Genomic DNA, 144179 nt, shown 5'->3' with positions numbered 1-144179 from the left:
AAGTAGGAGTATTTGTTAATCTGAATTCGAGGGATTCATGTCTTGATTGAACTATCACTATTTCGCCCTTTTCACGTATTTTTGTTAACTGCTCATTTGGATTCAATTATTTGAAAAAATACAGAGCAGTAGGTGTTTTAGGAATTTTTGTTTGGGATGCCAGTGTTTCCTCGGGGAGTATCTTAGCATTTGATTATAGCACGTTTACACAGACTACTTACACTTTCTGTAACTTTAAGTGGCATTGCACGGATTTTCAATGGATTGGGTGTAAATGGAAATAACGGACAACTTGAGTTTGTCTTTCAATTTTTGATGAATGTGTTGATGTATTTTTGAAGCAGTTCAGTGTTGGAGTTTAACTGTGACATTAACATCACTGCCCTCCTTGTTATTAGTCAATAGTTGGATTGCAGTCCCAATTTGTAAAGATAGTTTACAAAAACATGTACCAATTCCTTTTACACATGATTTTTGACTGATGGTTGAGGCATGCTCGCAGAGAAAAATGGTCACAGAGGTTGGGCCTGCTTCTACGGATATTCAGACGACTGTAACAGCTCCTCCACCCACTGCATCGACAAGCGGCCCAAAGACGTCTATGTTTGCAAAAAGATCAGGATTTGTTATTCCAAAAAACAAGCTATCAGGTTCATTGGTTCCTGTGTTTAGAGGATCTAAAAAGAGAGATGCTGATATGATCAATGAGGATGCTACTAAGAAGGTGCAGAGGAAAACCAAATGGGGGCCTGATCTAACCATGGATACCACTGTCAGGAAAGGGAGAGCCTTGGCATATCAGGTATGTAGAATCTCCTTCCATGTTAGATAACTTTTCAGTACTTCACTACTTCTCGTCAAAGATTTGTGCACAACTTAATTTATGCATCTTCTCGTTATATTTCTTGAGTCCTGATTCTGATTTTTCCGGAGTTCTTAGTAAGTGGGATTAATGTGAATAGCTTAGGCGCTTAGGTTGGAGGGACTATTGAAATGCCCCAAAATATGGGGAGTTAATTGATCTTTTCAATTTAAGAAGTTCCTTTCCACACTGGGTGCAAAAATGTCAGTGTCTTTTTTGTGAGTGGCTTGCATCAACTTCACAGCCAGGTGTCTCTAAGTGATAATATTGCTCTGCCTTTGCGGCGGTACAAATTTTGGACAGACTCGGATTGATCAAATATCTCAATTACTGACTTTTGGGGTGCTGGAACTTGAGCATAGTGAAGATTCATTTGCTACATCAGAATCTCACCATTGGAAAACATCAGATCATCAGCTTAGCCGTGAGGTAGTTGATTTCCAAAGCTGCCTTGCTTTACTCTTATTCCTTAGCTTTCATGATACTTACACGGTCAGAAATGTATGACAGGAATTGGAACAGCTGGAATTTGAAAAGCGTGAAATCATAGGTATGAAGAAGAAATGGACATGAATAGGTGCTGTTACTCCATTGTAGTCTCTTTTTAACTTCCATTTCTATATTTTACATATTATGTTTCCAGGTGAAATACTAAAATTAAATCCAGCATTCAAGCCTCCTACCGATTACAAACCTCTGCTGAAAGAGGCAAAAGTTACAATTCCCGTGAGTGTAAAATCTATACACGTAGTTTACTTCTTTTTGTTATTTATGGTTTTTTTTTGGTACATTTGAAGGCTAACACTACCTCTGAAGTGCTATCTTTCCTCTAATTGGTTATTGAGGGAAAAACATCTAGTTATATGTGTTTATGTAACTTTAATCGGAAAAAAAATTAACTCATAATTTTTAGCATCTTAAAACAATTAATAAAGCAAGGGCTTAGCAAAAGAATCCTATTTGGAGCAGAGGTCGGAAGATGGGTGGTTTGCTGATCTTTAATAATTTTCCTTTGCAATCATATTTTTGCAATTTCTCTGTGATTATGAATAAGAAATGAAGTTATATAACTTCTTAATAATGCCCCATATAAATCTGTCTGCAGATAAAAGAACATCCTAGTTACAATTTCATTGGTTTAGTATTTGGTCCATTAAGTGATACTCAAAAGCGACTGGAGAAGGTATGTACTCTTCGTTCCTCTTTATGTTATGCTATGGGATATATACACATGTTAACTAGTGTCACAAGATCCAGCCTATGTAACAAACTGTTTTCTTGCTGTGGAACGATAAACCAGGAAACAGGAACCAAAATTCAAGTTTATGGCACAAAGGCGGATACAGGGGGACCGGTAATAGACTAGAGACAGAGACTTTGTCTACCATGCTTTCAGTATATATTCTCCCCTAAGCACAAATTTTACACTTTCTCATATTTTTAACTGTACTGCTGTAGGTTGAAATTACTTCTGATGAAAAAGAAATAGACAATGCTTATGAAGATATGTATGTAAACATAGCAGCAGACACACATGAGAAAGTTGATTCTGCGGTGGCTTTAATTGAACTGTTAATCACCTCAGTTTCGGTATGTCTTGACTATTGAATCTGAAGACAGCATATTTGACAGTTTCTGACATTATGCTGATGCTATTATTGTCTTGTATCTAGATGAATCCGGTGTCTTCTTCAACAACATCAACTGTAGCTCTTGCTGATAATACGAACACTAATCAAACTCAGAGCATGCCGACTTCTACTGTGACACCTGTGCTGACGAACCAAGGAACGCCTCAGCTATTTCCTGGTTCTTTACCACTTCCTCAAGGCCAGTTTCCACAATATCCTCAAACCTGGTTTCCTGTAGGTCCAACTCAAGCTCCAACTTATCGGCACTCTGGATTTGTCAACCCTTCAAATGCTTCTGCAGCATTTCTCAATAACACTGGCCAGGTATCTTCCTCGCCCTTAAATCACTCAAACGTGCCCACATTGTTTGGTCCACGACCAGTCATACCTGCAAGTTTTAGTCCGGTCCCACAAAATCCTTCAGCCCCTACATCTGGAACTCAGTCCTCGTACATGCAACAGCCACCCTCACATGCCCAAACTGGTGGACCTCCGCCACCATACATGCACCAGGCACCCCCATCAACCGGGTGGCCCGGACCTCCCCACAACCTTCCATTAACATCCAGGCCACCTTTCTCTGGTAGTGAATCCTCCAGATGGTTACCTTCACAAGTGAGCACTTCAGCATCTCAAGGCCCAGCCAACATTATGCAAGGACCACCAGTGAATCACCCCAATGATATGATTTCGCCTCTGTCTACTGGAGCCCAATCATCCAGGCCAGTAGCTAACCAACAATCACTAGGCTTCTCTCCCATGCTGCCATCAGCAGGACCTGAATCCACACCTTCGTCAATGGGATCTCTACAGCCTGCTATGCCCCAAATGACAATGCGTCCACCACCCTCAAATGCTGTACCAGGATCTGCACCTATGCCTTTCCCGACGCAACCTTCAGGATCACTTCCACAGCCTGGAATGCTCAATTCTTATCCGGGTAATGCTGCAAATATTGATTCCATAAGACCTGTTCCGGGGACAATTCCAAGACCTCAGCAACCGAGTTCTGGTGATTTTACTTTTCAGCCTCACCGTCCGCCCAGTGCAGTTTCTCAGGGTTGGCAAACCAATCAATCTGTTCCACAGAATATAAGACATCCAGTTCAAGCAGGCCAGACATCATTACCACCTCACTCTCCACATATGAGGCCTATGTTGAACAACATGAATCTCTCTCCCATGCATGGTTTTCCAAGGCCTCTGGCTAGTCATCAGATGAATCAACCTAGGCCACATACTCCTACCAACTTTGCTGGAAACTCTACAGTTCCCATTCCACCTAGACATCAGATGATGCCAGGTCATAATGCCGGAGTCCCAAATATGCCACCGAGGAACTTTGCTCCACATCCTATCAATAACACTCTCGGTCCTTTTCCACCTAGGCTGGAAAACCATCTTGCTCGCCCACCAAGGTTCCCGACTCCACATCAGCATTTTGGAAACCCTCCAAGAAGGCCGTTTCCTAGCCATCAAGTATATGATCCCTTTGTTCCGACTGCTGCTCCTTTCAACTCTCAAATGGGTAGTAATGCAGCAAGGATACCCAGTGAGAGTGATCCAGAGTATGAGGACCTCATGGCTTCTGTAGGAGTTAAATGAGCTATATATAGAGAGAAATTAGTGAATTGTTATATTTTGAGATTTGTTTGTCTACAAATCTTGTGAGATTCTTTTGTACCGTCATGGATTTAGAGAAAAAAAAACTAGGTTTTTGTAATTGCAGGTTCTGTATTGTTCACCATTTAACACAAGCTGCATAGAAAAAGAAAAGAGTATACAACAATTATGCTCGTGCTCGTTTATTCTAATTGGAAAGTTCTTGTACTAAGCAGATAAGCTCTCTGATTATTACTTTAGTGCTTTGAAATCTTGACAGGGCATTCTGACTTCTAAAAAGGGCAAACATAGAGTGAAAAATCAGCTGGGGGGTTATGTTCGAGAAATGGAGAAACTTAGATATACATTCTTTCCTCAAATGTGCTTTTTAAAATGCAGTAGAAACATTGAGGAATAGAAATTCACCTCTGCGATACAACGTAGCTCCCCTAACACACAACATCTCTCAAAAACTGTTGATAAATAAAAATTGAAAGCCCAAACTAGGTTTGTATCCTATCATTTATCTTAATATAAGTACCATTTATTTTCTCCAACTTTAAATATTTGGTGGCTTTTTGTTAATGTAAAACTGTTACATGGACTATTACTATTACATATGGTCAAGTCCAAGAGCTCAAGATAATAGAAAACTTTTACAGCGACACGTAGGCATGCACGCACAGAGTTAGAGGATTTACAGGCCGAATATTTGGCTATGCCCTAACCAAGACTACGACTAGAGATTCTGAATTACTTTAAATCTTCACAAACCGAACGTCGTTCTGGCCGAATGCCGTTCCACAACCAGGACACTTCCGGTGCCGGATTTCTAGATTCCTCTGGATGCATTGGTTGCAGAATAGATGGAAGCATTTCACAATCACAACCTGCCATGATCAACTAAACATCTTTAGGCATTGCTCAAATAAGAATGCAGGTTTATGATAAATAACATTTTCATCTGTAATGATTTCTCAAACAGAAAAGGAAAATTAAGATATCTCCCGTATTTGATTTTATATGTTTGTAGAGAAGATTGGCAAAAGAAGAGCACAAAAACGATACCTCCTTAGGACGATCAAAACACACTCCACACTTGAGTATTGCCTTGCAGTCTTTTATCTCATCTTGAAGTTTCTGTATTGCAGCCTCACCGGTTTCAGCAGTCAGCTTCTCTACTGTTCTATTCAATTCTATCATTTCTTCATCGAGCTTCTTTCTCTCGCTTCTGCAACATTAAGATTTATAAGATATTACTGTTTCCTATGCATATCATGTTAATAATGTAAATATGATGAAAAACCCTTTCAGCAGAAGAAATAGTGTATATGGGTAATTACCTTTCATTGTCTAGTTCTGTTTGAATATCATCTATTTTTCGCTGGATCTGCTCATGTTCCTTCTCGGAAATCGAAATAGTGGATTTCAGCATCTTCAGTTCTTTCTCTGCGTCTACTAATTCCCACTTTGCAGATTCAAGGTTCATTGCTAAGTGTCTGTCATCCTGAATGGAACTCAGAATTTCTTGGTGGAGAAGTTTCATCTGCAATGTTTGTCTGGTATGAATGAGAGTGATAGGAGATTAAACAAGTTCTGAGATTAAAAGATGTAACCAGCTAACCTGTTCCTCACTTTGAGCTATTCTAGACTTCAAGGCTTCAAGAGATCCATTAAGCTGTTCAAGTTGCTTTTCTAACCCTTGTTTCTCAGAGAGCAATGCATTTTGTGATTGCCTTGCTTTAACACTCTCAGACACCAGCTGCAAAACAAACCACTAAGGATAAAGAAACTTGATTCCACCATGTAGCAACAATAAGTTGCAGGCTATGAAATCTTCAAATAAAGAGACAGATTATGGTAATAGGAAAATGACCTTTATGTTATATTCATCCCTTCCAGTCAGTTGCGTCAACAAATGCTGGTTCTGAGCATTCATATCTTCGTAAGCTTGACCAATAGTCTGTAGGCCGATTGTAATAATCAACAGAAGCCCCAACAGGATACCAGGAAGGTGTAATGATAACATATTTATCATATATTCTATGTTACTAAGTCAGCAAATAGCGTCACCTCAATTTCGGATATAAAGGACGCAGTCTCTCCTTCCTTGATCTTGATGGCTTCCTTGAGTTCCAAGACATCTCTGTATGTCAACAAACAAGATACTCCTCAACAATCATATTGACTCAGAACTTGCATAGCCTGGAATTAATCTAAATGAAACATAGTTAATAGCACAAACAGGAAGATCTAGATCTTGTTCTGTCCATCCTATTATGGTTGTGAAGAATTGGTGCTTTACATTGAGTGTCCAATTGTATCCCAGTTGGCCATTAAAATGACACAAATTACTTTCTTAGCTTTAATCCTGCACTGATTAGGTTATTATCACCTTGTCAGCATTAGGATTGTCATCCGTTATTAGTTTATCTTTGAACATAGGGGAATAAATAAACAGGCTGTAATCCAGCAGATACAAACTTTCTATTTTAAATCCTTCCAGTCTCAAGGCTCTGACTCGCTTTGTGTTCATTTTCTTGGAGACTCAGCCTATATGCACTTGAAGTGTGCCCTTGTGACAAATTATTTTCATGGTTGTGGCAACATTAATACAAAAAAATAGAGAAAGCAAGATATCATTTAAATTAAATAAGCACATAAGTAAGAAAAGGAAGAACCTCTCAGAAGTATCTAATTCTGTCCTTAATTCAGCCATTTCAGCTTCAGCAACAGAAAGTCTGTGTTGGCATGCTGCCTCAGCTTCATAAGCTGCTTTAACTCTCAATTCCAAGCCATGTTCTTCTAGGGCATTCCTCAGACTTTCAGCTTGCAAAAGAGCTCTATGTTCCGATTCTTGAATCTCTGACAAGTTTCTTCCAAAAGGTTTCAAACAGAGTTTCTCGTGAGATTGAATCCAAAGACAGTAAGATATTATGCCTCAGATTTAAACAGGACATCTAAACATGGGCGTGAACATTTATGTGTTAAGCTGCTGACACATGCTCAGAATAAGCTTTTGACCTTAAATGACGTTTCGATTTCATTACTCAATTTCCCAGGGAGGATACATATGCTTACCTGTTATCATAAATTTGTTGACCCAACATATCCAATAAAATTTCCAGCTCTTGTTTATCCTTCTCCATTTTCTCAGCCTGCATATTCACTTCAGAAGTTAAGAACTGTATGCTTTTAGATTGGCAACATATGAAAAAGATAAGATAATGGAAATCAAGCTTACTATATCCTTTAAAGACTTGATGTCATCCATTTGCCGAGTACACTCAGCAACCAAATTCTTCAATTCAGCGGTCTGAAAGCACCAAAATAAAAAAGTGCTCAACAGAAAACTGTGGAAAAAATTTACTGGAAAAGACAACAATTAACTTGTGGGAATAGAAACACAGAAGTACGAACGGTTTAAAATATTAAGAAAACATCAGAAAGTTAATCAACATATCAAGGCGAGCAAGCGAACAAAGGTGTTTCAAGTGTTGTTGCAATTTGCAACCGCTGAGCACACAAACCAAACAGAAACAACAAAATTGAGTTTTATTTGTGAAAAGAAAATCCACATCTGAGGCAGAAAAGAAGATCAAGATCATAAAAAGTCACCTTTACATCCAGTAAGGCACTGAGTGATTGAGCTTTCTCACGCAAGGAAAGGGCCTCATCTGCTGTTATTTTCCACTTGTTTAACTGGCTTTCCATCATCCCCATTTCTTTTGTCAAAGCAGAAGCCATTACCTGGAACTCTTCTTTGATGTCTTTTCTTCCTGAATATGACATGAACTGTATCCGATTAGAGATTAGACACAAAGACATCAGTAATATTTTTAACAGTAGGACCCAACCTGAATTTTGCAGAGTTTCTTCCATTTTGATCTCCATGTCATTCTTCTGAGTAACAATTGATTGCAGTTGATTCTGTAGTTCTTCAACCTTTGACTCAGAACCACCAATAGCACTCCTAGCCGAATCCATAGACTCACCCTTATAGACCAAGTCTTTCTCCCTCCTCATGATGAAAGGCCTTTCAACCTACGATATTAACATTTAGTAAATGACACAGAGATAGACCATGTTATCAATTATATAGGAAATATCTTACTTGCAAAGATTCTGTCAAAATTTTATATCGCTCTGCCTCCGCATTCCAGTGCTGAAACTGATCGTTCAACAAGGCATATGGCCTAGAAGTGTGAATATACTTGTCTTCCTTTAGTTCATTCTAGAAAAATTAAGTTGACAAGTTAGATTGCTTACAAAAGAGTTTATCTGTGAATAGGTCGGATAACTCTTTATAGAACCTGAAGATGTTGCAGCTGCTTTGACAAAATAAGGTTGTCATCACGTGCATCTTCAAGCTCAGAAAGGCGATCCTGTGCCAGAACCTACATCATTTTCATTTATAACATCCATCAGAAAAGAATGTTATAGGGTCAGTGCAGGTGAAGAAGTGTCTGAACTGGCCAAGTGATGAAAACCTTTATCTCCTCAATTGAATCTTTAAGTTCTCTTAAACGCTTTGACCGATCAGCAGGCCTTTCAGGAGAGACAGTTCCATTCACTAAATTAGGAACTATAACAGGAACAGGAATTGGGACGTGCATCCCAGAAATCCCATCTTTTTGCATTTTCAGGCTAATTAGTTTTCTTCTACTTTCTTCAAGTTCGCCCATGCTTTCTTCCAGCTCTCCTTCAAACAGAATATCAATATGATGCTTAGAACAGAGTCGTAAAACTATTCCAGTTGACCATAACAGACTTAAATATAAATGCGTAGCATATATATCTATAAATAACAGCTTCTACCCAATGCTATGAAAGTTGGGCCACAAAATGCTGTAAATAACAGCTTCTACCCAATGCTATGAAAGCCAATAATAAGGTGTACCAGCAATGCGTTTGATCTCCAATTGATCAAGAGAATGGCTGTCAATGCAAGCTTGAATCTCATCAGCATATTGTTTGTGTTTAGAGTGAAGTGCATCAACCATCTGATGGAGGTTCCTGGACTCCTCTAACATTAAATTATCAAGCTTACGCAATTGGGCGACAGCATCTGGAAAGGCCAATATTATTGAGATATGCTACACATATTATCTGTGCGCTTTGTGAGTATATATAAGCATAAATCTGAAAAAGGAAAAGATTCATAACCTTCTGAAGAGGGATTCCCCAACAAAATTTGAGCTATGTCCTTGAGTTTGACGCTTTGACAATCAATGGCATCTTGAAGTAATTTCATCAACTCCCTTGTAGAAGTCTGACGCAATGCAAGAGATTTTTTGACATAACCAATAGAACCATCCTTGTGGCTGCCATCGATAGCATCTGTTTGTATTAACCTACAAAGAAATATGTCCTCCGCAGCACATGATGGAATAGAGCCTGCCATGACCCATGATATCATTATATTCAATATGTTCGAAGTATCTTTGCAAGGTCCAGACTCAGCAGGGGACAAAAATTACCTCGAGAAGATTCTAGATGATCCAAACTTTGTAAAGCATTTAAGTCAGCTCCCGCTTGTCCTCCAAGTAAAATAATATCGTCAACCAACTACACGAAGTCATCCAGTTCACTGGTAAAGGAAGCTTTTACGTGCCATACAATTAACACAAACTAGTACTAATAAAGAGGCATGCTAGCACCTGGTTCCAAAGCTGGTTCACTTTTATCAAAATGTCATCATATGAAGCCTGCTTCACTTTGTATTCTTTTATATTGGATTCAAGATCATGCAACTCTTGCTTCTGTGTTTCTAACTGATGTACAAGTTTCTGGTTCTGGTATTGAAGAACTGCAGCATCAACCTGTCGGTGAATAAATTTGATAACGTTCCCGGTTATAAAACAGACAGTCATCTTACATATTTTATCAGAGGCTATTGCATATCCAATCTTGATTAATGAACATAATATGCACACGCACACAAAGTACATAACATAACAGAACAATCATTGTAGAGCCATCAGAAGAATAAAGAGCTAGTACAAATCAGTACGTAGATATCTTTCCTCATAAACACAATCACAATCTGAATACAAGCACCAGATTAAATTCCTCATTTTATAGCACAACAGGATTACCACAATCATACCGACTTCCAATCCCAATGAATTCAAATTTAACAGAAAACAAACTTCAAAAACTATCATTCCAACATCAAATCAAATGTCAGTTAAAACCAAACCATAGAACCCTACTATATATAAACCAAACAATAGAAACCCCAACACTAAATACCTAACCACAATTAAAACCGCTACATCAATTACGAGACATTGTAATAGAGAAATTTACAGGTTTATCCTCATCTGGAGGAGGAGGAGGAGGAGAAGCAGAGTGGAGAGCAATGGAGACGTCGTGATTGTTGAGACGAGGACGCTTTTGGTACGGCTCTTCTTCTGGTTCCATTTAAACAAGCGCCGTCCAAGTCGTGCTGAACGCAATTGATGTATAGGAGTATCTGATTTCCCCAATCATTAGATTGAATAATTATAATTTGTCCCTCAGCTCCTTCTCCCACTGTTTTGTAGTGATTTGTTCGTAGGTGCAATCCGTATCAACAGTAACCCTAATAACTTTGTAAGCTAGAGACGGCTTAACCAAAATTTGCTCTGTTCATTGCTAATTGACTGCGGCGGAACTCCATACAAACTGAATCGATCATCGGAATCCTGATCATGTATTATTTGGGCTTTTAGAAACAAGTTAGTTATTTATTAAGGCCCAACAAGGGTAGTGCGACAAATGTTGTCATATCTTTATTTCTCACACACATTAAAAAATACTAACTTATAAATCAAAGTTTGTAATTTTCACAATTATTTTAACCATCTACTTTTCAGCAAATTATTTAATGATATGAAAACCCGTTTTAAATAGTATGATAGGATTGTTAATTTTCTTAGATTGATAGCTAGGTTTGTAATTTTCTCAATTATTTGTAATGAATGAAGCAAGAAAATTGGTGCGAATGGAATAATAAATAATTTAACATATTTTTTAATTAATTAAACTTATCCGAGCATCTCCAATGGTAATAGGCCAATTATAGGCTAGCCACAAACTCCTCATGCCACATCATCAGCACTAAAAACTCCTTCTGCCACATCATTAGGACAAGCAATAGGCTAGCCACAATAAACAAAATTACAAAAAACAAATAATTAACAATCACACAAAATACGGAATTAAATTTACGACACAGATACGGGAAAATTCAATAATAATAGTAAAATTAAAAAAAGTACATTAATTAAAAAAATTACATTAATTAAAAAAAATCTAACGACGTGCAGTCCTCCGCGCCCACAACTCTTCAATTAAATCCTTTTGAAGTCGAATATGAGCATCCACTTGGCGCATGTTGGCGTGTGCCTTGAGGCGACCGACTTCGTCGTGAGGTACCCCCTTCATACGTTGGGGGCGGCCACGCCGTGGCTTGGGCCGACTTCATTAGCATCGTCATTGGCCCAACTAGTTAGTTGTACACCTTCATCTTCGACAATCATGTTGTGCAGGATAATACAGGCGTACATTATATCAGTAATGCAGTCGACATGCCACAAACGCGTTGGACCCCTAATTGCCGCCCATCGAGACTGGAGCACACCAAATGCGCGCTCCACGTCCTTGCGCGCCGACTCCTGTCATTCCGCAAAGTAGGTCTTCCTCTCATCAGATGCGCATCTGATCGTCTTCACAAAGACGGGCCACCTAGGGTATATCTCATCCGCCAAGTAGTAGCCCATATCATGCAAGGCCATTTGTATCAACCGGTTTATCTCGCGGGACGTATATGCCTCCAACTCTTCGTTCATTTGTCGTTCGTACTCCTCAGCATCACCACCACTACCACCCGCGTTACTCATTTCACGTTGTTGCTCTGGTACAGAAATTAAGATGGAGAGAAAACTCGTTAAAACAAGTGGTGCGAATAAAAATGACGTGCAAATCGCGTATATATAGTGTTTCGAAAAAAAATTGAGCTGGTCGATCGCTTGCCGATCGGGAGCCTGCAATGGCGGCCAGCCGACCGGCGAGCGGATCGGCCAGTGCCCGAAAATCGGCGTCGGGTCACCGATTTTTTCGCCGAAATGGCGCTCGCCGGTTCCAATGGTTCGGCGAGCGGACCGGCTAGTGCCGGGAATCGGCTAGCCTGTCCGCTCGCCGCCATTGGAGATGCTCTCAAGGAAGCCTAAAGTTACATATGATTTATGTCTCAAGAACACGGACTGACACGTCAGAACTCAAATCGAAACCACATACTTGGGTTGAATATTTTTTAGGTATTATAGTTATAATGACTATAGTATAGGTGGCTCAATAAAAAGGAGATAAACTGAGAGGCTAAGTTCATGTCATTATCTCACCTGAAATATGTGACAAAATATGAAATTGACCTCTACGAGAAAATATAATACTAGGAATATTATTTTCAGGTATCTCACCTGAAAAACATATTTCACCTGATCATCTCACCTGAAATATGTTTTTATATTTTTATACAAGATATTATTTTGATGAAGGGAATTGGTGAAACAAAATTTATAGCATCATCCTCACTTCGATAAATGGGCTAATAGTGAATAGCATTGTTTGTGTTTATGTATGTATACCTATATCGACGCTTTTGCTTATGTAACAACACAATTGGACGCAATATTTATAGTAATTGTGATGGATACCTACAAATTTATTTCACACCAACTTAATTGGCCAAACATTGAATAAAGGTATGCATAGTTGGGTTCTATAAATTAGGGAGTGGAGTTGCAGCATTTATACACACAACATCACCTCAGTAGGCTCCTTCTTTCCACCAATCACCTAAGCAGCAGCCGCATTCTATCCAACAATTGTTCATGGAATTGCTCGCAATTTTATCAAGTGAGATAGTTGTTTTTCATTTTTACAGTCATGCATCAAATATTTCAGCGTGTTATACTCATGAGCTGGTGAGGGGCCGTCGAAGTATGGTGAGGGGCCATCGGAGTATTTGATGCATGACTGTAAAAATGCAAAACAACTATCTCACTTGATAAAATCGCAAACAATTCCATGAGCCATTGTTGGATAAAATGCGGCTACTGCTTAGGTGATTGTTGGAAAGAAGGAGCCTACTGAGGTGATGTTGTGTGTATAAACGCTGCAACTCCACTCCCCAATTTATAGAACCCGACTATGCATGCCTTTATCAATGCTTGATCAATTAAGTTGGTGTAGAATAAATTTTGTAGGTATCTGAAGGTAGGTTTGTTTTTTTGTTATATAATGTGGGTGTTCGTGTTGTGAAAATGCGATGTGTTATGCTAGGTCAAGATACCAGGTCCTATGAATCCACTAGATCACTTGGTCTAGGAACTCAATGGAACACGGAATACTCTGTCGTTGTACACACAAAAACTCCCTTTCAAAGATCCCTCAACCCGAATATTATAGATTAGTATAGAGAAGCAGGGGTCGATCCCACGAAGATGGACACGTAAGAAAGCGTTTAGAGACTCTTGACAAAGGCGGCTGCTGCCACGCAAACTGGGTTGAGGTATAACTACTACTAGACCTAGGCAAGAAATGTAAACACTAGACCTAGGAAACTGTAAACATGCTGAGATCAAACATCATATAGACTACGGGATATTAAATTCCCTTCCTAAACCGTGTAAACAGCTACCTAATAGAACCAGACATGAAGCATAAAACAGTTGGGACCATAATTCTAGAATTAGCAAGTACGGCAGAAAGGCCGCAAATAACAAACTGAAACTCTAACTAACAACGACGTGCATTTTTTTTAACTGAATCACAAACGAAGTTGAAGAAAACAGAGCACGTACCTAGAATCGAACAGAATATAAAAGTTGGGTCGTCGGAAACTTGCAACAAACCGAAAATAACAATGATCTACATATACTAGACGGAATGAAATGAAAACACGAAGGCTAGGCATAAATTTAAACCAACTCTACTCGGATTCACGTCGGATGCTTAATCCACTCCGGATCCAAGCGATCCGAACCAAACAACAACCTCAATCAACTCCATAACTTCCGATCTAACAGATCTAAACCGATCAACTCCGAATTTAAACGATTCCACTCAACTCAGCTACAACACCAAATTCAAACCTCCGATTCAACCAACAACAAACTCCGATCAACCCGATCCAGCCACTACTCTGCACAGATTCAGTGAACAATTGCGAAACCCATCCAACACAAGTGATCTAACTCAAACTCCAGATAATAACAGAAATGAAATCAGAAATCAACATCAACATCAACGACATGACAGAAAATTAAACTTGCATTAAACACAGAAATATTCAGTAAAAACAAAGGGCCGAGCTCCGAACAATGAAGCTCGGTGAAATCCACAAAATACGAGAAAATAAAATGGAATTTGTTTCTTCGCCCTCGACAGGAAGGTGTTACAACCCAACTGAAATGCGAGAAAGCGAAAAGTGAAAGCAAACCCCCAGAATTTCCCTCTAAAGAACCCAAGTGTGTAAAAGAAAAAGTGAGCTTCCAGCCACAGACTGTTAATGAGGCCTCCACCGAGAAGGTCCCTCCAGAATGCATGCTTCCTTCTTTATATAGGTGCGGACTTAATCTTCTAGAACCTTCGTAGAAATCTCCATTCTACCCTTCGGCTCCGAGTTTTCCTCCGTCTTGCAATTTTCCTCCATAATGCTCACTTCTTCGCCAGTTTCCTCGGACATGTGATTGTCCTCTTCTTTTACTGGGCCTGGCGAAATTCTTCTACACACCTGGCTTAAAACGTGTGTTAGACCCAGTAAATCCTCGAATTTATCCACTAGACCTATGCATGAAATTAGCCTTATCAAACTGCTCACACTTAAACCATGCTTGTCCTCAAGCATAAAAGACAAGAAAAAGAAATAAGACAAATTTCAATGCACGGTTCCCAATAACGACTCCACAAACAAAACATAAACATAGCACCGACTCCTAGACTTAGACAACTACAGACTCACAAAAGAAAACAACACATAAAGAAAAACAAAACACAACAGATAAGCATGAACTAGTTTCAACTTTTAGGCGACCGTCCCCACAAGCTTAAGTTCTATCCGATTGTCTACGGTCTTCAAATCCTCCCCCTTCTCTCTTTTACCTAAACGGTCTGTCAGTTCGTCAAGATAGCCTATTGATTCCCCAGCAGTTAGGTTCGCTCGATCACTCATTCCTCACCAGGGATGTTAGGATCGAAACGCTCCAAAGTTAAAGTTACACCACTGATGCGTCGGGTTATGAGAGTTTCTCCTTCCTACTACTCCTTCTCCTTATTGATTTTCTGGGTCAGGTTGCGATTGCTTCCTGCCCTTATTTTTTTATATATTATTTTTTTTATTTTTTCTTTTTCTATATATATCCCTTTTTCCCCTGGACTTCGTCCAGCTTATGCCTCCTTTTCCTACTCTATTTTTCCCCCTGGACTTCGTCCAGCTTATACCACCAGTTCCTGAACTTCGTCCAGCTTATACCTCCATAACCCATTTTTTCTCCTTTATACTCTGCTCACTAAGCATCAAGTGGCAGCCCATTTTTACATGTTAGCTCAAAGTGTATAGGCTTATAACTCACATTTATATAGTGGGGCTTCACAACTAGGTCAGCTAAGGTGTCCTCTATCGTCCTTACTTCATTCAGACCGCTTTTAGTTCATTAAGAAAAAAAGCATCAAAGTTGACATGTATCCTATCTTCAATCGCCCTCACTAAGGGAATCTTGCCTTATTATCTTACTAGCTCATGCAACACACAAAAACGCTAGACCTAGAGACTTTAAGACTCCTATTTACAAAAACTAATACTGCACTTACTCCTTCCCCATCCCACTACACTCAAGCTTGTCCCCAAGCTGTCCTAGTGAAGTGGGGAAATAGGGAAGTATGAACAGCACAAAACAGACGCGCATAAAATAAAACAAACTTCTCACACTTAGACCGTACAACGAGCTAAGTGGGAGAAGGCGCAACAAACAAAACAAAGCATGCAAAAATAGAACAACCCCTTCTCACACATAGACCAAGGATTGAGCTAAGTGTGGGAAGGTGCAACACATATATACAAAATAGAGCATGCTGGTCACAGACAAACATAAACAGAAAAAGAAGAAGAAAAGAAAAACAACAGAAATTGAAAAGTTACTTGGTTTAGGGGAATCAACTCGGGGTCTGGCCCCTGCGGGAGCCAGACTTGGGCACGGCGGATGGTTGGGTCACTCTAGTTTTCTTCTTCGCCGGTGAGTCCGGCACCTCTTTCTCTGTCGCACTCGGTCTGGGGATTATTTTCTTCACAGCCAAGGGTTTAGTCGCGGACGGGGCAGTCAGAGGCTTCGTCGGCTGGGAAGGCTTCTGGAGAGATAGACTTTCTTGCTCTGGCGATTTAGAAGCACTGCCAGGGCCAGGAAGCAACTTCGGTGCCTCTGGGAACCTCTCTTTAAACCACTTCGCCATCATCAGCATCAGCGAGACGCCCTCTGCTATCCTCTTAGTGTGCTTAGACGACGTTGCCACAAGATCAGTAATACGTCCCTTGAGGGCCACGATCTCCTCTCTGACTTTCCCAACTTTCATTCTTACCTCGGTTACCTCCTTCCTCACTCCTGCGACTTCCTTCTTTATGCCTGCAACATCTTTCCGTACGTCTGCAACATCGACACTGTCCTTTTCATTACCCCGTAGGGCCACAATTTTTTCTCTAACCATTTTGATTTCTGATCTCATCCATCCCACCTCCGTTCTCATCTTTTCAACTTCAACCTTGGCTCTTGCCTCCACACTTTCTGGTTCCTGCCTCACCTGGACTTCCGACCTCATAAAAACAAACCTCCTTCCCATGCATACATAAAAGCCCCTTATTAAAAAAGTAATCGACATTAAAAATTTCCGGGGGCAAGCACATCTCCACATCACGGCAAGATTTGGCTATCTTTAGTATCACGTTGCGTTGCAGATAGGCCCCTAGGAGATGGCATGTATACATGCGTCTGGAAGGGTTGGCGACCATCTGATGGCAAGCCTGGGCTAGCCAGTAGCCCAGGTGTACACGGACTCCCTTGGCCATACACCAAGTAAAGTAGAGATCAGCCATGGTCAGAGCAGCGTTTGCAGTACCCATCAGATTATAACTTATGAAGGTCTGAGCGAATCGCATGATCCGATTCTCTATGTGCGAGGCTTTCGAACAACTCGTTTTAAACTGACCCACCTTGGGGTGGGTTATAAACTCCCAAGCGCTTTGTGGTTTGAAACCCGGGGTAAACTTAGGCAGACCCAACATCCTGTCATTCCACAAGCCCTCATCATCCTGTGTGCGCGATAACAACCCCATGTGGATCGACCACTCTCGGATGCTCATTTCTTGCTCCTCGTTGAAAAGACGGAAGGTAATAGAGTTGGCATCCAGATCAGTTGTAGACTTCAAACGAAAAGTCGAAAAAAACTCACGCGCTAATGCTGTTGGGACTTCAAAAGAGCTGTGTTTCAGCAACCAGTCAAAACCGATCGCGTTGATATACTCTCGGAATTCAACGTCGGATGCAATCTCCTTCAGCTCTGCGGGATCATATCTCTTTCCGGACTTCGCATACTTGCCCTGGGCACTCTTCTCTTTAAACGTTGCTGCACGCTTGGGATCAGTGAACTTCCTCATTGCATCCAGTAAATCCTTGGTCAACCAGACTTCTGTAGGCTCGAAGTTGAGCTCTTCTTCAAGTTCGTCTTCGGAGTTGCTAGATCCAGCAGGGCTATCAGACTCGGCAGCATATGGGACCTTTGCGGGTGGAGGAAAAGAGGTTTCAACAGATTTTCCTTTCGATCTCTTGGTCAAGGAAGGCGCGGCCTGCTTTCCCTTCCTTTTCCTTTCAGCCGCCTGGCGGCGTTCTTCCTCATCTCTCTCCCCACCACTGGGTCTAGGAGAGTTGTCCTGCTCACGGGCTGCGGTCTCTGGACCCAGCGCTTCTCATTCCGTCTACTGGACGGAGTCATCAATTTCATCAATCAAGCTCCGACGAGCTTGTCTCCGGGCTTCCCTTGCATTTACCGGAGAAATTGTCCCCTCCGGGACATTAGTCAAATCCACGACCAGATCAACCATGTCGTCGACGGGTTCCTGTACGTCTTTGGTAACGAGGGCTTCTCTTTCCTCAGACAGCAAATGGGTTGCCCCTGTGATATAAACAGGGGTTTCCACCCCAACTAAATCGTGTTCATTGTGGGTCTCAGTCCCCACAACCTTTTCAGGGGTCCTCCCCTCATCATCGTTTTCAACAGAGACTTGGGCCTCATCGCCCCAACTTTTTCTAGGGTTTCCCCCTCCATAGCTTTCTTAGAAATTAGGGGCCCATCGCCTTCAACATGTTCTAGGGATCCCCCTCTGAAACTTTCCCACAAATACCATGGGTTTCACCCTCTCCTAACTTCTCGACAACAGGGGTTTCCCCCTCAGATACACCAACACTTCCAGACACGACACGAGTTTCTCTCTCAACGACATCAATAACAGCAATAACAGGGGCTACCCCCTCAGAGACACCAACAGTAGTAATGGCAGAGGTTTCTCCCTCATAAACATGGCCTAACTTTGGTTCACCGACCCCTAGAAGCTTCAAACCCGCAGCCAGATCCGTCTCCTCCCCAGGTAAGGTTGCGGCGGTTGTTCTTGCTACATTGGTGGCTGGTTCGGTCATCGAATGTACGGCCTCCGGTTAGGGTTTCACAGTCTCTGAAACCTGTGGTAATGGTGGTGCAGTGGTCGTTGTGGCCGGTGTGGTCTTTCCCATCATAGTGGTGAACATGGCGAACGCCTTCATCGCCTCCTCTGCCCCCCCAAGTTTCTGCAATAGATCGGCCATGAACGATGCTTCGTTAGATTCGGCGGATCGAGGCGTGCTTCCTGAGTTTTGTGTGTTCTCCATGGCGGAATCTGTAGAATTCTCAAGAACTTGGAAGAAAAATTTTGTTGATTAGGGTTAGAGAGAGAATTTTGATAGAGGAAATTTGGGGATTTTTTTTGTGGAGAGAGTGAATATGATATGGAAAATAAAAGAGAAAACACGGTTATAGCCTGTAGGTATGGGAGGACGGTTTTGCAGGCGGTTGCAGGCGTGATGCGAGCGACCGTACACCTCCCCATAAAGTTACCTTTTGAAATTCAAACCGGTGCCAACTCCCTCCAAAATTTTACTCCTCAACTCCCTGCCCCATGTGAATACTCTGCAATATTACACTTAGAAAAACATTAAACTAAAAAAACGCCAGACTCCCAGGTCAAGGATATGCCAGTATGAAGAAAAATTCCTTCTGGGATTTCGAAAATATTTTTGGAAGATTTTTTTTTTGGGTTTTCTTGATTTAAGGAAAGCAATTAAATATTTACACTTTCTTTCAAGTATTCTTGAGATTTCCTAGGTCAGGGCTTGGATAAAAAAAACTTCTCAATTTACTTGACCCAGGATTTTTTCAAGAACACTTCCTTCCTAGACTGGTTAGGCTATATCAGGGAGTGCGCGTAGAGGCACTTCGTCCACTACACACAGCTCCGAGTTATTCCGAAATACCTTCACACGATGACCATTGACGAGGAAATGCACAGAATTTGAGGCGCATCCTTGGATCTCTACTGCTCCATTTGCGCGAAGGCCAACGATAGTATATGGTCCGACCCATTTGGATTTTAGCTTTCCAGGCATTAGCTTAAGCCTGGACTGGAACAGGAGAACTTTCTGCCCAACTTGTAGACCCTTGGTCTGGAGATTCTTATCATGCCAGAGCTTGGTCTTTTCCTTGTACCACATCGCGGACTCGTAAGACTCAAGCCTCAATTCTTCCAACTCCCGGAGCTGCAATTTCCTCTCTTCCTCACAAGCTCGAGGACTCATGTTAATCTCCTTGACCGCCCAGTATGCTTTGTGCTCCAGTCCCCTTGGCAAGTGGCACATCTTTCCGAACACTAACCTGTACGGAGACATCCCAATAGGCGTCTTATATGCTGTCCTGTAAGCCCATAACGCGTCGTCAAGCCTCTTACTCCAGTCTTTCCTTGACGAATTCACCATCTTCTCTAGTATTGCTTTGATCTCCCTATTTGATATTTCCGCCTGACCGTTAGATTGGGGATGATATGGTGTGGACAACCTGTGGTGGACTCCATATTTTTTCATCAATGCTTCAATCGTTCGGTTTCGGAAGTGAGTTCCTTGATCCGAAATAACAGCCCTAGGCACTCCATACCTACCAAAAATATTAGACTTAAGAAATTTGGCCACCTCATCGGCTTCACAAGAGGTAGTAGCCTTGGCCTCTATCCATTTCGAAACTTAATCCACCGCCACAAGTATGTATGCCTTCCCATATGAAGATGGAAATGGACCCATGAAGTCCATTCCCCAGACGTCGAAAATCTCACAAACGATCACAGGGACTTGCGGCATTTCATCTCTTTTGGAGATTCCCCCAGTCTGTTGACACCTTTCACAATTCTGACAGAATTCGAACGCATCCTTATGCAATGTAGGCCAGTAAAACCTGCTGTCTAACACCTTCTTTGCGGTCTTCCTCGGTCCAAAGTGACCTCCACACCCTAGAGCTTGGCAATGGTTCAGCACATCCCTTTGTTCCCACTCTGGAATATATCTCCTAATTACTTGGTCAGCTCCCATCCTCCATAGATACGGGCCGTTCCAAAAATAGTACTTGGCTTCGCTTTTCAGTTTCATCTTCTGGGCCCGAGAAATTTCTTGGGAACTGGGCACTTCTCTGGTGACCAAGTAATTTGCGAGGTCTGCGAACCACGGCTCAGCGTTTATCTGACATTTTCCTTTTTCAGCATCTCCTAGACCCGTCACTGCCATTATCTGTTCCCAACTGATAGGTCTAGGCGAACCTTCCAGATAATACAAATGTTCCTCGGGGAATGCATCTGGTATTGCTTCCTCGGTCTCCCCTTAGAAAATTTGACTCAAGTGGTCAGCCACCTTGTTCTCTGTTCCCTTCTTTTCTTTGACCTCCCAATCAAATTCTTGTAACTGTAACACCCAACGGATTAATCTGGGTTTGGACTCTTTCTTCGCCAGCAGGTACTTAATAGCTGCGTGGTCCGTGAAAACTATCACCTTCGACCCCAGCAAATACAGGCGAAACTTCTCAAATGAGTATACTACTGCCAACATTTCCTTTTCAGTGGTGTCATAGTTCTTCTGGGCTTGATTGAGCGTTTTCGAAGCATAAAAGATCACATAGCTTTTCCCATCGACTCTTTGACCTAGCACTGCCCCTACTGCATAATCACTCGCGTCGCACATTATTTCAAAGGGTAGATTCCAGTCAGGTACTCTAATAATGGGAGCAGATACTAGTCTATCCTTCAACAACTGAAAAGCCTTTTTGCATTCCTCATCGAAAACAAAATCAACATCGTTATGCAGCAAGTGAGTGAGTGGCTGAGCAATCTTTGCGAAATCCTTTATGAACCTCCTATAGAATCCAGCATGCCCTAGGAATCCTCTTACTTCTTTCTGATTCGTCGGGTATGGCAATTTTGAGATCACATCAACCTTTGCTCGATCTACCTGTATTCCTCTTTCTGATACCACATGCCCTAGGACAATTCCTCCTGGGGCCATAAAGTGGCATTTCTCGAAATTCAAAACCAAGTGCTTTTCCTGGCACCTCTTCAACACTATATCCAAACTTGCTAAACATGAGACAAATGAATTCCCGTACACAGTGAAGTCGTCCATAAAAATCTCGATGCAATCCTCTAGGAGATCCGAGAAGATACTCATCATACACCACTAAAAAGTGCCTGGCGCATTGCACAGACCAAACGACATCCTTCTGTAAGCATACGTTCCGAAGGGACACGTGAAAGTAGTCTTCTCCTGGTCTTCGGGATCCACATAGATTTGAAAGTATCCACTGTACCCGTCAAGGAAACAAAAGTATTGCTTGCCCGCCAACCTCTCCAGCATCTAGTCAATGAAAGACAGAGGGAAATGGTCTTTCTTGGTTGCTTCATTTAACTTCCTATAGTCAATGCACATCCTCCACCCAGTAACTAGTCGGGTGGGCACCAACTCATTCTTGTCGTTCTTGACCACTTGTATTCCTGACTTCTTTGGTACCATATGCACTGGACTCACCCATTCACTGTCTGGTATGGAATAAATGATTCCTAGGGAGAGTAGCTTCAATACTTCCTTCAGCACCTCCTCCCTCATGTTAGGATTTAATTTGCGTTGAGGATCTCTGCAGACTTTTGCTCCTTCTTCTAGCCGAATGTGATGCATGCACAGATCTGGACTGTTTCCTACCAAGTCAGAGAGTGTCCACCCAATAGCCTTCTTGTTTCTCCGAATTACCTTCAGCAGTTCCTCTTCTTGTCCCTTGGTCAAGCTGCTGTTAATAATCACAGGGAAAGTTTCATTCTCTTCTAGATACGCATACTTGAGACCTGTTGGAAGTGTTTTCAGTTCTCTCTTGGGGACATCTTTTTCCTGGGGTAAGGGAATTTTCTCTGTCGACTCAGTTGTTATTCCCTTCGTAGTCTTAGTAGAACTTTCCATGCTCGCCACATAAGGTGTCTTTCTAGATCTAGCTAGCTCCGGGTTCGTGCAGAATTCCAGAATTGCTTCAGCTAGCTTATCATCTGATAACTCACTCGTGTTCATAGCTTGAAACCACCGGGCTACTTCTCTATCAATAGCATGACTCGTCTCAGAATTCGCAATCTGCTCCTGCATTAATTCGGTCTCAAGATATTCTTGGACCAAGGGGTTAATAACATCTATAGCATGCAAATTTTCAACGTCAAGAGGTTTCTTCATTGCCTCATCTATGCTGAATGTATATTTCTTCCCATTGTAATCAAGTCAAATTGTGCCATCAAAAACATCAATGATAGTCTTAGCGGTACGTAGGAAAGGTCTCCCTAAAAGTACTCCGCCAGACTCTGTAGACTCATTATCGCTCATCTTTATCACATGAAAATCAGCTGGGTATAAGAAATCATGTACTCTGACTATCACATTCTCAAGCACTCCTTCGGGGCAGATACACGACCTATCCGCTAGCTGGATCACTACTTTCGTATCTACCATACTTACTCCTACCAGTTTCTTGTAAATGGAAAGACGTAAAACATTTATCGAAACCCCTAAATCATACATAGCACGCTCAGTTTTTACATCACCAATAGAGATGGGAAAAGTAAACATACCTGGATCATTGCATTTCGAAGGCATCATCCGCTTCTGAATTACCGCGGAAACATTCTCGCCTATCAGAATTTTTCCACTAGGACTCGCCTTACCAGCTATAAATTCCTTGATGAACTTGCTAAACACTAGCAATTTCAGAGCCTGTAAAAATGGTAGATTGATTTCCAACTTTCCAAAAATATCCATGAAATCTACCGGCTCTTCCTTTTTTTTTCTTGGCCTCCCCCCGGCTTGGGAAGGGTTTCAGTCGCTTCCCCGCTCCTGTGGAACTTTCAGCTGAGAACTCTCCGACTTCTTTCTTCTCCTCCTCCCTTACCTCTGGTCCTGGATCGAGGAAAAATGGTTCAGTTTCTCTAGGCAATGGTTTCTCCAAATATCCTGCCCAGAGTTCATCTCTAATCATGGATTGTTTGCAGCCAAGTTCCTTGGTCTAGAGGTTATACCCCCCGTCTCCTTGCCCTCGGTGGGATCTTTGATTTCCTTCGGTCTCATTGCTTGGCCTTTGTACCCCTTCCCAGACCTCAAGGTAATTTGGCTAACATTGGCCCTGTCAGGCAGTTTTACTGAGGCAGGAATTTTACCCTCATTACCTCGCATGTCACTCAAGGAAGTAGCAATCTGTGACAGCTGTCTTGCTAACATATCCATTGCCGCCTTTTGTTCTTGCTGAGCATCCTGAAGCTTGTGGACTACATCATTGTTCGACTGTAAGTTGTTCTGCATGTGCTGCTGAGAACTGATGAGTTGCACCATTTCATCAAGATTCCTTGGTGGCTTAGAACTCGGCTGACTGGGGTCGGGTCCTGCATTTTGGTTTGCTCCACTTCCTTGGGTCGGGCGAATATTTCCTTGACCTGGGTAGGTGGTTTGGAAATTCCTTTGGTGCGGTGGCACATAAGAGTTTCCCTGATGGTTTTGATTCCTGTTTCCCCAGTTCGAGTGATCTCCCTGGTTTCGATTGTTCCAGTTGCCCTGCCCGTCTTGGTTTCTTCCTAACCAGTTACCTTGTCTCTCGGGCTGAGGTGCAAACTGCAAATTCTGTTGTGGTGCTGGCTGGTTCTGTTCGTTGTCAGTCCATCTGAAATTGGGATGGTTCCTCCAGGGTGCATCTCTCTGTCTCCCTGGGTTCCAGCTCCCATCGGGATTCCAACTTCCCATTGCATTGACTTGGGCATGATAATCTCCTTCCCGGGTCCCGTAATATTGCTGAACTTGATTATCTCCTGGACCAGGAGATTTCTCCTTTCCTTGTGAAGCTAGTGGATTTGTCTTTTCAATAGCGTTCAAAAGAGCTTTCTCGAGCCTGTCGACCCTTGCTTCTACTTTATCATCTTCTTGCTCTCTCATAGCATTTACCGATCCTCTCCTTACTGCATTTCTGGGGTTATCATATGCCTTCTTAGCGTCGATCAACTTCCCCAGAATCTCTCTTGCTTCACTTCCTTTTTTCCTGGTAAAATTCCCCCCACTTGAGGAATTCATTAAGTCCTTAGACTCAGGGGTCACCCCTTCGTAAAACAGAGAGTAGGTCTCTGCCTCTATCATTCGGTGATTCGGGCATGCATCCAACAATCCCTTGAATCTCGACCAATACTGACTCAAAGATTCGTCGTAATCCTGCTTACACTCTAATATTTCTTTTTTCAGCGCATTCGTCCTGTTGAACGGGAAGAAATAATCTAAGAATTCCAACTGAAAGTCCCTCCATGTGCGGATAGAATCCGGGGGCAACCTCAATAACCATGTGTTGGCTTCCCCTTTCAAGGTAAACAGAATCGCACGCAGGCGATAATCCTCCTCAGTCACCTCATTCGGCCTTTTCTGTATGCCACAGAATTTACTGAATTCATTCAAGAACTCATACGGACACTCATTCCTTCGCCCAGAGAATGTGGGTAGGATGCCGAGCACGTTTGTCTTTATCTTAATGGACCTCTGTCGCGGATTCAGCACTATAGCTTGAGCTGGCTCTCCATCTAGATGAGCAATAAGCGAGCCGATCTCTGGATCTGGATCGATTATGTTCGCCATGTCCCCTGTTTCTTCCTCCTCTGTACTTGTTTCCGAAGATGATTTAGGATCTCCCTTCCTGACGAGTTCCAATCCTCTTCACTTTCCGAATCAAACGGAAATGGATCTCCCGTAGATAATCCCAATCTGGTGGTGACCGTAGATGCTGTGTTCTTGACTTGTCCAATAGACTGATCGTTCCTCCACTCAGATGAGTTACCACAGTATCCCAGCCGTGAGCCCCTGCTCATAAACTAGAAATAAAAGAAAAATTTAAGAACTATGTACGCCAAAATCGTCTAAACACAATCACAATTACGCCATCCATCCCCGGCAACGGCGCCATTTGAAGGTAGGATTGTTTTTTTGGTTGTATAATGTGGGTGTTCGTGTTGTGAAAATGTGATGTGTTATGCTAGGTCGAGATACCAGGTCCTATGAATCCACTAGATCACTTGGTCTAGGAACTCAATGGAACACGGAATACTCTGTCGTTGTACACACAAAAACTCCCCTTCAAAGATCCCTCAACCCGAATACTATAGATTAGTATAGAGAAGCAGGGGTCGATCCCACGAAGATGGACACGTAAGAAAGCGTTTAGAGACTCTTGACAAAGGCGGCTGCTGCCACGCAAACTGGGTTGAGGTATAACTACTACTAGACCTAGGCAAGAAATGTAAACACTAGACCTAGGAAACTGTAAACATGCTGAGATCAAACATTATATAGACTACGGGATATTAAATTCCCTTCCTAGACCGTGTAAACGGCTACCTAATAGAACCAGACATGAAGCATAAAACAGTGGGGACCATAATTCCAGAATTAGCAAGTACGGCAGAAAGGCTGCAAATAACAAACTGAAACTCTTACTAACAACGACGTGCATTTTTTTTAACTGAATCACAAACGAAGATGAAGAAAACAGAGCACGTACCTAGATTCGAACAGAATATAAAAGTTGGGTCGTCGGAAACTTACAACAAACCGGAAATAACAATTGTCTACCTATACTAGACAGAATGAAATGAAAACACGAAGGCTAGGCATAAATTTAAACCAACTCTGCTCGGATTCACGTCGAATGCTTAATCCACTCCGGATCCAAGCGATCCGAACCAAACAACAACCTCAATCAACTCCATAACTTCCGATCTAACAGATCTAAACCGATCAACTCCGAATTTAAACGATTCCACTCAACTCAGCTACAACACCAAATTCAAACCTCCGATTCAACCAACAACAAACTCCGATCAACCCGATCCAGCCACTACTCTGCACAGATTCAGTGAACAATTGCGAAACGCATCCAACACAAGTGAACTAACTCAAACTCCAGATAATAGCAGAAATGAAATCAAAAATCAACATCAACATCAACGACATGACAGAAAATTAAACTTGCATTAAACACAGAAATATTCAGTAAAAACAGAGGGCCGAGCTCCGAACAACGAAGCTCGGTGAAATCCACAAAATACGAGAAAATAAAATGGAACTTGTTTCTTCGCCCTCGACAGGACGGTGTTACAACCCAACTGAAATGCGAGAAAGCGAAAAGTGAAAGCAAACCCCCAGAATTTCCCTCTAAAGAACCCAAGTGTGTAAAAGAAAAAGTGAGCTTCGAGCCATAGACTATTAATGAGGCCTCCACCGAGAAGGTCCCTCCAGAATGCATGCTTCCTTCTTTATATAGGTGCGGACTTAATCTTCTAGAACCTTCGTAGAAATCTCCATTCTACCCTTCGGCTCCGAGATTTCCTCCATCTTGCAATTTTCCTCCATAATGCTCACTTCTTCGCCAGTTACCTCGGACATGTGATTGTCCTCTTCTTTTCCTGGGCCTGGCGAAATTCTTCTACACACCTGGCTTAAAACGTGTGTTAGACCCAGTAAATCCTCGAATTTATCCCCTATATTTATGCATGAAATTAGCCTTATCAGTATCCATCACAATCACCATAAATATTGCGCCCAATTGTGTTGTTACATAAGCAAAAGCGCCGATATATGTATATATACATAAACATAGACAATGCTATTCACTACCAGCCCATTTATCGAAGTGAGGATGATGCTATAAATTTTGTTTCACCAATTCCCTTCATCAAAATGATATCTTGTATAAAAATACAAAAACATATTTCAGGTGAAATAATCAGGTGAGATTATCTTCAGGTGACTTCTACGAGAACATATTATTTTCAGGTGACTTCTACGAGAAAATATATTTCAGGTGAGATTATGCTCTACGAGAAAATACAATACTAGGACTATTATTTTCTTCTTTGACCCATATTAATTTTTGTTTGAATAAGAATTAGTTCGATTGTAAGAATCAGTTTGTCTTTGTTTCATGTAAAAGCTGGTAGAATACTGTTGAATTGTTTGATGGGTAGTAATTTAGAGACATAATGTATCTATGCTATAATACCCCTATGTCATTTTGCCATAAAGTTAATTTCAATATGGACAATATAACCCTTATGTCATTTAGCCATAATTCAATTAAAACATGCTTATTATGCTCATGTATTCATGGTTTTAATCAAAGTACTTAAAGTCTTAATTAGAGTATTTATAGTTTTAGTTAGAGTATTTTTGTATATACTATTTAATTTTATGAGAAAATATTCATATGATTTTTAAAAATATATAAAATTGAAAATGATTGTTCTTACAATAAAAGTTACTAGTTTATTAATAAAATTTATAAATCTTGTGAATATAAGTTATTAATATTATTTTAATAAAAGTTATTCTTTCTATTAACAAAATTTATTATCTTAAAAAATAAATAGTACTCTTGTTATTTTCAAGAATAGTTATTGCTTTTATGAATAAAAAGTATATTATTATAATCAATATAATTTATTATTTTTAAAGAATCAATAATGGTTTTACATGTGATGACTCAAACTCTTTGATCTATTGAATAGACAGAAAGCTTGTTACTTACTCAACTGCATTTCATCATCGAATAAAGATTAGGAGTATTATTTTTGGGGATAAAACTTAATGTTTTGCAAACAAAAGTTATTTTTATTGCAAATAAAAGTTAGTACCACTAGTTTGTAAATAAAAGTTATTATTCTTATAGATAAATAGTTTTGTTCTAAAGAGCAAAAAGTTATTTATCCTAAAGAGCAAAAAGTAAGTATTAATTTTGTTAATAAAAGTTGTGAAACAAAGTTACTTTTTTTTGCTAAAAATGTTCCTTTTTTTAATAAAGTCAGAGTTTTAATAAAAAAAGTTAACTGTTCAAATTAATAAAAAAATTACAATTCTTGTGAACAAAACTTCATGCAAATAAAAATTACTATCTATTTTTTATTTAATCATTTTACACTTCAACTTTTAGTTTTTTCTTTATCTTTATTGTTTTTCTTTCGTAGTTTATGTTTTGGTTAAATGCTCTAAAACATTTTATCAATATTGTAACAATGAAATCATTGTCTTAATATGCAAAATAAATAAGAAAAAATAAAACATTTTTGCTATGAAATTTGAATTGTTTAATAAAATAATATAGTGAGTTTTTTATTGTTATAGAAAAACTAGAATTTAGTAAATAAGAGAAAACTATATTTGTTGATGGAATAATTGAATAAGAAGAAAAACAATGAAACAGAATTAGATGTTAGACATTCATTTAAGCAAATTCAACCAGCCTTAATTGAAATGAATGTAAAGGTAATTTAGGGGTAGGAAAGTATATTTACAAAATCCAAATTTAACATTAAATTAAATGTAAAATAAAATTACCATTTAAACCTCATTATTATTTTGGCCATTATGTGGCTGGCCATAAAACTAAAAAAATTAGTAAAAAATAGTACATTAAATGCTAATTCACTTGAAATTAGTTCATCTTAAAAGTATCAATATTTCTGAGACTAATATACCCTTGTGCACAAATAACAAACTAAGTCATTAAATATCTTGGAAAAATTGAATTTTGAATATTACATGTAAATCCTTTTTCGTTTCTTTTATGTTTGCTTTTTTTTTTATACTTCTATTTATTATTTTAATTGCTTAGTATGTATAGTTACTTTTTAAGTCAGTATATAAATACGTTTCTTTTATGTTTGCTTATTTTTCGATTTTTCCTTTTTTACAGTTATTTGTTTTCTAATATATATTATTATTTTAATTGTTTAATAGGCATAAATTACTTTTGAAATCAGAATATAAATATCTTCATGATATTAAAATTCTATAAATAATTAAAGTATACTACTATACTTAACATTAACATTTAAATAACTTATAAATAAAATAGATGTAAACATTAAACTGTACAATTATTTTTAGGTAGATATTTTCAATATTAAAAGTATATATAGAAAAACATAGTATTATTCTTAATTAAAATATAAAATTTATGGTGGAGATAAATAGGCCAAAAAAATAAGCAAGTGGACCTTATATAAGTACCTTTTTGCTAGTGCGCACTTTCACTCTATGTTGGACAACTTTTAAGACATTTGGAAATCAAATTCTTAAACACAAAAACCAAAACAAATATATAAATTTTTGTTTAAAAAAATATTATTAAAAATAAATAAACTATACCAAATAAGTTGTTACTATGTACGAGGTATTACATTTATAAATATTAGTAGTATAAAGTATGATACTATGGACTCCTTCAAAGCAATGAATCTTTATGGTAGTGTAAACAAAAGTAATTTAAAACTACAATATTATATCAATCGAATTTCTATTTTTTAAATTGAATCTCTAATATATTTTTCTGATTCAAATTCTGTTAAAGGGTCGGTGAAATAAGAAGGCAAAATTACAATATGACATAATGTGAAAATTAATATTTTATAGTTCAATGGTACACAAAAATATAATGATCATTTCGTATAATAATTTATATTCCTAGCATAAGTTGTGTTATGTATGAGTCTCAGTAGATATTGGAATTTGAAGTAAAAAAATTGAGAAAATGGTAATTAAGTAAATTATCTTAGCACTAACTATTACTATTAATTTATTGCATTGACTTTTATAATTATTTACAAAAATATTGTGTGGCTGGTCACATTATAGCTGCATAACATTACTCTTTTATTATTATGGCATTGTCATTATGTCTCTAAATCATTTTCTTGTTTGATTTAGGATTTAATAGACCACAAAAATTATGACAGATTTCTAGAATTAGTGTGGAACGCCTGCCAAAGTTGGTACGCATTAAGTATATATGCGATAAGGTTTATGATTCAACCTGAGATATTAAAATTTAAAAAATTAAAAAACACAATTATTTGGCAAGCACATATCATAAGATTCATAACCAATATAAAGTTATAATTTTTTTTGTAAAAACAATTATACTGTATATAGATTAACTCGATAGGATTTATTATGAGTAGTATTATGCACCAAACTAGTCTTAAACGTTAAACGTCAAATACATCATTATAAAATAACGCAGAATTCATTACAACTTTATTTAATGAGTAGTTCATTATAGCGAATTTAGATATTTAAAAACAATGACGTCATCTGACCTAATTTTAAAAATCCGGACTTCATCATAAGTTTATTAGTAGTTCATTATAATGAACTCCAACTTATATTATAATGATATTGTTAGGGTTTGTATACTAGAAATCACCTTTCGAGTGATTGAATACTGTAAAACTCTAATTATTATTTTCCAATGAATGCAACAGATTATTTTTGTCGTAATGTTGTTATGTTTTACATTTAATTAATGTTTATTGCATATTTAAATGTATACGTGAACATAACAAAGTATAAGTCTTTGTTTTAGTAAACCGGTTGTGGGTTGCGCTCAATTAAAGGTACGCGGTCAGTCCTGAACAAAGAAAAATAAGGATTTCACAACGTAGATAGGCCTAGACTACCTATCGTGAAAGGTTGCAATGTCAGTCCGATTATTTCTAAGCCTTATTGAAATATGATGACGTTGGTGTGGTATAGCACTGAATGGATCTAACAGCAAGACGAGTCTTTATGCTATCTACTGAAAGACGAGGTCTTGATAATTAATTTCTTAATCAATGTACGTTAGCATTGAGCATACGATATTGAGTATCTACTACTTTGACTTACCAAAGGTGAGGGTTTTTCGTCACCCAACGATCCAGGTATATTGGGTAGTGGTGATCATTATCTGGCGGTGCTAGGATTGATATTATGTTGAATCGTGCGCGAGGAAAGTCTCGTTTGATAACATCCACAAGAGGAGCTCGAAACAAGGTTTTATTATTCAGAACCTAGCTAGTTGGAGTTTGATTACTCTATGAATAATAAATAAGAGTTTCTTGCTAAGTCCACTCTTAGAAATTAAAATATATTAATTAATTAAGTCCATAACAGACATAAAATTATTACTATATGATTAATTAATAGATGTTTCTATCTTAAGCGCCGGAAATAAAATTAAACAAATTAAAGGAAACCCAGAATACTTGTAATTTCGGATTTGGAAAGGCAGTGCAATATTACTTCTGTAGTGACTGCTTGTAATATTCCAATATTAGATTGTATTAAATTGTGGGTTCAATATGTGACTTAATATGTGACTGGGCTCAATATGTGACTTAATATAAATAGGAGAATAAAGGAAAAAAAACACTTTTTCTCTTCAAAATTTTCGTCCACTCCTTTTGAGAGAGAAAGATCGAAAATTGCTTTCTTCCGTGAGCAGAATTCTGTCTTCGTTATTCAAGTCCTAGTGCACTAGTGAGATTTGCCCACACAAATATCAGTCTATAGTCAGGGACACCAGTCAGAAGATCCGAGGTCGAGTTTTGAAGATCTTCACGAGGAGAAGACGCAAGACATCTCCGATTCTTCAGTGAATCAACGAGGTAAACTGGCTAACTTCGTAGTATACATGTTTTAGGATTTATTTGTTCTAAAGCATGATTATGATTCAAGTTATGAGCATGATACGTGGGATAATTACGCGAATAGAATTTGTCTAAATAATATGCTAAATAGATCAAATTCACGTGATCGGTTTTATTCATGCACGCTTCCGCTGCCAACCCCTTCAATTGGTATCAGAGCCAGGTTTTGGCTCTGATTATTTGGATTTAAATTTCGCGAAATTCATGTATGCATGTGTTATTTGATTTCGAAGCATGTTCTTATTTTTTTTTAAATATTTTATGATAGTAGAACTCAAGAACAATCGAATCAAAGAGCTTGAATTTATCGATCTTACGAGACGTGTGATCCGTCGGTGCTCGCGCCGAGACGGATCGCACCACGCGCGATCGAGAGCGGGTTGTCGATTGAGTGGGAGCCAAGGGTGTATGATCACGGGGCGACGCGTAGACGAGCGTGGGCTCGTGCGTGCCGCCGACCGAGACCGCTAACCCTAGGTGGCTCTCGCCCAAAGGCTCGACGAGATGGTGGCTGGTGCGGCGTGGCGGCTTGTCCGAGAACCGCTGAGACACCGCGAGACACCGCCCCGAACCGTAGGCGGAAGGTTTTTGAGACGAGGATCCAGGCGGAGGCTAAGAGCGACGCACCCTTGTGCGCTCAGCTGGCCGAAGCAGTGGGAGCTTCAGGTCTCGGTAGGCCGAGACGGGCGATGAGCCACTGGCTGAGAGGAGCCGCGCCTCCGCGCAAGCTCCTGGCCGAGCGACCGCGTCACCCGACGTGCCGAGACAGGCCGAGAGGAGCGGCACCACTGTGCACGCTCCTGGCCGAGAGGATGCGACGCCCAACGAGGCAACCTACGCGTCACCTGGCCGAGAGCAGGCGCGCGACGTGCGTGCTGCTGGCTGAGACGGCGAATCCGTGATGATTCGGCAACGAACTCATCGAATTTTTGTCGTTCATCGTTCGTGCGAACCTCGTGCGATGAGATAACGATGAAAGATTATTTTAATGATTATTTAATTTTTTTAATTAAAAGATATCATTGAAATATTATTATTTAATGGAAATAAAATCTTTTTGAAAGATTTACCTAGATTTAAGGAATATTTTATTATTATCTATATCTATGGAAATAAATAATCTTATTTCATTCTTAGATGATATGGATGAGAATAATTTAATAGTTTCCTAATATTTATATATCTACGATCCTAATTAGGATAGATATGTATGGATACATTAAATAATAAATCTTCTCTTCCTAATCTTGAACACTGAAATAATTTGAATTTAATTTTTCATGTCTTATTAAGAATTAAATAACTTAATTATTTTAGATATATCTTATAGTAGACATGAATAAGAATTAAATACTAGAACATTATTTTCCTAATGGAAGACGTCAATTATGAATAAAAGATTTAATTATCCAGCATATTAAATTCCAACAGAATTTAATCAAGCCTTAATCTGCCTCAAGGCTAAGGATAATTAAATAAAAACCATAACCCAAAATATCTAAGCTATAATTACGAACTCAAAGTTTGTATATGGTCTCCTTCAATTGGTCTGCAATTTATGAAGCTTTTTTCTAATATTATCGCCACCTGCTCTGTGGGGACAATAATCCTAAGAAATAGCGAGTTCATAAGGCGGACTTCTCAAATATAAATATTATGAACTAGAATGTGGTTTCCAATATTATCGCCACCTGCACTGTGGGGACAATAATCCTAAGAAACTACGAGATTCAAAAGTTCACACATAATTCATGGGATAGCTTGATCTTGTTAGCAGCACATGAGCATTGTTATGGAAGTGTGTTGTAGGAATGAGACTCTGTAATGCTAAATTTGGTGGTCTTGCTTAGGCAACATTAGGCGGCCATGCCACACTTGTGGTCTCTGGACTATTCGTCGATGATTGTGACCAGTAAAATAGTAAGATTTTAATGTGTATTGACCTCCTCTGGAGGATACAAAATTTTAATCTTGCAGTTGCAAGATTTTGAAAAGTTTTATGGTTAATCTAATCAAACTTCTTACATAAGTTTATGACAAATAGTAAATACTTTGTTTTGCAGTGCAAATCAAATCGTCAATATGTCGTTTAATCATCTTTCTGCAATTCTTAAAGAAAACAAACTTGAGGGCCAAAATTACATAGAATGGAAACAAAACTTGGACATCATTCTTACAGCAGAAGAGTACACCTTCGTACTCACAACCCCGCGACCTCCAGTGCTGCCGGCCAACGCAGCGGCAGGAGTCAGAGATGCACACAGACGGTGGCATAAGCCGAATGAGATGACTAAGTGCTACATGTTGGCATCTATGTTATCAGTGCTTAAGCATCAGCATTCAACCGTGGAAACAGCCGCCGAGATCATGCAGAATCTCTTTGGTACTCAGAATCGAACAACTAAGTCTCAAGCCTTTCGGAGTATCATGACGAAGACAATGAAGGAGGGCTCGTCTGTGATGGACCATGTCCTCGAGATGATGGGCCACCTCAACCAGATTGAGGTCTTGGGAGGGACGATCGATCCCGAGTCCTAGGTGAAAATTATCCTTCAAAGTCTTCCCCCTAGCTTCCAACAGTTCAAGCTCAACTTCGAGATGAACAAAAGGAACTATACCTTGGCAGAACTGTTGATTGAACTTCAGTCGGTAGAGGACCTTATGGTCCAGGCTAAGGCAGCCATGATGACTTCGGCGCCTCGTTCCTCTGGCTTTAAGCCTAGCAAAGGAAAAAGGCAGGCACCGAACTCAGAATCGGGTAGCTAAGGGAAAGAAGAAGAGGAGGGCAAACAAGAAGTCCACGTGGAAGTGCTTCAAGTGTGGAGAAAAGGGGCATTGGAAGCCAGGCTGTCCTAAGAAGGGCAAGGCTACAGGTATGCACCAAGCTTTAGTAGTCGAGTCATGTTTGGCTTCGAAATCTACTTGCACTTGGGTTATTGACACTGGAGCTACTTATCATATTTGTTTTGATCCTGACTTAATGCAGGTGACAAGACGACTGCGTGATCATGAGATCAAAGTCCAGCTGGGCGACGCTACAAAAGTGGCGGTCGTTGCAGTGGGAGACGTTTATTTGCGTTTTAGTAGTGATAGATTTTTGATTTTGAAGAATGTTTTGTTGATACCTTCTTTTAGAAGAAATTTAATTTCAGTTTCTAAATTAGTTTTTAATGGATATTCAATTTCTTTAATGGCAATTGCGTTATTAAGAAAGATGGTTCTTATATCTGTCGTGGTATCATGGAAAACGATCTGTACACAATCTCATCTATACAATTTAATAATCGCAAATTAGAACTCAATACAACATCGAAAATTTCAAAGAAATGAAAAGAACCTTCAAGATCAATGAACGAAACATACTTATGGCACCTTAGACTTGGTCACGCCAATGAAATGAGGATCCATTCTCTTGTTAAACAAGATCTTATTAAAGGTCTAGAGGAGGAACCTTTTCATAAGTGTGAGTCATGCTTAGAAGGCAAGATGACCAAGAGGCCTTTTCAGGCTAAGGGCAATAGGGCCAAGGAAGTACTTGAGCTCGTTCATTCCGATGTATGTGGACCAATGTCTACTGAAGCAAGAGGTGGTTTTCGATACTTCATCACATTCATTGATGACTTCTCAAAAATTGGATACGTCTATTTGATGACCCACAAGTCAGAGTCCTTTAACAAATTCAAGGAATTTAAGGCTCAAGTGGAAAATCATCATGGTAAGAATATCAAATGCCTGCGATATGATCGTGGAGGCGAATACCTCAGTGCCGAGTTTTTGGACTACTTGTCGGAGTCGGGAATCCAATCCCAATTGACTGCACCGGGGACGCCCCAGCAGAACGGCGTGGCTGAAAGAAAGAACATGACCTTGTTAAACATGGTCCGATCGATGATGAGTTATGCACGACTACCTATTTCGTTTTGGGGACATGCCTTGCTTTCTGCAAGCCATACATTAGACAATTTACCGTCAAAATCCGTACCTACTACTCCTTATAAGTTGTGGACTGGGCGCAAGCCCAATCTAGCACATCTCAAGATTTGGGGTTTCCCGGCTTATGTATTGGAAAATGATCCAACTAAGCTAGGATCTAGGACGGAGATGTGTATGTTTATAGGGTACCCCAAAGGGACGAAAGGTTATGAATTCTTTAGTCTCCGAGATAAGAAAGTTATTGTGAGCACTCACGCCACATTCTTAGAGGAAGACTTTGTAATGAATCATAGACCCAGCAGAGAAGTGGCTCTAGAAGAGCTAACTTTTGTCACAAGTTCCATTAACCAGGAACAAGTACCAGGTGTACAAACTATTCCCGAAACTTCAACTTCTACTCTAAATATTGTAGTACCGCGCCGCAGTGGGAGGGTCTCGCATGAACCCGACAGATACATTGGTTTGGGGGAATCCATGGATCACTCCTCGGACAGCAATGTGTTAGATCCCTGGAACTTTGCGGAGGCGCTGGCAGATGTCGATCATTGCAAATGAGTGAAAGCAATGGATTCGGAACTACAATCTATGATAGACAAAGACGTCTACGATTTGTCCATCATACCCGAAGGATGTACTGCCATTGGGAGCAAGTGGATATATAAACGTAAATGTGGACCCGATGGACGAGTTAAAGTCTTCAAGGCAAGACTAGTGGCCAAGGGGTAAAACTCTAATTATTATTTTCCAATGAATGCAACAGATTATTTTTGTAGTAATGTTGTTATTTTTTACATTTAATGGATGTTTATTGCATATTTAAATGTATAAGTGAACATAACAAAGTCTAAGTCTTTGTTTTAGTAGACCGGTTGTGGGCTGCACTCAATTTAAGGTACGCGGTCAGTCATGAACAAAGAAAAATAAGAATTTCACAACCTAGATAGGCCTAGACTACCAATCGTGAAAGGTTGCAATGTCAGTCCGATTATTTCTTAGCCTTATTGAAATATGATGACGTTGGTGTGGTATAGCACTGAATGGATCTAACAGCAAGACGAGTCTTTATGCTATCTACTGAAAGACGAGGTCGTGATAATTAATTTCGTAATCAATGTACGTTAGCATTGAGCATACGATATTGAGTATCTACTAATTTGACTTACCAAAGGTGCGGGTTTTTTGTCACCCAACGATCCAGGTATATTGGGTAGTGGTGATCATTATCTGCGGTGCTAGGATTGCTATTATGTTGAATCGTGCGCGAGGAGAGTCTCATTTGATAACATCCACAAGAGGAGCTCGAAACAAGGTTTTATTATTCGGAACCTAGCTAGTTGGAGTTTAATTACTCTATGAATAATAAATAAGAATTTCTTGCTAAGTCCACTCTTAGAAATTAAAATATGTTAATTAATTAAGTCCATAGGAGACATTGATTAATTAATGAATGTTTCTATCTTAAGCGCGGGAAATAAAATTAAACAATTTAAAGGAAACCCGGAATACTTGTAATTTTGGATTTGGAAAGGCAGTGCAATATTACTTCTGTAGTGGCTGCGTGTAATATTCCAATATAAGCTTGTATTAAATTGTGGGTTCAATTTAATTAGTAAAAAGCTAATTGGGTGAGGCTATTTCCAAATTCTTCCTTAGATCCCTGACTGGACCCAATATGTGACTTAATATAAATAGGAGAATAAAGGGAAAAAAACACTTTTTCTGTTCAAAATTTTGCGTCCACTCTTTTTGAGAGAGAGAGATCGAAAATTGCTTTCTTCCGTGAGCAGAGTTCTGTCTTCGTTATTCAAGTCCTAGTACACTGGTGAGATTTGCCCACACAAATATCAGTCTACAGTCCGAGACACCAGTCAGAAGATCTGAGGTCGAGTTCTGAAGATCTTCACGTGGAGAAGACGCAAGCCATCTTCGATTCTTCAGTGAATCAACGAGGTAAACTGGCTAACTACGTAGTATACATGCTTTAGGATTTATTTGTTCTAAAGCATGATTATGATTCAAGTTATGAGCATGATACGTGGGATAATTACGCGAATAGAATTTGTTTAAATAATCTACTAAATAGATCAAATTCATGTGATCGGTTTTATTCATGCACGCTTCCGCTGCCAACCCCTTCAGATATTGTTCAGCGTGGTATTGATAATATATATACATGTCCACGATAACTACAATCATTATACAGACAAGTATAGATTTCAATGAAGTAGTTTTCATATCTTATGTAGCGTGTACAGGAGTTTCTTTGGCATAGTGCCAACTCTTATCTTATTGTCCAAGGGATTATGTTAGAAACTTTTTTTTATGAAATTTCATAAATTAACTAAACTTGTAGCCTTCACTTTGCTTGATGAGCATACTAATAAATAAAATAAGAAATGATCCAGCTTAATCTTCCTTAGAAAATGAGTTAGTTGATTTTATGCAAATATTAAAGTATTTGATTTGACCAAATTATCAACATCACATATACTTGTCTATTTCATTTTAAATTTCCATAAACATTTCATATGATCATAAGATATCACGAATTTTGATTCATCTTATTTATAAAAATATGTCATACTGTCTTATAAGTTATAACGGAACAATTATTATGATTACCCACCAGATCAACAAAATCCCAAATGTATCATATAGCTAGATTCAAGATTCCACTATATATTCTTAATTTTTTGTCCCTTTTATTTTCACTTTTAAATTATTTTGCGTATATATGCATTCTGATATTATTATATACCACATCAATTTTATCTCATATGCTATAATATTTATAATATTCAGTTGAGGTTATTTTTCGTTATCTAATATATAGCGTAATTTTGAATCAGACAAAAATATTATATTTATAGTTTGTCAGAACAAAAGTAATAAATCTATAATTTAGAAATAATATATATACACAAAGTACTCGAAACTAAGACAATTGGTGTAGATTAATAAATTTAAGGACGATTAATTAACAAGTGGATAGCTATATTAAATTAATAAGCTTAATTATCTATCCCTATACAAACATTTATTGTGAGGGACCAGTCCATTAATTTATGATTAATGATCACCCAGAATTATGCAAGAGCACACGTCAGATTATATAATCCAATAAGCTGAAAGGATTTCATGCTATTTTTATCAATTTTCACATATATTTCGTATTAATTGACAAATCTTTTATGACTAAATGATGTGGCAGCTATCCGGCGGCGCCACCGCCTTCCGCCGTCAATATATAATCAGAAAAAGTTAATCGCTACCTACGCTACGTGTACCTTAATCTTTTTACGCATAATTCAGTGTAATATATTAATAATAAGCATATTCTTGTTTAATTTGCAGAGTAAACGATTTTGTGTTTATGGATATTATACTCATGGGCATCATTCCCGAAATCAGTTGTGAGCAATTCATGCTCAATGCCACTATTCCCTCGTCTTGAAGTTTCTCCTTGTTTGCCATCATGTCCTTGAAGAACTTGGAGAACTTGGGGAAATTAGTGAAGAGGTCCACCAACGATACATCCACATTCACTTTTCGAATCACGTTCATCATCCACTCGAAGCTTTTCTCCTTTGGAGCTCTCTTCTTCCTCTTCGGTGGATATGGTGGAGGAGGAATGTGATCAGGGAAGTTGAACTTGCTTTTCGGGTCTAATGCCGGACTTGTCATCAGCTGTCCCTTTGATCCCATCTCTACTTTCTGCTTTCCCTTCTTTTCTGCCAAAAACTTCTCGCTTAACTCGGATTCTACACCATTTTCCTTGCTGCCGGATGCAGCCTGTTCTTGACCATGTTGGGCACCCTGCACCAACGCGGGACTTCCCTTACATGCCTCGTCCGCCCCTGCGTGCGAGGAATGCAAGCCTAACATCTCATCCGCCCCTGCGTGTGAGATGCCGGAAGTACCTTGGCCGTCCATTGATGGTGTCGAATCCAACTCACGACCACTTCTCAAGACCACTGCCTTACACTGTTCATTGCCTCTCGGATTAGGTACGGTATTGCTCGGGATGGTGTTAGGAATCCTCGTGTGTGATGCCGTGGCAAGCTGCCCTATCTGCGTCTCAAGATTCCTCATTGTCGCATCCATCTGCCCAAACTTTTCCACCGTCCTTTCCTTGAAATTTTCGTTCTCCTTTTGACTCTTAGTCATGAAAGAGAGAATCTGCCCCAACTGATCCTCGACGGTTGGCTTCTTCTCATAACCCGGCGGTTGAGTGTTGTTCCTCCATTGATTTCCCGAGTTGTTGCTAGGACCAGCCTGATTCCATCCCGTTTGTTGAGGCATCCAATTTTGCTGATTGTTGTATTGGTTGCCCTGATTGAACCCTTGCCGATTGTTGCCAATATAGTTCACATCTTCCACAGGTGGTCCTTGAAGACTTGGGCACTGATCAGTATGATGCCCGCCTTGGCACAACCCACATCTCATCACCGTCACAGCTTGGGGTTGAGGAGTCAGTTGAAGAGATTTAACTGCCTTTGTCATCGACGACATTTGAGTGCTAATGTCCGCCAGTTGAGCCTCAATTGCAGTCACTCTTTCCGCATCCTTTGTAGCACCAAATGTATCTCCTGCTCTATCAGCCCCTCGCCTTGGATTGTGCCAATTCCGTTGATTGTTGGCCAGCCTTTGAAACAAAGCCCTTACCTCATCGTGAGTTAGATCATCTAGGTTCCCATTCGAACCTGCAGTCACCAATCCCGTGCCTTCACTGTTGAGTCCCTTGTAGAATTTCAAAAGGTCATGCCCCGGAGCTAGTCCGTGACTTGGGCATTTCCTTATCAATTCCGTGAATCTCTTCCATGCTTCCGCGAAGGACTCGTCATACTTCTGTCGGAAAGAGGTGATCTCCTCTCTCAACTTCTCAATCTTCATAGGAGAATTGTATTCCAAGAGGAACAACGTCTTCAACTCTTGGAACGTTGCTATGTTGTAGCCCGGGAGTGAGTCATACCACGCTCTTGCGTTCTCCCTCAACGAGAACGGAAATAGGGCCCTCTTAATCCGATGATGCTCCACATTTGGAGGTCTATGCGAGTTTTTCAGCTCATAAAAGGCATTGAGGTGGCTCACCGGATCTTCCTCATCCCGTCCGTGGAAAAGATTTCCTCCATTCACCAAACTAATGTAGTGAGGTGGAATGTTGACGTTGTCGTTTGCATAAGCAAACTCCCCCGGATGCTCAATTCCCGATCTTAGAGTGTCGCCAAACCTCACCACGGGTGGTGGAATCTCATTGTGATCTGCCATTGATTCACCGTCTGAATCCTGATCCCTTTCTTCACCAAAGAGTCGGTTACTTCTGAATGGACTCGAATAGTCCGGGAATATCTCAAACTCTGAACCTCTGACCTTACTTCTTCTTTGATAACAGAGTAGTCCAAACGGTGGTGTACCCTGTGATCGCGTGTGCATTCACTTTTTTTTTTTTTTTTACCTGCGCAACAGAAAATACACCAAGCACAAGCACAATATATTTCCCTATTACCGAAAGCGAGACCTCTCGACAACTTCGGGGTAAGTACTATAAAGTGTGTGTGCTTAAGTGAAAACTAAACTACCTAACTAAGAGTTAAAAGATGTCACCTAGAAAATATACTCCTTCGTCTTCAAGTCCAGACGCGGTAGATGGCTATCACCTCCAAGAACACGAAATGAGTACCTACAAAAATAAGAGAAAGATCAAATAAAAATAAAACAAAACACAAACTAGAAGTTAAACAATCTATTGCCCTCCCCGGCAACGGCGCCAAAACTTGATGTGTAATTTTCGAGTTCAATTATCAAGTGTATAATAACACAAGTTTAATTAATTAACTCTAATATTACAGCAATACTGCAAGAATACAGTGTCGATTGTAATACTTCGAGTGTCGATCCACAGGGAAGGAATTGATTATTTAATTCTAAAACAAAGAAAATACATACTAAAAGCTGATTTGTTTTGAAGATTTTGATTTCCAAAAGTTGATGACAAAAAGCAACTACAAGTTAACTAAGTGAAACTTTTCAAAAAGGAGAAAGATGTCACTCCAAGTTGCTCACGAGGCTTGTATTATTCTACACCTTTAACAATGAAACACATGAAGGGATTAAAACATCAACCTAATCACGTACACTGAACATATTTGTGACGTATAATTCACAGTCAGCTGAACACTTGTTCCATGAATTAATTTTCAAAGATATTAAATTCCTGCAGAAGCGCGGGAATAAAAGATCTTCTACTATAAGCTCCTACTTAATCCACTATCAAATTATCCTCTGAACAATTCAAATTCGATAGCAATCCAACAATCAAACATTCCTAAACTATGTTAAAGAGACAATAGCATAAGAAATAACATCACTATATTATTAGCCAAAATTATAGTGAATAATATTAAGCACATTGTTGGAAACAATCACATAAGTTCACTGGTGTAAAAACATTCATACAAGCCTAGATTACAACTTGGAGCAACACAAGATTTTTAGCCAATCATTATCGGACTAGGAAGAATAAAAATTGGAAGAAAAACCCTTTTAACCATGGAGCTTGAAGAAATAGCAGCTTTGACTTGGACTCTTATTTTTCAATCAATTTCCTTCTCTCAAAAAACCACACGTCACTTTCTATTCACTATTTCTCCAAATGCCCAATTCTCCAAAAATGGCGTCTCTCCCTGTCAATTCAATTCCGCCTCTCTCTACCTTTTTTTTCTCCCTCTTTCTCCGCCAAAAACTCCTCTCTCCTCCCTCTGAAACTGCCGACAGAAACTGCATTTGCAGTTATAATTAAATCACCCGGCCGGGTGGTATTTTTGGGCATAAAATTAACCCGGCCGGGTGACATAAATTCGACCCCTCCTGGACTTCCCATGCCTCGCGAAAATCACCCGGCCGGGTGGTATTTTTGGGCATGAAATTAACCCGGCCGGGTGGCCACTTTTGAGAGCTTTCTGCACAGCTTTTCACCCTCCGAGTTTCCTTCTTTGTTTCACCATTTACTCCTCTTCCTACACCATAAAACACACTTTTGCAAGCATCAAACTATATAAATCATGTAAAGTTATGGAAATAACAATGTAAATTTGATTCACATCAAATACCCCCAAACTTATTTACTTGCTCGTCCTCGGGCAAGATCATATAAAACACAACACTTTGAAGCTCAACTCACAAAAGTTTTTTCAAAAGTTTTCAAAAGAATGAATCACGTAGAGACATGAATGACAAAGTCTAAACCCCCAACAATTTCAATCAAGATTTCCCACTCTCATGAACCATCACTTATCAACTTAGAACTTCAAGTCAAGGTGCATTTCAAAGTAAGTCCAAACATGTAATCATACAACTCAAACCGTCATCATTGACTCGTCAAGCATTACTTACCACATAGACTCGCGGATTTCAAATCAAACTTCATTAACTCTACCAAGTTATTTACAAAGCATCCACAAGCATCAACAAAAAGGTCCAAGGTCTTAATTCAAGGTTGTAATGGGGCTAGGGATGAGGTAGGATACATATGGATAGTGAGCTCAAAGGGAACACATTTGAGTGCCAAATTCTTCCCTCCTACAACTTCCTTCCAAAGATCAAACAACAAAATATTACAACCAACTCTCACTCCCCCAAACTTGAGATCAAATCTAGACAAGATTACATATTACACAAATAGAAGCTCTTACTTTATTTCACAACTTTTTTTTCTTCTTCTTTCATTTTTTTCTAAACAAGACCTCGACTCTTGCAAATTTGGAGGTCGTCTTTTTCTTTCTTTTTGTTTTTTTTTTCTCTAAGAACTTCATTCTTTTCACTTATACATTACATCAAGTCTAAAAATGTCTACACTTTTGCAATACACCACCCAACACTCAACATTCAACCACCCAGCTCAAATTAGTATTTAGCACCCAAATAGTAGCAAGGTCTTTCAATGAGGCTAAAATGAGGCTTATTTAATTGGCTAAGTGATAGGCTAAGTGTTTACACAAATAATAGGAGATTAAGCTCAAAGTGGATTCTAGGGGATCATTTGATGGACTAGGCATGTGATTATTTGGCCATTGAGTTCATCCTAGTGCCTTATCCTCCCAAATCGTTGACACAAACGAACGCAAGCACTTCACTCGATAAAGCAAATCAATCTAAAATAATTTCAACAAGACATGCGATTTTCACACTCTCCTCAACTCAAGAAATCGATTGTAATCACAACATGCTCTTTCAAGTAAATTCATGCACCCATTCCATTCATCCTAGGCTTCAAAGATCAAGTAAAATCAAATAAGATTTCCCAACCAGAAAGCCGAGGATAAAGCATGCACCCATCAATTACATGATTCGAAACACTTTTATCAAACAATACACCCAAAAAACATTCATCATGTATAGCATTATTCAACTTCAAACGACCCCCCCAAACTTGAATGCATCATTGTCCTCAATGCATGCAAAGAAGAATATAAATGAAGTAAAGGGAAAGAGGACTCCCCCAAACTTGGCATGAAGTCCATAGTGCATTCGGGTGGGTGGGTGGGTGTATTTTTCTTTGTGGGTGTGCATCCTCATAAGCTCCAACATACATCACATCTCCATGTTGCTCTTACAAAAAGAAACAAAACCTACAAAAAGAAACACTCAATTCAAAATAAATGTTAGAGGAAAGAATTGAGCAAACAAAACCTCCAACATATGAAATCAAAAAAAAAAAAAAAAAAAAAAACTTGGGTTGCCTCCCAATCAGCGCCTTTGTTTATAGTCGTTGGCTCGACCTTCTTCATCCTTGATCTACACTCTTGAGTCCACTAGTGTAGTCACTTCTTCTGTCTCCATGCCACCTTCAACTCCTACATAGGCCTTCAAACGTTGGCCATTCACCTTCCAAATGCTACCATTCTTCTGATCCCGAACATCCACAGCACCATAGGGGTATACCTTGTGCACCACATAAGGACCTCAACATCTAGACTTGAGCTTGCCCGGAAACAGTTTAAGCCGAGAGTTGTACAAAAGGACCAGTTGTCCCTCATGGAATTGACGAGGCTTAATGGCTGCATCGTGAATCTTCTTAGCCCGCTCCTTGTAGAGGTCAACGCTCTCATATGCACGGAGCCTAAACTCATCCATCTCATTCAAATCGCACATCCTCTTCTCGGCTGCAGCATCATAATCCAAATTAAGCTTTTGCAAAGCCCAAAAAGCTTTATGCTCAAGCTCTACCGGCAAATGGCAAGCCTTCCCAAATACCAATTTGTATGGTGAAGTTCCAATCGGGGTCTTGTACGCCGTTCGATATGCCCACAAAGCATCATCTAACTTTTGAGCCCAATCCTTCCGAGACGGCCGTACAACTTTCTCAAGCACCCGCTTTATCTCACGATTGGAGACTTCAACTTGACCACTCGTTTGGGGATGATAAGGGGTAGCAACCTTGTGTTGGACACCATACTTTCCTAGGAGGTTTTCAAACAATTTGTTGCAAAAATGAGTTTCTCCATCACTGATAATGGCTCGTGGTGTCCCAAAGCGGTTAAAGATGTGATTCTTGATAAATTTCAACACCACTTTGGCATCATTGGTTGCCGAGGCCACTGCCTCTACCCACTTAGATACGTAGTCGACAGCAACGAGAATGTATTGCTGCCCATTAGACTTGGGAAACGGTCCCATGAAGTCTATTCCCCAAACATCGAAAAGTTCTACCTCGTGAATATTATTCATCGGCATTTTATTCCTCCACGAGATATTGCCGGCTCTTTGGCAACTGTCACATCGTTCTACATAGGCTTTTGCATCCTTGAAGATCGATGGCCAAAAGAATCCGGACTGAAGCACTTTAAAAGCAGTTCGTCGTGCTCCAAAGTGGCCGCCATACAACGAATCATGGCATGCAGACAAAATCTGAAGGTGCTCATGCTCTCCAACGCACCTTCGAATCACTCCATCACTACAAATCCGGAAGAGAAACGGATCTTCCCAAACATATGTGCGGGTGTCACTCAAAAACTTCTTCTTTTGGTTAGATGACAACCCTTCTGGTATAATGCCCGTAACAAGGTAGTTTGCCAAATTGGCAAACCACGGCACATATGTTTCCCGAGCCTCCACTTGCAACACTTGCTCGTCGGGAAATTTCTCATTTATCCTTTTCTTTCTTTCATCTTCCGTCTCTTCCAATCCCTCTAGTCTAGAGAGATGATCAGCTACCAAGTTCTCGGTCCCCTTTTTGTCTTTAATCTCCACATCAAACTCTTGTAGTAAGAGGATCCACCTTACCAACCGAGGCTTTGCATCTTTCTTATTCATCAAATATTTGATAGCTGAATGGTCCGTGAACACTACCACTTTCGTGCCAAGTAAGTAAGCACGAAACTTCTCGAAAGCATACACAACTGTTAACATTTCCTTCTCTGTCGTGGTGTAATTCAGTTGAGCTTCATTGAGTACTTTGCTAGCATAGTAGACGGCGTGTAGGACCTTGTCTCTCCTTTGGCCTAGAACGGCCCCCACACCATAGTCTGAAGCATCACACATCAACTCAAACGGCTTTGACCAATCGGGTGTGATAATAATAGGAGCTTCGACTAGCTTTTTCATCAACAATTCAAATGCCTCAAGGCATTTCCCATCAAAGACGAACTTGGCATCCTTTTCAAGCAAGTTGCAAAGTGGCTTTGCAATCTTTGAAAAATCTTTTATAAACCGTCGGTAGAATCCCGCATGACCAAGGAAACTACGGATGCCCTTCACATTCGTTGGGGGAGGTAACTTCGAGATCACATCAATCTTCGCCTTATCCATCTCCAACCCCAACTCCGACACCTTGTGTCCCAACACTATGCCCTCCTTGACCATAAATTGACACTTTTCCCAATTTAGCACGAGATTTGACTCCTCACATCTTTGTAGGACCCGTCTCAAGTTTTCTAAGCAAAAGTCAAATGAGGATCCAAAGACGGAGAAATCATCCATGAAGATCTCCATGATATCTTCATTCATATCGGAAAAAATTACCATCATGCAACGTTGGAATGTAGCCGGTGCATTACACAAACCAAAAGGCATCCGGCGGAAGGCATAAGTTCCAATAGGACATGTGAATGTCGTCTTTTCCTGATCTTCCGGGGCAATTGCAATCTGATTGTACCCCGAATATCCATCTAGAAAACAATAATGGGAATAACCCGCGATCCTATCGAGCAACTGATCCAGAAATGGCAACGGGAAGTGATCTTTTCTTGTCGCCGTGTTCAACTTTCTATAATCCATGCACACTCTCCATGAGTTCACCAATCGAGTTGCCAAAACTTCATTCTTCTCATTGACAGTCACGGTTATTCCCCCTTTCTTTGGTACACATTGCACCGGGCTAACCCACTCACTATCGGAAATGGGATAGATCATCCCATATTTCAACAATTTCTTCACTTCTTTTTCAACCACTTCTTGCATAAGTGGGTTCAACCTCCTTTGTCTCTCTCTTACCGGCTTAGCTCCATCTTCCATCAAGATTTTATGCATGCATATTGCGGGGCTAATTCCTTTGATGTAGGCAATGGACCAACCTAGAGCTTTCTTGTGTGACTTCAGTAGCTCTATCAACTTCAATTATTCTTCATCATTCAACATCGCCGATATCACAACCGGTAAAGATTCATCCTCACCAAGGAATGCGTATTTCAGATTTGTCGGGAGTGGCTTCAATTCTAGCTTTGGTGGTACTTCAATTGAAGGCTGCACATCCGCCACGAAAGTATCCACCACACATTCATTCTCGAGACTTGGTTGATCAATTTGAGCATCCTCACTTTCATCAAAATCAAAATCAACTTTAATTGTCGAACCAAAGTCTCTTTCCAAGCTCCCCTTATCATAAACGCTTCCTTCTATACTTGCCGAGCAACGCATCTTGTCAAAGATACACTTGTCGAGGACATCAACTCTAAAGCACGCTTTTGCATCACTAGGATGCTTCATCGCTTTCTCCACATTAATGGTCACTTGCTCACCATTAATTCTAAACGTGACTGAGTTATCCTTTGCTCCTAGCAACACGTCCCCTGTGGCAAGAAACGGTCTGCCAAACAGAATTGGCACCTCTTTGTCCTCAGGCATATCCAATACTATGAAATCAACGGGGATGACGAACTTATCTACCTTGACCAAGACATCCTCTACTATTCCTGTGGGCTTCACAATGGAGTGATCAGCCAATTGTAGAGCAATGTCGATGGGCTCCATTCTGTTCTCCAGTCCAATGGCACGTGCTGTTTTCAACGCCATCAGTGAGATCCCCGATCCTTGATCCAATAGACATTTGGTGAAAATTGTGTTGCCTATCTCACAAGGAATCACACAACTTCCCGGATCCCTCTTCTTCATGGGCATCATTCCCGAAATCAGTTGTGAGCAATTCATGCTCAATGCCACTATTCCCTCGTCTTGAAGTTTCTCCTTGTTTGCCATCATGTCCTTGAAGAACTTGGAGAACTTGGGGAAATTAGTGAAGAGGTCCACCAACGATACATCCACATTCACTTTTCGAATCACGTTCATCATCCACTCGAAGCTTTTCTCCTTTGGAGCTCTCTTCTTCCTCTTCGGTGGATATGGTGGAGGAGGAATGTGATCAGGGAAGTTGAACTTGCTTTTCGGGTCTAATGCCGGACTTGTCATCAGCTGTCCCTTTGATCCCATCTCTACTTTCTGCTTTCCCTTCTTTTCTGCCAAAAACTTCTCGCTTAACTCGGATTCTACACCATTTTCCTTGCTGCCGGATGCAGCCTGTTCTTGACCATGTTGGGCACCCTGCACCAACGCGGGACTTCCCTTACATGCCTCGTCCGCCCCTGCGTGCGAGGAATGCAAGCCTAACATCTCATCCGCCCCTGCGTGTGAGATGCCGGAAGTACCTTGGCCGTCCATTGATGGTGTCGAATCCAACTCACGACCACTTCTCAAGACCACTGCCTTACACTGTTCATTGCCTCTCGGATTAGGTACGGTATTGCTCGGGATGGTGTTAGGAATCCTCGTGTGTGATGCCGTGGCAAGCTGCCCTATCTGCGTCTCAAGATTCCTCATTGTCGCATCCATCTGCCCAAACTTTTCCACCGTCCTTTCCTTGAAATTTTCGTTCTCCTTTTGACTCTTAGTCATGAAAGAGAGAATCTGCCCCAACTGATCCTCGACGGTTGGCTTCTTCTCATAACCCGACGGTTGAGTGTTGTTCCTCCATTGATTTCCCGAGTTGTTGCTAGGACCAGCCTGATTCCATCCCGTTTGTTGAGGCATCCAATTTTGCTGATTGTTGTATTGGTTGCCCTGATTGAACCCTTGCCGATTGTTGCCAATATAGTTCACATCTTCCACAGGTGGTCCTTGAAGACTTGGGCACTGATCAGTATGATGCCCGCCTTGGCACAACCCACATCTCATCACCGTCACAGCTTGGGGTTGAGGAGTCAGTTGAAGAGATTTAACTGCCTTTGTCATCGACGACATTTGAGTGCTAATGTCCGCCAGTTGAGCCTCAATTGCGGTCACTCTTTCCGCATCCTTTGTAGCACCAAATGTATCTCCTGCTCTATCAGCCCCTCGCCTTGGATTGTGCCAATTCCGTTGATTGTTGGCCAGCCTTTGAAATAAAGCCCTCACCTCATCGTGAGTTAGATCATCTAAGTTCCCATTCGAACCTACAGTCACCAATCTCGTGCCTTCACTGTTGAGTCCCTTGTAGAATTTCAAAAGGTCATGCCCCGGAGCTAGTCCGTGACTTGGGCATTTCCTTATCAATTCCGTGAATCTCTTCCATGCTTCCGCGAAGGACTCGTCATACTTCTGTCGGAAAGAGGTGATCTCCTCTCTCAACTTCTCAATCTTCATAGGAGAATTGTATTCCAAGAGGAACAACGTCTTCAACTCTTGGAACGTTGCTATGTTGTAGCCCGGGAGTGAGTCATACCACGCTCTTGCGTTCTCCCTCAACGAGAATGGAAATAGGGCCCTCTTAATCCGATGATGCTCCACATTTGGAGGTCTATGCGAGTTTGTCAGCTCATAAAAGGCATTGAGGTGGCTCACCGGATCTTCCTCATCCCGTCCGTGGAAAAGATTTCCTCCATTCACCAAACTAATGTAGTGAGGTGGAATGTTGACGTTGTCGTTTGCATAAGCAAACTCCCCCGGATGCTCAATTCCCGATCTTAGAGTGTCGCCAAACCTCACCACGGGTGGTGGAATCTCATTGTGATCTGCCATTGATTCACCGTCTGAATCCTGATCCCTTTCTTCACCAAAGAGTCGGTTACTTCTGAATGGACTCGAATAGTCCGGGAATATCTCAAACTCTGAACCTCTGACCTTACTTCTTCTTTGATAACAGAGTAGTCCAAACGGTGGTGTACCCTGTGATCGCGTGTGCATTCACTTTTTTTTTTTTTTTTTACCTGCGCAACAGAAAATACACCAAGCACAAGCACAATACATTTCCCTATTACCGAAAGCGAGACCTCTCGACAACTTCGGGGTAAGTACTATAAAGTGTGTGTGCTTAAGTGAAAACTAAACTACCTAACTAAGAGTTAAAAGATGTCACCTAGAAAATATACTCCTTCGTCTTCAAGTCCAGACGCGGTAGATGGCTATCACCTCCAAGAACACGAAATGAGTACCTACAAAAATAAGAGAAAGATCAAATAAAAATAAAACAAAACACAAACTAGAAGTTAAACAATCTATTGCCCTCCCCGGCAACGGCGCCAAAACTTGATGTGTAATTTTCGAGTTCAATTATCATGTGTATAATCACACAAGTTTAATTAATTAACTCTAATATTACAGCAATACTGCAAGAATACAGTGTCGATTGTAATACTTCGAGTGTCGATCCACAGGGAAGGAATTGATTATTTAATTCTAAAACAAAGAAAATACATACTAAAAGCTGATTTGTTTTGAAGATTTTGATTTCCAAAAGTTGATGACAAAAAGCAACTACAAGTTAACTAAGTGAAACTTTTCAAATAGGAGAAAGATGTCACTCCAAGTTGCTCACGAGGCTTGTATTATTCTACACCTTTAACAATGAAACACATGAAGGGATTAAAACATCAACCTAATCACGTACACTGAACATGTTTGTGACGTATAATTCACAGTCAGCTGAACACTTGTTCCATGAATTAATTTTCAAAGATATTAAATTCCTGCAGAAGCGCGGGAATAAAAGATCTTCTACTATAAGCTCCTACTTAATCCACTATCAAATTATCCTCTGAACAATTCTAATTCGATAGCAATCCAACAATCAAACATTCATAAACTATGTTAAAGAGACAATAGCATAAGAAATAACATCACTATATTATTAGCCAAAAATATAGTGAATAATATTAAGCACATTGTTGGAAACAATCACATAAGTTCAATGGTGTAAAAACATTCATACAAGCCTAGATTACAACTTGGAGCAACACAAGATTTTTAGCCAATCATTATCGGACTAGGAAGAATAAAAATTGGAAGAAAAACCCTTTTAACCATGGAGCTTGAAGAAATAGCAGCTTTGACTTGGACTCTTATTTTTCAATCAATTTCCTTCTCTCAAAAAAACCACACGTCACTTTCTATTCACTATTTCTCCAAATGCCCAATTCTCCAAAAATGGCGTCTCTCCCTGTCAATTCAATTCCGCCTCTCTCTACCTTTTTTTTCTCCCTCTTTCTCCGCCAAAAACTCCTCTCTTCTCCCTCTGAAACTGCCGACAGAAACTGCATTTGCAGTTATAATTAAATCACCCGGCCGGGTGGTATTTTTGGGCATAAAATTAACCCGGCCGGGTGACATAAATTCGACCCCTCCTGGACTTCCCATGCCTCGCGAAAATCACCCGGCCGGGTGGTATTTTTGGGCATGAAATTAACCCGGCCGGGTGGCCACTTTTGAGAGCTTTCTGCACAGCTTTTCACCCTCCGAGTTTCCTTCTTTGTTTCACCATTTACTCCTCTTCCTACACCATAAAACACACTTTTGCAAGCATCAAACTATATAAATCATGTAAAGTTATGGAAATAACAATGTAAATTTGATTCACATCAAATACCCCCAAACTTATTTACTTGCTCGTCCTCGGGCAAGATCATATAAAACACAACACTTTGAAGCTCAACTCACAAAAGTTTTTTCAAAAGTTTTCAAAAGAATGAATCACGTAGAGACATGAATGACAAAGTCTAAACCCCCAACAATTTCAATCAAGATTTCCCACTCTCATGAACCATCACTTATCAACTTAGAACTTCAAGTCAAGGTGCATTTCAAAGTAAGTCCAAACATGTAATCATACAACTCAAACCGTCATCATTGACTCGTCAAGCATTACTTACCACATAGACTCGCGGATTTCAAATCAAACTTCATTAACTCTACCAAGTTATTTACAAAGCATCCACAAGCATCAACAAAAAGGTCCAAGGTCTTAATTCAAGGTTGTAATGGGGCTAGGGATGAGGTATGATACATATGGATAGTGAGCTCAAAGGGAACACATTTGAGTGCCAAATTCTTCCCTCCTACAACTTCCTTCCAAAGATCAAACAACAAAATATTACAACCAACTCTCACTCCCCCAAGCTTGAGATCAAATCTAGACAAGATTACATATTACACAAATAGAAGCTCTTACTTTATTTCACAACTTTTTTTTCTTCTTCTTTCATTTTTTTCTAAACAAGACCTCGACTCTTGCAAATTTGGAGGTCGTCTTTTTCTTTCTTTTTGTTTTTTTTTTCTCTAAGAACTTCATTCTTTTCACTTATACATTACATCAAGTCTAAAAATGTCTACACTTTTGCAATACACCACCCAACACTCAACATTCAACCACCCAGCTCAAATTAGTATTTAGCACCCAAATAGTAGCAAGGTCTTTCAATGAGGCTAAAATGAGGCTTATTTAATTGGCTAAGTGATAGGCTAAGTGTTTACACAAATAATAGGAGATTAAGCTCAAAGTGGATTCTAGGGGATCATTTGATGGACTAGGCATGTGATTATTTGGCCATTGAGTTCATCCTAGTGCCTTATCCTCCCAAATCGTTGACACAAACGAACGCAAGCGCTTCACTCGATAAAGCAAATCAATCTAAAATAATTTCCACAAGACATGCGATTTTCACACTCTCCTCAACTCAAGAAATCGATTGTAATCACAACATGCTCTTTCAAGTAAATTCATGCACCCATTCCATTCATCCTAGGCTTCAAAGATCAAGTAAAATCAAATAAGATTTCCCAACCAGAAAGCCGAGGATAAAGCATGCACCCATCAATTACATGATTCGAAACACTTTTATCAAACAATACACCCAAAAAACATTCATCATGTATAGCATTATTCAACTTCAAACGACCCCCCCAAACTTGAATGCATCATTGTCCTCAATGCATGCAAAGAAGAATATAAATGAAGTAAAGGGAAAGAGGACTCCCCCAAACTTGGCATGAAGTCCATAGTGCATTCGGGTGGGTGGGTGGGTGGGTGTATTTTTCTTTGTGGGTGTGCATCCTCATAAGCTCCAACATACATCACATCTCCATGTTGCTCTTACAAAAAGAAACAAAACCTACAAAAAGAAACACTCAATTCAAAATAAATGTTAGAGGAAAGAATTGAGCAAACAAAACCTCCAACATATGAAATCAAAAAAAAAAAAAAAAAAAAAACTTGGGTTGCCTCCCAATCAGCGCCTTTGTTTATAGTCGTTGGCTCGACCTTCTTCATCCTTGATCTACACTCTTGAGTCCACTAGTGTAGTCACTTCTTCTGTCTCCATGCCACCTTCAACTCCTACATAGGCCTTCAAACGTTGGCCATTCACCTTCCAAATGCTACCATTCTTCTGATCCCGAACATCCACAGCACCATAGGGGTATACCTTGTGCACCACATAAGGACCCCACCATCTAGACTTGAGCTTGCCCGGAAACAGTTTAAGCCGAGAGTTGTACAAAAGGACCAGTTGTCCCTCATGGAATTGACGAGGCTTAATGGCTGCATCGTGAATCTTCTTAGCCCGCTCCTTGTAGAGGTCAACGCTCTCATATGCACGGAGCCTAAACTCATCCATCTCATTCAAATCGCACATCCTCTTCTCGGCTGCAGCATCATAATCCAAATTAAGCTTTTGCAAAGCCCAAAAAGCTTTATGCTCAAGCTCTACCGGCAAATGGCAAGCCTTCCCAAATACCAATTTGTATGGTGAAGTTCCAATCGGGGTCTTGTACGCCGTTCGATATGCCCACAAAGCATCATCTAACTTTTGAGCCCAATCCTTCCGAGACGGCCTTACAACTTTCTCAAGCACCCGCTTTATCTCACGATTGGAGACTTCAACTTGACCACTCGTTTGGGGATGATAAGGGGTAGCAACCTTGTGTTGGACACCATACTTTCCTAGGAGGTTTTCAAATAATTTGTTGCAAAAATGAGTTCCTCCATCACTGATAATGGCTCGTGGTGTCCCAAAGCGGTTAAAGATGTGATTCTTGATAAATTTCAACACCACTTTGGCATCATTGGTTGCCGAGGCCACTGCCTCTACCCACTTAGATACGTAGTCGACAGCAACGAGAATGTATTGCTGCCCATTAGACTTGGGAAACGGTCCCATGAAGTCTATTCCCCAAACATCGAAAAGTTCTACCTCGTGAATATTATTCATCGGCATTTTATTCCTCCACGAGATATTGCCGGCTCTTTGGCAACTGTCACATCGTTCTACATAGGCTTTTGCATCCTTGAAGATCGATGGCCAAAAGAATCCGGACTGAAGCACTTTAAAAGCAGTTCGTCGTGCTCCAAAGTGGCCGCCATACAACGAATCATGGCATGCAGACAAAATCTGAAGGTGCTCATGCTCTCCAACGCACCTTCGAATCACTCCATCACTACAAATCCGGAAGAGAAACGGATCTTCCCAAACATATGTGCGGGTGTCACTCAAAAACTTCTTCTTTTGGTTAGATGACAACCCTTCTGGTATAATGCCCGTAACAAGGTAGTTTGCCAAATTGGCAAACCACGGCACATATGTTTCCCGAGCCTCCACTTGCAACACTTGCTCGTCGGGAAATTTCTCATTTATCCTTTTCTTTCTTTCATCTTCCGTCTCTTCCAATCCCTCTAGTCTAGAGAGATGATCAGCTACCAAGTTCTCGGTCCCCTTTTTGTCTTTAATCTCCACATCAAACTCTTGTAGTAAGAGGATCCACCTTACCAACCGAGGCTTTGCATCTTTCTTATTCATCAAATATTTGATAGCTGAATGGTCCGTGAACACTACCACTTTCGTGCCAAGTAAGTAAGCACGAAACTTCTCGAAAGCATACACAACTGCTAACATTTCCTTCTCTGTCGTGGTGTAATTCAGTTGAGCTTCATTGAGTACTTTGCTAGCATAGTAGACGGCGTGTAGGACCTTGTCTCTCCTTTGGCCTAGAACGGCCCCCACACCATAGTCTGAAGCATCACACATCAACTCAAACGGCTTTGACCAATCGGGTGTGATAATAATAGGAGCTTCGACTAGCTTTTTCTTCAACAATTCAAATGCCTCAAGGCATTTCCCATCAAAGACGAACTTGGCATCCTTTTCAAGCAAGTTGCAAAGTGGCTTTGCAATCTTTGAAAAATCTTTTATAAACCGTCGGTAGAATCCCGCATGACCAAGGAAACTACGGATGCCCTTCACATTCGTTGGGGGAGGTAACTTCGAGATCACATCAATCTTCGCCTTATCCATCTCCAACCCCAACTCCGACACCTTGTGTCCCAACACTATGCCCTCCTTGACCATAAATTGACACTTTTCCCAATTTAGCACGAGATTTGACTCCTCACATCTTTGTAGGACCCGTCTCAAGTTTTCTAAGCAAAAGTCAAATGAGGATCCAAAGACGGAGAAATCATCCATGAAGATCTCCATGATATCTTCATTCATATCGGAAAAAATTACCATCATGCAACGTTGGAATGTAGCCGGTGCATTACACAAACCAAAAGGCATCCGGCGGAAGGCATAAGTTCCAATAGGACATGTGAATGTCGTCTTTTCCTGATCTTCCGGGGCAATTGCAATCTGATTGTACCCCGAATATCCATCTAGAAAACAATAATGGGAATAACCCGCGATCCTATCGAGCAACTGATCCAGAAATGGCAACGGGAAGTGATCTTTTCTTGTCGCCGTGTTCAACTTTCTATAATCCATGCACACTCTCCATGAGTTCACCAATCGAGTTGCCAAAACTTCATTCTTCTCATTGACAGTCACGGTTATTCCCCCTTTCTTTGGTACACATTGCACCGGGCTAACCCACTCACTATCGGAAATGGGATAGATCATCCCATATTTCAACAATTTCTTCACTTCTTTTTCAACCACTTCTTGCATAAGTGGGTTCAACCTCCTTTGTCTCTCTCTTACCGGCTTAGCTCCATCTTCCATCAAGATTTTATGCATGCATATTGCGGGGCTAATTCCTTTGATGTAGGCAATGGACCAACCTAGAGCTTTCTTGTGTGACTTCAGTAGCTCTATCAACTTCAATTATTCTTCATCATTCAACATCGCCGATATCACAACCGGTAAAGATTCATCCTCACCAAGGAATGCGTATTTCAGATTTGTCGGGAGTGGCTTCAATTCTAGCTTTGGTGGTACTTCAATTGAAGGCTGCACATCCGCCACGAAAGTATCCACCACACATTCATTCTCGAGACTTGGTTGATCAATTTGAGCATCCTCACTTTCATCAAAATCAAAATCAACTTTAATTGTCGAACCAAAGTCTCTTTCCAAGCTCCCCTTATCATAAACGCTTCCTTCTATACTTGCCGAGCAACGCATCTTGTCAAAGATACACTTGTCGAGGACATCAACTCTAAAGCACGCTTTTGCATCACTAGGATGCTTCATCGCTTTCTCCACATTAATGGTCACTTGCTCACCATTAATTCTAAACGTGACTGAGTTATCCTTTGCTCCTAGCAACACGTCCCCTGTGGCAAGAAACGGTCTGCCAAACAGAATTGGCACCTCTTTGTCCTCAGGCATATCCAATACTATGAAATCAACGGGGATGACGAACTTATCTACCTTGACCAAGACATCCTCTACTATTCCTGTGGGCTTCACAATGGAGTGATCAGCCAATTGTAGAGCAATGTCGATGGGCTCCATTCTGTTCTCCAGTCCAATGGCACGTGCTGTTTTCAACGCCATCAGTGAGATCCCCGATCCTTGATCCAATAGACATTTGGTGAAAATTGTGTTGCCTATCTCACAAGGAATCACACAACTTCCCGGATCCCTCTTCTTCATGGGCATCATTCCCGAAATCAGTTGTGAGCAATTCATGCTCAATGCCACTATTCCCTCGTCTTGAAGTTTCTCCTTGTTTGCCATCATGTCCTTGAAGAACTTGGAGAACTTGGGGAAATTAGTGAAGAGGTCCACCAACGATACATCCACATTCACTTTTCGAATCACGTTCATCATCCACTCGAAGCTTTTCTCCTTTGGAGCTCTCTTCTTCCTCTTTGGTGGATATGGTGGAGGAGGAATGTGATCAGGGAAGTTGAACTTGCTTTTCGGGTCTAATGCCGGACTTGTCATTAGCTGTCCCTTTGATCCCATCTCTACTTTTTGCTTTCCCTTCTTTTCTGCCAAAAAACTTCTCGCTTAACTCGGATTCTACACCATTTTCCTTGCTGCCGGATGCAGCCTGTTCTTGACCATGTTGGGCACCCTGCACCAACGCGGGACTTCCCTTACATGCCTCGTCCGCCCCTGCGTGCGAGGAATGCAAGCCTAACATCTCATCCGCCCCTGCGTGTGAGATGCCGGAAGTACCTTGGCCGTCCATTGATGGTGTCGAATCCAACTCACGACCACTTCTCAAGACCACTGCCTTACACTGTTCATTGCCTCTCGGATTAGGTACGGTATTGCTCGGGATGGTGTTAGGAATCCTCGTGTGTGATGCCGTGGCAAGCTGCCCTATCTGCGTCTCAAGATTCCTCATTGTCGCATCCATCTGCCCAAACTTTTCCACCGTCCTTTCCTTGAAATTTTCGTTCTCCTTTTGACTCTTAGTCATGAAAGAGAGAATCTGCCCCAACTGATCCTCGACGGTTGGCTTCTTCTCATAACCCGGCGGTTGAGTGTTGTTCCTCCATTGATTTCCCGAGTTGTTGCTAGGACCAGCCTGATTCCATCCAGTTTGTTGAGGCATCCAATTTTGCTGATTGTTGTATTGGTTGCCCTGATTGAACCCTTGCCGATTGTTGCCAATATAGTTCACATCTTCCACAGGTGGTCCTTGAAGACTTGGGCACTGATCAGTATGATGCCCGCCTTGGCACAACCCACATCTCATCACCGTCACAGCTTGGGGTTGAGGAGTCAGTTGAAGAGATTTAACTGCCTTTGTCATCGACGACATTTGAGTGCTAATGTCCGCCAGTTGAGCCTCAATTGCGGTCACTCTTTCCGCATCCTTTGTAGCACCAAATGTATCTCCTGCTCTATCAGCCCCTCGCCTTGGATTGTGCCAATTCCGTTGATTGTTGGCCAACCTTTGAAACAAAGCCCTCACCTCATCGTGAGTTAGATCATATAGGTTCCCATTCGAACCTGCAGTCACCAATCCCGTGCCTTCACTGTTGAGTCCCTTGTAGAATTTCAAAAGGTCATGCCCCGGAGCTACTCCGTGACTTGGGCATTTCCTTATCAATTCCGTGAATCTCTTCCATGCTTCCGCGAAGGACTCGTCATACTTCTGTCGGAAAGAGGTGATCTCCTCTCTCAACTTCTCAATCTTCATAGGAGAATTGTATTCCAAGAGGAACAACGTCTTCAACTCTTGGAACGTTGCTATGTTGTAGCCCGGGAGTGAGTCATACCACGCTCTTGCGTTCTCCCTCAACGAGAACGGAAATAGGGCCCTCTTAATCCGATGATGCTCCACATTTGGAGGTCTATGCGAGTTTGTCAGCTCATAAAAGGCATTGAGGTGGCTCACCGGATCTTCCTCATCCCGTCCGTGGAAAAGATTTCCTCCATTCACCAAACTAATGTAGTGAGTTGGAATGTTGACGTTGTCGTTTGCATAAGCAAACTCCCCCGGATGCTCAATTCCCGATCTTAGAGTGTCGCCAAACCTCACCACGGGTGGTGGAATCTCATTGTGATCTGCCATTGATTCACCGTCTGAATCCTGATCCCTTTCTTCACCAAAGAGTCGGTTACTTCTGAATGGACTCGAATAGTCCGGGAATATCTCAAACTCTGAACCTCTGACCTTACTTCTTCTTTGATAACAGAGTAGTCCAAACGGTGGTGTACCCTGTGATCGCGTGTGCATTCACTTTTTTTTTTTTTTTTTTTTACCTGCGCAACAGAAAATACACCAAGCACAAGCACAATACATTTCCCTATTACCGAAAGCGAGACCTCTCGACAACTTCGGGGTAAGTACTATAAAGTGTGTGTGCTTAAGTGAAAACTAAACTACCTAACTAAGAGTTAAAAGATGTCACCTAGAAAATATACTCCTTCGTCTTCAAGTCCAGACGCGGTAGATGGCTATCACCTCCAAGAACACGAAATGAGTACCTACAAAAATAAGAGAAAGATCAAATAAAAATAAAACAAAACACAAACTAGAAGTTAAACAATCTATTGCCCTCCCCGGCAACGGCGCCAAAACTTGATGTGTAATTTTCGAGTTCAATTATCATGTGTATAATCACACAAGTTTAATTAATTAACTCTAATATTACAGCAATACTGCAAGAATACAGTGTCGATTGTAATACTTCGAGTGTCGATCCACAGGGAAGGAATTGAATATTTAATTCTAAAACAAAGAAAATACATACTAAAAGCTGATTTGTTTTGAATATTTTGATTTCCAAAAGTTGATGACAAAAAGCAACTACAAGTTAACTAAGTGAAACTTTTCAAATAGGAGAAAGATGTCACTCCAAGTTGCTCACGAGGCTTGTATTATTCTACACCTTTAACAATGAAACACATGAAGGGATTAAAACATCAACCTAATCACGTACACTGAACATGTTTGTGACGTATAATTCACAGTCAGCTGAACACTTGTTCCATGAATTAATTTTCAAAGATATTAAATTCCTGCAGAAGCGCGTGAATAAAAGATCTTCTACTATAAGCTCCTACTTAATCCACTATCAAATTATCCTCTGAACAATTCTAATTCGATAGCAATCCAACAATCAAACATTCCTAAACTATGTTAAAGAGACAATAGCATAAGAAATAACATCACTATATTATTAGCCAAAAATATAGTGAATAATATTAAGCACATTGTTGGAAACAATCACATAAGTTCAATGGTGTAAAAACATTCATACAAGCCTAGATTACAACTTGGAGCAACACAAGATTTTTAGCCAATCATTATCGGACTAGGAAGAATAAAAATTGGAAGAAAAACCCTTTTAACCATGGAGCTTGAAGAAATAGCAGCTTTGATCAATCAATTTCCTTCTCTCAAAAAACCACACGTCACTTTCTATTCACTATTTCTCCAAATGCCCAATTCTCCAAAAATGGCGTCTCTCCCTGTCAATTCAATTCCGCCTCTCTCTACCTTTTTTTTCTCCCTCTTTCTCCGCCAAAAACTCCTCTCTTCTCCCTCTGAAACTGCCGACAGAAACTGCATTTGCAGTTATAATTAAATCACCCGGCCGGGTGGTATTTTTGGGCATAAAATTAACCCGGCCGGGTGACATAAATTCGACCCCTCCTGGACTTCCCATGCCTCGCGAAAATCACCCGGCCGGGTGGTATTTTTGGGCATGAAATTAACCCGGCCGGGTGGCCACTTTTGAGAGCTTTCTGCACAGCTTTTCACCCTCCGAGTTTCCTTCTTTGTTTCACCATTTACTCCTCTTCCTACACCATAAAACACACTTTTGCAAGCATCAAACTATATAAATCATGTAAAGTTATGGAAATAACAATGTAAATTTGATTCACATCAGCGACGCTACAAAAGTGGCGGTCGTTGCAGTGGGAGACGTTTATTTGCGTTTTAGTAGTGATAGATTTTTGATTTTGAAGAATGTTTTGTTGATACCTTCTTTTAGAAGAAATTTAATTTCAGTTTCTAAATTAGTTTTTAATGGATATTCAATTTCTTTAATGGCAATTGCGTTATTAAGAAAGATGGTTCTTATATCTGTCGTGGTATCATGGAAAACGATCTGTACACAATCACATCTATACAATTTAAGAATCGCAAATTAGAACTCAATACAACATCGAAAATTTCAAAGAAATGAAAAGAACCTTCAAGATCAATGAACGAAACATACTTATGGCACCTTAGACTTGGTCACGCCAATGAAATGAGGATCCATTCTCTTGTTAAACAAGATCTTATTAAAGGTCTAGATGAGGAACCTTTTCATAAGTGTGAGTCATGCTTAGAAGGCAAGATGACCAAGAGGCCTTTTCAGGCTAAGGGCAATAGGGCCAAGGAAGTACTTGAGCTCGTTCATTCCGATGTATGTGGACCAATGTCTACTGAAGTAAGAGGTGGTTTTCGATACTTCATCACATTCATTGATGACTTCTCGAAAATTGGATACGTCTATTTGATGACCCACAAGTCAGAGTCCTTTAACAAATTCAAGGAATTTAAGGCTCAAGTGGAAAAGCATCATGGTAAGAATATCAAATGCCTGCGATATGATCGTGGAGGCGAATACCTCAGTGCCGAGTTTTTGGACTACTTGTCGGAGTCGGGAATCCAATCCCAATTGACTGCGCCGGGGACGCCCCAGCAGAACGGCGTGGCTGAAAGAAAGAACATGACCTTGTTAAACATGGTCCGATCGATGATGAGTTATGCACGACTACCTATTTCGTTTTGGGGACATGCCTTGCTTTCTGCAAGCCATACATTAGACAATTTACCGTCAAAATCCGTACCTACTACTCCTTATGAGTTGTGGACTGGGCGCAAGCCCAATCTAGCACATCTCAAGATTTGGGGTTGCCCGGCTTATGTATTGGAAAAGGATCCAACTAAGCTAGGATCTAGGACGGAGATGTGTATGTTTATAGGGTACCCCAAAGGGACGAAAGGTTATGAATTCTTTAGTCTCCGAGATAAGAAAGTTATTGTGAGCACTCACGCCACATTCTTAGAGGAAGACTTTGTAATGAATCATAGACCCAGCAGAGAAGTGGCTCTAGAAGAGCTAACTTTTGTCACAAGTTCCATTAACCAGGAACAAGTACCAGGTGTACAAACTATTCCCGAAACTTCAACTTCTACTCTAAATATTGTAGTACCGCGCCGCAGTGGGAGGGTCTCGCATGAACCCGACAGATACATTGGTTTGGGGGAATCCATGGATCACTCCTCGGACAGCAATGTGTTAGATCCCTGGAACTTTGCGGAGGCGCTGGCAGATGTCGATCATTGCAAATGAGTGAAAGCAATGGATTCGGAACTACAATCTATGATAGACAAAGACGTCTACGATTTGTCCATCATACCCGAAGGATGTACTGCCATTGGGAGCAAGTGGATATATAAACGTAAATGTGGACCCGATGGACGAGTTAAAGTCTTCAAGGCAAGACTAGTGGCCAAGGGGTAAAACTCTAATTATTATTTTCCAATGAATGCAACAGATTATTTTTGTCGTAATGTTGTTATTTTTTGTTTATTGCATATTTAAATGTATAAGTGAACATAACAAAGTCTAAGTCTTTGTTTTAGTAGACCGGTTGTGGGCTGCACTCAATTTAAGGTACGCGGTCAGTCATGAACAAAGAAAAATAAGAATTTCACAACCTAGATAAGCCTAGACTACCTATCGTGAAAGGTTGCAATGTCAGTCCGATTATTTCTTAGCCTTATTGAAATATGATGACGTTGGTGTGGTATAGCACTGAATGGATCTAACAGCAAGACGGGTCTTTATGCTATCTACTGAAAGACGAGGTCGTGATAATTAATTTCTTAATCAATGTACGTTAGCATTGAGCATACGATATTGAGTATCTACTAATTTGACTTACCAAAGGTGCGGATTTTTTGTCACCCAACGATCCAGGTATATTGGGTAGTGGTGATCATTATCTGCGGTGCTAGGATTGCTATTATGTTGAATCGTGCGCGAGGAGAGTCTCGTTTGATAACATCCACAAGAGGAGCTCGAAACAAGGTTTTATTATTCGGAACCTAGCTAGTTGGAGTTTAATTACTCTATGAATAATAAATAAGAATTTCTTGCTAAGTCCACTCTTGGAAATTAAAATATGTTAATTAATTAAGTCCATAGGAGACATTGATTAATTAATGAATGTTTCTATCTTAAGCGCGGGAAATAAAATTAAACAATTTAAAGGAAACCCAGAATACTTGTAATTTTGGATTTGGAAAGGCAGTGCAATATTATCTCATATGCTATAATATTTATAATATTCAGTTGAGGTTATTTTTCGTTATCTAATATATAGCGTAATTTTGAATCAGACAAAAATATTATATTTATAGTTTGTCAGAACAAAAGTAATAAATCTATAATTTAGAAATAATATATACACAAAGTACTCGAAACTAAGACAATTGGTGTAGATTAATAAATTTAAGGACGATTAATTAACAAGTGGATAGCTATATTAAATTAATAAGCTTAATTATCTATCCCTATACAAACATTTATTGTGAGGGACCAGTCCATTAATTTATGATTAATGATCACCCAGAATTATGCAAGAGCACACGTCAGATTATATTATCCAATAAGCTGAAAGGATTTCATGCTATTTTTATCAATTTTCACATATATTTCGTATTAATTGACAAATCTTTTATGACTAAATGATGTGGCAGCTATCCGGCGGCGCCACCGCCTTCCGCCGTCAATATATAATCAGAAAAAGTTAATCGCTACCTACGCTACGTGTACCTTAATCTTTTTACGCATAATTCAGTGTAATATATTAATAATAAGCATATTCTTGTTTAATTTGCAGAGTAAACGATTTTGTGTTTATGGATATTATACTCATAGGAATGATATGTTATATGTCATGTGAGCTCTTTATGTGAGCACCACTCTCGTTTGTTAACGTTGTTCGTTTCGATTTATATATTTAGTTTGATTCTAATACATTAAAAAATGTTATTGAAGTTTTAATTTCACAAAATTCACAAAAATCAAAGCTCAATTTGCTCGTTTTCTCTATAATTTCAATTAAATTAATAAACGAGCAAATTGAGCTTTGATTTTTATGAATTTTGTGAAATTAAAAACTTCAATAACATTTTTTTGCTCGTTTTCTCTATAATTTCAATTTAATTAATAAACGAGCAAATCGAGCTTTGATTTTTATGAATTTTGTGAAATTAAAAATTTCAATAATATTTTTTAATGTATTAAAATTAAATTAAATATATAAATCGAAACGAATAACGTTAAACGTACATCAAACGAGAGTGATGCTCACATAAGAAACTCAGGTAAGGTACGTAGCATATCATTCATTTTTATATTATTCAGATGATCGTATTTTATAACTCAAGATACCTTAAAGATACGTATAAACAGTAATTGTTGGCCGGCAGGAGTTATAAACTGTATACGTGTAAAACACATTATGAGTCAAAAGTCAACGCTAGTGATAATTAGTACTGATAGTACTATTATGTTTTCATTTCTTTGGTCGCATTAATTGTTAATAATAAATATGATAAATACCGACCACGTTTTCTTTCTTGTATATGCGTTAATAATAGTAAAACGAGATTAGGAAGAAACCCAACGGCTATTTAAAATTAAATGATCGATAAATGTCATGAAATCAAATAAAATTAAAATTGGCGTATAGATTAATATTTTGTAAACGATTAAAAATATTTTCCACTTACTAAAAATTACGCAATTGAGAAAGAAACACTATTTTAGATTTTGTGAACTGTACATGTACAAACAAATTAACCGAAACCTAATGCGATTTCACTTTCACACATCATTTTCTTTCCCATGACACATTTTCACAACTAAGCCAACGTTATTGTGGGCTTAATACATCAATTCCAAAAAAAATAAAATCTGCACACGAAATTATCTATTTCAAACAAACTTATTTATTGTCCAACTTCTACCTTTGGATGTCCATGGCAGCATACGGCACTCCAATTTGGAGGAAGCTCTTACGTTGCTCGACGTTACCTCGATTGGCCTTCTTTTGCGCCTCGACGTCATCCTCATCGTGCATCTCGAATTTTGATAGAGATTGGTACTCAACCTTCTCCGAATAAAATCGGACCATAACCAAATAAAGGGTCACGGAAAATACTATCACCCCAACAACGTACCAACTAAATTGAATGTTCACTAACGACTTAGCACGTTCAAGAGTCTCTTCCCCATGGCACCGGACCACTTGGTGCCCTTCCTCCATGTTCATGAAACAGCCCTTAGGAATTAGGGTAGGGGTCCACAACATGAACCCCATAGCCATAAGCCAAACGCCTTGAAATAATATACTAACCGACCTCACAAAACTATTTAAAAAACTATTAGGGTGATTAATGCCTAAAATAGTTGTGACAAGTGACACAAATATTGCAATTTGTAGTAGCCAATGGTATTGTCCCTCCACCCCCATGTGGTCGGCGGAGTGGAGGTGGAAGAGGAGGAGTTGCTGCCCGAAGGCTACCGCGCCAAGCAAGTTGGTGAGGCCGTATCGGGCAGGGGGGTCGAGTTTGTCTAGCAAGATTGAGAACAAGGCATAGACGAGGAAAGTGAGGGATATGTTTGAGTGTTCAAAATTGTGTAGATGGCTGGAAGGGATGGTTCCATCGGGCCCGAGAGGCTGGTGTCGCTCGGGCCCAATGAAGAGCTCCATGGATATGGACATGGAGCTTCCTAACATGATCAAGTAGAGCTCCAAATACTTGATTTTTGAAGTAGGGAACCATGGTGAGGAGGTGTATTTTTGGGGGTGGAGGGCATGGAGCTTGATGTGGTTGAATAAGTGCCATAATCCAATGATAAAGAAGCCAAATCCAGGTGCCACATGCCCAACTAGAGTGCCCATGTATGCTTTTATTTGGTTGGGATATGGATATGTTTTCTTGATGTTTGGTATGAGAGAGAGAGGGAGTGGGGATATGGAAAGGGATAATAGAATTGGGGGGAGTTTTATATGTGGTTTTGACCTAAAAATTTGAAATTTTGTGAGGTCTAGACGGTTCCAAAAGGGTAGTAGTTTAGAAATTGTTTAGAGTTAAATTGGAACTCAAATTTCTAATGTTTGAAGGCTTGGAAAACAAGATAAACAAGAGTAGACCATGGACCAGTCCTAGCTGTCTTGGGTGGCATGAAATGAGGTTTGGATGTAATATAAAATTTCTAGAATATGTCATTAGTGGGACGATGGCTATTTGAGTTGTGGTATGTACGCGAAGGGAATTCTTGTGAAAAAAGTCAAATTAAAAGAAAAGCGTCTCATTAATACCAAACAAGATTAAACAATTTTGACTTTGAAAATTTGGAGAAGTTTCCATATGTTTCGTATGGATTTAATTTAATTAATGTGCTTATGAATTTAATTTCACATTACAAATATTACAAACACGTACTCCATTACGTTTATAATGTGATCAATATATGCATAACATAATAATGAAACATAAAATGTAAGAAATCTCATACGAGTTTTTGGAAATTAACACACATAATTAATTAAGAGGGTTGTCAAAAGTTGCGGTAGGCAAGAAACCCCCATATTGGATAATTAATTAATTAGGCAATTACACCTTTAATAAAAGTGCATTCTTTTAGATGCGATTTATTGCTCTAAAATTTTGGGTTTGTTGGGAAAAAATGCGCAGGTACATAAGGAGCAGTTAGTAGAAAATTCTTGAAGCATAAAATTGGTGATTAATTACTACTGGGGGCTCGACGGCTCTATATTAATTAGGAGCTATTAATAATTCATTACTATAATAATAACAAAGTTTATAGGGAGTAGTAATTTATTCGGCGTGATTTTTCATTAATATAAGTGCATGGTTTTAAATAAAATCAATAGTAACTAAGCAGAAACGTTTCAATTGTACAAGCAAGACATGCATCATGATTCCGATTTTGGCACAAAATAAATGAATAAATAAAGCGGGCAGTTTTGACTAAAAAAGGGTAAACTAGTCCAAATATCAAATCATATCCTAGCATCAGTTTATTTAATTTGGTAGCGTTATTTATCATTTTTATAGCAATTTATATTGACGATCTAACTCAAGTGTATAAGAGATTTGGATTCATCCGCATAATCCATTTGAAAATATTAAAAATAAACTAAATAAGCCCGTATAAATATACAAGCACACCTCTCTTATTTTAGTTTATTTTGGTTTGATTACCCGCCTCTCATATTTTTGAGTGAACGTAAGTCCAAAACTAAAATGTCTAAAGAAGGAAACCAAAACACAACCAACACGACATTAGCTAAAAAATTAGCTATTTAAATAAATCTACCTTAATTCCTTTAGCCACCAACTACACAACTATACCACTTAATACAAATGAAACCGACAAAACTAAAATTCAACGTGATAGTATATGGCAAACTCATCAGCAGATGAAATGGGAACCAAGTGCAGCTCTTTTGTCGCGTGATTTCACAAATTAAATCCATTAAATAATTAATGATTATAAAAACGCAACACAAAACAAAATATGATTTTATTTCAAAAAAGAAAAGTTGGTTTCGACTTTCGCTACGACTCTCGTAGTCATTATTTTGGTATGAGAAATGTCGAAGAAAAAGGAACGACTATACCGGGTTTTTTCTTCTTTTGTTCTAGACTAGAGATATAATTCCGTGTTTGTACTAGACTTTTTTTTGTTCCGATTTTAAGAGAGACGCATGAGGGGTGTTTGTACTAGACTTTTTTTTGTTCCGATTTTAAGAGAGACGCATGACCCTCATGCGTCTCCTTTTAATGAGACGCAAGACGATTATGCGTCTCTCATTTTTTTTTCGTTTTTTTAATGACGCATGAGGGTCATGCGTCTTAGGTAGAGACGCATCTCCCTCATGCGTCTTTTATTTTTTTTAAATTTCACGGACGACGCATGAGCGTCATGCGCCCTAGGGAGAGACGCATGATGCTAATGCGTCTTTAATTCGAATTAAATTAGTCGACGGAGAGGCAGTAGGCTCATTCAAACGCGACAGAAAGAGTCTAAGGCGAATTTGGCGATTTTCCTTGGCAAATCCGGCGAATCCGACGATTTCCCCTTGTGTTCCGGTAAGTTTCGTTCAATCCTGTTGGTTCTACTGATTACATGAGATAAGAGCCGGGCGTAATACCACCCAAAAGAAGGAATACAAAAGAGGAAACTGAACTAGAATGAGATTACAAATGTAAAAACGAAACAGTAACCGTGAAAAATGTTTGAGCCGAGTCGAGGAGGCCTCTTCCCGCAAGACGAGATACGCCCCGGTAGTGCTCTTCGGTTTGGCGTGTCGTCCGCAAAGGTAAAACGGCTACGTCTCTATTGATGCAGCACCGCAATCAGTAGAGCTCCGGCGAACTGGATGTAGGAGAGGGCAGAGCTTCGACAGAAAGACAATGCAGAGAGGGAGAGAGCTTATGCTGTAATGCTTGTGAATGATGTAGTGTAATGCATGGAGTGGCTAGCCTATTTATAGGCTCAGTCCACTGCTGTGGGTCAACAGCCATGAAGGCTCATCATGGCAGATTTGTAACCGCCGACGGTTATGAGCGTGTGGCAGGAGTGTGCCATCCGTGTGTGGAGCGTGTGGATTTCTCACGTGGCAGCCGTGACTGTGCCTCGCTTGACGACGTGTCAAGCCACTTGGATTGCTGACTCGGCGGTGGTCTAAAAAGAATAGTTTGGGCCAAGCCCCAAGCCCAAAGACCTCGGGCCCGCGGTCCGCGAGCGCGAGCGCGAGCACGAGCACGAGCACGGGCTCGGGCTCGGGCGGGCGGGCGGCGGCGGCGGCGCGCGCGTGTGCGCGCGTGTGGGCTCTTTCACCCATCTTGGTCCACTATAATTATTAAGTAACATAAAGTCACTTAATTTATACACATTAAAAGATGTGTTAATCCTCCAATGTGGGATAATTAACACTAGTTAATTATTCCCTAAGCTCCAACTCCAAGCTTTAATTAAAAGCTAATTATGCCCAACTTTAATCCACTATTTCTCACTCACCGGAAATCGGATTTGAGAAAGTGAATATACTACATTTATCTACGTAAAATGTAGATCGACGCTATGTCATTTAATTTCACAAAATTAAATGTCTCGTCATATTTATTATTTGGTCAAAATCCATTGACCGGGCATATTTAATACCATGATTTCTACAATCCCCCACATGAGTGGAAATAGCCGAATGCATATGCATGCAGACACAAGCTCAACCCTCGAGAGGTATATAAGCATAAGGATAGGTAGTTGTTGACTTTGAACCCTCCATAGTCGACACCATCGGATACACAGACGGCTTAGTAGCGCGATGCTTTGAACTAATCCCCCACGGCGTGCACCGAGACAATGGTGTTAACGCTTAAACACCTCAACCTCATCCGTTCTCACGTTTTGTGTCCATTGCGGTCTTGGACACCACTTTGGATTCATAAGTGCGTTTTTTTTTTTTTTTTATGAAGCGACCACACTTCGCACTTACATAGGTGATTCTTAGTCAAGTACCTTGCCATACTTGGTCTCTTTGAGAATTCCATCTCTTTGAGATCCTTAAGAACCATTAAAAGTCATAGACTTAGCCTTTACCACTAGGCAAGCTCTCCAACACTCTATTGCTCTCTAGGGAATAGATATAGTTGAGTGTTTCTCATGAACTCTCATAGCTTAGTTGTCCCTTTGAACCAAGTTCTTGGGATCTCCAGTCATCATGGTTGGGTTACCACTATGATAATTCTTTAGTTTGTGGATTTCAAACCCATTCCCTCTAGCAACTTATTCATTTGATCACGGTTTAACCCTTTGGTTAGCGGATCCGCTAGATTATCTATTGACTTCACATAGTCAATTGTAATCACCCCTGTTGTGATCAAATGTCTCACGGTGTTATGTCGTCGACGTATATGTCAAGACTTACCGTTATAGAAGCCATTGTTTGCCCTTCCAATAGCTGCTTGGCTATTGCAGTGGATCAGCACTGGTGGCACTGGCTTAGACCAACATGGAATGTCTTCAAGGAAGTTCTTAAGCCACTCGGCTTCCTCACCAGCCTTATCCAAGGCAATGAACTCCGATTCCATTGTTGATCGAGCTATACATGTCTGTTTTGTGGATTTCCACGATACAGCACCACCCCCAATAGTAAAGACATATCCACTTGTTGAAAGTGAGTCTCTATTATCGGATATCCAATTGGCATCACAGTACCCTTCAAGTACCGGGGGGTATCTCGAGAAGTGTAGCCCAAGATTTTGAATATGTTTTAAATATCTCAAAACCCTCACAAGAGCTCTCCAATGCTCTTTGCTTGGATTGCTCGTGTAACGACTCAACTTGTTCACGGCACAAGCAATGTCAGGTCGAGTGCAATTAGTCAAGTACATAATGCACCCGATGACCCGTGCATACTCTTCTTGTGCAACGGGCTCGCCTTTGTTTTTGCTCAAGTGAACGTCGAGTTCAATTGGAGTCTTAACCGGCGCGCCATCATAGGCTTTGAATTTATTCAATATCTTCTCAACATAATGTGATTGTGTTAAGATGATTCCATCATTCGTTCTTAGAATCTTCGTTCCAAGAATTACATCGGCTAGACCCATGTCTTTCATGTCAAAGTTTCTCTTTAACATGACCTTTGTATCGTTAATTACTTGAGTGTTGCTACCCAAGATTAACATATCATCAACGTAGAGACACACTATAACATGACCGTTATTAGTGCTCTTGATGTAGACACATTTGTCGCACTCGTTGATTTTAAACCCATTTGATAACATCACATTATCAAACTTCAAGTGCCATTGCAATGGCGCTTGTTTCAATCCATATAGGGACTTTACGAGCTTGCATACCTTTTTCTCTTGTCCAGGTACTACAAACCCTTCGGGTTGTTCCATATAGATTTCATCTTCTAGTTCACCATTCAGAAACGCGGTCTTTACATCCATTTGATGAATCTCAAGATTGTGCAATGCAGCAATAGCGAGAAGCACCCGGATAGATGTAATCCTTGTTACAGGTGAATAGGTATCGAAGAAGTCATGTCCTTCCTTTTGTTTAAAACCCTTTACTACTAATCGGGCTTTATACTTATCAACTGTTCCATCGGCCTTAAACTTTCTTTTAAGAACCCATTTGCATCCTAAAGGTTTAGCACCTTCGGGCAAATCAACCAACACCCATGTGTGGTTTAGCAAAATTGAATCAATTTCGCTTTGAACAGCTTCTCTCCAATGCAGCCCGTCTGGGCCAGCAAAGGCTACTTTTATCGATGTTGGTTCTTCATCCAACATGAAAGCAATGTAGTCAGGACCAAAAGTTTTTGGTGTTCTGACTCTATTACCACGTCTTAGTACTGTATCTTTTGGATCGGGCCTTGCACGCTTGCGCGATTCAGGTTCCGCATCTGCTGATTTAGAACTAGTGGCTTCTTCTTCCACTTGTTTAGAACTAGTGGCTTCTTCAATTCTTGTCTCAGAATTGGTTGAGACTTTTTCCTTGTCTTTGCAAGGAAATGTATTTTCGAGAAATACAACATTCTTTGACTCAATTATTGTTCCTACTGTGATAGTCGATATTTCAGACTTGTGAACAACAAATCGATATGCACTACTGTTAAGTGCATATCCAATGAAGATGCAATCAACCGTCTTAGGTCCGATTGTAACTTCTTTGGGCGGAGGAACCATCACCTTTGCCAAACACCCCCACACTTTGAGGTATTTGTAGGATGGCTTCCTTCCCTTCCACAACTCATAAGGAGTGACATCTTTTCCTTTGAGAGGGATCTTATTCAAGATATAGTTGGCTGTCAAAACAGCTTCCCCCCATATGTTATGTGGTAATCCTGAAGTTAGAAGCAGTGCATTCATCATCTCTTTTAGAGTTCGATTTTTGCGTTCTGCAACACCATTAGATTGTGGTGAATATGGAGCAGTTGTTTGATGAATTATACCACTTGCGTTGCATAACTCCTCAAACGGGGCTACATATTCGCCTCCTCTATCGCTTCGAATCATTTTGATTTTACAACCAAGTTGATTCTCAACCTCGTTCTTATAATTTTTGAACGCTTCTATTGCTTCATCTTTACTTCTTAAAAGATAAATGTAGCAATACCTTGTGCAATCATCTATGAAAGTGATAAAGTACTTTTTACCACCTCTTGTTTGCACCATCTTTAAATCACATACATCCGTGTGAATTAATTCAAGGGGTTTTGTGCTTCGTTCAACCGAGTGAAACGGCAACTTAGTCATTTTTGCTTCAAGACAAATTTCACATTTATCTTGGATATCCAATTCATTAGCCTTTAGTAAGTCTAAATTTACTAATCTTTTAATGGCTTTTGAATTTACATGTCCCAATCTACAATGCCACAAATTTGAAGACTCGGTCAAATAAGAGGAAGTAGATGCTTTATTATTATTAGCCAATGACTTTGCCACACTGCGAGTTGCTACACTAAGCTTGAAAAGCCCATCGGTTACATAACCTTTTTCCGAGGGATTTTCCAAACTTATACAAGACAAACCTATCAGACTCAAATACAAGTTTAAACCCCTTATTAACTAGTATTGATCCTGACACTAGGTTCTTGCGGATGTCCGGGACATGCAGCACATCCTTCAAAGTGATTGTGACGCCAGACGTCATCTTTAGGATTACATCACCAACTCCGAGGATTTCAGACGAGGCTTGATTCCCCATGTTTATCTTTCTCCCTTCAACGTTGTTGTAGGTGGAGAACATACTCCTATCTGCACAAACATGTGCAGTAGCGCCGGTATCAATATACCAGCCACCCTTGTTGTTGTTGACAAGGTTGACCTCTTCAGTGACCACAGCAATGAGGTCGTTCTCATCCCAGTCCTTGAATTCCTTCTCAATGACGTGGGCAGCCGGCTTCTTCTTCTTGCTGCGGCAGTCTTTAGCAAAGTGGCCTAGTTTGCCACACTTGTAGCAGTCGCCTTCAAACTTCTTTGAAGGCTGCTTTCCCTTCCCTTTGTCATTTGGACGGTTTGGGCGAGGGCGTTTGTTGGAGGGTCCGCCCCGCTCCAACAGATTGGCCTTGGCTTCATTTGGGGCGAATCCCTTAGCCTTTTGATCACTTTTGCGCACGTCGGCCTCGATGCGCAACTTCACGATCAAGTCTTCAAGGGTCATCTGCTTTCGCTTGTGCTTGAGATAACTCTTGAAGTCCTTCCAACTTGGAGGGAGCTTGTCAATGATCGTGCACCTTAGGAATTTATCGGGCAAGGTCATCCCTTCAGCCACTAATGAGTGGATGATCATTTGGAGCTCTTGGACTTGCTCCATGACGGGTCGAGAGTCGACCATTTTGTAGTCCATAAACTTGGATGCTACAACTTGTTCCGTCCCTGCAGCATTATCTATGCTATACTTCTTTTCTAGGTTTTCCCACATTTGTTTAGATGTGGTTACATTGGAGTATACATTATAGAGGCTATCATCTAATGCACTTAAAATAAAATTTTTACATAGATAATCCCCTTTTCTCCAAGCTTCATAGTCCGCCATGACTTCGAGCCTAGTCTCTTGGTCGCTTGGCGCGGGCGGCTCGTTCTCCGTGAGGAAGTTGGCGACGCCCAATGTTGTCAAGTAGAACAACATCTTCTGGTACCACCGCTTGAAGTCAGATCCTCCAAACTTTGGTGGCTTCTCGGCAGGTGGCATCATTCTTGGTGCCATAGGTGCCGCACTTGGTCCTTGGAATGAACCAATTCCGTTGCCCCCGAAGGAGCCAACAACATGGTTGGGCATAGAGCCCCCACCATTCATGTTGGGCATAGAGCCCGCCATGGTCGTACCAGCCCCGAAGGGACTAGCACCCGCATGAGACCCGAAGGCCCCAACATTCGTGTGAGACCCGAAGGCCCCAACACCCGTGTGAGACCCGAAGGCCCCAGCACTCGATCCATTAAAGGACCCGAAGGAACCACTAAAAGTGGAACCAACCGACCCACTCGAAGTGGATCCACCAGTGAGCCCAAGGGGGTTAACGAACTCCCAAGGGGTTGTTGAGGAAGAAGGATAGCGCCCGGGAGTGGGCATCATCGTCGGAATCGACGACGTGTTGACAGGTCCAGTGGTCGCCATGGTTGAAGGAATGGCGGCGGTGGTGGCGGCAGCGGTGGTGTTGGATTCCGTCGACATCTCCAGCAAAGGTGTATTAAGTTTCGAAATTTTAAGTTCAGTTTAGAGGTCAAAAATCCCTTCAAAAGCAAGTTATCTCGTCTTGCGACTGTTGGTTCTACTGATTACATGAGATAAGAGCCGGGCGTAATACAACCCAAAAGAAGGAATACAAAAGAGGAAACTGAACTAGAATGAGATTACAAATGTAAAAACAAAACAGTAACCGTGAAAAATGTTTGAGCCGAGTCGAGGAGGCCTCTTCCCGCAAGACGAGATACGCCCCGGTAGTGCTCTTCGGTTTGGCGTGTCGTCCCCAAAGGTAAAACGGCTACGTCTCTATTGATGCAGCACCGCAATCAGTAGAGCTCCGGCGAACTGGATGTAGGAGAGGGCAGAGCTTCGACAGAAAGACAATGCAGAGAGGGAGAGAGCTTATGCTGTAATGCTTGTGAATGATGTAGTGTAATGCACGGAGTGGCTAGCCTATTTATAGGCTCAGTCCACTGCTGTGGGTCAACAGCCATGAAGGCTCATCATGGCAGATTTGTAACAGCCGACGGTTATGAGCGTGTGGCAGAGTGTGCCATCCGTGTGTGGAGCGTGTGGATTTCTCACGTGGCAGCCGTGATTGTGCCTCGCTTGACGACGTGTCAAGCCACTTGGATTGCTGACTCGGCGGTGGTCCAAAAAGAATAGTTTGGGCCAAGCCCCAAGCCCAAAGACCACCCAAAGACCAATTGCCAAGATCCAGGTCCAAGTCCAAGTCCAAGTCCAAGTCCAAGTCCAAGATCAAGATCAAGATCGAGATCGAGATCGAGATCGAGATCGAGATCGGGATCAGGATCGGGCACGGACCCGAGGCCCGTGGCCCGCGAGCGCGAGCACGAGCACGGGCTCGGGCTCGGGCGGGCGGGCGGCGGCGGCGCGCGCGTGTGCGCGCGTGTGGGCTCTTTCACCCATCTTGGTCCACTATAATTATTAAGTAACATAAAGTCACTTAATTTATACACATTAAAAGATGTGTTAATCCTCCAATGTGGGATAATTAACACTAGTTAATTATTCCCTAAGCTCCAACTCCAAGCTTTAATTAAAAGCTAATTATGCCCAACTTTAATCCACTATTTCTCACTCACCGGAAATCGGATTTGAGAAAGTGAATATACTACATTTATCTACGTAAAATGTAGATCGACGCTATGTCATTTAATTTCACAAAATTAAATGTCTCGTCACATTTATTATTTGGTCAAAATCCATTGACCGGGCATATTTAATACCATGATTTCTACAAATCCTTGAACATTCCTTCCTTATTTGTTGTTAATTTGCATAGTTTGTTTAGATTTCCCCTAATTTATGTAAATTAGGGTTTATAATAAATTGCTCAATTTTGGCCGATTTTTTGTTGTGTAGTTAATTGTAATGGAGTTTAGTGGTTAAATTCATTCTATTGTATAGTTATTGATATGTTTGAGATGCTTGGTGTTGTGATTTTGGTTGTTATTGGAGAATAGAGTATAGGTTGAAATGCATCTTTTAATTTAACCTTCTAATGTAGTAGTTATATGTAAATTAGGCCTTATAAATCATGAATTGTGTTGAATTGGAGTGAATCATTTGGTTTATGATGTGTTCTTATTTTGCCGATGAATTTGAATGCATATGCTATTTGTATTGCAATTGTGAGTTTGTAATTGTTGTTTTGTGAATATGTACTTAGATTAGATGGAGACTTCAAGTTCTAGCGGACAATTATTATATGGACCCGAAGACTCGTCCGTGCTAAATATGCAGAAACATCATATTTCAAATAAACTCATGAAAGAGGGCACAACACAAGTATTTAAAGTCCGAATGATAGAAAGTAAGACTTGGGACATCGACATTCATGAGAATGTTAGATATTGGCTTGACACCTTAGGTTTCAAAGGCGTGATGGATTGTGGGAGGCCCATGAAGGTCGACAATGAGCTGATCACGGCTTTGATTGAGCGTTGGAGACCGGAGACGCACACTTTCCATCTACCGATCGGTGAGGCGACGATCACCTTGGAAGATGTGCAAGCCATCTACCGGTGGGGCTTGAGGGTGGAGGGTCGCGTTTTCACAGGGCGTGACTATCATGTCAACTTTCCAGATTGGACCAGCAAGTGCCGCGATCTGTTGGGATGGATACCAGATACTTCCACAGAGACAAAGCAAGGCGGTTTGCTGATGACCGCGCTGATCAAACAGACAAGGATGCCTCTGGGTGATGACCTACCTACGTACGTATACATCCAAAGGGCACGTATCCATGCCCTAATATTAGTAGGAGGTCTTATTCTACCAGACACCACGGGGTGTAAGGTTCCATTTATGTGGTTGAATGCGCTTGGGGATCCGGAAGAGGTGAAGACTATTAGTTGGGGAAGTGCGGCATTGGCCTACCTTTATCATTATCTGTGCGAGGCTTCCATGGATAAGAGGAAAGAGTTGGGCGGGCCTATGATCCTTATGCAGCTATGGGCGTGGGAAAGAATGCCCACATTGAGGCCTTCGTTCATAGGATCAGTTGTGCACGAGCCATATACACCATGTGGCGCCAGGTATATATCTAAGTATTTATTTATTTATGCATATTGGGTAATTTTCTTACATCAATTTTATGTATAGGTGGAAAGGAACAACGCAGATAGGAAATGCTCCTAGACACTCGGCTGAGCATTACGTGACCAAATAGCTCTGATTAGACCTGGCCAGGTGAATATTATTTCGGTTTAGAATTCATTTATGAACTTATTATGGAATTAATTTGGCAATTGCATTGCTGTTTTGTAGTTTATCTGGACGCCACGCACATTGCATACTGCCTGACTACTGCAATGATGTGAATGGATGCTCTTTGTGCGAAACCTACTTGGTATGTTGGGCCTATGTCGAGGCACATGATCCTAGACGAGTGCGGCAACAGTTCAATCGGTATCAGGATATACCTCAGTATGTAGACAGGATGCTAAGGAACGCCGATCATTTGGGCAAAAATGATCGGCGTGGTAAGAAGGGCAACAACTGGGCAAACACACATCAGTTCTACATTGGGGAGTGGGACCTGAGGTACGAAAGGTTCCATGCTGTCGAAGACGCCGCACCAATGTCCATGAATATTCCTATGAGCCCGGGGTATATGGCGTGGTATAACAGGATTACCGTGACGTACCTGACTCAGCCTGGGGCACGGTCCACTGCTGGGATGAACGAGTCGGCTGCTTCGATGAGACTATTTGTAAGATTGTTATATTAAACTATATGCTTTCATGTGATATAGATTGTTTCGTATTGATATTTGTATTATTTTTTTGTCTAGGTTGAGGGTTTTCAACAGGTTTTCCATTTAACTACGGACGACGAAATGGACCCACGAGTACGCCAGATTCGAGAAATTGTTAGGAATGTCCTCGAATCTACGAACAACGCTGATGTCATGGAGTACCCCGCTTCTCAACATCAGGATGTGGTCATGCCTTATCAACCAGAAGTAGTTCCACGGCGTCGTGGAGTGCCTGGTGTTCGGACTGGGGGACACGGCTACACAAAGCAGTTTAGGATGTCGCAGTCGCATCCCGATTATGTAGCACCAGAGCCGCATAATCAAGAGCATGACCCACCCCAGTGGTATTCATACCCGGCGCATGAGTCTCAGTCACAGTGGGACCGTCCCCTGTATTCTCCAAGCCAGCCTGAGCCCGATTGGAATCGTCGCCCATATTCACAAAGCCAAGACGTGCCGCAATGGAGTGGGGCCCGAGCGTCGGTCGATTCATTCTTCCAGAATTATCAGATCGTGCCTCCTGTACAAGCTGAAGAAGAGGATGATGATGAAGGAGAAGAAGAAAATGACAACATAGAGGAGGAAAATGAGGAAGAAGACGTTGTTCAGAGCATCCATGTCCAACCTCGACCAGCTGCGGAGGGTTCATCACGCGGCGGGGTTGGGAAGCTCATGAGAAAAGTGTACAAGAGACTGTCAACGAGGAAGAATAAGGGGATTGAACCGTCTAAATACACTCCGTCGTCGTATAAGTAGCTCAGGTTCTTTGTTTATTTAAGTATTATTCTGGAGAAGAGGAGCTGATTCGGATGATTTTGTTTCCATTTTGCCAGTAGTGAACTTTTTTTAGTAAATTATTTAGAGAAGTGGTTCTGAACGAATACAAATGATCAATTTGTCAATTTGTCAATTTGTCATCTGAACGAATACAAATGATAATTCAATACTACTTCGGTCCATCTTATTTCAAGCTAAAGAGGCATCAAAATAAGAAATTGAAACTATCACAAAAGATGCACCTTGAGGGATAATTTCATTCAAAGTACAAGTAGCAAAGACGAGCACGAAATAGAAACGAACATCAGTTAAATCACAAAATTGCAGTTTGAATTGATCCACCCGGCCGGGTGGATATTTGCAACTGAAAATATCACCCGGTCGGGTGAAATGTCTCTGGACCCTTTATGCTTTAAAATGTCTCTGAAAATAGAAGACTTTAGTACGGCCCTGGCTCAACAACTCGTTATGCCTCCACTCAACGATTGTGCCTGGATTCCTATACTGCAGTTCAAGCATGTAGCTTGACAAATCCCTAAATGACTCCTCCCATCCACCAAATACAATCTCTAAAGCCCTTCTCCGTGCATGCCATGCCTTCTTATAACTGATTACCACAAGAAATTTGTCATGAACAAAATTTCTTACGGCTGCGGCACTGAACTCGGCATTTTTTAGCAACTGATGGCGAATACACAAAGCAATCATTAGTGATGAAAAGTTAGCATGTCCTCTATCATTACGATGGCCTTCACAACTATGGCGTCCGCACCACTTCCTAATCTCTCACATATCATCATGGGCCATGTGTGTAACAGAAACTTCCCATCGACATTCAATCGCTTTTTCAGCGTCGGTCTCGCTGATAATAGCTGTCCCATCTTCTGTCCTCCCTGCTGGATATTTGCACACGACATGCCACCTTCTTAATTTGCTCTCAACCACCCTAAATTGCCGGTGTTGCCTCAGATTCCACATAGTAATAGTAGTCTTCACATGCAGCTTGAAAGATTGAAGGAAACATACCGAAATATGAAGGGAATCGCCAAGGAAATCGCCAAGTTTTGTCTCCCTCTCTTTCTCGGGCAAATTCTGCCTATTCTGCCTCGCTGGGCACTGATTTTAGCAAGTTAGAGACGCATGAGCCTCATGCGTCTCTCCCTAAGACGCATGACGCTCATGCGTCGTCCGTGAAATAAAAAAAAAATAAAAGACGCATGAGGGAGATGCGTCTCTACCTAAGACGCATGACCCTCATGCGTCGTTTAAAAAAAACGAAAAAAAAGAGAGACGCATGACCTTCATGCGTCTTTATAAAAGACGCATAATCGTCATGCATCTCATTAAAAGGAGAGGGTCATGCGTCTCTCCCAAACACGGAATAAAAAAAAGTTTAGTACAAACACGAAATCTAAGTTATATTCTAAAACAAAAATAGAAAAAAACCCCGACTATACCGCATGAACAGTTATCGCCAAAGTTGGGGATTCAGCCCATTAATTTTGTGGATATTGATCTAAAAATTAATAAATTTTACGCAAACTCTAATATTTTTCACAAACTTCGAAAGTAACCTAAGAGTTTTATACTTTGAGACTCGTGCAAATTCCCGCATGTGATTCTTCGAATCCCATAGATCTACGAGAAGACATATTTTTATCTCATTAAGCACATAATATTCAATGTCGAATTTAAGATATAGGGTGTTGAAACGATATCTTTTCTTGTATAAATGAGACTAAGCCACGTAAAATTAAAATCTGCCAAAAATTTTCTGTTTGGGTTGGGTTGTTAAAATTTCAGACTTTTAAAGGTTCGTGATTATAAAACCATTATTTAAATTCCTGGGAAATACGAGAATTTGTTCAAAATTTATTTTAATAATAATACTTACTGTTTGATTTTAATAAATATTTAAACAGGGGGTGATGCTTATAAATAATCATAGAAAAGTGTAGCACAATTTTATGGAGTACTAATAAAAATAGAAATAATATCTTGGTGGAAGAGAGATTGGGCTTCTGAAAATGAAAGTAGAGATGGGCTTAGCATTTCTATTTCAGGGCCTGATAGGCCCAATTAATTTATACACGAACTATAGTATTTTAATCCGTTGTCAAGAAGTTAGGTTTGTGGCAAGAAAGTGCATTGAGTTATTAGTGATATTCCACTTTTGCCTAACTCAACTTTCTACTTCTTATCCAATATTCGGTTTCAAATTCCAATCTGCAAGGAAATCTCACTATTATTCAACATAAAATTGTTTTCGGTGGAATTGTACAAGACTTATTATAAATTGTCGAATTCACGAATTAGAGCATTCAAATTATATTATTTCATGTACAATTCAGACTAAGCCTCATAAAGTTTACGGTTAGCCACGTGAGATTAAAATTTTTTGGCCAGGTAAGGAAAATTGCACATTTTTAAAAGTTTGTGATTTTTAAGATTACTATCAAATTCATGGCAAATACCATAATTTGCTAAAAGTTAATGATTTTTAAGATTATTATACCTTAGTTTTATTAAATTTTCATACAGTGTGCGATGCATATCTATAAATAATCATAGAAAACTTCAATTTTATGGAGTAATAAAAGTAGATATATCTCGGTGGAATGGAGACGGGCTTCCAAAAATGAAAGTAGAGATGGGCTTATTGTGGTAGGCGTTTCTATTCCGGGCCTGATGGGCCCGTTTATTTAGCACATTGTGTGATTTTTGCCCAGTTAAAAAGTTACTCCCTCCGTCTCGCTCGCCCAGTTACTTTTAAGCATTCATTTAATGAAAATAATAATAAATAGTTAAAATAGAGAAATGGTAAAGTAAAAGAGAGAATAGCGTAGATAAGACTCTTCTCTACATTATGCTCTTTCTTACTTTATCATTTTCCCACTTTAACTATTTATTACGCATTCCGTCCCACAAAAGATGTCACACTTGTGGGATGACACGAGATTTTATGAGGTTTTGTTTTGTGTGTTAAATGGAGGGAGAAAATATAATGTTTACATTTATGTGAGAGAAAACTTTTTCCAAAAATGAAATATGACATCTTTTATGGGACAAACTAAAAAGGAAAGTATGATATCTATTATGAGACGAAAGGAGTATCATTTTTATAAAATTAGTGCTTAAAAGTAACTGGGACTTTTACCGCTAGACGGAGGGAGTAAAATTTATCGATATTCCACTTATCCCTCACTCAACTTCTACATCTTATCACATATTCGGTTCCAAATCCAAATCCAATCTGCAAGGAAAACCCCCTTATTTTGCATCTCAACAAAGTAGCTCTAAGTAGGCGTGCACAAACCGAACCGGCTCGGCGGTTAACCGCCGGTTCAGGCACGCCGGTTCATGAACCGGAACCGGGACCGGAACCGGCGGTTTGAACCGTCCGGCGGTTTGCCGGTTCCAACGGGCCGATTAAGGGTCAAAGGTTTCGTGAACCGTGAACCGGCGGTTCAACGGTTCAAACGGTAATTTTCCGGCATAGGGTTTGTAGGGTTTCAGGCACGGTTCAGAAAACCGGCGATTTCTGACGAAAACCGTCGGTTTCCGCCGGTTTATGCTTGAACCGCCGGTTTAGGCATAGGCTGCAGTGCGTAGGCCTGCAAAACCGGTCAGAAACCGACGGTTTTCGGTGCAAAACCGTGGACCGAACCGCCGGTTTATGCTTGAACCGCCGGTTTAGGCGGTAAATCGCCGATTCGGGCCGAATTCAAAATTTGAATTTTTTTTCTTCCTATTTTACTCCTATAAATACCCCACTTCCCCCCTCAATTCTACTAACCCCATTCTTGTGTTAACAAGGATTAGCTTCTCTCAATCTACATTTCTCTATTCTCTCATCATTCTCTCTAATTGCTCAAGTTGTTTACTAGTTTCTACATTCTAATACGCACTAGTCTCGCTCGACTCACACTCTTACTACTATATTTGTTATTGTGTTCATACTTTACCACTTATTCATACTCCATACATATTTCATCCATACTACTTTACTTTCATTCATCAATAATTCAATATGTCTTCTTCTCGTGGTGGATCGGGCCGTGGTGATCGGGGCAAGGGTATTGCTCAAGATCAAAGTACTAGTCGTCTCTCAAAATCAAGGCGACCTAGTCGTCGAGAAATTATGGAAGAGGTGTCCCGAGTACAGGCTGAACGCATGCAAGTAAGTAATGAAAAATTATTTTTCCAATTCATATTTCATAATTTCATAAAATTGAGTTCATAATTTTTTTTTGCGTTCATACTTATAACTTCAACTTATATAATATTTGTAGATAGAAGAAGATCATAGGACCGCCATGCTACTCGCTGAAATGCAACAAGGGGGGGTAGGGAAGGGGGGGTAGGGGAGGTGGTTCCCAACAAGCTGACGAGTTCGACGTTGGTATATCGTCGGACTCGGACACCAACGAGGATAGATCTCATTCTCGTATTCCTCTAGCACCGACGGAAATGAAGAGATGCCTCCCCCTCCTCCACCCACTAACACGGCAAAAGCTTTGAAATCTGACATTTTTGTCAAACACTACAAGAAGGTCCCGGTGGTGATTCCAAGTCCTCATGATCCGACCTCTCAAGAAGAGACATCGGCGTTTCATGCTTACTGCAACTATTGCGATAAAGTGTACAAATTTGCGAGTGGTGGAGGATATGGCACCCTCCGACGCCATTTGGTGACTAAGCATCCGGTAGAATGCGGCACTACCTCTACCCAAACCCAACTCAACTTCCAACCCGGGCCCGACGGCTCGGGTTCGTCAGGTACGCCTCTGTTTAAATATGATCAATTTTTTTTTTTCTGATGTTATGACTAGATGGGCGACAATGAAGCACTTTCCTTTTAACGTTTATGATGACAAAAAATTTGAGGTTACTATGCAAAGTGGTTTGAACGTAGCAATCAAGAGAATTGGTAGAATGACCGTGCAACGATCTACCGTTCGGCAATGTTTGGAGAAAAAGGTAGAATTATCACGTTATTTAGTCAACTTGGGCCACAGAGTGAACATTTGCTCCGATGTGTGGATGGATTGTTTTAACCGTCATTCATACATGGGCATTACGGTTCACTTTGTGGACAATAATTAGACTTTAAACAAGCGTTTAATAGGTTTTAGAGAATTTGAAACTCCACACACTGCACCCGAAATTGCTTCTTTGATTATACAAGTTTTAAATGAGTTTCAATTATGCAACAAGATATTTTCTATCGGTTTTGATAATGCAACTGCCAACACCGCAAGTATTGGCGATTTGATTGCGGCTTGTACACCGGTAATTGGAGGTAAGTATTTTCATCAACGATGCATTTGTCATATTTTAAATTTATGTGTACAAGATGCGCTTGAATTATGGCAAAAACATGTTTCTCCTATTAGAACTGCAGTTAGATTAATCCATCAAAAGCCAGCTATTGGCAAAGCATGGAAGAAATATTGCCATCAAAAGAATGTCAGGTATACGAATTTTACTATGGATGTGTCTCATAGATGGAATTCGACATATGATTGTCTGAATTCTACTTTGACACATAAAGATGCTTTATGTGATTTTTATAGAACCTATCCCGTTCATGATTTATATCTTTCGCATAATTGTTGGGAACACAGTGTGGCTTTATTTAAATTGTTTAAAAGTTTTAAAAATGCCACTGTTGAATTGTCGGGTGTTTATTACTGCACTGCTGTTCGTGTTTTAGAGCATTGCATGTACATATCCCTTGGTTTTAAAAATGCAATGAAAAATGATTCCTCTTCCCCTGAGCTAATGTGTGTCTTATATTACATGATTGAAAAATGGCTCAAGTATTTCAGTGAGGTTCCAACCGTGTTTTTTATTGTAAAGGTATTGGATCCAAAATGGAAATTAGCCGGTACCTCTAGGATTTTAGAGTTTTATTATAACAATTTGAGTTCAATTGATCTTGGCCCCCTTCAAGCAATCCAATCCGATATCACTGACGAATTTGGAATAGACCTCTCAGAAACCTTTCAAATAACCCTCCCGAACCGGTCCATTGTCCAACAAACCTTCGAGTATAACTTGTGCGCTCTCTACACCGAATATGAAACCAAGTATAACACACCCACCAAGTCAGAAGACCCCCCTCCTCCACAACATAACTATGGCTTTGCATTTCAAGCCGATTATGATGACCCCGACGCCGCGTCCCAACTAGCCGACCTATACAACTACAGCACCGGCGGAAGGAGCTCAGGTATGGTAAGTGAATTGAATTTATATTTCGATTCACTCTTTTCATTTGGTGATGAAGGTCCTACTCCTCCCGCCCAAATCGACGTCCTCGATTGGTGGGGAACCCACGAGAAAGATTTTTCCATCCTTGCGTCAATGGCCAAGGAGATTTTCTCTGTTCCGGCTTCCACTGTCGCCGTCGAGTCTGCTTTTAGTGTTGGCTCGCGTGTGTTGGATGAATCAAGAAGTAAGCTCTCGGCGAAAAATATGGAATTCATGATGTTACTTGATGATTGGGCCAAAGCCGACGTCAGAGAACAAGAAAATGATTGGGATGATCGTCAGGAGGGATCACAAGATGAATTCACCGGGGATGAATCGTAGGCCAACCGTAAACCGCCGCCGGCCAAGCCAAATAGGTAAGTAAGGTAAGAGAACTACGTGGGCTTTGATTCCCTAATGCAAATGAGCATTGAGGATACGTAGGTATCTCAACTTAAATTTAAAATTTAAGTTGAGTTCAAGTCCTTTTTCCTTTATTTCCTTTTTCTCATTTGTTTCTATTTTAAAAATATGCAAATACAATTACATAATTGTATTTGTATATACTCTAGTCGATGAAGTAGATTTCTCTATACGGCTAAATTCGGGAAACTTTTGACAATTCTACTATAATTGTTGATTGTTAGACTAAACTCAACATTTAAAGTTGAATTGCTAAAGGTGTCCTTAATTTAGTTATGTAGGAAGATCTCCTTCGCCGATTAAGAGTATATATACTTATAATTTTTTTAATAAGAACTTCTAAGTCTTTTTTGTCATTTTTAATTAGCTTCGTTGTTGACTAGTAGTCTCGATTTGTAATTGTTGTAACTTGTAAAGTTGTAATTGTTGTAACTTGTATTTAAATTTTTCGATTTGTAATTGTTGTAACTTGTAAACGTGTAATTTCAATAAAATTGCAACTTTCATCGTACTTTTTTGAATTTTATTTACGCACATTTCATGCATAAACAAATACAATTAATGCAAAACAAAATAGCTGTCTCATCACCAAAACTCACCTACGAAAAAGGGGAACACTGTATATGATGATACAACTTTCGAAAGTGAAATATAATTTAATTTTAAGTTGAATAAATATTACACGCTGGAGTCGTAATTTAATCGAAAAATGCAAAAAAAAAATAAAAATTGGCCGAACCGGCCCGGAATCGCCGGTTCAGGCCGAAAACCGGCGGTTTTGAACCGCCGGTTTTTTGAACCGGAACCGGAACCGGAACCGCCTGGACCCTAGGCGGGTCGGTTCCGGTTCATGCATTTCATGAACCGTGAACCGCCGGTTCCATTCCTGAACCATGGAACCGGCTGTTCCTGAACCGGTGCAAGCCTAGCTCTAAGCCTCAAACAAATGCAATAAAATATTCAAAATAACACTTCTTTATTACTCTCTCTGTTCACCATTGAAAAGAATTGAACCATTATCGAAACTGATTCTCAGTTCCACAATTAACCAGCCGTTAAATACCCCTTAATTCATCCTTTCTTCAAATTAATTTAATCATCTGACCACATAACTCTCCCTCATCAACTTTACTCTTTGCTTTATTCCTCTAAAGCAATCTAGTTGTTTCCAGACCAATTCAAAATCCCAAAAACGCCACCTCAGTACATATACATATAAATCCACTCTTGCCTTCCACACATAAACTCCTCCAAAAAAACACACTACTAGAAAAATTGCTTTTCACTACACTTTTTTTATCACACTTTATAAAAAGTGCCAGCATAGATGTACTATCTACACACTAGCTTTTCACTGCACTTTATAATATATTGTTACTGCACTTCAACATAAAAAGTGACATCATAGATGTACTATCTACACACTACCTCTTACTACAGGTACCCGGTGCTGCACTTCATCAAGTGCCATTATAGATGAAGTGTCAGCACAGTAATTTTCTAGTGACAATTTTAAGTGTCATTACAAGCCAATTTTTTAGTAGTGACATTTTTAAAATAATGGCTAGATTCAACAACTCTTCATGTCATGAATATCTCCAAAACCTCTCACTCCCAATCCAATTCTTCTTCTTCATAGTCATAGTTTTCCTCTTGTTGATTTTTAGATGGTGCATAAATTTCGAGTCCAAATTTGAGGACTTTTTATCCATCTTCAGGATATGCCTCATGGTGTTCTCTGTGCTCCTGCTGCTATCCGTTCGCTGGCTGTCGGCGGACGACCGCGAACGTGTTCCGTTCCACGTGTCGCTGCCGGAGGACTTGATATATATAGGGTGGGAGGATCTCCTGCTGGGGTAGCTCTTGTGCTCATGATTTCCCACCACTCTTCCTTCAAACAAAAATGGTTTCCCTTGTTTACTACTACGCGCTAAATATGCCATTTTCAAGATTATGTTTGCAAATGATGTACTTGATCCTTTCCGATGTACATTATTTGTGTATGATATGACCAGTTTTTAATCTATTTATGACAACTAAGTTGAAAATACTCTGTTTTTAGCCAATAATACTCCCCCGTCCCACTTTATGAGTGCAATATAGTTAGGGCACGGGTTTTAAGAAATTGTTTGAGTGTGTAATAATTGAAGTAAGGTAGTGGTTGGTGGAGTGTGTAATAATTGAAGTGATATAGTGGAAAGTGAGACCATTTTGACTTTTTTGTACGTAAAAGGTGTTTTTTTTATTTTTTTTTATGAAAATAATGACATTTGAGTGCAAATTTCATCAACAATGAGGCTAAATTTTATGTCCAAATATAGTAAATTCTAAATGAGACTCTTAAACTGAGACAGACGGAAATGACAAAACATGACTTTTAAACTGGGACAGAGGGAGTATATAGTACTACTCCTTTTTTATATATCTTCAAATGATAGATACAATTAAGAACAATTTTCTTCTACTCAGACCAATATCAACCTTTCACAGTAAATGTCATTGATCATTTTAAAGTGTTATTATATACAATTACATATATGTAGTATTCTGACTAGAGATATCAACTGACTTAGAGCTATTTTATGTCTACCCCAATTGATATTTTTTTTGTTATTTCTAGCTTATATTTTGGGCTTAACCTCGCTTCTAGAAATGAGCAGCAGAAAGACCCCTCAGTTTCAAGCTAAATTGATATCTCTACTTCCATCCAACACACATCTAATACTTACAATTTCATCATGATATAATAATAAGACACAGAAAAATAGAAACAAACAAATAATACCTACAATTTGTTCATGCTATGATAATAATTAAAACAAGAAAAATAAAAACATAAAGTTGTCCAAAAACTTCTACCGCTAAAATTTACAGATTTCGTAGTGATAAAATGCAAACTGCATCTTTTCTACAAACTCCAAACATGATTTGGATTGTTAGATTTCAAAATTGGATGTGAACAGATGACAAATAACGTCAACAAAACATGTCAATCGGTTGACGGTATTTGTCGTCTGTTCACGTCAAATCTTGAAATCTAACGGGTGCATATCATAGTGTGGAATTTGTACAATATATAAAGTTTGCATTTGGTCACATCCCCTCCAAACCTTCCTCACTTGTCCAATATCTCCATTTCCATGCCTCCAAAAACCCTAAAATCATTGGAAACATTCTTGTTCGAATAAATCTTGAAAACGATCATATAGATGAGGAGAGCCACCACATTGACCCCAACAAGAAGCAAACAAAACTGAATATTCACAAGCGATCTAGCTCGCATCAACGCCTCTTCTCCCTCACACCTCACCACAAAGCTAGAACCATTCTCCCAATTCATAAAACAACCCAAAAACACCAACCTAGGCGTCCACAACATAAACCCCATGACCACCAACCACACCCCCTGGAAAAATATCCCCACCGACTTCACATACGCCACCGCCAAGCTCCGGTCGCAGCCGGCCCCTGACAGCGCGGCCGCAGCCAGGCTGGCCGCGATGACGGCCTGGAGGAGGAGGTGGTACTGCCCCTCCACCCCCGTGCGGTCGGCGGAGTGGAGGTGGAACACGAGCAGCTCCACCGCCAGGGCCACCGCGGCCGCGGCGTTGCTGAGCCCGCGCCTCGCGGTGGCCGGGGATTGGGGGGTTTTTTCGAGGAGGAGTGTGAAGAGGGCGTAGGCGAAGAGGGAGAGGGCGATGATGGAGTGCTCGAAGCTGTGGAGGTGGGAGGAGGGGATGGTGCCGTCGGGGGAGAAGGGGTGGTGGCGGCGGAGGCCGATGGAAAGGTCCATGAAGGCGGCAGCGGTGGAGGCGGACATGATGAAGTAGAGCTCGAGGAATTTGATTGGGGAGGTGGGGAACCATGTGGGGGCGGTGTAGGAGGTGGGGTTCAGAGTGTGGAGTTTGGAGTGGTTGATGAGGTGCCATATGCCGATGAGAGTGAAGCCGGCGCCGTACACCACATGCCCTCGGAGATTTCCCATTGATTCTTGTTGGGAAAGAGAGAGATGATAATTGTTGTAGGAGCCACACAGAGTTTGTGAGGGGTGTTTCTTTTATTTTCGAACACGCCTTATAACTCATAAGAAATACTATAAATTAAACTAATATTGTAGTGCTAATTACGTGTTGATGTCGCCATATATATCACACATCTTGTTTGCGTATTGTACTACATTTATTTTTATTTATAGAAATGACGTTATACATTTATATGGATATGCAAATGTTTGTTTAAACCAATTGGGATACTAGAGGTTTGTGGTAAATATTTTTGGCAATTAAATGTGATTTCACATAATTAATCAAGTAAATCTAACTTGTATCATTGATTTAAATTTTTAACAAATGACACAACATTAAATATTGTAGACCAAACATATAGTCATAAGTACTAGTAGTACAAGTGATGCTAGTTAGTCTATCCATATCATGTATGTAGGGTACATAAGAGGCTTATTTATTCTAATACGTTGATTCTATTTTGTAGGCAATTTCAAATTTTCAAGCACTCCCACACTCCAATTACAAAGTGGCCATCTAATCAAGGACATAAAATAAGTCGAATTTTTTTTTGTTGAGATTCATACGAAAACATCCAACTCCCAAAAATATACTGCATTTGACACGCCTATACAATTTCTGTATATGATATTTCCTTCTTACAAGATACCACGTTGATAAAAGTTTTCACTTAAACTGGCTCATACACTTCTATGTTAAATATTGCAAGAAAATTGATGTCTTTCTTAGATAATGTAAATACATACAAACCTGATTCATACTGATAATGAATGAACAATACTAACACGAAATACCTTACCTACTACTCTAATACTCCTACTATATACACAAATGAACTTGATTATTTTTCTAAACACACTCCCATCCTTCCCACATCTCTCTTGTTCTTGCCTTGTCTAACATGGGCAGCCTGCGCGGCCACATCGGACCGGGATTAGCCTTCTGCATCATCGGGTTATGGCATCTCTTCAACCACACAAAACTCCACGCCACAAACCCTAACTCCTACATTTCCCACCCATGGTTCCCAGTTTCCAAATTCAGATACCTAGAGCTCTACTTCATCATCTCCGCCGCCTCCGCTTCCATCTCCATGGAGCTCTTCATCATGCCCCACCGCCACCACCCGTTCGCCCCCGACGGCTCCATCCCCTCCAACCACCTCCACAACCTCGAGCACGCCACCATCTCCCTCACCTTCCTCACCTACGCCTCCTTCGCCGTCGTCCTCGACAGAGTCTCCCCTCCGGCCAGGTCCGCCCTCACGCACCTCCTCGCCGCCCTCACGCTCGCGCAGGAGTACCTCCTCTTTCGCCTCCACTCCACCGACCACGCCGGCCTCGAGGGCCGCTACCACTGGCTCCTCCAGATCCTCATCCTCGCCGCCCTCGCCCTCACCGCGATCAGCGCGGCCGATTCCAGAAGCTTCCTGCTCAGTTTCGCCAGGTCTCTGGCAGTTTTCGCGCAGGGCGGTTGGCTCGTTGTGATCGGTTTCATGATCTACACACCGCGGCTGATGCCGAAGGGCTGCGCCGTCGGGGTGGAGGATGGCCACTATGTGGTGCGGTGCGGCGGAGAGACGGTGGAGCGGGCGAAATCTCTGGCTACTATTTTGTTCAGTTACTACGTGGTTGGGGTGGCGGTTTTTGGGGTGGGGGTTTATCTGTACTTGCTCAAGTTGTACTCTAAGGATCAGGTGGAGTACCATAACTTACAAGATGCTACTGATGATTTTGGGGATCATGAGGAGCACTAATTCAGCATATTATTGTTGAAGCTAAAATTCTCAGTTCAAGCACATTAATGCATTTGAAATCATTAAAAATACAAACAATTGTAAATTCTCGCAATAAAGAGCGTATACTACAATGGTTTTTGTTGCATATAAACTAAGCAACCAAAATTAGCAAATGAGGTTGAAAACTCAATCATGAGCAAGACAACCAACACTTACAATTATTTTCAACCTCAGTTGTTGTGCATTAAATTAAAGAATAGGAATTCTTCCAATGGAATGGAACGAACTAGAGTACAAATAGACAAAACTATGAAGCTTCTGATCGCATTCATAATCGATATCAGCCCAACAAATCTCATCAGCTTTGAATGATAAGCCATGAATCATATCATGTTAGTATTTGGTGAAGATACATCCTTCATCATGGGATAATCTTCAGGCAAGGTCATCACTGCTTCATTCTGCGATAACCCCCTCAACGCCTGAGCTAGAGAGAACCCCAATGCTCTTGCTACCGGCACAGCCACCGCGTTCCCCACTTGTATGTATCTACAAAACCAAAGACACACCTCAAAATTTGTGGGTCAAGGAAGGGACAAGAGGAGGGAGGGGCAGAAGGGCTAACCTCTCCTTTATATGCCCAACAAGTTTGTAGTAATCAGGAAAGCCTTGCAGTCGGGCATTTTCACGGATAGAGAGAACTCTTTCTTGATTAGGATGCAAGATTGTGATCGAGACATGATATTCTATTTTATTCCGGAAGGAAGCTGATATTCTCTCCGTATATTTATTTAGTTTATTTATGCTTTAGTATTATTTAGTTTATAGAAGATCTTTTTGTACCACATATAAAATATGTGTGGAGTCTTTTATTATTATCAAGAATGATGAATTAAAGTAATATTTATCATTCTCTCCCTACGGTTCTCCCTCTTGGAGAAACCGATTTCTCTCTAATCTCTCTCAAAATTCACGTCTCTTTCACTCAAATAACTACTTTGATAGGTAAACTCTATCAAATTGGTGCTTTCATTAGGTTCTCATCCTCCTATTGATTTACTTTCTACCACCATATCCGTCTTGCTGTCAAACTCTCCTCCAGACTCTCCTCCTCGGTTTTCTGGTGTTAACCCCGTAAGATGGATTTTGGATAATCAGGAATATTTTGATTATCACTTGTTTTCTGATGCTGATCGTCTATTTTTTGTGAGGTTATTTTTTGACCATCCAGCATCTGTATGGCTCCATGAGTATCGACGCTCGAATCCTAAGTGCTCATGGCAAGAATTTCTGGATGCTGTTTATCATAATTTTGATAAGGATGCCATTTACTTCGCCGAGACGAATAAACTTCTCAATAAAATTACGGAGGCAGTTGCATATTTAGCTAAAAAGGAGGTCACATCTGATTCTATCATCGAATCTATCGCAAAAAACGATGATGAGCCAACAACAAATGTAAAGTCTGATTCCTTCATTGAAGAGAAGGTAAAAAATGATGATGAATCGTCTGAAAAGCTAGATGAGCCAATGGATTTGGTGGAAACCAAATTTCCTCCAAAATCTCATAGCCCAAAAATCACTATTGTCATCCTTGGTTATGTCACTGAAGTCGCGGAAGAGATCTCATGTCCAAAGACGGTTTGTCCATCACTCGTTGCGATCCCAAATGATACAATTTTGTTTGCAGACGAAGATCCAAACAAAGACAGCGCCAACGAGATGGAAGATTATTTTTCTGACTTCCACCTTGAGGGCAAGGTGGTTTTCAACGATGGGAAAGTTGATAGGGACATGATATTCTATTTTATTCCGGAAGGGAGCTGATATTCTCTCCGTATATTTATTTAGTTTATTTATGATTTAATATTATTTAGTTGTTATGATTTTATTTACTTTCTATAGTGGTTAAGATTTGATTTGTTTTCCTAGTTTATAGATCTTTTTATACCACATCTATTATAAATGTGTGGAGTCTTTTATTATTATCAAGAATGATGAATTAAAGTAATATTTATCATTCTCTCCCTACGGTTCTCCCTCTTGGAGAAACCGATTTCTCTCTAATCTCTCTCAAAATTCACGTCTCTTTCACTCAAATAACTACTTTGATAGGTAAACCCTATCAGATTGCCTAGAAAAAGAGTTTATTTTTCTCGTTAATAATACAAATCAGTCCTGGCAAAATCTTAACTAGTATGCACTATAGAAGAAGGGAAATGCTACCTGATTATGAGGTTCTGCTCGAGTGAGAACGGTAGGAACTGTTTCATCCCACCACAAACGCCCAAACGGCCTACAAGAATCAAGAGATGATTATTATACACATAAGATCATGTTGAGCTTATATTTCATCGTGCGTAAATCAAAATCTGTAACATGCTTTGCTTGAGGTTCCATTAACAAAAGTCATAGCATAATCTGGGACCTGCAAATTAAGAAAGCTTCATGATTTTGTATACTGCACAAAATAAGACTAACTGATGAGGTATTTGAAAGCCATATTATACCAAAGGTTTCCCGGAAGAAACTTTTTTCCTCTCCACATCAGGATCCCATTCGACTTTGTTGTCAGGACGAACTCTCACACCTGGCAAATCCCTAAAGTTTGCACCATGCAAAAAGATAACAGTTACAAAAATGAAAATTTTATTCTTAGTCTGTTTGTAAAGGTCTCAAAAGAGGAAGGCCCTACCTTCTTTTTAGGTATTAGACAAACACGCTCATAATCATCTTGATTTAGAAGAAGGGGGCGATGATCACACAACGGATGTTCAATCACCTCAGATTTAACATTCAAGTAACCAGGCATTTCTGCATTGGAGATGCAAAAGAGTTTATATAAGAATAATTGTCCAAATTGGGAATGAGAAATGAATTCATAGATGCAATTTGCCATCGTTCAACAGTAAACTAGAAGCTATTAGCTTACCATCCCTTCTTAGCCTTATGAAGCGTTGGAATTCAATTTGAGGCTCCAAGTCATAAGGTATTTCATCACGCCCTTCATCATTCTCAACCTAAATAAGGCAAATTCAAGCCATAATATTGCAGAGTATTATAAAAGACAAAACATATCATAGGGTGAGAAACCCAAGTTCTACATACCCGAGGGAGAGAGCTGATTCCTATTTTTATGCTTTTCAAATATTTGTTATTCGGTTTCCTTTATTTTAGCACTAGAATTGCATATATATAGAGAGAGTCTCCTAATAGAGAGATCATCTTGGAGAGATAATTATTGGACGAGTTTTTCTCGTAGGCCTCCTTCGTGAGGATTAGGCCTCTACGGAGGATTTCCCTTTCTTGTTTTGCTATTCAGTTTCTTTCAATAAAGCCGAGCATTTCTGATTCCAGACTCTATATTATATTCTTGTTCGTCAGCCTTTACTCCTATCAATTTGGTGCGGTGAACGTGGATGAATTCCAGGACGGATACGCGATTGGACGGATTGGAGAAGGTTGTAGCAGAGTTGAAGTGGCACTCCCAAAGGAGGACCGATCAATTCAAGGATTTGAGTACTAAGTTAGACGAACTCAGACGGGAGTTTCGGGCTTCCCTTGCTGCACATCTGAGGACCTTTCCCACACCCAGCATTAATACTGCGGCTATCCTACCCACGGTGACAGCCCCATTGCTGCCCTCTAGTCCACCTACTCCTACACCAGCAACTCCACCTACACCAGCAACTCCACCTACACTAGCACCAATGACAGCACCGCTGCTGTCCTCGTGCACTATTATGCCACAGTTTCAACCTTCCGTCTTGCCTCTGTTGCAACATTGTGATCCTGCGGCTGCTGCGGACCATGCCAAACTCTTGGTTTCTTCTGGTCCGCCTACAACAACCATGGTGTCAACACTACGGTTGTCCTCCAGCCCCAATATTCAGCTTCAGCCTTTGCGTGGTTTAGTTTTGGCTGCTGCCCACCAGTCTATGCAGTCGATAGTTTCCCTTCCGGACCCCCCATAAGCAGCAGTTGACGCTCCATTCTCCCATCAGGCCATGCTGTTATTCCTTCATATAGTTGGCCATCTTCTATGGTTCAATGCTCTGGCTACTACCCAAAAGTATGAGTTTGAACCTCCACCAGACGAAGTACTTAGGGTCCAGATTTAGACCTCAGTCTTGAGGGCAAGGCTGTTTTGAGGGTGAGGCAGTTGATACGGACTGGAGGAGGGGAAGAGAAAAAGATGGTTGGGCCGGCAGAGAGAAAGGAGGAAGCAGGTGGAGAAGATTAAGGGAGAGAGCTGATTCCTATTTTTATGCTTTTCAAATATTTGTTATTCGGTTTCCTTTATTTTAGCAATAGAATTGCCTATATATAGAGAGAGTCTCCTAATAGAGAGATCATCTTGGAGAGATCATTATTGGACGAGTTTTTCTCGTAGGCCTCCTTCGTGAGGATTAGGCCTCTGCAGAGGATTTCCCTTTCTTGTTTTGCTATTCAGTTTCTTTCAATAAAGCCGAGCATTTCTGATTCCAGATTCTATATTATATTCTTGTTCATCAGCCTTTACTCCTAACACAGTTTACGCCCTTCTTCATATGCAACTGTATTGGCCTATGGTCAGAAAAAAGTTATTTAATTACCTCGAAGAAGAGGAGAAAATAACAACAAAATGGTAAATATAACTCCACACAGAATTAGCAAGCCATACCTCAAATTCAAGTGGAGTAACTCCTCTAACAACCACATTATGAGTTGGTAACGGGTATGAGGGTAACTTCTACAGCCAAAGAGACAAGGCAAGAAAAATATGAGCAAAGCTAGCTCAATGAAGAATATTTTTTTTATCAAGTTAACTACACTGGAAGACAGCTTCAAAAGAGGAGTAATATAACCTCCGTGGGAAGAGCACCCCACAAGAAAACACGCATGCGAAATTGAGGCAGACCATATGCACCAACTGCCATCATTCCCATTCTAGCTTGATAACCCATGCCCACAAGACAGCCCATTGCATATCTACCAAGAAAACTGCCCTCAAACTTCACAAGGTCAACAACATTCTCCATCAACACAAACTTTGGCTTGAGATGGGACACAATATCCATGAACACAACAAGTTGTTTATTCTTTGGATCTTCAAGTGGGGCATCCTTGTCCCTGAACCTATTAAAGCCACTTATGCCTTGACAAGGTGGGCCGCCACATACGACATCAACAGTTGTAACGCCCGTACTTTTTATGGAAGATGACGCACGTAAATCGAGGAACGGTCGAAGGAATCATATTTGGAACAACACTAAATATTATAATTTTTTTCGTTGGGCGTTTTTAATTGTTGTGAAGACAAGATAACGAAATTTAATAAAGTTCCCGTGAATTTTTTTAATTGACGAGGGAAAATACGAAAAAATTATAATGTATGAATTTATTTTGGACTTTCCAAAATAATAAATTTGAAGTTCAATTATAAATAAGATAAATTAAATCTAATCACTCTTTAAATCCATCAAGTGATAGTTTTAACTTGGGCTTGTAATTAATTGTTGATTCCTTTCTAGCCCAATTGAAATTAAATCTTTGAAGCCCAAGTATGAAATTATTTTAGCTAAGCCCAATTTCTTTTCCTTTTCTCTTCTTTCTTCCTCCCCCCACGTCGGCGGTTCCTTCTTCCCCCACGATGACCGATCGGTTATTTCCCACCCCTCCACTTCCCTCCTCAATACCTACACCCTCCTCTAACCCACTCATCACTTCCACTTGACAAAAAAAAAAAGAGAAGAGAGAAGAAGGAGAAGCGGCGAAGCCGAGAGGAAGGAGGAAGAAGAAGAAGTTGGTTCCACCATTTTTTTTCCAACCACCATCAAATTTAAGCTTGAGGTATACCATTCCTTCCATTCTCAAAGCATGTGTTGTAGTAGCTTTGCATACATATTATACCTTCTTGTTCCGTAGAATTCTTCCATAACCAAACCATGTAACAAACCGTAAGTTTCGACCAACGATCGCCGCGCGTAACCGAAACTAAGAAAGAACGTAACTTTATAAACATAACGGGTGTTGCGGGTTGATTCGGGGTCGTTCGGGGTAGTTTCGAACGAGAGGAAGTTACCGCCGGCGACGGGCAGCGGCGGACATGCCGCGCTCGACGGTGCTGACGACATTCAGAGGCGGCACGGTTTGCGGCCTCCCAGGTGACGACCGCGACGTTCCCTCCCCGACGCTGGAGCAGGCGGCGACGACGGGTGAAGAGGGGTGGACGGCAGCAGCCCTCGGCGGACGGCAGCAGCTCCCGGCGGATTGCAGCAGCTCCTGATCTGCGGCAGCATCTTCCGGCGGGCAGGAGCACCTCCCGGCAACGATCGGTGATGGCTGGGGAGTCGACTTCCGCCGGCTGCTGCGATCGGCGAGCGGCAGAGAGAGAGACGGGGAGAGAGAAAGATAAGAGGAGAGAGAGAGAAGTGGGGTTGGGGAAGAAGATAAAAGATTGGGCCATGCATTTGGGCCTCTTTTGTTTGTGTGTTTTGGGCCTTGAATTAAATCTTTTTAGTTGGGCCATTATGAATTATTGGAAGATTAAGTTGAGTTTTGGGCTCTTCTTTTTAATTGATGGGGCTCACTATTTAATTTTGGAGGAATAAAGTGGTTAAGGAATTAAATCCTTTGGGCCGGAAATTAAAATTTAATCGGGGGAAAATATTTAATTAATTTCCGTAAGTTCTTTTTGAAGGATGAATAATTTACCTAAGTACAAAATAACACTTTTTCAACGGTAAATAATTACGAAAAGTTAAGCATGTGCTTGAATAATTTTTTAGAAATTATTCCGACGACATGGAAAATACGAGGAGCCAACGGAGGAAAAGAACGAGCGTAAGCGGCCGACCGGCGTCGCACGCGATGCCTTGGGCGGCCGCCGAATAATTGAAAATGCACGAAAACCGAGAAAACGAATTAAAGGATTTATTTAGAGTGCATGCATTCTAAAATGGTTTTTGTTACCGAGATTGATATGAATTTTATGTATTTTCTGAGAAGGTGGTTTGCACGCACGCTAAAATTCAGAACGAGGAACTTTTTACGGAAATCCTAAGCTTTTGAGGTGGGCTCTATTACTTAAACTCTTTTATTTGCAATGATATGTTTACGGAGAGATAAGGGTGGTTTGAATGTTATGTCATGCCGTATTTTATGTTTTGAATTGCCTATCTGATTGTCTACTAGGATAACGTCCTACTAGACTTTGATGGTTAACGAATTCGGGTCTGACTAGGGAGTGAGTCCCTACTCGGACTAGTGCACTGATGGGGATCGTGAGCCGTCCTATGTGGTCGGCCGGTCCAGTGATCGAGTTTGTGGCCACATTCTCGTTTCACATGATGGTTCAGATATGGTATATGATGGAGGATGATAATGATATGTGTCTGCAGACACCTTTTAAGGAATGATTTAGTGTTTCTCGGCCTTTTAAAGTAAAACCCGAGTTTCACTCAATGATGGCTTGACATATCTTAACGATGAATGTATTCCGGGCAAGAGTTCACTGAGTGCATCAAGTACTCAGCCCTTGCATATATTTTCCCTATGTGCAGGTTGAGTGTGGACGGGGGACGGAGGATGTTGAGCATTGGACAGAGACAGTATTCAATAAATGATCCGGTTGCTATTGTGTCTTCATACATAGTAGTAGCTAACTCTCAAATGCTTCCGCTATGCCAAGTTTAGGAATTTCTTTGATTTCCTTTGAATTGTCAAACTATATCATTCACGTTATGTACCTTTGGGATTTGGAACCCTGTTGATAAATGAAATTTCGTATTTCGACCGATATGTCGTATTTCTTTGATTGTTTCCCTTTCTTCCCCGCTTCTTAATTCCCCCACTAGTCACGATTCCCCGTGTTTTCTATCCTTAGGAAGCGCGGGCGTGACAGAGTGGTATCAGAGCCAGGTTCTTTCGCTCTGGTCCGAGAGTCTTTTTCAGTCTTAGTCTAGATTCGATTCGCTAGACTAAAATAAGGTTAAATTTGGAAGGCTCAACATTCCGCTTCGCCACGCTCAACCAAGAAAGATGTATTTTTTTTTATGTGAAAATTTTTATGAGAAAGTTTTGGAGAAAGAAAGACGACATCAAAGGAGAAAAGTTTTATAAGAAGGAAGAAGTAGAATCTTTCTGTGAGAGATTGATTTCGAGAAGAGTATTTGCTAATGTTGAGAAAAGAACGAGTTTTGATGAGGGACGATGGATTGTTTGTTTTTACATGAAAGATGAAAGTTGATGTTCAAGTATATATTGAGTTTTGATTCAAAACTTGTACTTCAAAGTTGAAAGTGAGATGTTGAAATATTTGAGAAAAGTGTGAGTTTTGAAGAAAATGGTTGTTTTGAAAGTAGATGTGAAATGTGAAAGCACTGGGTTCTGGGAAGCGAAATGTTATGTATTATACTTGTTATTTGAAGTATGATGACTTTAAATGTGATATTTGTTGATCTATGAGGTGGTGAAATGTGTTGTGAACTTAGAGTGCCTAAGACTAAGCTAGATGAAACGTGCGCAAACCATAGTTGTAAGTTGACAATTTATCCATCGCTTTCCCGAGCGATGAAAACCAATGAGAATCTGAAAGTGTGGGGTGAATCCCTAATGTGTCAAGGCACGACGAGGCAAGGAGAGCGAGAATGCGAATGGAGGTCGGTGGACCATGGAACTTTTGTTATTTCTTTGGAATGACGCGAAACGTTAGAGCAAGCTTAGTGTGTGAACCATTTTACTATTTCTATCGTTTTTCGTGAACGATAAGGAAAAAATGCGAGGAAGATTTCAAGAAGATGAGGATAGAGAAGATGAAATGAAGCTTCAAACACGAAAAAGGTGCGAGACAAGAAGAACTGATGCTAAGTGATGTAGTTGTGCAACGACAAGAGATCATACTCGTGATGCAATTAATATAACATTATCTCGCATAATTTTGCTAAAAGTAGCAACACGATGGAGACGACCTTTATTGGAGGCAGAGAAGCACACGGATGATGAAAATGTTTTAAGAGAATGGTTGTTATAATATGCAAGAATATTAAGAAGAGATGGCCTTTGATTGACTACAATTATTTGGTTGTAATGACGTGATGAATGTCAACTTGGAATCCACGGTTTCTTAAAACGATGTTACCATGTTCGGCCTCAGAAAGACGAGCGAGGGAGTGTGACCTTCGTAGCTAGAATGAACGATTTTAAATCAACAGTACTTACTTGGATTCTAAGTTCTTTTCGATATGTATTGAATAACCGTGAGTCCTTGTCTATTTAAACACCTTGGTTGACTCATGCTTTGCAAGTAGTGCCCATTATTTTTTTCCCTATATCGAGTCATGACTCACTTTCCGTTCTTGAAAATTGGTGCTTGCCTTTGTAACTTTGGACATCTTGATTAGTAGTCTTCTTTGATTCATCTATTGTAAGGACAATATTTTACCTTATGAGCTTCCGTCATTGAACTTCATTCCTAAAGTTGTTTGCAGTTATGACCTTCAGTCTGATCACATCTCCCATACATGTTTTTTTCAAAGGATGGAATATTCTTCTTGGAACTTTTGTACACCTTTTATTTCGTAACTATGCATGTGGCAAGTTCTTTCTTGCAGAAGTGAAATTCTTTTTAGCTCAGTTTCACTACATATATTGTTCATGCAATGATTTTTCTTTCTTGCAACACCAAGTTAAGGCTATCGTGTTCTATTTTTCCTTAAGGTGTTTGATCTAGCCGATTTTCCTAAAAAGTTCACTTCACGTCGGTTGCAAACCTGTGAATCCATTGAGGTGATTTCATTTTTCAATAGCATGATGTCGTCGAACCATGAACAGTGCTACTTTATGACATTTGTCTATGCTTCTAAATCCTCCCACGATTGATCATCTCATGTCATGACATGTTTGAGCCATCATTCATTGATGCCGAAATTTTGCAAATTTGATTTGACAATTGAAATATCTTATTTGGCAGCCTACTATGGAATTTGAGACTTAATTCAGTTTCATCATGTTTTCATGACCTATCTCATATTCTTTCGAGCTCTCATCAGAAGTAAATTCCCAAGCTCTATGGATTTTATTTGATACCGTTTAAACCATTTAAATCTCAGAATGGATGTGTTAAGTTCAATGGCTTTAGTCCTTGCTTTGTTTACAAACCAATTTTCTCAAGTTGGTGATGAGATTAAGAAGAGTCGAGCTAGAAATGTTATTCTTGTTTTCTTGATCAATTCTACAGCTTTTTTTTTATTAAGACACTTTCAGCAGTGTTGCTACAATTTTTGAAATCAGTTCATATCCAAGTAAGACTGCTTGATCAATTTTCGAGTTCTTGATACTAGACTTGGAGAAAAGGGTGAGATAGAGCTTATCGAATGCACACGGGGGAAAAGAGTTTCTATAATCAGATATGCATAAAAGTGATACACCAACTAGAGGCAACGATATAACCACGAACACGAGGTGTTAAATTTTCTTTTTCAGCTTTTACATACCGCTAATAGCGAGTTGCTAAGGGATCGAACATTATGCTATACCTCTAGATATTGGATCTTGAGCAACAAAATGTGGTGAAAATGCGGGCGTGACGTCTCGCCGCGCTCAACAAGAGAGAATGTAAAATGTTTTTAAATGAGAAATATTTATGCAAATGATGTTGGACGTGATGATAGTATGAGATGAGCAAATTTCGGGACGAAATTTCTGTTAAGGTGGGTAGAATGTAACGCCCGTACTTTTTATGGAAGATGACGCACGTAAATCGAGGAACGGTCGAAGGAATCATATTTGGAACAACACCAAATATTATAATTTTTTTCGTTGGGCATTTTTAATTGTTGTGAAGACAAGATAACGAAATTTAATAAAGTTCCCGTGAATTTTTTTAATTGACGAGGGAAAATACGAAAAAATTATAATGTATGAATTTATTTTGGACTTTCCAAAATAATAAATTTGAAGTTCAATTATAAATAAGATAAATTAAATCTAATCACTCTTTAAATCCATCAAGTGATAGTTTTAACTTGGGCTTGTAATTAATTGTTGATTCCTTTCTAGCCCAATTGAAATTAAATCTTTGAAGCCCAAGTATGAAATTATTTTAGCTAAGCCCAATTTCTTTTCCTTTTCTCTTCTTTCTTCCTCCCCCCACGTCGGCGGTTCCTTCTTCCCCCACGATGACCGATCGGTTATTTCCCACCCCTCCACTTCCCTCCTCAATACCTACACCCTCCTCTAACCCACTCATCACTTCCACTTGACAAAAAAAAAGAGAAGAGAGAAGAAAGAGAAGCGGCGAAGCCGAGAGGAAGGAGGAAGAAGAAGAAGTTGGTTCCACCATTTTTTTTTCCAACCACCATCAAATTTAAGCTTGAGGTATACCATTCCTTCCATTTTCAAAGCATGTGTTGTAGTAGCTTTGCATACATATTATACCTTCTTGTTCCGTAGAATTCTTCCATAACCAAACCATGTAACAAACCGTAAGTTTCAACCAACGATCGCCGCGCGTAACCGAAACTAAGAAAGAACGTAACTTTATAAACATAACGGGTGTTGCGGGTTGATTCGGGGTCGTTCGGGGTAGTTTCGAACGAGAGGAAGTTACCGCCGGCGACGGGCAGCGGCGGACATGCCGCGCTCGACGGTGCTGACGACATTCAGAGGCGGCACGGTTCGCGGCCTCCCAGGTGACGACCGCGACGTTCCCTCCCCGGTGCTGGAGCAGGCGGCGACGACGGGTGAAGAGGGGTGGACGGCAGCAGCCCTCGGCGGACGGCAGCAGCTCCCGGCGGATTGCAGCAGCTCCTGATCTGCGGCAGCATCTTCCGGCGGGCAGGAGCACCTCCCGGCAACGATCGGTGATGGCTGGGGAGTCGACTTCCGCCGGCTGCTGCGATCGGCGAGCGGCAGAGAGAGAGAGACGGGGAGAGAGAAAGATAAGAGGAGAGAGAGAGAAGTGGGGTTGGGGAAGAAGATAAAAGATTGGGCCATGCATTTGGGCCTCTTTTGTTTGTGTGTTTTGGGCCTTGAATTAAATCTTTTTAGTTGGGCCATTATGAATTATTGGAAGATTAAGTTGAGTTTTGGGCTCTTCTTTTAATTGATGGGGCTCACTATTTAATTTTGGAGGAATAAAGTGGTTAAGGAATTAAATCCTTTGGGCCGGAAATTAAAATTTAATCGGGGGAAAATATTTAATTAATTTCCGTAAGTTCTTTTTGAAGGATGAATAATTTACCTAAGTACAAAATAACACTTTTTCAACGGTAAATAATTACGAAAAGTTAAGCATGTGCTTGAATAATTTTTAGAAATTATTCCGACGACATGGAAAATACGAGGAGCCAACGGAGGAAAAGAACGAGCGTAAGCGGCCGACCGGCGTCGCACGCGATGCCTTGGGCGGCCGCCGAATAACTGAAAATACACGAAAACCGAGAAAACGAATTAAAGGATTTAATTAGAGTGCATGCATTCTAAAATGGTTTTTGTTACCGAGATTGATATGAATTTTATGTATTTTCCGAGAAGGTGGTTTGCACGCACGCTAAAAGTCAGAACGAGGAACTTTTTACGGAAATCCTAAGCTTTTGAGGTGGGCTCTATTACTTAAACTCTTTTATTTGCAATGATATGTTTACGGAGAGATAAGGGTGGTTTGAATGTTATGTCATGCCGTATTTTATGTTTTGAATTGCCTATCTGATTGTCTACTAGGATAACGTCCTACTAGACTTTGATGGTTAACGAATTCGGGTCTGACTAGGGAGTGAGTCCCTACTCGGACTAGTGCACTGATGGGGATCGTGAGCCGTCCTTTGTGGTCGGCCGGTCCAGTGATCGAGTTTGTGGCCACATTCTCGTTTCACATGATGGTTCAGATATGGTATATGATGGAGGATGATAATGATATGTGTCTGCAGACACCTTTTAAGGAATGATTTAGTGTTTCTCGGCCTTTTAAAGTAAAACCCGAGTTTCACTCAATGATGGCTTGACATATCTTAACGATGAATGTATTCCGGGCATGAGTTCACTGAGTGCATCAAGTACTCAGCCCCTGCATATGTTTTCCCTATGTGCGGTTGAGTGTAGACGGGGGACGGAGGATGTTGAGCATTGGACAGAGACAATATTCAATAAATGATCCGGTTGCTATTGTGTCTTCATACATAGTAGTAGCTAACTCTCAAATGCTTCCGCTATGCCAAGTTTAGGAATTTCTTTGATTTCCTTTGAATTGTCAAACTATATCATTCACGTTATGTACCTTCGGGATTTGGAACCCTGTTGATAAATGAAATTTCGTATTTCGACCGATATGTCGTACTTCTTTGATTGTTTCCCTTTCTTCCCCGCTTCTTAATTCCCCCACTAGTCACGATTCCCCGTGTTTTCTATCCTTAGGAAGCGCGGGCGTGACAACAGTTCCCTACATGCCATTTAAATAATGACCATTTACTTCAAAGCAATTGAGTTCAATTTAATTTGTTGATACTAAAAAACAAAACACTTAACGGAAGTGGTAAAATTCTAGACTTGTAACCTCTTAACACGAATTCCTTCACCTCTTCCGGGCAAGAACTGGCAAGATAAGATTTCATACAAACACAGAGATATGCAAAATAAAGTTCATCTAATAGGTGAATCAATATCAAAGATCAACTTTTTATACCTCAGGCCATTCAAGGGCTCCCACGTATCATACTCAGGGCCATAACCCTTCCACCGTATCTGATAAACAGAAAATTGGAATACAAAAGGTAGTATTAGAATAAAAGCATAAGCCAAGGAATATATACTAAGAAGTGAAGAGCAGTGAACACATGGTTATTGGTACATAGGACCTGTATATAACTTGAGACATATATTATCATATATCTTACTCACATTATTACGGACCTGCCAATTTTAACCTAGGACTTAGATCACAAAATACGTTATACCAATAATGGCACATGTTAATATTAGTGCACTAGTCAACAATCAACTATTGAGTTTGACATCTTGAGTGAAAGCTTTCTATTCATATATACACAACTCAATAATCACTTAATCATTTATAGGAACACATAATGTTCTTAGAGCTACGGGCCAAATATATGATGGCTCATTTACCTTGAAATGCAGTTCAAAAGATTTTTTGTTATTGGGTCTCCATAACAAATTTCCAGAATCTCTTCAACTTCAAATACTTCAGTCATCTTCATCTTCCCCTTCCTCACCATCATCTTCAACTTCTTCTTTGACAGGCTCACTGGATGCATCTTTATTTTCTGAGGATAAACAGGAAACACAAAGCTTCTCCCACTTCACAAGCAGGTTATAAAAATCATCTGCTTTTTCATTTCTTACCTATTGTACCAAGATGAGTATAAGTAAAAGATTAGTGTTTTTCCAACATAGATCTCACTAATATGCTCAGCTAATTACCTGTGTTTGAAACAATTTCATGTTTCAGGATGGTTTAGCTTCAAGCTTTCACAAGCATATGGGTTGAGATCAACAGCCCATTTCTGTTTATTAAAATAGAACATGCCAATCCATGATAACTAGAGCAATTCCAAAATTAAAGCAAACATGTCCATAAAAAAAGGGTATAAGGGAAGACCAAAATTACCGTGACAAGTTTGACCCCGCAACTGTTAGCACCAAGACAAAGCCCAGTCGACATTCCACCACATCACCACATTGCCTTTCAATCTCAGGAAAATGTGGAATAGAATTTGCTTCAGCATCACTAGAGATGGTAGAACCAGATTCACTGTTGTTTGTAGGACTCTTGTAGGACTCTGTCTCTACAAATAAAGATTGCTTTCAGAGAAATAAAAGGAAAAGTTACAGTCTGTCACAATTTCCAACGCTACAAATTCTCAGTCACAATTTAAGACTATACAAAAGTAAATGTATTTATCATAGGAAAAAGATACAAACCTGATGGCAAGCTTACAAAAGAAGTATATGGAAGTAAGTACATCTTGTCACAGAAATAGTCATATGCTGGTATAAGTTTTGATATTAATATGTTGTCAACCTATAAACATGCAAGAATAAAATCAGGTCCAACATCCCCGCTGAGAAAAGAGTACAGTTTTAATGGGTTCACACATACTTCAAAGGTAAATGCATAACTCTAACCTTCTTTTCAAGACAGTCAAGTGGATTATCATCCTTGACTTCAGAAAAGAATATTTTCTTGTTATCAATAAGGTTGGCGCAACTTTTAATAACCTACCAAAGAACTTTTAATAACCTACCAAAGAAAACAGAAACTGTGTCAGAACTACTAAAATACTGAACTAAGATACTGATACACAATACTCATTTCACAACATCTCACCGTATCATCTGCCCTATAATACCACTGAACCGAAAAAAGTTGTTTCCCGTCAACAGCTTGGAACAACTCCACAATCTTGCATATGTAACTTTCCTTCCCTTCTTCAGTCTAAACGACCAAAATTTGTTAGTCAGCTTTAAAAATGATTGCAGAACAAAGTGGGGATTGAAAAATTGACAAAAAATTATAAAATCAATATCAGTGGAGGCATCATAGTTTGGAGTAGAAAAAATAGAAAGAAAGAAAAGGGGACCAAATGCAAACACATTTAATCCAGGTAAAAGAAATTTTCCACTCAAATGAGGTTTTTTTTATCTCTCTCATTTATACCTCTGCACGTTAGTGCGCCCCATCGCCTCATCAAGCCGGATTTTAACCTCATCGCCCGATGCGCCTCACACTCCTAACAACACTTGTCTAGTGGTCCATGGCCTTAACTTATGTTTTTGTATTCCAAATCAACTAGGGTTAATCACTACTTTAATTTTTCTAATTATTCTATTTTGTTAATGTTACAAAAATAAAATAAAACAGTCTATAAATAATCCAACCCTAGTCACAAACAAAAGACTAAAGGCAGCCTCCTCCACTTCATCTACCCAATTTTTATACTACTCTATCATTCCTAAAATACTTTATATATTTCATTTAGGGTTGTCCTAAGCTATTTGCTCCATTTACTTTTTTGGCAAAAACTTATTTTCTTCTCTTTTTTTCTACTTTATATTTTTCTCTATTAAATCTTTAAACATCAATTTCTTATATCACGTGCCCAAAAGAAATGTATCAACTAACTTAGGACGAAAAATATCAACTAACCTAGGACAAAAAAAGTGGAGTGTAGTTTATGAGATGCATTTTTTTGTTAATGTTACAAAACAATGTAACAAATCGCGGTCACAAACAAAAGACTAAACGCCATCACAAACAAAAGACTATAGCTTAAGTTCATTGCATTGACCACTTGATCTATCAAACTATTATATATTTATGAGACGCGTTTTCAAAATTTGTCACACTAGTGATGCAAAATTTGAACGCGTCTCATCAAAAAGTGATGGATTTTCAACACCAGTTTCTCACATTTATGGAATTTAAAAAATAAAAAAAAAAGTTTTTTCCATTTGAGGAAGGTATATATTTGCCAACCTTTTGAGAGAAAAAAACTCAAAGGGGACACCATTAAGACTTCACCTTAACATAGGCATCCTCATTCAATAAGTACATCTCTCCATCAACCTCCGCTCAAAGAAAATGGTATTTTGCTTGGACGATTTCCTACAATTATCCATGACACCAAAATAGTTATATCAATACAACGTACTCGGATGTGAGGTTTGCAAAATCTCAACTTGAAACTCAGAGCATAAAATCAATGACATATAATAGTTTTTAACAATAAGATAGAACAAAATTTGAAAGTATCCAACAAAATTTGAAAGCTATACTAAAATTTGATAGAACAGATAGAACAAAATTTGAAAGCGATACGAAAACAATAGTCTTGTGCGAAATTGAAATGGGGAGTAAGAACTAAAGGCACGATAACCATGTACAGATTATAACCATATACAGCTAAAAAAAATCATTATTGATCACAGTAGATAATCAATGTATGTCACGTTTTTCACAAGAATTTAAACTTGGCCAGTTATGACCACCTAAATACAGTATCTAGTAACTATTCAAAGAACCCTAAATTAGCATAAATAAACAAAATTCAATGCATGTTTAAGATGTGAGAGTGATACGAAAGCAAATAACATATAAATGGATTTGATTACCGTGGATTGGTTTTTAATCGTATCGATGCGGCCACCGTGCCCGAGCTACCTCGCCGGTGAACGGATCACCTAAAAGCCGGGACACGCTTTCCTCATTGAGAACTGGAGCGATTGGATTCTCATCCACCGGCTCTGTTGATTCGGAAGCAGCTCGTCTCTTGGAGCGATTGCTTCCTTCCGCCGCGTCCTTTCTCACCGATTCAGAATTCCTCTTGATCGGCATCACTGAAAGGTAAACGCGTAGAATCTGTGTGTTTGTGTAGATAGAATCGGTGATGGCAGCGAAGTGGGGTGAAAAAAGAGGTGGAGAGGGGTAGATATAGGACACCCGCAACAAGTATTGCAAGTGTCCCTTATCTCGTCCCTCCGAGACGAGACGGCTGCGGGACGCGTTGCAGCGTCCCGTCTCGTCCCCAGCCCGATGAAACGGCGCGCGAGCTGTCTCGCCACTCACTCGCGCGACGTGGCGCGCTCCGGCGCTATGCGTGACGCCCACTCGCCGGCCCGCGAGTGGGCGTCGTCACGCTGACACAATAAATCATTTTTTAAAAAAAAATCGAATTTAATAAAAAAAATTAATAACGGTCATATGACCATTCAACGGTAATTTTCACAAACACACATCTATTCTTCTCAAACCATCTCTCTTTCCTCTCCAATTTTCATCTCAAATCATCTCTTTTATTCTTCTACCAAAGTTAATTCATTCATAGATCCATTTAAGCAAATGCGTCGAATAACGGAAGAATCACTTGAAGAAGAACGACGTAGGGAGGCGGAGGAAGTCGCGCCGCCCCAAAGACGATCCCGGACTTACATCCATCGTAACCGGGAGGAAGCCGCAGCAAGGTTAGTACGCGACTACTTCTGTGATAACCCGGTATGGGGAGATACCTACTTCCGTCGTCGTTTCCGCATGCGACGACCGCTATTTCTCCACATCGCAAATACATTGGCAGCCCGGGAAAGAGTTCTTCTAAGAAGGTTCGACGCCGTCGGCCGTCCCAGCCACACGACGCTGCAGAAATGTACTGCAGCAATCCGTCAGCTTGCGTCTGGACAAACGTCGGATTTGTTCGACGAATACCTCCACATTGGAGAAAGCACCGGGAGAATGTGCTTAATACAATTCTGCAAAGGCGTCCGTGCAGCCTTCACCAATGAATTTTTCCGGAAGCCAAGCACGGCAGATTGTCCGTTTCTGCTCCACCCTAATCTTACTCTCAATTTATTGGTATTTAATTATTTTCCTTAATATTAATTATGTACAAAAAATTATCTCAAAATTCATAGTTTTTACACAAAAAATTCATTTTTATTTGTTACATTTTCTTTTTGTAATATCTTTTGTCATTTTCTTTTTCTTTTGTGATAGATGAAAAAAACATTGAAGATTTGAAAAAGAGAATATTAATTAAATACTACAGTAGAGAAATAGCTGGCTAGATACCAGTATTTTGGCAAAAGGCCAAAAGCTACTATTGAATGTACACGGTACGCAATAATTTACATAATTTGGAAAAAAATAAAAATATTATTGTTATGAACCCTAAAACTGATTAGTGTACCAGAGGATCTCTGTGTTTTACGACACATTATTAATCATACATTTAGTGTCTTTAATTAAATTAGAAGTTTCAGAAGTTAAAATGAAATGTTATTTGCAACTTCGATCACAAAAACATCTGTACTTATTTAGCTTCAATTAATATGGAAGACCAAGATTTTACAAGAGATATTTTGAGGTCAATTTAGTATATTGAGATTAAACAAATATAAGGATTAGTCTGGTAGTTTCCATGTACAGATGAATAAGTAATGCCCTGCCTGAACCAATCACCCTTCCCAATTCCCTTGCCTACATCACTGCATGTATTCGACGATGGCAAGGCGATCTCGGCAGCACCACCACTCTACGTTTCTTCTTTCCATACCTTCAGCTTCAGCTCCTGCCTGTTGCCACCGGAGAAGAAGAGCGCCATGCTTCGTTGGATAATCAGCCCAGCCCGTCCATGCTGTCACAGGCTTTTGTGTGCCCGTCGTGAATGCTCCTGGGGACTCCTTGCCACGTCATCTTTTTGCCGTTTCCTCCTACTTCCAGGTGATCATCACCCATGAAACGGATGAACGCCATGTATGTTGGATATTTGACACACAAAATATAGGAGCACTCAATAAAGATGAAATATGGAGAATAAATATTAATAGGCTTCTCACAAAAGGGATTACAAAAGTGCTTCAGCACTACAAAAACTCTCACAATTTTCCTAACTTAGAGCTACAGCTCTTTCTCTCAATTCACTTCTGTTTTCTTTCTTTTGTGTACGCACTCAACCATACATTTAGCTCTACACACTGATTGCCTATTTATAGACTAACCTAAGTCGGTTAGTGACCGACATTACAAAGCTAGATCATTCTAGCTACATTCTAGCCTATTCTTAATAATATAATAATACAAGTTGGTAATTTGCAAACTAGATTACACATATATGCTGCTACGTGTCCTTGCTGTCACTTTATACTTAATGAGGAAGTCATCAAATGCCACCCACAAGATACCACCGCCTAATGTAGTGCATGTGTGGCTACCTTCTTAGCCATGAATTACTCACAAGTTTACACCACTAAGATAAGGTAGTGATGGAGCAACTTCATCACCACTCCTTAATTGTGAAGTAATTGACTTAATAAATTTAACATCCTCCCTTAAGCTCAATTCTTCAAGGTCTTTATGCCAAGTAAAAACTTCAATCTCCTGAAGACATCCTGCTTTAGTGGTTTTGTAAATATGTCTGCAATTTGATCCTATGACTTGCAGTATACTAATTCCACATCATTTTGGTTCACGTGCTCCCGAATAAAGTGATAACGAGTATTAATATGCTTACTTCTTTCGTGGAACACTGGATTCTTTGCAAGTGCTATTGCAGACTTATTATCAACACGTATCTCCGTCGGGCCTTTTTGCGCGTATCCCAGAAAACTTAGTAAATTTCTCAACCAAATGCAATGGCACACCGTTGAACTTGCTGCAACATACTCGGCTTCACATGTTGAGAGTGTCACTATCGCTTGCTTCTTTGACGACCAAGTAAAGACAGCATCTCCAATATAAAAACAGTAGCCGGTAGTGCTCTTTCTTTCATCCAAGTCTCTTCCCCAATCGCTATCCGAATAACCAACGAGCTTAACTTCTTGATTAGAGGGATAAAGTATACTTTCATTCAGCGTACCTTTAATATAGCGCAAAATCCTCTTGGCTGCATTCAAATGAGACTGTGACGGCGTTTCCATGTATCTGCTGATTAATCCAACTCCATAAAGAATATCAGGCCTAGTGCACGTTAGATATCGTAGACTTCCAATGAGGCTTTTGAAGTAAGTTGGATCCACCTCTGCTTCACCATCATGCGCTCTCAATTCTTGACCGATCGCCACGGGAGTGTTAACAGGATTGCAGGACTCCATTTTGAATTTCTCCAATATTTGTTTTGCAAAAGAGCTTTGAGAGATAAATATCCCATCTTCATTTTGTGCTACCTCAATTCCCAGGAAATGTGCCATCAAACCAATGTCCGTCATCTCGAACTCCTTGATCATGCTCTTCTTGAATTTATGAAACATTTCTTCACAATTTCCAGTAAAGATTAGATCATCAACATATAGGCAAACAAATAACATGTTACCTGCAGCATCTTTCTTCAAGTATAGAGCATGTTCGAAAGGGCACTTCACAAAGTCATTCTTCAGAAAATACTCATTGATTCTGGAATTCCATGCACGAGGTGCTTGCTTGAGCCCGTACAAAGCTTTCTTCAATCTGTAAACTTTATCTCCAGCTCCTCGTTTCACATAACCTTCAGGTTGCTCCACGTAAATTTCTTCTTCAAGAAAACCATTTAGAAAAGCCGATTTCACATCGAGCTGATAGATCTTCCAATTGTGTTGGGCGGCCAGCGAGATAAATAATCTGATCGTCTCAAGACGAGCAACAGGAGCGAAGACTTCGCTATAATCAATTCCGGCCTTCTGCTTGTATCCTTTCGCCACCAACCTCGCTTTGTACCTTTGCACTTCACCATTGGCATTTTTCTTTGTTTTGAACCCCCATTTCACACCAATTGCTTTTCGGTCTTCTGGCAGTGTTGTCAACGACCAAGTATCATTTTTCTCGATCGCATTGATTTCTTCATCCATTGCAATCTTCCATTTCCTGTCTTGCGCAGCATCTGCATAAGCAATAGGATCAACATCCATATAAAAACAAATAAGATTCACATTTTCCTCCACAGCTTCATCAACTTCATCAGTAGCTTCATATATATCATTCAGATTGCGCATTCTTCTTGGCCTTCCAACTGGACCTTGAGATGATGTTGGTGAATCAGGTTCTTCAACTTCATGTGCATCTTCTTGCTGATCAGGTACAATTTCTGACGAGCTTGCAGCTTTCTTATCCTCCCAGCTCCATGTTTGAGCTTCTTCAAACACCACATCGCGGCTTATGATCACTTTCTTTGTGAGTGGGTTATACAATTTGTAACCCATTACTCGATCTCCATATCCCACGAAGATACACTTTTCGCCTTTATCATCAAGCTTGATTCTTCGAGCTTCAGGAATTTTGGCATAGGCAATGCAGCCAAAAACTCTCAGGTGCGCAACACTGGGCTTGAACGAGCTCCATGCTTCTTCGGGCGTCATGTTGCGAACACTTTTGGTGGGACACCGGTTTAGGAGATATACTGCTGTTGCGACAGCTTCAGCCCAGAATTCTCAGAGTAAGTCCTTCCCTTTGATCATACTCCTCGCCATATCAAGAATTGTTCGGTTCTTCCTTTCAGCAACACCATTCAGTTGAAGAGTATATGCAGGTGTAAGTTGGTGAACGATTCCATGATCCTTGCAAAACTTTTCGAACAGATCGGATGTGAACTCGCCTCCTTGGTCGGATCTGAGAACTTTAATATAGTGTCCACTCTGCCTTTCCACAAGAATTTTGAACTCTTTGAAAATATCAAACACCTCAGATTTCCTTTTCAAGAAATACACCCAAGTCTTTCTGGAGTAATCATCAATGAAAGTTAAAAAGTACTGATTACCTCCGATAGAAATAGGCTTTAGGGGACCACAAACGTCTGTATGAACGATCTCCAACGGGCGTGATGCTCTCCATCTCATTTCTTTTGAGAAACTTGGCCTGTGATGTTTTCCCAGTATGCATCCTTCACAAACTTCTTCAGGATGATCAATATGAGGCAAGCCTTTCACCATATTCTTTGAAGACAGAAGCTTCAAACCACCAAAATTCAGATGTCCAAGACGTAAATGCCATAACCACGATTCATCTTTAACAATTGCATTCATGCACTTCAACATATCATGTTTCATGTTCAATGCAAATAATCTATTTTTGGACATCTTCACACAGGCAACCAAACTACCTCGAGCATCATTGATAGACAGATAAGAATTCTTGATATTAACATCAAATTCTTTCTCCAGCAATTGACCAAGACTCAAAATATTGCTCTTCATGGCAGGCACATAATAGACGTCATATATAAAACCATGATTTCCATTCTTCAACTTAATCAAGATATTACCTTTTCCTTGCACCGCTACTTTGGAGGAATCTCCAAAAGTAACATCCCCATAAGATATCTCCTTCAGCTCCACGAAGAGTTCCTTGTTCCCGCACATGTGGTTACTAGCACCAGTATCCAAGTACCACGTGCTGCACTGATCACCCTCAAGTCCTTTATGAATAAAAAGAGAGGTTGAAATTACATGCTCATTATTGTCTCCAACATCGGCATAATGGACTTGTTGGTTGGACCTGGTATTTCCGGCTGTTGGACATTCATAGCTGTAATGCCCGAATTCGTGACAAGTATAGCACTCAACATTTGCTTTATCAAACCCTGGTTGATTGTGGGTTTGAGAATAACCGCCTCTGTATTGTCCTCTTCCTCGTCCTCGTTGTCCATAAGAATTCCGACCTCTGCCTCGATAGGTGGAATTTTGACTTCCTCCATCGTTTTGATAATTCTGGCCTCGTCCTCCCTGATTTTGGTAATTCTGGCCACGTCCTCCTTCGTAATGATAATTTTGGCCGCGTCCTCCTCGGCCACGATAGCCTCGTCCCCGGCCTCGACCTCGGTTGTATCCGCCACGTGACGTCCCAGGCTCAAACTTTTTATCTTCTTGTATTGACATCTTCGCTTGTAGCATATGCTCAAGTGACGGAGTGGTCTTTTTCTTCATGCGTTGCTCGTGGATTTCCAAGCTGCTATGCAACTGGTCAATAGACATAGTGCTGAGATCTTTTGATTCTTCTATAGCCGCAACGACGTGCTCAAATTTTGACGTCAAGGAATGAAGAATTTTCTCAATGACACGAACATCTTCAACTATCTCTCCTTGCCTTTTCATTTGATTCACAATAACTAATGTTCTTGTGAAATAGTCTGAAATGCTCTCCGTTTCAGACATGGCCAAACTTTCGAACTCGCCACGTAGGATTTGCAGTCGAACTCATATTGCCTTATCAACACCGGTGAAAGAATTCTTCAAAATCTCCCAGGCTTGTTTTGACGTAGTGGCTGCACTTACTTTCTCGAACGTGGTTTCATCAATACCTTGATAGATATTGAACAACGCCTTCTTGTCTCGTTTTCTTGCATCTCTGGGGGCGTTCTTCTGGTTGTTCGTCAGGGCATCTTCGGCTTCTTGGGAGACAGGTTCGGTGTAGCCGTCTTGAACAATATCCCACAACTCTTGTGATTGCAACAAGACTCGCATCTGAATACTCCAATTCCCATAATTGTGTTTCTCTAATTTGGGAATCTGGGGTTGAACCATATTCAACGTTGCCGCCATAGGTAGGATCGAGTGGCTCTAGATACCAAATTTGTTGGATATTTGACACACAAAATATAGGAGCACTCAACAAAGATGAAATATGGAGAATAAATATTAATAGGCTTCTCACAAAAGGGATTACAAAAGTGCTTCAGCACTACAAAAACTCTCACAATTTTCCTAACTTAGAGCTACAGCTCTTTCTCTCAATTCACTTCTGTTTTCTTTCTTTTGTGTACGCACTCAACCATACATTTAGCTCTACACACTGATTGCCTATTTATAGACTAACCTAAGTCGGTTAGTGACCGACATTACAAAGCTAGATCATTCTAGCTACATTCTAGCCTATTCTTAATAATATAATAATACAAGTTGGTAATTTGCAAACTAGATTACACATATATGCTGCTACGTGTCCTTGCTGTCACTTTATACTTAATGAGGAAGTCATCAAATGCCACCCACAAGATACCACCGCCTAATGTAGTGCATGTGTGGCTACCTTCTTAGCCATGAATTACTCACAAGTTTACACCACTAAGATAAGGTAGTGATGGAGCAACTTCATCACCACTCCTTAATTGTGAAGTAATTGACTTAATAAATTTAACAATGTACACGGGCGCCATCCCTAGATTGAAGGCCTCGAAGTGCAAGCAGAACTGGTAGCTGTAGCAGTCGAAAACCTGCACAATTGTGGCCAGGAATGAATTCGTCTAACCATTTATGGTATCCCACTTATAACTGTCTGTTAGCATTTAACGCTTCGATTTAGTGATATAGCTACAAGGGGACCTAGAAAGAGCTTACAGTCAGCATCCAGGTGGCATTGGGGCGTTGGATTTCACATATCTATGGTTGAAAGTACACCCATCGTGCATATCAACGTTATGATCTCTCTTGAGAAGGAACTTGATACTACCGCTGATGGGGCAGTCTGCTCCAGCATACGGGCACTTGTAGCGATGATACCTACAATTCTGTGTGTGCCTCTCAATCTGCCATGATACAGGAAAATATCCCGACACCCAAGAATCTGGTACTTGCATGGAAGTTCACGTGATTCTGCTACTCGTTCCAACGCCATGCATCTTACGTTCCCAGGTTCGTCACGACAAATTGGGCAACACTGCGCCTTCGATTGGCTCTTGGAGCATAAGGTAATGGCCATTTGGACACTGGAATTGGAGAAATCATTACAGTGATAGTCAGGTTCAATATATATTAGGGGTGTTCGGTTGGCAGGATTAAATCTCATGATTAAATATGTATCATGTTTGGTTCATAAGATTGTACCCCACAACTTAATTCTAGATAGATAGAGAAAGTAAAAAGTATTGTTGAGAAAATAAAATCAACACGTAAAATACAAATTATAGTTAGACCAAGTTTTTAGGTGGAAAAACTCCTACTAGTTTCATACTCTAAGGTGACGTTCGGTTGCCATGACTAATATCATGAGACTATCCATCTAGGATTAAGTTGTGGGATTATTTTAGTTGGAGGGGGAGGCTATGACTAATTATCATGAGCCTATCCATCTAAGATTAAGTTGAAGGGTTCAATCTTATGAACCAAACATGATACATATTTAATCATGAGATTTAATCTTACCAACCGAACACCCCCTAACATGACAAATTATATTTCTATTAAACTATTAAACACTAGAGAGCAATCACAAAATTCTGTGTTTACCTTGAAAATCCTCTAGGTTTGTCTTCGCGAATTTTAATTATATCTCACCTTCATGAATCATGAATCTTAACTACAAAAGTATGTGTTTCCCTAGACTGAACCTTCCACCAGAAGCATGAATCTACCATTTAACGAACGGAATTCTCTAAACCACAGCCATCCATCCCTCATAGTTGTGATTTGTGAATTATCATCGCCATAGAAGCTGCCGCACACTTTATTAAAGCAACAATGTGACATGGTCACAGGCACGGGAATCACAGGGGTGGGGTATATTTAATTGTTGAGGTCGAAAACATGAGGCTACAAAGGTAAATGATAAATACATTGAGTCTCGAAATGTGACCATTATATTTAAGTTAACTCGTTGAAGGCTTCATTGTGGCAGAGGATCGCCAAAAAAGGATAACGTAAATAATAGGTCAGCTGGTAAAAGTGAAAGCTGAAGGGTGGTTACAGATGTTTGAGGAGGGGAAAACTAGCATAAACGGTGTATGAGCACAAGACAGGGATTCTATTTTCCTTAAAAAGGATTTGTATTTACTACACCACATCTGATCGAATGAAGGGGCATTTTTTGGAAACAAAACTTGCAAGTGGGCCAACATGAATGTGTCAGATTTTATTAGCTCATAATCTGAAGGGTATTTCCAGAAGAAACTATAAATGTGGAGATTATTAATGTGTGCGCTTTCTTAAATATTTATTAACAAAAATCACCAAAATCTAATGTCCTATACTGAGGTGGCAAGCATCAACCAAGTGCAAGTATCACTGTAGCAGCTCTAATACTAACCTTGCATACGAAGTGACAAACTCCATCTTTTCGTTACATGCTACACTAATAAGCATTTAAAGTCCAATAGTTTAATTATCAAAACAATTATTGCATTCAAAATTCAATTCTACTAAGCCAGGAGTAAATTAGGGTTTAGGAGTAAATTCTGCACTTCCATATCAAGCTAGCTGGAACTACCCGTTTCTATTTTGGAAACAACGGAATATGATATCCTTGGTCTACAACGTATCGTTGATATATTTCATGTAAAAGCTGGAAACTTCAATAAAGACAAGTTACTAAATTAATAGTATAATGCAGCTAACAAGGGTAGCATTCTGGCGGTGACGTTATACTATGCCCCAGGGATAAAGATACATGTGGAAGCTAAATTAGAATAATTTCACTAAGATATAAAAATATCGAATAAGACAAGATATGGATTGTATAGAAATAATTACCTGGTGAATCGGGGGGGGGGGGGGGGTTCAAGAAGCTTGTGCACAATTGTATTTAATGTTATGCCACGTTTTGGACTATTAAAAGCCGAGATGTTCCTATATTCAATAATCTCATGAGCAACATCATTATCAGCACTGCAGCCCTCAGTAATGCCTTCAAAAGTGCCACCTGATATCATGATATTTCCAAAAATGTTGTTTACTGAACTCCTGTCGATGCATCCAACATGAGGAGTTAGTGGAGCAAGAAGTTCATATTGAATTGGATACTCGAGAGGGAAGAACAACAGACATTGTTGGGGATATTTTCTGTATTGTATTCATTAATGGAGCACGCCTCTTAATATAAAGGGTGACTCTAATTACATATGGTAATGGATCCTCTAATTTTGGTGGTGTTATCAATTACAATTAATTACAAGATCCTTACATGATTTTATTTCCCCATGATTTGATTTCCATATTCTAACACTCCCCCTCAAGCTAAGTGACAGCATCTCCGATGCTTAGCTTGCCTATTACTTCTTCAAACACCTTCGGGTGGACAACTTTGGTGAGGATATCTGCCAGTTGATCTTCTGAGCGGACAAAGGGCAACTCAATAATCCCCTTCTCTATCTTCTCTTTGATGAAGTGCCGATCAATCTCCACATGCTTCGTTCGGTCATGTTGGACAGGATTTTCGGCTATGCTGATTGCAGCCTTGTTGTCACAGAACAGTTGACTCTTCTGAGTAGGTGGGAAGCCTATTTCTGTCAGGAGCCTCCGTATCCACAGAATCTCGGTTATTCCACTTTTTGCCCCTCGAAATTCAGCTTCGGCACTAGAGAGTGCGACTACTTTTTGCTTTTTACTCCTCCAAGTGACAAGGTTGTCTCCTATGAACATGAAGTATCCGGCTGTTGATTTTCGATCGATTGGATTGCTTGCCCAGTCAGCATCAGTGTAGCTTGAAACTTCCAATGGTCCTTCTCTCTTTAGCAAAACTCCGTAGCCTACTGTCCCTTTAAGATATCTCACTATCCTTATCACAACATTCATGTGCTCTTCTTGCGGCTTGTGCATGAATTGACTTACCACTCCAACTGCGTATGCGATATCTGGCCTTGTATGAGCTAGATAGATCAACTTTCCAACCAGGCGTTGGTAGCGTTCTCTGTCTGCAGATTTTGCTCCTTCCTCTATCTTTAAACCATGGTTCTGTACCATTGGCGTCTCTGCTGGCTTGCATTCTAGTAGCCCTGTCTCTGTTAGTAGATCTAGGACGTACTTCAAGTCTCCTAGATCTTTCATCTCAAATTCTTGAGAAAGATTTTCTCGTAGCTTCTTGATCTCAGCTGTGTCATTTCCTGTGATTATCATATCATCCACATAGATTAGGAGACATGTTAGGTTGTCACCTTCTTTCTTGAGGAAAACAGTATGATCTGAGTTGCTTTGCTGGTATCCATACTTCTGCATTGCCTGGGTGAACCTCCCAAACCATACTCTGGGCGACTGTTTCAGACCGTACAACGTCTTCTTTAGACGACATACTTCTCCTGTGCCGAATTCACCAGAATAGCCAGGTGGGATCTCCATGTATACTTCTTCCTCCTTTTTCAATTCTCTATGAAAGAACGCATAAGTAACGTCGAGCTGATGTAGAGGCCAGTTTTGATTTGCTGCAACATACAATAGAATTCTTACTGTGCTCATTTTAGCCACCGGTGAGAAAGTCTCGGCGTAGTCAATCCCATACGTCTAAGTGTAGCCTTTTGCGACCAGCCTTGCCTTGTATCTCTCAATGGAACCATCGGCTCGTCTTTTTATGGTGAAGATCCACCTGCATCCGACTGGTCGTTTCCCTGCTGGTAGTACACATTTTTCCCATGTATTGTTCTTGAGAAGAACATCCATCTCTTTCTTCATGGCTTCTCTCCAGTGTTTATGCTTCATTGCTTCCTCCACTGAGTTTGGGATTTCATCCTCATATAGGGCAGCTTCAAATGCTCGTGCCATCTCAGTCATCTGGGCAGTCATGGAGTAGGCAATGGGATAGCGAGCTTTTCTTCCCTTCCAATCTGGGGAGTATCTTTTTGAGGGCACTCCTCTATTGTTCCGTGGTGGAAGAACATGATGTTCTGATGCGTCTGGCTCATCTTGGATGGTCTCCTCTCTATGCTCAAGGTTAGTCTCAATAACAGTCGATTCACTTGGATCAGAATTTCTTACCTCAGGATTATCAGTCGAGGCGATAGCGAGCTTGTCACTAGGTTTAGTGGCCTCTGACGGTGTGTTTGAGGCCTGCTCTGTGTTAAAGCTAACCTTCTCGGTTGGACCCACATCGAGACCGGAACTTGGCGTAGGGCTGGTAAGGATGCTTGGAAACAAACTTAGCGGGTCACTCACAATTTTTGTTGGTTGATTTTCCTCCCCCTGACCGCTAAGTTGGTGATAGAAGTACTCAATTTTTTACACAGTCGGTCGTGTTATGTAGGAGCTCCCCGAAGAAATTGTTGACATCTGTAGTGCAGGTATTGTTCTCAATTTTTGAGTTCATATATTTAATTTACTTTTATTCTTAGACTGTTTGTATGAATGGAAGAAGATAAATTTGTGTTTTTTTATTTTGTTTAGGAGCTGGAGACGAAGAGGAATTAGCAGGAGACGAATATTGTTATGATGAATTGTATTTCTTCTATCTGTCACAAATTAGACGATGTTGTTTTACTAGATTTGTTCCTTTTAATCTCTTCTGTGTATCTGTTTCTAGTTGTTTAATTGCAATTTTATTTCTTATACAGTAAGAATGACGCTGAATTTCCTAAAAATTTAACATGATCTTAACAAAATAAATCATCAATTAATTACTAGTACTACTAATTAGTTATATGGTAGTGAAATTCAATTTAAAGAAAGAAGCAATTAGTTTGGGCTTATTTTGGAAATTTGCTTGAATTATTTTTGGAACTTGTGATAATCAAGTGCGAAATAGAATTTTTTACAATATGTTTGAACATTCATTTGATCTTGATTTGAGAGATAATCTCAATTATTTGATCTATAATGGATAACTTGGACGGTACCTAATTATCATTCATGTTATCAATTAGATAGTTCTAGACATTCAACGTGGGTTGTGGTCCCAGCAAACGAACATAACCCTATTCATACAGTAATACCTCATCATTTTACACATTTCATCAAAGAATTTAACAAGAGAGAGAAATCCAACAATAAAATGGCAGCTGCTGCAGATTTACGCGTGGGAGAGCTGCTCCAGTATTCTCTATCATGTCACAAATATACAACTCCTAATCTTGATTAATTATCTCCACAAGAAGATAACTCACAAACTAACCAATCAACTATACAAAGAAGCGCTAGGATCCATCGTAATGCTTTCACAAGAGGACTCATTCATGCTAACCGGCTGCATCTCATCGTTCCACTTGAGAATCTCCCGCCCGTACCGGAGAGCCCTGTCAAACCATCTATTACAGTTCTTAACTGATTATTAAATTTTTGATACACCAGCTAACTTAAATAAACAAAGTACCTGAAAAATGTGCTACTTATACGACGATGGAGTGTATTTCGACGGTTCAATCCTCTTATTCTTCGTCGATGAAAATCTCTTGTACACTTTGCTCATGATCTTCCCAACCCCGCCGCGTGATGAAACCTCCGCAGCTGGTCGAGGTTGGACATGGATGCTCTGAACAACGTCTTCTTCCTCATTTTCCTCCTCTATGTTGTCATTTTCTTCTTCTCCTTCATCATCATCTTCTTATTCAACTTGTACAGGAGGCACGAACTGATAATTCTGGAAGAATGAATCGACCGACGCTCCACTCCATTGCGGCATATCTTGGCTTTGTGAGTATGGGTGACGATTCCAATCGGGCTCAGGCTGGCTTGGAGAATACAGGGGACGATCCCACTGTGACTGAGACTCATGCGCGTCGGGTATGAAGACCACTGGGGTGGGTCATGCTCTGGATTCAGCGGCTCTGGTACTACATAATCGGGATGCGGCTGCGACATCCTAAACTGCTTTGTGAAGCCGTGTCCCCCAGTCCGAACACCAGGCACTCCACGACGTCGTGGAACTACTTCTGGTTGATAAGGCATGACCACATCTTGATGTTGAGAAGCCGGGTACTCCACGACGTCAGCGTTGTTCGTAGATTGGAGGACATTCCTAACAATTTCTCGAATCTGGCGCATTCGTGGGTCCATTTCGTCTTCAGTCGTTAAATGGAAAACCTGCTGAAAACCCTCAACCTAGACAAAAAAAAATGATACAAATATCAATACGAAACAATCTATAACACATGACAGCATATAGTTTAATATAACAAACTTACAAATAGTCTCACCGAAGCAGCCGACTCGTTCATCCCAGCAGTGGACCGTGCCCCAGGCTGAGTCAGGTACGTCACTGTAATCCTGTTATACCACGCCATATACCCCTGGCTCATAGGAATATTCATTGACATTGGTGCGGCGTCTTCGGCAGCCTGGAACCTCTCATACCTCAGGTCTCACTCCCCAATGTAGAACTGATGCGTGTTTTCCCAGTTGTTGCCCTTCTTACCACGCCGGTCATTTTTGCCCAAATGATCGGCATTCTTTAGCATCCTGTCTACATATTGAGGAATATCCTGATACCGATTGAACTGTCGCCGCACTCGTCCAGCCTCATGTGCCTCGACATAGGCCCAACACACCAAGTAGGTATTGCACAAAGAGCATTCATTGACATCACTGCAGTAGTTAGGCAGTATGCAATGTGCGTATGGCGTCCAGATAAACTACAAAACAGTAAGGCAAACGCCAAATTAACTTCATAATAAATTCATAAATTAAGTCTAAATTGAAATAATATTCACCTGGTCAGGTCTAATCAGGGATATTTGGTCACGGTAATGCTCAACCGAGTATCTAGGAGCATTTCCTATCTGCGTTGTTCCTTTCCACCTTTAAATAAATTTGATGTAAGAAAATAACACAAGATGCATAAATAAATAAATATTTTGATATATATCTGGCGCCACATGGCGTATATGGCTCGTGCACGATTGATCCTATGAACGAAGGCCTCAATGCGAGCATTCTTTCCCACGCCCATAGCTGCAGAAGGATCATAGGCCCGCCCAAATCTTTCCTCTTATACATGGAAGCCTCGCACAGATAATGATAAAGGTAGGACAAAGCCGCACTTCCCCAACTAAAAGCATGCACCTCGTCCGGATCCTCAAACGCGTTCAACCACATAAATGGAACCTTACACCCCGTGGTGTCTGGTTGAATGAGACCTCCTAACAAAATTAGGGCATGATTACGTGCCCTTTGGATGTATACGTATATAGGTAGGTCATCACCCAGAGGTATCCTCGTCTGGTTGATCAGCGTGGTCATCAGCAAACCGCCTTGCTTTGTCTCTGCGGAAGTATCCGGTATCCATCCCAACAAATCGTTGCACTTGCTAGGCCAATCTGGATATCCGACATGATAGTCACGCCCTGAGAAAACGCGACCGTCCGCTCTCAAACCCCAAATGGCTTGCACATCTTCCAAGGTCACCGTCGCCTCTCCGATCGGTAGATGGAAAGTGTGCGTCTCCGGCCTCCAACGCTCAATCAAAGCCTTGATCAGCTCATTGTCGACCTTCATCAACCTCCCACAATCCATCACGCCTTTGAAACCAAAGGCGTCAAGCCAATACCTCACATTCTCATGAATGTCTACGTCCCATGTCTTACTTTCTGTCCTTCGGACTTTGAATACTTGTGTTGTACCCTCTTTCATTAGTTTATTTGAAAGGTGATGTTTCTGCAAATATAGCACGGACGGGTCTTCGGGTCCATATAATAATTGTCCCCTTGAACTTGAAGTCTCCATCTAATCTAATAACATATTCACAAAACAACAATTACAAACTCACATTTACAACACAAATAACATATACATTCAAATTCATCGTCAAAATAACAAAATATCATAAACCAAATGATTCACGCCAATTCAACACAATTCATGATTTATAATGCCTAATTTACATATAACTACTAAATTAGAAGGTTAAATTAAAAGATACATTTCAACCCATACTCTATTCTCCAATAACAACCAAAATTACAACACCAAGCATCTCAAACATATCAAAAACTATACAATAGAATGAATTTCACCAATAATATCCATAACAATTAACAAAACAACAAAACATCGGCTAAAATTGAGCAATTTGTTGTAAACCCTAACTTACAAAATTGAAAGAAATCTAAACAAAATATGCAAATTAACAACAAATAAGGGAGGAATGTTGAAAGATTGGAGGAAACTTACCGGAATACGAGGGGAAATCGTCGGATTCGCCAGAATTGCCAAGGAAAAATCGTCTGAAATTGCTCGTTCTCTCTTTCTCTCGCCTCTGAATGAGGCTACTGCCTCCCTCGTCTGATTTATGCAACTTAGAGACGCATGAGGCACATGCGTCTCTCCCTAAGACGCATGATGCTCATGCGTCGTCTAATAAAATAAAATAAAAATAGCGACGCATGACGCTTATGCGTCTTTGCCTGTGACGCATGACGCTTATGCGTCGTTAAAAAAATCAAAAAAATTGAGAGACGCATGTCCCTCTTGCGTCTCTATAAAAGACGCATCTTCATCATGCATTTCATTAAAAGGAGACGTATGATGGTCATGCGTCTCTTCCAAAGGCGGAATAAAAAAAAAGTCCAGTACACTCGAGAAATGTTATTTGTTGTCTGGAACCAAAAAAGAAAAAACCCTAATCAATTATGTTGGACATATTTACCACACTCGAAAACTTGAATGCACAACTCTATACTAACTTCCCAAGCTCCAGACTCACTGTGTGTTTGTGAGTGTGAATTTTCTACCCAGTCAATGGGAGTATAAAATTTTCGAAATTAAATCTGATCATGGAGTATTATATTTTTTTCATTATTTTTTGGATAAGTCGTGATTTTTTAAGAGAAAAATCATTAAAATATCTGAAATCGCTTACGACCCGGCCCGCATGTCACAGAAGCCCAAAATTCACGGCTCTTAGAAGGGCCTATGGACTCATTCATATAGAACTTTCAATTGAACTAACCATATTTATGTTATATTATGCTTTCACCAGTTTCATATAGTATTACATACTCGAAGTTTCATCAATTAAAACAATCGAGTCCTCATATAAAAAAATTTCGTTGCAAACTCGTGATTTAGTGCGTTGTAGTGGTTGTGAGTTTTGTTTTTGCGTGTCTACTTTGGTGCAATGTATCTATCACTTCACCTGACTGAACCATCTTGTTGTAGAAGAAGAGGAATACTACTAATGGAAATATTATTCGGTTTTTTTAATTAAATTACTGTTGTAGTGTTGAGGTCAAGAATTCCCCATACATCGTTTAGCAGTCAAAATTTTTCATTAACAAGATTCACTCAATCTTGGGCTAAGAAATGTCTTGTTAGGAGTATTGATTTGATCATTCTATGTGACTCAAAACTCAACCCTTTTGGAACAAGCATAAATGTAAAGATTCAAGACAGTGTTAAAGCAAACAAGAAAGAATCAGAGTTTGATAGAATACAAGCACTCCCCTCAATATCAGACACCCTTCCTGTCTCAGAGGCTACACAAACTTATTAGAGACGGGAATCTAGCAAGAAACCTAGGTCTCCGATTTGATGTAGAAACGGAGGCCAACAGCCAAGCCCAAGATGACCAACGGGACCAAGAATTGGAGGAGTTTGATTATGAACTCTGATGTCTTGTCCTGGTTGTAGTGAGGCTGCTTGGGAGGGGTGTAAGTCTTCTTGGAGGGGATGGTGGATGCGTCAATCTCACCAACGAGAAAGTCTTCCATCATCGTCTTCGCACTGGAGCTGTGCCCGACATCCTCAAAATCATCAGTTGCATCCTTCCCTGCATCCACAGACAACACACTATGTTACACAGGAAAGAACTACTTCACTAAGTAGGTGTGTGGGGGATTTCGCAAGTACCTGTCGAAGATATTATAACTTCATCCCCACCAGGGTGATCTTCCAAGAACTTGGTCACGTCATAAACCTGACAATGTTTTGGAGACTTGAGACTATCAAATGTATAATACCACTTACTAGGCAATTGTATTAAGCATTTATGCATACATATCTTCCATTATGATTTTTGGTTTAACTCATTTTTTTACTGTTTATAGTATCTCATATCACAGGGTTAGAATCACAATAGTTGGAAGAGCATCCAACTGAGAAACGAAGAAGTGAATGCTTCCATATATCAAGCAAAACAAGATCTTAGTCTGGTTTAGGGCATATAATTTAATGAGTTATTAATTAAAACAATTAAATTACATTCACCAAGGGGTTCTTCGGTTTGCAAGATTATATCTCGGGATTAAATATGTATTGTGTTTGGTCCATGATTTGAATCTCACAAATAAAATAATCTCAGACTCAATCCTAAACTACATCACATGATTATTTTGTCTAACAAATCAAACATGCACCAAATTGATAGTAGAAAGGAAATTATAGTATTATTTGAACCAGAAAGAAAATAAAATCTTGCATATGTTTCATTCAATTTATCCAAAAATTGCCTGAGATTTACTTCCACACTGCACTAGAAGCTTGAGATTGTACTAAGAGAATCTAAAACTGAAACAACTTAACAAGAATTCCACCTCTTTAGGATGAACTCATGAAGCAGAAAAACATGCTAAGCACACCACAAGTCCAAGTTTCCAACAGTGAAAAAAGCTAAACAAGAAAAAACAAATCCAAATCCAAAACCCAATTCAAGAATCGATCAAGATTGAATCTTTGACAAATCCACACATCAAATACACAAAATCAAGTCGATACCAAAAAGGGGGGTTTTGTACCTTTCCACCAATGATAAGCCAGCAATCCTTGCTGTTGTTGTGCTCAGAAACCTCAGCAAGAGTGAAAACCTTAGCCATTGGAAAAAAAGGGATCGAGCGAGATTTCAAAAGGAACAGAAGAAATGGTCTCTCTTGAAGGCTGAAGAGTGTGGTGTGGGTAGTGGGTAGGTGGGAGGTGGGAGGGTCCGTCCAGGTAAGGCAGGGGTAGATTTAATATGAGGTTAGTGAGATGGGCTGTCCAACTCAACCGTCAGATTTTCAACCAACCAAACCAACCAACCGGTTTGAACTAGCAAGGAAACCACTGTACTCCCTCCGACTCAACTACTCAACTTAGTAGTATTCTTTTTTGAGATGTTCCAACTAAGTTAAGTCATTTTTTTTAATAACAAAATAAAACATTCAATTCCTATTACTTTATTCCACTATCTACTTTACTCTCTCTTTATTTTTCCTACTTTATTCCTCTCTTCTACTCCCTTTTCCATTTTAGTCCGTCCGCGAATAGAAATCCCGGTTTATAATTACTATAAATGGTAAAAATGTCTCATATTCCACTAACTCATTTTACTCACATATCATTTAAAACTAGTATATACAAGTGGGACTCAAATTCCACTAACTTTCTTCCACTTATTTTTCTTAACATTTCTTAAAACCCCACCGGAAAGAAATGCTACTCCTATTCACCGACGGAGAGAGTATTTTTCAACACAATTTCTCTTTCCTACTTTATTCCTCTCTCCTATTTTCCAATACAATTTCTTAATTTTTGTGCCCAAAAGTTATGTCCCAATTTAGTTGGGACGGAGGGAGTATATATTTTTATTACAACAATAACGTACTCCCTCCTCCCATAAATATCACTTTTTTTTATTTAATACACAAAAAAATATCATATTTCCTTTTTTTAAATTACTCTTTTTACATTAATATTAATATTAATATATTATTTCATTTTTCCATCTAACACGCAAAATAATACTATTACCTAAAATTATGTATCATTCCCTAAGTATGTTATCAATTATGAGACGAAAGGAGTACCTCATAATTGGTGGTAATTTCTCTCTAATGTCGTGGGCTCGTGGCTCTTTTTGATTATTCAATTCGTAATTTAGGAAGAACTAGTGTTATCACCCGTGGTATGCACGGGACATAAAATTTTCAAATAATGAAGATGAATTCTAAGGTAAGTAGATTGAAAAAAGAGGATAAAGAGAATATAATAATGTTTATAGTTAATAATATGTATTAATTATAATAAGTATTCATAATATTATACGCTTAAAAACATTATAAATAATAATAAAAAATAGAAATGTACTTCTCTCACCCTACTCTAAATGAAATATTTCATATTCGGCAAATGATTTTATGCAATTTTAATTTTTAATATGAGTGGAAAAAAATAAAATAAATTAACAACAAAGAGAAAAGAGGAAATGTGCAACTAAGGATTAAAGAGTATGAGTTAATTGAATAAGATATACAACTAAAAGACACGTGTGACTAAGGATAAAAGAGGAAAAAAATCATATACGAAGTACTGAAAAACAAACATTTCAAATTATTTAAAATTAGTATACAAATACATTAAAAAAATAGGCCGCAAAAAACCATTTTACCTGCCCAAAATATGAAATCACATTACTGTCCACATAAATTAAAATCACTGGCCCAATTGTGAATTAATTAATTACTATCCAAAAAACAGCTCAGATAACAACCCAAAAATAATTAAAACATGACCCAAACTTTTAATCAGAATTCATAAATAAAATATAATAAGCCGATTATGCTAACACTTCACTTCGTGAAATTTAGTCCATTAGAGCATCAGCATTGGCGCGGAATTCCCGGCGGAATTCCCAAAAACACCTCATGTCATGTCATACGGACTTCCCACTGCACTGTCACGTCATAAGGACTTCCTACTGCACAGTGACGGACATCCCCAAGGACTTCCCACAATTAAAAAAATTAATGTAATAAACGGGAATTCCGCGCGGACGTCCGTGGGAGTCAACGCAATGGTGGACGTTCGCACGCCCATCGCGACGGAATTCCGCGTAACGCCGCTGAACTGCGGTGTCCTCGGCGGAATTCTGTATCCGTGCATACCATGCACAATGGCGGACGTCCGCCGCAGAATTCCGGCACGCCGGTCGGAATTCCGCCGGGACAGGCGCCATTGCTGATGCTGTTAGAGTTAATAAAGCTAGGCATTTACACCATACTTTACACACCATATAAAAAAGAATTTCTAACGGTTTTATCGCTCCAGCCAAATGCAGCGATGCCATGAAGCTAAAAACCCTAGACGGCGACACCTTTTTCCTGTCTCCTTCATTTAGCTCTTATACAGTTCAGAATCGAATTCGTGAAGTCGTTCATCTCAAAGACGGAGGAGCACCACCAGCGGTCCATCCGCCGAGAGGATGGGAAGGCGATCGAGTCGTTTCGGGTGGAAGTCAATTATTTTCACTTGAACCGGGGCTACTGTAATTGGACTGCGACAGGGCAGCGCGAGTAGGGCGCTATGAGATACATAAGCCGGTTGGCGAAGGAGGGGTATCTCGTCGCGAGTACGATGTCCTTAGCGATTCAAGGAAGCGGTGTCTCTAAATCGTGAATGGCGAAGAGGGGCTGAGATAAGGTCTCTATCAGCCGCGAATATCTAAGGATAAAGATTCCATCTACGCGGCAGAAGGGAAAGAGTTTAAGTTCAGCCCCAGAGATGCAAGGAAGGAGTATATTTTTGAACTCCTTGGTTCAACTGTTTCCTTTTGCTTTGATTAGTTTGCCTTTAGAAATTTGAGTTAAATTTTTTTAATGTTGCCTTATCGTTCCGAGGTGGATGCTTTGGTAGTAAAATTAACTCAGAAAGATTGAGAACTTATTAACTTTAACTCAGAAAGAATGAGAACTTATTCAAGAGAAACTTGGATTGAAAAAGCTTGTGAATTTTCTCAAGCATTCTCTACTTGTATAATTCTAAATGCATATACATCTTTCTAATTTGCTTATATTCTGCTGGATTCCAACAAAGAACAATCTTTTAGTTGTGCTGAATTAGAAAGTGCGAGGGCAGTTGTTCAGAAAATTGGAGAGGGCCTTAAAATTGAAAAGGAGGAACAAAACATTCATGTTTAGGAGATAATAAGATAAGTTAAATACTTTTTCAAGCTTAATCTGTAAAAATCATTGCATAAAATATGTAGTATATATTTAGGGTTTTAGTATGATGGTAATTATCAAATGGCATGAAAGAACAGGTACAACCGAAAATGTTGAAGAAAAACAGCCACAGATATGGAGGACAACAGTAAGACCATTGCAAGGTATATTTTTTACCTGAATTTGGAACTGTTGACACTTGACAGTTGAGATTCATAACTTTAAGTATCACAAATTTAGTAGGAATATGTGAATCCAGAAACTGAAAGGAGATAATGTATAGCTTAAATTTGGAAAAACTTCAAATTTAAAGCTTTTGAAAATCACATAAACCAAGATGACCTTAACATGTTCTCCTAATTGTAAACTTACTGCACATGAACAAAAAATAGTTAGAAATTAGGTGATATATTCAGTGTTTCATGACTGTATGTAATTGTGTATGAGTGATTTTGTTTTGGTTGGTTGCTAAATGTGTGATTTACAGTGACTGCTGTGGACATTGGAGTAGAACTCTACAGCATTTGGAAATAAAAGGGGAAATAAGCTCTCCTTGGTAGGTACTTCTGGTTTAAGGAATTGTTTCCAACTTCTGGTTTAAGGAATTGTTTCCACGACAAAACTGTAAAAACTGTAAGTCAGTAGACCTTACAAAATGATTTTTCTTGTTTCAGTGACATGCATGCAATATTGATATTTCATAGCTGTTTTGTCTCCAACTTATTCATTCATGATCCTAACTAAATGGACTTGAAATAAAAATTTAGAACAATAAGTTATACTAATAGAAAAATAGCATAGGAATATATGCAGTAATTATAGGAGAAGGAATGGTGAGCCTACAATTTAAAGAACCAATGCAGGTTCCCATAAAAAACACAATAATTGGAACGACCTTCCATATAACAAATAAAAAATTTGAAAGAGAGCACATAATAACGTATATCCTAAATAAATTCTTATAAAAAGTTTCTAATATAAATCATTCAAATAATAAATTAATAATAATATTCGGGGTAGGGATTTCCTTGGCTGTGACGATCACCTTCTGTCCAGGTTCCCGTTCAACTAAATTTTCATTAGATGTCATGTACATGTAATAGAATCAGCATAAAAAAAAAATCAAAGAACTGATATGATATGCATTCAGGCAAGAAGTGAGTTCTAATAAATTCTTACTCCTCCAATGGCAAGGATATGAAAGGTACTGAAATATTGCACAACTTCTGGTTTCATGGCAAGCCCTGAAACATAGAGAAAACAAAAAAAGATAGATATGTTAATTATGCAGTTAACTTTTCTTATATCTTGTTTGAGAACCAAAATTTCTGTTTTTATATAGGATGAAGAACATCCATTAAAAAGGGATAGAGTCTGTCTCAGGAATAACAAGGTAAAGAAGCTAAAGCCAAGATCAGTATTCAGTTCTAAATGATTTTAGAAGAGCAATAAATGAGTATTCAAACTGAAATCTAAGCATCACAAAGCGAGAACAAAAAAGGAAAGAATCACTAAGCTGAAACATGGAGAAAACAAACACAAATGACAAATATGTTACCTGCAGTTAACTTTTCTTGTATCTTGCAGGTTTGAGAAGAAAATTTAACAAACCTAGAATGAAAAACATCCACTGCAGAGGATCAAGAGAGTTTTTCAGAAAGCATAAAACAATAAGGTAAGAGCATCCATCCGTCCCGACGGACTTTCCAAAAACACTTCCTGTCACGTCATAAGGACATCCCACTGCACAATGAAGGAAATCCCGTCGGACATCCACAATAATAAAAATTCACAAATTAACCAAATTAAACAATTTACGGAATTAAACAATTTACGGAATTAAAATTTCGACACAAATACGGAGAAAATGCAACCACTTTATTTAAAACAAAAAACATACATAATTATTTTTAAAAAATACATAGTTAAAAAAACAACCTCAAACTTCGACAAATTATAGAGAGAGAAACTCGTTAAAACAAGTGGTGCGAGTGAACTGAAGTTCAACGAACCGTATATATAGAGTTTTTTTTATTTAAAAATCAAGACGTCTGTCGGGACGTACGTCGGGAACCCGCAATGGCGGACGTCACGACGGTCGTCCCGATGGACGTCGTGGAAATCCACGGAACTCCGGTGCCCGCAAGCGACGTCCACGTCCGTCGGTCGCTCGCCTAATGGCAGACGTCCCGCACGCCGGTCCGACGTTCGCCAGGACGTCCGCCGCTGCGGATGCTCTAAAGAATCTCAAGCTAAGATCAATATTCAGTTGCACGATTGAGTTCATGTGAATGTTGGCAATGTAATAAATAAATATTCTACAATGCTACTGCTTGAATATTGCATATTCGAAAAGAGGCAACTAAAAATATGGAATGCAGAAGATCTATTCAAAGTAGATTTAAAGAGAACAAATTTGGGAAGAAAGAATATGGAGGTAAAAAGACTGAACTACCTAATATTTCAATTGCTTGTTTCAATTATAGTAATTTTGGAAGAATAGTAGGTTTTAGGGCATCAGTGGGGCGCCCTAAGGCGCGCCCTAAAGCCCGCCCTATTGTTTTGTTAATTAGTTTAAATGTTTTCAAATATATAAATGCAAACTAATTAAAAAACACAACGATTAACTAAAAATGGCAAATACTACTTTGATTAAAAAAATTACACGAGTTAGAAATAAAAAAAAGTTGACTACTCTACAAAAGCCCCAACTTCCGGCGCAGCTCATCGATCAACCCCTGGAGGTATTCGACTCTGGCCGGGTCCGTACACTTCACGAGGGCGTTATGCGTGTCCAACAACGTCCGTGCCATCGAGGTCGTTGCCAACTCCGCGTAGGCAAGTGCCGACGGGGTCAGGATCGGCGATGGGGGGCGGCCGCGGCTTGCGAGGAAGATGTTGCCTTCCCCTTCCCCTTGTTCTTCGCAGTCTTGACGCCTACGGGACGCCGGGAGGACATCGGTGTGTCGAAACTCTCATCCTTCGTGTACGTCCGGTTGAGGTCCACCGGATATGCGCAGCTTTCGTTGCTTGTGTAACCACCAGTGTCGGTGGTCTTCGTCCTCTTTGTCGCACCGGTGTGCAGAATCCCGCCTTGAAACTTATGCTTGTCCTTCAAGAGCGCCCAGACATTGAAATGCTTGAAGTCGCCGTACATGGACTGGTACGACAACAACGCTCTATCGCGCACATCGCTCAGGCTCTCGCCGCTTCCCTGCTCCCTCGAGCACTTCTCGTACTCCGTCGCGAACAGGTTGACTTGCTTCTTAACCTGATCTCAGTGCTTGCGGAGCTGCTCCCTATGGCGCTTGTACGCGCTCGGCGGCTTCGCCTCATTGTAGCGCTCGGCGATGCGCTCCCAGTACGCAGGCTGCTTTTGGTTGTTCGCGAATATCGGGTCCTCCGAGATATCCACCCAACACCTCGCCAAGACGAGGGTTTCATCCGGTTGGCAGTTCGTCCTCCCGGGGGCGTACTCTTCATTCGTTGCCGGAGGTGGCAACTTGTACGCCCGGTACTTGATCCGCTTCTTTCTGGCGGGGGCGGCAGCGGCGGCAGCGGGGCGAGTTGGAGACGGCTCCATGTCAGACAGACCGTATACATCCGTACTGAATTTGGGATCGTACTGCGTGTCGGGGTTGAACGACCGATATTCGTCAGGTTGTGTACCCGGCCAACGTGCACCACCTCCAAACATCGGACTATTGGGACTTGAGTAATCACCGGAATCCATTTTCTAGTGTAAATTGAGAGTGAAAATGCGAATGAAAATGTTACAAATGAAGGTGGGGTAGGGGGTATTTATATAAATGAATTTTTTGAATTTTAAAAATATAAAGAAATAAAAACACGTAGCATCGTCCGCGCCATCGTCCGCGTCGCCCACAGTGAGCGGACGATGGCGCGGATGATGCCCTATCGTCCGCGCTTCCTCCGCGGACTATCTGTCGGGCGAGGACGACGCATCTTCCATCGCCTGTGCACTCACAGTGGCGGACGATGGCGCGCCCGAGGCATCGGGCGGCCTATCGTCCGCCCCACTATGGGTGCCCTTAGAGAGGAAAAAAAACGTGAGCTTACATGATAAAAGGTGGGCCTGTTGTGTAATCCAAAAGTATGCATGTTCCCCATAAAAGTTAAAAACATAATCATAGAAAGGACCTTCCAAATAACACAATAAAAAAGTATCAGATATACATTATCATCCCTGAAAAATATTATTATGGTTGTATTATATAATTAGGTTTAAATTTGTTTCGAATGTATTATGCTCAACTTTTTCTAAAATTGCATATACTTTGTTCAAAACAAAACCAACATATAGGAGTATATGTTATATGCTATTAGAGTTTTATGCTTTATAAGACTCGATACTTTCTGCAAATAAAAATTTAAGAATAGCACCCCCAAAAATTGCATCCATACAATATCATACTTTGTCAATAACTTCTTTTATGAAATAGAAAGATTGTAAAAGTGTATATATAATTTGTTTTCGTTTTAAGTTATGATTTCAGAAAAGAAAAATGCAGAATATATGATTGCCAGTTCAAAATAGTGTTACTAATCTTGATTTTCAGAAATTGACAGAGTTCGATTAGTTTTAGAATTATGCCCATGTAATATGTATGTTATCATTCTGTCTCTTATGAAACATATTAAGTTTATACTCTACAGTTATGGGGGAGTGGAATACTTATTTTGATGACAGATACGCTTGAAGGGAAAGGGATAGTAGGAATTAGATTTGTGTTAAATTTTTATTTGTCAATTGGAAAATGAAGACTATACTTTTAATTATGGCTTCTAAATTGTTTTAAATTGCAGGTTTAGATGCATAAAAGAGACTCACAATAGGAGAACCGGCTGATTGAAAAGCTAATGAAGATAATCAAGATTTGTACTCCCTCCGTTCCACGTTACTTGAGGCGTTTCTTTTCCGTCTCTTAACCGTCTCATCTCTTAACTATTTATGGGCCCCACTGTACTTTTCACTCCATCTTTTAACTAAGAGACAGAACCGGCAACCCTCCATCTCTTATCCGTCTCTTAACTTACTATTCATTCAATTTCATTTTTTTATTTTTTCTAACAAATTCAATTAATAAAAAACACACTTCATTAAATAAAATAAAATACAACTTAAAATCCTAAAAAAAATACATAATTAAATTCGTGGCAAAATAAATAAAAAAACATAATTTAAAATATAATTTTATAGAAATTTAAAAAACTACTCCGCCAGCAAATCATCTCCCGAAGGTGGTGACGGTGCACTCAAGCTACCTGGAGGCGGAATACCAATTTGTCTTGCCATATACTCAATTCCGGCAAGACGGGCTTGGTATTGTGGAGGCGTCATGCGGGAAGTGTCCGCCATCGTGGCGGTCAAGTACATGGACAATAGGGTGTTCGAGCCCGAGCCCGCCTGGATTGATTCGCCTCGGCCCTTCCTCCCTCTAGCTGCCTTCGCCGCCTTGGTCCCTTGCGGCCGACGGCGCACACGGGAGGACCCCCCGGCATCGTCTGCCATGCCCTCAACCTCCTGCGAGGCAGCCTCTTGTGCGGCGCTGCCCGAACCGCCCCCTCTAGATGAGTATTGGTCACCCGCCGTGTGCTCCGTGCGCTTCGAGGTCGAGCCTGAGCTGGACCGACACCGTCGACCAACCTTTCCTCATCTTTGACGGCCTCCTAGACATCAACATGTCTGAATTCTTTGCCGGTGTCGTCGAAGTAGACTAGCAAAGCCGATCTCAGAATGTCGGCTCCCATGGCTCCGCTTTGGTAATGAGCCGCTTCGTTCTTGTAGATGTCGCAGAAATTTTTGACCTCCCTGTCGACTCGGTCAAAGTGAGAGCGGAGCATCTTTAATGTGCGGCGGAGGGACCCTCTTGGCTTGATCTCGTTGTAGGCCTCGGTGACCTTTTCCCAGAAGCACTTCCGGGATTATTGATTCCCGACGATGGGATCGTACGAGACGCTGATCCAGGAGTTGTACACTGCCATCGTGTCCTTGTGGCTGTACGGATGCCGGCCTACATCCTCATCCTCCTCGGCCGCCTCCGCCTCTTCCTCCACGGCGTCGAATGCCCTGGAGCTTCTACCGCCTCGTCCTCCTCCCGGATGGGGTTCATCCGGATAATCCTCCCGAATTTGGGATAATCCCAGCGAATACCTCGGTGCAGAGGGACGAGCGTATGCATCCACATCAAAATGGGGTGGTTGGTACCCCCGGCGTCGACGAGCCCTGGATGCCCGGCGTAGACGAACCTGAACCGGAACCACCCAACACGTTGTACATGCCCCCCAGTCGCCAAACGCGTTGATGTCAAACCCGCCGGAGCCGCAGCCACCACCAGAGTTTCCGTCGTCGGACATTTTGTAATGAGAGGTTAGATGAAAATTAGAGAGGAAATGGAGATGATTTGGAGGATTTGATGTGTATTTGTTTGTGAAATGAGGATGAAATAGGAGTATTTAAAGAGTAAAAAAAAGGAAAACGGTCGAAAAACGGTAATATTACCGTTATTGATTTTTTATTTATTATTATTTTTAATTAAATTCGAATTTTTTAAAAAAATGATTTATTGTGTCAGCGTAACGAAGCCCACTCGCGGGCCGGCGAGTGGGCGTCACTCATGGTGTCGGAGCGCGCCACGTCGCCAAGCGCGGGCGAGACAGCCCGCGAGGTGTCTCGGTGGGACGGGCGTCTCGACGAGACCGGGACGAAACGGGGCGCTGCAACGCGTCTCGCCGCTGTCTCGTCTCGGCGGGACGAGATATGAGCCACCTGCGAGACGCGTTGCGGGTGGCCTTATCACACTGCATTTACATCAGTTAACTGCGCAACAACTGTCCAAATTTTTTTTAAAATATGCTTCCAAAAATTAAAGCCTACAAAAATTAATTAAAGAAGAATAGAAAAGAAACTACATTTTCCCACCAAAAACGTGTCAGGTGGCATCCCAAAAAACTGTCACTTTATGTATTGATAGATTGGACGGATCTCCTGTTACTTTTATTCAATTCGATACTTCCAAGAAAATTTTAAATTTTAATGAAATAAGAATATATAAAGAATTACGAAGGCAGTAATTGTACGTGCTTGATAGAGTAGTATATACTGCTGTAATAGGCTCAACCTTCGTTAAAGTGTCCACAATAGCCGGAACAGTTACGTCACGGCCATAGAAAAATTTGTCCACCTAGTCATCACATCACAACCACAAAAATTTGTCCAGCCACGTTTCACATTTTTTTTAATTATTGCTATATTTTAATTAGATGAGAACAAAATTAATTAGATAAAAAGAAATAGAATGGAATGAAAAAAATGAATTAGGAATAAATATTTTATAGATAAAAATTTTTAAAAAAAATCAAAATACCTCCGCCCGCCTCCGCCAGATACCCAGCTATTCCACCTCCGCAGCAGCTCCCATCCGGCTTACAATAGGCCGCTGCGGCGCTGTATCGTGGACACTCTTATACTCTCTATCTTATACGTACATATCAACTTTTGTTTTTTATGTTCTCTATTAGAGTTTATTTACACTTTTTATAATAAATAATAATTAATTTATACATTTTATTAATTTATCTCACTCATATTTTATTATAAAATTATATATAAAAATTAATTTTATATTCTACTCCCTTCGTCATTCAAGAATATGCATTATTTCATTTTTAGTCCGTCCTACAAGAATATGCACTTTCTAATTTTAGAAAGTTTTTTTAGAGGTGGGACCCATTCTCCACTAACAATACTTTATTTACTTTTTCTCTCTACCTCTCTCTTCATTTACCAATTTACATTAAAACTTGTGTCGATATCAAAGTGCATATTTTTTGAGATGGAGGGAAACTAATTTTTCATAATATTTTCTTTTAAATTTCTTAACACTCTTTTCCAAAAGAAGGGGGCGCTCATATTATCCAAAACCTACCCCCGACAAACGTCTCTAAGAAAAAGTAATTAAAAGCTCTTATTAAGTATCTTATGCAACATTTCATGAATACTCTATGCTACCAATCAACTTTGGGATTAAAGTAATTAAGAGCTCTGAGTAGGTATCTTAGGCAACATTTCATAAATACTCTTGATTAAAGTAATTAAGAGCTCTGATTAAGTATCTTAGGCAACATTTCATAAATACTCTATGCTCCACGTATAACAATAAACTTTGGGATTAAAGTAATTAAGAGCTCTGGTTAAGTATCTTAGGCAACATTTCAGAAATACTCTATGCTCCACGAATAACAATAAACTTTGGGATTTTCATAGAGGGAAATGAATTTTTGACATTATAGCATTGCCATAATAGGTTTAAATAGTAATTTTGTAAATACTCCATTCGGTGATTCCTGTAAAAGCTAAGTATTTTAAGCAATTTCTATGGTAGGAAGATAATATTATAGGTGTTAGACTTAGTTATGAGTTACTATTTGATTGACTCGAATTTATGAAACAATAATATTTATAAACCAAATAAAATTTAACAGGTAATGGGCTTGTTAGGTTTTCCAATGATCGAAAAAATTTGAGCCCATAAGTAAAACAGGTAGAAAGCCTTCTAGTGCAAAAACTATTCGATTCAAAATTTATTAGTATAGTAGTAGTATTAGTAGAAGGATATGGTTGTCATATTGAATTGAAATAGCACAGTGGAGTCTTTCTTTTTTTTAACAACTTAACCAAATAAATAGATATATTTATATGGGGTACGTTAAAATGATAACACATCTTAAAGTGACACTGTGACATCACGTATCCTGCAATATTATAAACGCTACACTGCAATCTATAGATTGCAGTCTAGCGTATTGGATATTGCAGTCGGGCAAAAATTGCAGTCTGACGCATTGAATATTGCTGCCCGAGAAAATTTTCCCTTGAGCGTTTTTTATAATTGTCACATGGCAGCTGGTTATTCGTCCATGTGTACAAATGATTGGCTAGGAATGGTGGTATGGTATCACCTTAAAAGGTGTTGTCATCTTAATACATCCATATTTATATATTTGCGTTAAAATTTAAAATTATATGTCTTCCACTAAAACATGAATTAGATAATTAGGCTCATATGAGTCAAAACATTAGCAAAATTATTAAATTTATCTAGTAATAGGGTCGGATCCAATTTGACAAAAGCAATCATGCATCGTGCCCTTTGAAAATTGCCTTCGATTGTTATGAAAGTTATAGGAACTAGTATCATAAGTTTGAATATTGTTGATACTATATTTTAGATTTGAGTTATGAATAGTAGCTACCTAAAAAAATACTAGTATCGTAAGTTTGAATATTGTTGATACTATATTTTAGATTGAGTTATGAATAGTAGCTACCTAAAAAATACCTGTAAATATTTGTTTGATGTTGAATAAGGAAAAGAAAGTCCAAGACTTATTGTCCGTGGTGAAAGACAAATGCACAACAGAAGCTCTTACCTTGATTCGAGGCGCATGTTTTGTGTAATTGGCATGTTTCATCAAGTTTCAATTATGGGACTGTTTTGTAAAATTGTAGTATCTCGGAATTAAAAATATATTGTGTTTAATTTATGAAATTGACCGACCACTTATGTTTAAATGAATAATCATGTGATAATTAGTCATAGTTAAACATCTCTAACTAAAATTAATTCTGGTATCTTGTTATCTAAGAAACAAAACACTATCTATGTATACAAAATAATAATCCAAACTGTGAGGATAATTTATATATAGTACCTCCTGTCTACAAAAATTCATTTTAGTAGTAGATGTAATGCAAAATAGATTAAATAAAAACAAATAAGAAAATAATTGAAGTATTGTGCCTTACTTTCCTCATTAAAAAAGTTACTGTGCAACAAATAAGATAAAACAGAGTGCATAACTTAATTGCATTCAAAGTTAAAAAGCCAAGTTTATAATTATGTCTTAACTCTAAACGATGAAAGGCAACAAGTACAATTCAAAGTTGATTGAACAATTTCTAGAAAAAGGATATTCTGGAAAGAAAAACTTCTAGAGAAAGAAAAATAAAGTCGGCGGTGGGGTAAATGGAAGATCCATTGCTTGTCTCCACGTGGCAAGTCAAAAACCGAATTTCCACCATCTGCTATTTTAACATTGTAAATATGATTTTGTCTCACTGACCAATAATACTTCATCCATTTTAAACACAAGCATATACTACTATTAGTTATAAATAAATGGAGTACATTTTAGGCCTCTCTTTTATCGAATCTATATGAAAAGGTTACAATCACAACTTTTATGGTAATTAAATTTTGGTGTATTTATTTTCGGATGAATGACTAATACAATAGAATTCATTAGAAACATATAGCAGTGTGAGTGACAGCGAATTTTCCTAGTAACGAACTCAAGATAAAACATACACTATTCCACTTTTCCGGAGCCTCACTAACGGCGACGTCAGTTTCTCATTTGCGCCAAAGCAAAGAGTCATCAATAAAGCAGCTCCCGCCGTTAAGAATCTCTTCCGATACTATTCTTTGAAAGCGACTCGCTTCCTCTCTGTGTATATATAATATACATATACTATCCAGTGGAATCCAATTGTCATATACAAATATGATTTTGTTTTTCTAGAAAGAGAAACCAACAAACGGACTGATCTGAATTCTGAAGGCAGCTTCAGCTGCTACTACACATTGGTATGCAAATTTTATAGTTCTAATCTATATTTATTCTGGCTCATCGAGTTTGGAATTCGGATGCAGCTATTAGTTAAAGGTATTGATCGATATGGAGATTTTGATACAGCCACATAATATTTTGATGACGATTTTCTGTTTTATTTATTCGCTTGATAAATCATGAATGTGTGGAATGCTGGTTTACTTTATGAAAAGCCCCTGAAAAAGTTTCCTAAATTCTGCTCTATCAAGCTTTCACGGATTTTGTAATCAGCTCTCTGGAATTTTTGGAAAATGACTATTAGTTGAGAATCACCAAGATACGAAATCTTTGCTTTTCTGGCTCCACAAATCTTTTTACCCAGAGTTACTGCGCCGCGCCTCTGGATTTTCAGAATTTGAGTTGAAATTGAATTACTCGCTTTTGTCCTTTTATTGCTTCTACTCAAATTCGAAATTCAGTCGGTTACATTTCGTGATTGAAGCAAGGTGTTGATCGCTAATTTTTCCTGTTCAAATTGTTTATTTCAATCTCAGAAATAGCTATGGTTCATGAAGATGACAGGGGGAGAAGGTCAGGTCTTGAGATTATCCCTGAGGTTGACAAGAGACGTCGTCGGATGAGATCTTTGAGGAGGAAGGCCATGACAAGAGGCACTAGTTCTCTGAAGAATAGCAGTAAGCATGTGTTGCATTGCCATTTCGCCTCAATTTCGACAGAGGACTTTCCTGACGAGGAGGAAGAGAAGGCAGTGAATGCATTTCGTCAGGTTTTGCTTGAAAGGGACCTGCTTCCAGCGCGGCAAGATGACTTCCATACTTTATTGAGGTATAATCATCTCCAATTTTCTAAGCCTTCATTTTCTACTTTCGGACAAATAAATTCTATTTTTTGGTGAACAGAGAAAGACTTGATGCTAACTTTTTTGCCTTCTATTTTGTATGTGTGTTGATATTTTGGGTCTTTTCTCCACTATTAACAATAACAATCCCTTCCAAATTATTCATAGTTTTAACTATTATCCAGAATTCCAGATGAAAGATCTCTACTTCATCAATTTCTTTGAATTAACAAGCGTTATAAGACTGGCCTGAACTATCTATTGCTTGCATTTTTTTGGTTATTGGAGCTATGGATTTTGTTCACATCTGATATACTATGGGGGTGTTTGGTTTGCAAGATTGTATCCCGAGATAAAATATGTAGTGTGTTTGGTTCATGAGATTCAATCCCACAACTCAATCCTAGATGGATAATTAGTCATAGCTAACCCTCTATGACTAAAATAATCTCACAACTCAATCCTAGATTATATCTTGGTATTAATTTATCTAGGAAACCGAACACCATCTATATATTTATAACTGGAAACAATTAAGTGGTGGCTGCTGACTGGTGGGAAAACATGCATGATTACTTACATTGAGAGTTGGCAAGTCAGCTCAATTTAGAACTAATGGAAGTGTGTAAATGTCTGTAGCTAGTGGCAGCAACTGGCTGTAAAGAACTCATCTTATTCATCTTCTATTTGTCGGAGAGAAAGGCTGACTAAACTCTTCGGTAACATAAAACCCTTGGCTGAGAGACTTGAAATAGATACACACAAAATACTGCATCTATTCTCGAGTAGGCCATACTACACCTCAAGCTGTATCACAGTGTCACATTTCGTATTCCACGCAATATCATATGTATTGACATTTAGTGATGCTTGTTGAGCTGAGGGTAGTGTAGCTGATCTAATTTTTCCATGACCAGATGAGATGTATGAGTACCAGTGGAGAAACTGGGGTTTATTGATGTCTACTAACTAAAATGTCACCTTAATCAAGGAGAAGTTAATCTAGAAAAAATCCTACCCAAAGCAAATAATAATTTATTTTTTATTTTCTGATGAAGAAATGAATGTATTTTCAGATTCTTGAAAGCTAGAAACTTCGACCCTCACAAAACCCTTCATATGTGGGAAGAAATGTTGAAGTGGAGGAAAGAGAATGGAGTAGACTCTATTCTTCAGGTATTGTTCTCATTTTCTGGTTTACCCACGTTGCTAGGAAAGTTCATTATACCCACCTTTTAGACTTCCAACATCCATTTCCCATCGGATATGGGACATTGCATACTGTGTTGAATTTTCAAATAGTATCATTCATTATACCATCCATATAAATGTATTGTTTCAAATTTATCTGCAGGATTTTGTCTATGAAGAGTTTGAAGAAGTTCAGCACTATTATCCTCATGGTTACCATGGTATTGATAAAGGAGGGCGGCCTTTGTATATTGAAAGACTAGGAAAAATTGAACCGAACAAGCTTATGAGTGTCACAACTGTGGATAGGTTCTTAAAATATCATGTTAAAGGTTTTGAAATGACTTTTGTAGAAAAGTTCCCAGCATGTTCTATAGCAGCCAAACGGCATATTGATTCAACAACGACAATTTTGGATGTACAGGGCCTGGTCTGTTCCTAACTAGATGTTTTAAGCTTTTGGTTGCTCTATTATGCTTCGATTATTTTGTCAATGTTTTGATCTAAATGTGAACATCTAATGCAGAACTGGATGAGTTTTGGGAAGGTCGCACATGATCTAGCTATGCACATGCAGAGAATAGATGGAAGCAACTATCCTGAGGTACCTCAGCTTCCATTTGTTCAACAGAGAGGCAATTCTTCTGTTAATGGTTTATGTCGAACTAATATACTATTCTTATTATGTTCACAGACTCTACATCATATGTACATAGTAAATGCTGGTGGTGGATTCAAGTGTCTTTGGAATTGGGCTAAAGGCCTTCTTGATCCAAGAACAACAACGAAAATTACTGTAAAGGATCCACATCTTTCTAAAACTGGATATATTTTGAGTTCGATTTTGTGAATGTCAATTTACCAAAGGTTACTTCTTACAGGTTCTAGGGACTACATTTCAAGAGAAGCTATTGGAAGTGATAGATGCTAGGTGAGAACCTCTCTCTGGTAGAGCAAGTCTTGTAACAATTCTGTATATAACTTTCTCTTCACACAGTCAATTACCCAATTTTCTTGGAGGTTCCTGCTCATGCCTGAATCAAGGTGGTTGTCTTAGATCTGAGAAGGGCCCCTGGCAAAATCCACAACTGATGAAGGTGTGAATTTATTCATACCTTCGATTATATATTGTTTATGTGGTGCATCAGTTTCCCACTGTCAAGTTTGCACTTAATTTGAACTACCTAACTAATTGCAGCTGGTACACACATTACTGAATGGCGAGTTGATTTATCCGAGAAAGATGAGCTTTTATGACGATGATGATATTCAAACTAAGCTAATTGACAAGG

At 40.0% G+C, this 144179-nt stretch overlaps 12 protein-coding genes, 1 long non-coding RNA gene, 3 other non-coding genes and 2 pseudogenes across 26 annotated transcripts in view; 8 read left to right on the top strand and 10 right to left on the bottom strand.

Annotated features, from left to right (window-relative positions):
- LOC121789297 (splicing factor 1-like) overlaps window positions 1-4327 on the top strand; it is a 4662-nt gene extending 335 nt beyond the window's left edge. The window contains exons 2-9 of the mRNA XM_042187779.1: window positions 503-802; window positions 1166-1291; window positions 1373-1412; window positions 1506-1588; window positions 1968-2045; window positions 2163-2216; window positions 2321-2452; window positions 2536-4327. Of these exons, the coding sequence (XP_042043713.1) occupies window positions 509-802; window positions 1166-1291; window positions 1373-1412; window positions 1506-1588; window positions 1968-2045; window positions 2163-2216; window positions 2321-2452; window positions 2536-4098 (2370 nt within the window). The 5' untranslated portion in view covers window positions 503-508 and the 3' untranslated portion in view covers window positions 4099-4327. The remainder of the gene's footprint in view (window positions 1-502; window positions 803-1165; window positions 1292-1372; window positions 1413-1505; window positions 1589-1967; window positions 2046-2162; window positions 2217-2320; window positions 2453-2535) is intronic.
- A 290-nt stretch (window positions 4328-4617) lies between these two features.
- On the bottom strand, window positions 4618-10778 carry LOC121789286 (E3 ubiquitin-protein ligase BRE1-like 2). The gene is made up of 19 exons (XM_042187771.1): window positions 10408-10778; window positions 9756-9917; window positions 9576-9663; window positions 9262-9492; window positions 8996-9163; window positions 8586-8797; window positions 8409-8492; window positions 8210-8329; window positions 7953-8139; window positions 7714-7874; window positions 7340-7411; window positions 7177-7253; window positions 6777-6971; window positions 6169-6241; window positions 5972-6058; window positions 5720-5857; window positions 5439-5641; window positions 5164-5326; window positions 4618-4985 (listed from the first exon to the last, which is right to left on the bottom strand). Exons 1-19 carry the CDS (start codon window positions 10519-10521, stop codon window positions 4854-4856), a joined length of 2667 nt encoding a protein of 888 aa, XP_042043705.1. The 5' UTR covers window positions 10522-10778; the 3' UTR covers window positions 4618-4853.
- Window positions 10779-39523: 28745 nt separating this feature from the next.
- Window positions 39524-41470, bottom strand: LOC121774335. Its single transcript, XM_042171227.1, has 2 exons — window positions 40123-41470; window positions 39524-39933 (listed from the first exon to the last, which is right to left on the bottom strand). Exons 1-2 carry the CDS (start codon window positions 41468-41470, stop codon window positions 39524-39526), a joined length of 1758 nt encoding a protein of 585 aa, XP_042027161.1.
- On the top strand, window positions 40977-41083 carry LOC121793199. The gene has a single exon (XR_006049037.1). It is a non-coding gene; the product is annotated as a small nucleolar RNA R71 (small nucleolar RNA).
- Window positions 41471-47815: 6345 nt separating the features above from the next.
- Window positions 47816-50467, bottom strand: LOC121774325. The gene is made up of 2 exons (XM_042171219.1): window positions 49120-50467; window positions 47816-48930 (listed from the first exon to the last, which is right to left on the bottom strand). Exons 1-2 carry the CDS (start codon window positions 50465-50467, stop codon window positions 47816-47818), a joined length of 2463 nt encoding a protein of 820 aa, XP_042027153.1.
- LOC121793197 lies at window positions 49974-50080 on the top strand. Its single transcript, XR_006049035.1, has one exon. It is a non-coding gene; the product is annotated as a small nucleolar RNA R71 (small nucleolar RNA).
- Window positions 50468-56817: 6350 nt separating the features above from the next.
- Window positions 56818-59470, bottom strand: LOC121774313. Its single transcript, XM_042171211.1, has 2 exons — window positions 58123-59470; window positions 56818-57932 (listed from the first exon to the last, which is right to left on the bottom strand). Exons 1-2 carry the CDS (start codon window positions 59468-59470, stop codon window positions 56818-56820), a joined length of 2463 nt encoding a protein of 820 aa, XP_042027145.1.
- LOC121793200 lies at window positions 58977-59083 on the top strand. Its single transcript, XR_006049038.1, has one exon. It is a non-coding gene; the product is annotated as a small nucleolar RNA R71 (small nucleolar RNA).
- A 5739-nt stretch (window positions 59471-65209) lies between the features above and the next one.
- Window positions 65210-66504, bottom strand: LOC121768536 (transmembrane protein 45B-like). The gene has a single exon (XM_042165075.1). The coding sequence runs from the start codon at window positions 66376-66378 to the stop codon at window positions 65437-65439; it is 942 nt and encodes a 313-aa protein (XP_042021009.1). The 5' UTR covers window positions 66379-66504; the 3' UTR covers window positions 65210-65436.
- A 10031-nt stretch (window positions 66505-76535) lies between these two features.
- Window positions 76536-78747, top strand: LOC121774307 (protein MAIN-LIKE 1-like). Its single transcript, XM_042171206.1, has 3 exons — window positions 76536-77269; window positions 77502-77946; window positions 78028-78747. The coding sequence occupies exons 1-3, from the start codon at window positions 76536-76538 to the stop codon at window positions 78745-78747; spliced, it is 1899 nt and encodes a 632-aa protein (XP_042027140.1).
- Window positions 78748-88561: 9814 nt separating this feature from the next.
- Window positions 88562-89431, bottom strand: LOC121774301. The gene has a single exon (XM_042171202.1). The coding sequence runs from the start codon at window positions 89429-89431 to the stop codon at window positions 88562-88564; it is 870 nt and encodes a 289-aa protein (XP_042027136.1).
- A 941-nt stretch (window positions 89432-90372) lies between these two features.
- On the top strand, window positions 90373-91227 carry LOC121774294 (transmembrane protein 45B-like). Its single transcript, XM_042171196.1, has one exon. It carries the CDS (start codon window positions 90373-90375, stop codon window positions 91225-91227), a length of 855 nt encoding a protein of 284 aa, XP_042027130.1.
- Window positions 91228-91592: 365 nt separating this feature from the next.
- On the bottom strand, window positions 91593-108541 carry LOC121774286 (annotated as a pseudogene).
- Window positions 108542-115277: 6736 nt separating this feature from the next.
- On the bottom strand, window positions 115278-116691 carry LOC121789268 (annotated as a pseudogene).
- Window positions 115840-117451, top strand: LOC121789280. The gene is made up of 3 exons (XR_006048013.1): window positions 115840-116348; window positions 116981-117197; window positions 117275-117451. It is a non-coding gene; the product is annotated as an uncharacterized LOC121789280 (long non-coding RNA).
- A 5203-nt stretch (window positions 117452-122654) lies between these two features.
- Window positions 122655-123921, bottom strand: LOC121774275 (serine/threonine-protein phosphatase 7 long form homolog). Its single transcript, XM_042171176.1, has 3 exons — window positions 123206-123921; window positions 123003-123090; window positions 122655-122924 (listed from the first exon to the last, which is right to left on the bottom strand). Exons 1-3 carry the CDS (start codon window positions 123919-123921, stop codon window positions 122655-122657), a joined length of 1074 nt encoding a protein of 357 aa, XP_042027110.1.
- A 1707-nt stretch (window positions 123922-125628) lies between these two features.
- Window positions 125629-127245, bottom strand: LOC121761579 (cytochrome b5-like). The gene is made up of 3 exons (XM_042157218.1): window positions 127023-127245; window positions 126139-126205; window positions 125629-126058 (listed from the first exon to the last, which is right to left on the bottom strand). Exons 1-3 carry the CDS (start codon window positions 127098-127100, stop codon window positions 125805-125807), a joined length of 399 nt encoding a protein of 132 aa, XP_042013152.1. The 5' UTR covers window positions 127101-127245; the 3' UTR covers window positions 125629-125804.
- Window positions 127246-140567: 13322 nt separating this feature from the next.
- The window catches only part of LOC121789200 (phosphatidylinositol/phosphatidylcholine transfer protein SFH9-like), a 5349-nt gene continuing 1737 nt past the window's right edge, over window positions 140568-144179 (top strand). For 4 of the 11 annotated variants that reach the window (XM_042187705.1, XM_042187740.1, XM_042187735.1 and 1 more), the window contains exons 1-9: window positions 140570-140951; window positions 141392-141683; window positions 142773-142872; window positions 143051-143317; window positions 143414-143491; window positions 143582-143683; window positions 143769-143818; window positions 143885-143984; window positions 144086-144178. In XM_042187705.1, coding sequence (XP_042043639.1) covers window positions 140933-140951; window positions 141392-141683; window positions 142773-142872; window positions 143051-143317; window positions 143414-143491; window positions 143582-143683; window positions 143769-143818; window positions 143885-143984; window positions 144086-144178 — 1101 coding nt within the window. In that variant the 5' untranslated portion in view covers window positions 140570-140932. Of the gene's footprint in view, window positions 140952-140985; window positions 141684-142772; window positions 142873-143050; window positions 143318-143413; window positions 143492-143581; window positions 143684-143768; window positions 143819-143884; window positions 143985-144085; window position 144179 lie in introns of those variants that run through there. The other 7 variants (XR_006048002.1, XM_042187746.1, XR_006048003.1 and 4 more) reach the window with 6 other exon arrangements.

The sequence above is a fragment of the Salvia splendens genome, chromosome 2, assembly GCF_004379255.2.
Source record: "Salvia splendens isolate huo1 chromosome 2, SspV2, whole genome shotgun sequence".
Lineage (NCBI taxonomy): Eukaryota > Viridiplantae > Streptophyta > Magnoliopsida > Lamiales > Lamiaceae > Salvia > Salvia splendens.
The sequence above is the reverse complement of the archived record's forward strand: the minus strand, read 5'-3'. Positions and strand labels throughout refer to the sequence as shown.

Excerpts from the sequence above, each read along its gene's own strand:
- LOC121789286 (XM_042187771.1), bottom strand. The coding sequence starts at position 10,521 with ATGGAACCAGAAGAAGAGCCGTACCAAAAGCGTCCTCGTCTCAACAAT. Across the intron at positions 9,664-9,755 it reads TGAACCAGCTTTGGAACCAG|TTGGTTGACGATATTATTTT; the intron begins GTGCTAGCATGC and ends GACTTCGTGTAG. Across the intron at positions 5,858-5,971 it reads GGGATGAATATAACATAAAG|CTGGTGTCTGAGAGTGTTAA; the intron begins GTCATTTTCCTA and ends TTTGTTTTGCAG.
- LOC121774335 (XM_042171227.1), bottom strand. The coding sequence starts at position 41,470 with ATGGCAGATCACAATGAGATTCCACCACCCGTGGTGAGGTTTGGCGAC. Across the intron at positions 39,934-40,122 it reads ACCATCAATGGACGGCCAAG|AAAAGAAGGGAAAGCAGAAA; the intron begins GTACTTCCGGCA and ends AGTTTTTGGCAG.
- LOC121774325 (XM_042171219.1), bottom strand. The coding sequence starts at position 50,467 with ATGGCAGATCACAATGAGATTCCACCACCCGTGGTGAGGTTTGGCGAC. Across the intron at positions 48,931-49,119 it reads ACCATCAATGGACGGCCAAG|AAAAGAAGGGAAAGCAGAAA; the intron begins GTACTTCCGGCA and ends AGTTTTTGGCAG.
- LOC121774313 (XM_042171211.1), bottom strand. The coding sequence starts at position 59,470 with ATGGCAGATCACAATGAGATTCCACCACCCGTGGTGAGGTTTGGCGAC. Across the intron at positions 57,933-58,122 it reads ACCATCAATGGACGGCCAAG|AAAAGAAGGGAAAGCAAAAA; the intron begins GTACTTCCGGCA and ends GTTTTTTGGCAG.
- LOC121768536 (XM_042165075.1), bottom strand. The coding sequence starts at position 66,378 with ATGGGCACTCTAGTTGGGCATGTGGCACCTGGATTTGGCTTCTTTATC.
- LOC121774307 (XM_042171206.1), top strand. The coding sequence starts at position 76,536 with ATGATAGAAAGTAAGACTTGGGACATCGACATTCATGAGAATGTTAGA. Across the intron at positions 77,270-77,501 it reads TATACACCATGTGGCGCCAG|TTTATCTGGACGCCACGCAC; the intron begins GTATATATCTAA and ends GCTGTTTTGTAG. Across the intron at positions 77,947-78,027 it reads CTGCTTCGATGAGACTATTT|GTTGAGGGTTTTCAACAGGT; the intron begins GTAAGATTGTTA and ends TTTTTTGTCTAG.
- LOC121774301 (XM_042171202.1), bottom strand. The coding sequence starts at position 89,431 with ATGGGAAATCTCCGAGGGCATGTGGTGTACGGCGCCGGCTTCACTCTC.
- LOC121774294 (XM_042171196.1), top strand. The coding sequence starts at position 90,373 with ATGGGCAGCCTGCGCGGCCACATCGGACCGGGATTAGCCTTCTGCATC.
- LOC121774275 (XM_042171176.1), bottom strand. The coding sequence starts at position 123,921 with ATGAAAGAGGGTACAACACAAGTATTCAAAGTCCGAAGGACAGAAAGT. Across the intron at positions 123,091-123,205 it reads ATGCTCGCATTGAGGCCTTC|GTGGAAAGGAACAACGCAGA; the intron begins GTTCATAGGATC and ends ATTTATTTAAAG. Across the intron at positions 122,925-123,002 it reads CCCTGATTAGACCTGACCAG|TTTATCTGGACGCCATACGC; the intron begins GTGAATATTATT and ends ACTGTTTTGTAG.
- LOC121761579 (XM_042157218.1), bottom strand. The coding sequence starts at position 127,100 with ATGGCTAAGGTTTTCACTCTTGCTGAGGTTTCTGAGCACAACAACAGC. Across the intron at positions 126,206-127,022 it reads GGCTTATCATTGGTGGAAAG|GTTTATGACGTGACCAAGTT; the intron begins GTACAAAACCCC and ends AAACATTGTCAG. Across the intron at positions 126,059-126,138 it reads AGTTATAATATCTTCGACAG|GGAAGGATGCAACTGATGAT; the intron begins GTACTTGCGAAA and ends CTGTGGATGCAG.